At 35.8% G+C, this 144,179-nt stretch overlaps 4 protein-coding genes across 8 annotated transcripts; 2 read left to right on the top strand and 2 right to left on the bottom strand.

Annotated features, from left to right (window-relative positions):
• Positions 1-5,490: 5,490 nt before the first annotated feature.
• On the bottom strand, positions 5,491-19,265 carry LOC140149199 (tubulin-specific chaperone cofactor E-like protein). The gene is made up of 9 exons (XM_072171413.1): positions 18,936-19,265; positions 15,767-15,958; positions 14,090-14,225; positions 12,787-12,877; positions 10,923-11,424; positions 10,100-10,158; positions 9,316-9,452; positions 8,945-9,113; positions 5,491-7,803 (listed from the first exon to the last, which is right to left on the bottom strand). Exons 1-9 carry the CDS (start codon positions 19,092-19,094, stop codon positions 7,611-7,613), a joined length of 1,638 nt encoding a protein of 545 aa, XP_072027514.1. The 5' UTR covers positions 19,095-19,265; the 3' UTR covers positions 5,491-7,610.
• Positions 19,266-19,362: 97 nt separating this feature from the next.
• Positions 19,363-32,564, top strand: LOC140149200 (clathrin light chain A-like). Of its 3 annotated transcripts, none has more exons than XM_072171415.1 (6): positions 19,363-19,583; positions 23,590-23,626; positions 24,000-24,127; positions 24,448-24,559; positions 25,510-25,542; positions 28,887-32,564. In XM_072171415.1, exons 1-6 carry the CDS (start codon positions 19,409-19,411, stop codon positions 29,062-29,064), a joined length of 663 nt encoding a protein of 220 aa, XP_072027516.1. In that variant the 5' UTR covers positions 19,363-19,408; the 3' UTR covers positions 29,065-32,564. The 3 variants fall into 3 exon arrangements, with proteins under 3 accessions (XP_072027516.1, XP_072027515.1, XP_072027517.1); XM_072171414.1 differs by having other exon boundaries at positions 19,364-19,583; positions 23,590-23,630; positions 24,001-24,127; XM_072171416.1 differs by lacking the exon at positions 25,510-25,542 and having other exon boundaries at positions 19,365-19,583; positions 23,590-23,630; positions 24,001-24,127.
• A 2,447-nt stretch (positions 32,565-35,011) lies between these two features.
• Positions 35,012-56,691, top strand: LOC140149198 (very-long-chain (3R)-3-hydroxyacyl-CoA dehydratase 2-like). The gene is made up of 6 exons (XM_072171412.1): positions 35,012-35,162; positions 49,215-49,332; positions 50,036-50,143; positions 50,942-51,103; positions 51,843-51,981; positions 52,689-56,691. Exons 1-6 carry the CDS (start codon positions 35,092-35,094, stop codon positions 52,763-52,765), a joined length of 675 nt encoding a protein of 224 aa, XP_072027513.1. The 5' UTR covers positions 35,012-35,091; the 3' UTR covers positions 52,766-56,691.
• A 7,040-nt stretch (positions 56,692-63,731) lies between these two features.
• On the bottom strand, positions 63,732-127,874 carry LOC140149206 (solute carrier family 12 member 8-like). Of its 3 annotated transcripts, none has more exons than XM_072171422.1 (13): positions 127,757-127,874; positions 120,196-120,440; positions 94,281-94,427; positions 93,068-93,259; positions 92,284-92,515; positions 91,197-91,486; positions 90,403-90,549; positions 88,842-89,118; positions 88,203-88,298; positions 83,382-83,522; positions 82,574-82,662; positions 81,828-82,003; positions 63,732-66,491 (listed from the first exon to the last, which is right to left on the bottom strand). In XM_072171422.1, the coding sequence occupies exons 2-13, from the start codon at positions 120,424-120,426 to the stop codon at positions 66,320-66,322; spliced, it is 2,190 nt and encodes a 729-aa protein (XP_072027523.1). In that variant the 5' UTR covers positions 120,427-120,440; positions 127,757-127,874; the 3' UTR covers positions 63,732-66,319. The 3 variants fall into 3 exon arrangements, with proteins under 3 accessions (XP_072027523.1, XP_072027522.1, XP_072027524.1); XM_072171421.1 differs by lacking the exon at positions 63,732-66,491 and adding an exon at positions 77,999-78,328; XM_072171423.1 differs by lacking the exons at positions 63,732-66,491; positions 88,203-88,298 and adding an exon at positions 77,999-78,328.
• Between the last annotated feature and the right edge of the window lie 16,305 nt (positions 127,875-144,179).

Below are 144,179 nucleotides of genomic sequence, written 5' to 3'. Positions count from 1 at the left end.
TGATGCTCTTCATATTTTTGACCTCTCTGTCAACAAATGTATTTTTGGTATTTTCATTGGAACCTCTACAGTAACATTAGTGTACAATACACAAAGGACTAATTTCACTTTTTTTAATGTACATATTTTGACAAATAAAACTTATAGGGTCAGCATCACAAAGTGTAAGAATATACTGTTAACTGTAAAGAGTATTGTTTAATGTAAGCAACTGGTGATGATAATGTTATTACTGTACATGTATTAATGTACATAGATGTGTAATTTAGCTTTACCTTGTATATGTGAGAGGACAGTAACATTAGTGTACAATAGTTTCACAAAGGACTAATTTTACTTTTTTTAATGTACATAATTTTGACAAATAAAACTTCTAGGGTCAGCATCACAAAGTGTACATAAGAATATACTGTTAACAGGAAAGAGTATTGTTTAATGTAAGCAACTGGTGATGTTATTACTGTACATGTATTAATGTATGTAGATGTGTAATTTAGCTTTACCTTGTATATGTGAGAGGATTCATCTTGACAAAATTGTCTATTTTAATTTCTTGAGTTTTGTGCACATTGACAAGCATTCTTGCTCAACTCTTATCAACCAGTTTTGTGAAAATGAAATTTCTCATTGCAAAAACTTTTCCGAAAAAAAATCAATTTCATCTGACCAGCAAGGAACTAAAAGATGGATCCAAAAAGATATAAATGTGTTGCAGCAAAATGTGACACAGCACTCAATGGGGTAAAACAACAAAGTTAAGACCTGACATTTCGACAAAACATTTCTTTTTCAAGGGAGAGAGACCACCTCTCAAGGATAAAAAAACAAAAACTGGTCTCTCTCCCTTGAAAAAGAACAGTTTTGTCTTTTCGAAACGTCTGGTTTTAAAGTATTTCTTTTTAATTTGTTTATAAATCTCATCTTTTAGTGTGCCTGCTTTTATGTTCTATCCATTGGTATGTTTGATTTAATTTTGTTTCATACTTTGTATATCATATGTTGTATTCCATCATGAGTATATTTTAATTTCAGGGGAAATATCATGCTTTCAAAATAGATCCTAATCAGTGTTTTGGTCATACTTTGCTATAGGAGAATTTTTTTGCCATTTTTTGATGATTAACGCAAAATTTTGAAAAACTACCCTTTTTATGTGTTTTTCCACAACAAGTATGATATCCACCTCAGAATACAAGTGCCCAAACCCAATTTTAATGTGGATGCCAGTGCATAATAAATCTTCATCATTATTTGTATGGTCTGGTTGGAAACTGGAAAAAGGTAAGGGATGAAAGCAAAACTTGACCTGCTGTTGACCACTGATTCCATCCAGTTCTGTCTGGTTTCTATTGTTCTAAACAATGGAAACCGGACGGAACTGGCAGTCAACCGCCGGTCGAGTTTTGATTTCATTCCTAACTTATATTGCACTGCAAAAAATGATGTACCATAACCACTTCTACTATACTTTACACACAAAAGTAGTAAGTGTATGGAGTATTGCAAACAATTAGCACTAAACAAGGTTTATACAGGTATTTGTGTAAATTATAAACACTCCAACATATTAATATGACCAGTATCAACATGTTGGGAAGTCTTACATTTCATACCAAAATATTTCTATTGTAAATGAGTTATAGTTTGTCATATAAAATGCCTCTTATAAACAGGCCTCAAAAGAATTAAGATACTAGTTACTGTTTTGACCGATTTTAACAAATGAAGTCACAAATCTGAGCTAAAAGATGCAGCTATATTGGCCGCTGGTTCTAATTATGACACAGCTTTCATTGTTTAAGATATACAGGGATGAACATAATTGTTACCTTTAATTCTTTGTAGTCTGTATGTATATTACTGCATGTAATACATGCAAGTGTTTAAAAATGTTATCTATATTACCGTATTGGTCCGAGTATAGTCCCACCCGTTTTTAGGTGAAAATTTTTCACAATTGGGGGTGGGATTATACTCGATTTCAAAAAAAAAAAAAATTTTTTTTTTTTTTTTTAATTTTTTTTTTTTTTGTTTGATTTAAAATTTTGAACTAAAAAAAAAAAAAAAAAAAAAAAAAAAAAAAAAAAAAAAAAAAAAAAAAAAAAAAAAAAAAATTTCAAGATGTTTTGTATTTTTAATGTGAAAATTGATATTTTGTATTCATGTCATACTCTATTAATGATATCAAAATGCATTGAATTTGAATGCATCTTGATATCATTAATAGAGTATGACATGAATACAAAATATCAATTTTCATATTAAAAATACAAAACATCTTGAATTTTTTTTTTTTTTTTTTTTTTTTTACAATTTCTGGAATTTTTCGAAAAATGGGGTGGGATTATACTCGAACGTGGGACTATACTCGGACGAATACGGTATATGTTAAGTATTGAGTGGGCTACAATGGGATGCAGTCTTGGTGTAGTCTGCAAATCACTAAGACAGCATCTCATTGTGTGCCAATTGAATTTGATTCAATTACTTTATGTGGTCATTTTCAATTGCCTCAACCAATTTACATCATGAAAAGATGCTCAAACATTACTTAAAGTAGAAATAAAATTGTAGCATATTAAATTATATTAGTAATTGTAGTGTATTCAAATAACTTAGACAGGTTTAATTGCTTTATCAATAACTGGCTTGTTTCTCCAGAAGTGTAAATGCAAAATGTTTTTCTTTCATGATTAACAAGCTTCTCTAATAACAATTGAAACTGTCCCAAGTTAATTGCACGCACAATAATCGTTGGACATCATGTTAATTAAAAGGACATTTCGTGATCCACAGCCTCATCCCCCACTTTTTACAAAAAAAGTTGAGATTTTTATACCACGGAAACCTCTGGCTACATGTTTATGTACCAAAAATTTCTTGCAGATTAATTTGTTTAGCAAAAATTTCGTCAAATTTACAACAGTGGCTTATGGAGCAGTGTAAAGATGAGAGTTAACACAAAATCTGAATCAACTGAAATTTTGGGAATAAGCTTTTTTCATGGATATCTACTGTAAATGTCATAAAAAAAGGATGCTAGGATCACGAAAAAGGACTATATGTAAACCGTTGTCATTTTGTTGTACATTTTCCATTCTTTTTTTTTTTTTTTTTGCTCTCCGTTCATGTTAATGATCGTTCCCTCCTGTAATAGTGCTTTGAGATTTGTTTGTAAAGCACGTGTATCATTCTCTTTAATTGTTGTTTATTATTATTATTATTATTATTATTATTATTATTATTGTGTATAGTATTTTGTTAAGGAAGTTAAATGTGATATCCATTGTACAATAAAACATAAGAAAAACAAGACTGATTGGTAGTATGACTAAATTTATTGCTGTACAGTGTATAAATCAGTGTAATATAATGCACATCATATAATTACATAACATATGCTTACATAATATATTCTCTTTATATGTCTATTTGGGACACATCCCCTCTTACCCCCAGGTTTTTCCCCCCTTTCCCAGGTAAAAGTTTGAGGGAAATTTTATTCCAACTGACCAGCAGGGAATCAAAGGATAGATCAAAAAGGATACAAGGATGCCACATTATTATATATCCCAGCTCCTGTGACACCTCGGTAATTTTTGTACACCTCGGTACCTTTGTAATTTTCCTGGACCTTTGCATTGTAATTAGCCTTTTCGAAGCATGGCATACAAAATAGGAGCGCAGTCTTCAATCTGGGTAAAACCCAGCAAATTCTGAAGACTTTGCCCACTTCATGCAGCACCATCATATTATGTCAAAAAGGCTAATTGTAATAGGCATGATAGGTACTATTAGCATTTTGCAAAATCAATATAACAGGGCTGTAGTGCCAGTTTTCATGCCCCTCCAGTGAGCATATGTGTATGTAATCCTTTCCAGCAAACTATGCATGAGGTGTCACTGGATTTGGAACAGATTATAACAAAGGATCAATTTAAACACAGCAAATATGTGACACAATATCCCATGGGGGTAATAAATAAATATACAAAGTTAAAAAACAGGATGTTTCACGACAAACATTTTTTTCAGTCAGCTTCCAAAGACACACCACCTCAACATTCCAGGGGAGGATATCCACCAAAAAATTGATGATGTGCCCCCCACCCCAGGATTGAAAGCTCAGACCTGAGAATAACTGTAGAAAAATATAAATTTATTGCAAGAAAATAGTGTTATTGCAGCCTTAGTTTCTTTTTACACATTAAAATGTACACAAATAATACAAAATATGAATGCCATGCTAGTTTCATACAATTGGCAATCCTACTTACACAAACTTAAAAGTGCTATTCCAAATAGAGTGATCCTGTTACAAGTTGTAATATTTCTATAAATATGCCATCAGTTATCTAAGTACCAGGGCAGCTGCTCCCTGTGTGAGTAGTAGAGCTTTAGTCAAGCGTGTCTCTGACTTCAGACATATCAGACAAAAGCTTGACCACTCAGACAGGCAATGGCTGCACCGGTGCTGCCAAAGGGCTTACTTGTAGAAATACTATAACTTAAGGCCAGTGTAATGGGAGAGAACATGGACCTTTTCGAGCATCATTATTTCTGAATTGTATGTCAAAAGTATATAAAACTACATTTTTGGAAAGGAAATGAGTCAAGGAATCCCATGGTGACGTCAGATTTGTTCAAAAATCTTGAATTTTTGAAAAAATAACAAAAATTCAATTTTTTACCACATTTTTTTTGTGACAACTTAGAAAAAAAATCCGTTCGGAGCAAAGAAATTCAGTTAGCTTTTCATAAAGAAGAGACATGAACTTAGGGAAGGTTTTTTATTTTTTTAAATTCGTCTGTTTTTTGAAATATTGAAAAAACATGTGAAAAAAGCAATTTTGTCACTCTATTAAGCTAAAAATTGCACAGAATGGTGTATATTTTTGTTTAAAACAAATATTTTGAAAGAATGAGAAAACCTTCCCTAGGCTTTGATGTACTCTAAACAATAGTGCAAAAAGTTTACCTTTTGCTTGCATATTTTTCGAATTATCTTGTCACAAAAATCGTGCAATATTGTCAAAAATGAACTCTGAGAAATCGACGTTTTAGTAAAAAATGTCAAAATTATGCACAAAACGTCCTTATATTTTAAAACGGTAAGACATATCACGCTTGTAAAAGCTGTATCTGGTGCATGGTCTAAATATGCATCTTTTTGCACCAATAAATCTATAATGTCTGCTTTCAGTGCGCCAGCCAAAATTCAAAATAATTAAAAAATCTAAGTGGCATTTTGACTGCAAATTTTGTTTTGTTTACACCACATTTGCTGGCGGGAACAACAAACCGAATGCGCCTAGACTGCGTTGGACATACGCGCAGAGTTGTGCCGTGTCACGCTAAGCGAATCGCGCGCGTAATCAAAATATTTTGCATTCGCGCATTTCTGACTCATTATTTCCCGCCAATTCACTAAGCTGTATTGAGCCATGTGACTTTTTAGAGTTGAAAAGAGTGAAACAAATCAAGCAAAAATACGAGTAAATATTAGCAAGTTGTATTTTATCAGTTTCAAGTGAAAGAATACATCTTAGTGTTGATAAATATCAAGAAATCTCAAATTCGGGTGTGAACGAATGTGTCTTCCATTACTCTGGCCTTAACATAACAGAATAATATTATGAATTCCCGTTGAGAAAGCATGTTTACTTCTTTGACCCTGTAACATTCAACAGAGCAACATTCTTGGTGGAAATGAGTAAGGTTTGATCTTTCCCTAGAAAAGTCCTAATCTGAAGGCTTCAGAGCTAGGCTCTGAAGATGGCACTCGCTAGAGTTCCGAAAGCTCAGCCCTCTGAAAAGGACTTCTCTAGGGAAAGATCAAACCTTACTCATGTTTACCGACCTAGAGCACCAAGTAATTTCAAATCATTCTTGGTGAAAGTAAACTGGCCTCAAAAATAAACTTATAATTTTTCACAAGGTCATATCTTAACATCCTGTTCATAAAATTGAACAAAAATTGCACACAGGATTACTTAAATACTCTACTCTAAACGCTGGTCAGTAACCAAAATGCACTGACATGGAACAGCTTCCTGGACCACATTCACAGCCCAATAATTGGCACCCAACAGAAGAAGTCTGAGTAAATGGAATAGTGTGGAACAAGACCTGTTTCTTAAAGAAAGTGTGTGAAAAGCAGAAGCAGCGCCGTTCCACACTATTCCACTTACTCTTTTGAAATAATCGCCTGTGTAAGGAACTTGTACGCATTCTCACAGATTTCTTTTGCTGGGTTCCAATTGTTCGCCTGTGAATGTGGTCCCAGAAGCTGTTCCGTGTCAGTGCATCTTACTGTTGTGTCAGTTGGACGTACAACTGCTTGGTTACTGGCATGTTTTTAGAGATCCTGTGTGTAATTTTTGTTCATTTTTATGGACAGTATTTTAAAATATGACCTTGTGAAAAATTATTGAGGCCAGTTTAGATTTATTTCAAGGACGAAATACTTGACTTGTGAGAGGATCTGATCCAATCAGGCCAAAGGCAGCAATTGTGAAATAGAGATGGCTATTCCAGTTGAAATTCATACACCCCCTATGGAAAAAATGACCTTAATCTCTCACACAGGGAGTGTGGATTTCAAATGGAGTTATCTGAATGGGTGATTCCATTTGAAACCTACACATCGTGAGTGGGAGATTAATGCCATGTCTTCCATAGGGGATATATGGATTTTGACTGGATTAGTCTGTTATAGGTAAGAAATTAAGAATAGAGAGCAAAAACAAGATAATTGGCATCGTAAAATCATGTATATTTGCAGGGTTACAGGTATTTCAGAAATAGTATGCTTGGTCAGTACACTTTTTTCAAATTCCTACCCTTGTCCAGATTGGATCAGATCATGTCTCATTTATTAATCAATTAATACATAATGAGCATATTTTACAGATGCCCATTACATGAGCATAGTTCACAGAGATGCCCATTACATGAGCATAGTTTACAGATGCCCATTACATGTCAATTTACTACAGAATTTTTCATTCCTGTTGTTACAACAGACTATACCTATAATCAAGGAAAATATTGTTGGCTCAATGTGTTAATGTTATTACCTTATACAATGTTGAGCAGAGCCATGTCAGTAGCAGACCAGTAAGACCCCTCAACATTAATTGATGGGCAAGTGTGGCAGAAAGGGATGAGTATCTGCTTCAAATACATGGCAGATTTGTGCAACTCAGATGCAGGGTTGTGATGACAGTGCTCATTTTAAAAATATGACCAAGTGTACGTGGTAACCATTTTTTCCTTGACTGTAGATATCCAACAGGATGAAACGGAATAAGCTGTTAGTTGGTAGAATAAAATAACCAATGGGATGAAACCGAATAAGCTGTTAGTTGGTAGAATAAAATAACCAATGGGATGAAACCGAATAAGCTGTTAGTTGGTAGAATAAAATAACCAATGGGATGAAACCGAATAAGCTGTTAATTGCACGTTAGACCCACTTTTGGGTTAGTATAGCCTCAATATGTGTAAAAATCATCATTTAACATTTTCCTAAGCTGCTCAGCGGGGAGTGACTGGACCCTGCTTCAATAGGGCAGCCCCATAACGTTGTGGTTCTTGTCCTGAGCTACTCAGCGGGGAGTGACTGGACCCTGCTTCAACAAGGCAGCACCGCGACGTTGTGGTTTCTGTGAAACATCAATATGTATCTCATCTCCATCCATCATATCATAGCGACTCATTGGCAGTGTTTCTAGGATAAGTTCTTCTAATTCGGACCCATCATCCTCTCTGCTTTTGGGTAAGTAGTATAACTTTAAGAACCTGTCAAGATAATAAAGGATATAAGATTTATTCTTTTGCTTTTGCTCACTTTGACCTGCTTATTCACACACATCCCCAGACTCACCTCACCCCCCCCTCTTGCTTGACCCCCTAAGTGCGGAGTTTGTGTGAGATTCTAACAGTGGAGTTTTTCGCACATACACCCACAGGGGTATTCACATCACAAATTTGGAGATGTTATACCCCTCTATGGCTCAAAGACACTGTTTTTGAAGCTATCGCCAACTGTGGAGCTCCAATTAGCATGTGAAGAATACCCACACCTTCACAGTTTGAATGCAAATGCATACCCAAATTGACCCTCAACCAGGGATATTCCCAGTTGGCGATGAATTTCCACAGCTGTAATAGTATGTTTCCCCAATTACATATGTCTCAAAACATCCCCATTTGAAAGGCAAAATTGCACAAATTTCACACAAAAATTTAAAGGCCAAACTTGGGAGAGTACCAAACACTTTCCAAGTGTTTACACACAAAGACCCAGTTGCATAGCTGAACTGAGGATATCCCTGTTTGACTGTGTTTAATAGGGAAAACAAGTGCCCATACACACCCCACACACATGGAACCAATGATATCCCTGTTTGAATGTTGTGTTTAATAGGGAAAACAAGTGCCCATACACACCCCACATGCATCTCACCTGTAGTCACTTTTCCTTTACACATAGCCAGGTTACCAATTCACTTGCTCCCTCACTATCAATTGATTACACTAGCTCACCAATTCACCCACTCACTTATTACACATCTTAGTTACAAGCAGACATTTGATAATTTAAAGGATAATGTGGCATTGGAGTGAACTATTGCATCATACACCTATGTTTGGCAAACACAATGTACAATATTCATAAAAACCAAAACTCTTGTTTTTAATTTGCTGGTGGTTTTGTATGAAGGATACTTGTGTATTTATTTACATCAAAGTTTACCAGTAAGTCTATGGAGAGGGTGGTTATTGAGGGTGCTACACCTCTTTTTTCCCCATAAATTTGCAGCAGTTCACTTAGGCCACCTTGTCCTCAAAAAAATAATTGTCCTATTTGTCAATGCTTAAAAAAAAATACAGACATTGGATCACACTTCATGTAACACAATATATTAATTCAACTTACATGGGAGACTTTCTGACAAGCTTACTGCTTATTTTCTTGAGAATTCCAACTGGCTCTGTGACACACACTTTCTCCTGGTGAATGCAGCGCCCTCCGTAGACAAACGACAAGCATGCAAACTCAGTAAAATTGCGTCCAATGTCAACCACAGATAAGGATTTCAGCTCACCTTTAGAAGAGAAACACAAAGAACTAAAGTGATTGTTCAGTGGACATAAAAGATTCAGAGTCTAAGGCTCTGCATTTTTGGAAGGATGGGAAGGGGGCCATTTTGGACCCCAAATATTCTGAATAATATTAATAATAATGATGTTGCTTTACAGCAGAGGTAAGTTGGTAACTCTTATTTGTTAGTTTTTCTCGCAACTTACCATGTTTTTGGACCAATTCCCTGTATCGTTTTGGTGGATCAGGTTTGTCACTGAAGTAGCGAACATAATGACGCTCTGATTTGTCTGTTTCTGTAGGAGTCAACTCGCTTCCATTTAGGACATCTACATTTGGAAGGCTGTTAAAAAATAGTAAGAAACCATGCACCCTTTACTTCCAAATCAAGTGAAATAAAACACCTTGAACATATTAGACACATTGCGATTTCCAAACATGCTTATCGAACACCTGTGCAATCTATTCAAAATCAATCTCCTCTGACGGGATTTTTAATAGATTGCACGGGCATTAGATACATACATTTGGAAATCGCAATGTGACCATTCACAACGAACCTGCACATTTAAGAATCTTCAGATTTTGAATTAATCATTAAAACAAGCTTTAAAATGATATCTCACATATCATAATTCCTTGACATATAGCTATTCAAAAATCAACATTTGGTCTGAAAATTCCTCTTTTCTATTGATTTCTGTTCGTTTTATTGACACTGGGTTCGTCGTGGATGGTAATATATAGCAGAACTATTAAGAGATGAATTACAGTGGCCCACAGATCAGTGTCCAAAGTATCTCAGAGGAACCTCAAACTTAAGTTTTACTGGGTTTGTGCATGAGAACAATACTGAGCTTTCTGCTTACACCAAAAAAATGGGCTGTCAATTGAATCACTCACCTTTAGAGTTGATTATTTTCAGAATTTCAGGAGTTATATTGATATTTTAAATGTTAGGCCAACAGAAGAAATAACAAGAATTGTTACCTTGCTATGAACAATCTTCTTCTGTCATCTTCAGGTAAGTCTTTTCCTAGTGGAATATCCTAGGACAAAATCAATTATATGAATAAAAAAGAAAATGGAAATTATAGTTAAATTATTTATAATAATATTAATATGTACTAATTTGTACCTAGCATAGTGAACATTGGGGTCATACCTACCCTTATCATTTTGCCCCACCCTTTTTACCAAGGCATCCTTTATACTGAATCAACAAAGCCCAAACTTTTGGAATATGCACATGCAATGCACATGTGCGTGCATGTAGCGCCTCACGGACGTGGCTCAGGTCCCGCTTAAGTTAAGGGCTCTGGAAGCTCTAGGGTCCTAAATGCTCTCAGGTGCAAGTTAGAAACTAAGCTGATTTTAAAAGTAGTGATTTAAGTGTGCTATGCAAAGGCATGAACCCATAAACCCACAAGCCTCAGCACACTTTACAACCCTGCCTTTTTATTTTACTCATACCCTTTATACAGGCACAGTTTTAGACCCACCCCCATTTCTGCCTAGACGAACACCCTTCCTACAGGGTGGACTGCTCACTATGCTAGCCAGTTGAGCAGGTAACCAATAAGGTATATTGCTGATAGCAATTGTTAGGCAAACGTGATGCATGCTGGGAATGAAAAGGGCCCAAAAATTTGAGCCCTTTTCATTCCCAGCATGCATCATTTTTGCTTATCAATCGCTATCAGCAATATACCCTATTAAAGGCCCAACAGGAACTTTTACCTACATGTACTTGCATACTGGAGTCTTATCAAAAGTCTTACATAAGTACAAGCAACTTGCATGAAATGCTTACCCTTATTTTCAAGGATCTCAACTTTGGGAATGTCCTTAAAGCCTCAATGTCATTCCAACTAGAAAGCTTTGTATTGCTTACACACAACACAGACAAGGCTTGGAATGCCATGGTAACATCGTCATCTCCATCCTCCTTTTCCACAGTTATTTCATCTGAGTCTATTGCAGTAGCCCCAATGCCAGATTGCACACTCCCATCCTCCTGATTACTACATTCTTCCTGAGTACTAGTGGAATCAGACACATCATTTGGCAGCTCTTTGTCTGGTTCAGATTCACCCTGGATTTCTTCAAGTCCATTTTCTTCCGTCTGAGAAGCACCTTTTTCCAAAGCAGGTGGCTTTGTAGACTCCTTGCAGCTTGTTGGTTCATTTTCCTGAGATGGTGTATGTGAGTCAGCAGTTACCATGGTTACAGGAGATATGTTTAAGAGAGGGTTGTCAGACAAGATGAGAGTGTGTAACTGAGGTAAATATTGAAGTTTGATGACATCTTCCCATCTGGCAAAAAAATAAAATATAGACAAACAACCTATTTATTAACTTTTTTTTTTTTTTTTTTTTTTTTACGACATGGCATAACTGGGCATTAACAGCAGAGACAAATAAATCATTTAGAAGCTGCTGACGAGGATGCACCCAGAAAGCGATTAACCTCCCTGCTAAAGCTGGCCCTCGATCTAATGACTGGAATTTGGGCAGGTAGAGAATTCCATAATTGGGCTGTAGATGGTAGAAATGATCTTTCATGGCTGACAAGGTTTGATCTTGGGACTTCCACTGCTAGGTCATGGGATCTCACAGACCGTCGCAACCTGGGGTCATGGACATGGATGTCTGGCATCAGCTGGCATAACAACTCAGGGGCCTCCTTGTAAAACATACAATGGAAGAGGGTGGCTGCTCCAACTGCCCTGCGGTGGCTCAATGGCTGAATACGATGATCTTCATACTCATTTGTTGGCAGACCAATGACACGCTTAGCTCTATTTTGGATGGAGTCAAGCTGAGCTAGTGAGGTGGGAGTTGCACCAGTCCAAGCACTGCTGGCATATTCCATTTTGATCGTATCATGGCCTTGTAGATGATGGCTCTCTGTGCAGGTAGAATATAGGGTGAAGCTCTTCTGAGGAGTCCCAGTCGCTGACCGGCTGTCTTTGACATTTTGGTGACTACTTGGTTCCAGGACAAGTTGTTATTCAATGTAAGACCTAGAAGGTCCACGCTTTCAGCTTCTTCAAGAGTATAATATATATATTTATATACTTTATAGTACCAAACAGGCGGGCCTAAATTTTACAGTTGCAGTAACAAAACCTCACAATGTTTGCCTATTTGTTACTATTACTAAGCAGATTATCCATCAGGCATCTACAGGGTGTATCAATAAAATGCAACCAAACTTTGGCCCCCTTTTTCACAGGCTAATATTTTTCATTGGCCATAATATTATTTTTGTAACATCTTTTAACCAGCTATGATGGGACCAGGCAATATTGGCAGAATTACTGAACAATCTGGATATAGAAAAAAAATGTTTTACAGGTGGATGTGCTTGCCAAATAGAGTTGGTTGGTCAGTTTTTTGGGGGGCAAGAGTCTAAATGACCTAAAAATAGTTACAGAAAGTTTGACAAATCTGAATTTTTTTCACTGTAATGTCACCATGGGTAGTTAATGTCAAGTGTGCACCATCCCATTTTACCTACAGGTAGGATGGGGGTGTATGTGTGTTTGTTTATGGTGTACATCATGCTATGCCCATTTATTTCACTAAACTTGAACTGATTGAATTTTAGGATGGTATATCCCATATGTGATAGCAGAGCTAGAGTTTCCCATTTTACAACACACTGAGTAGTACCTGCTGATGTTATTTCCATTGAGTCTAAGACACTTGAGAGCAGGTAGACTTTCACACAGTCTGTCAGTGCTGGTTGATATATCATCAAAGCCTGGAAAAAGATCATAAATGTGTAAACAAATTATTTACAAATATGTGACATGATCAAGGGGAATGAGTTGGATGTCACTAATATTGATTTTGAGATATAAGTAAAGAAAGTGTTAAAATTCTTTTGTTTTATATTGTTTTCAGCGATTGATAAATTGACATAACTTCGCAAAGAAGAGTTGTATCAACATGAGGTTTTCAGTTTCTGAAAGCTCTAAATGTCCCTTTTAAAAACGTGTGTAAAACTCATTTTTGACCAGGGTCGACATGTGACTCATTCCCCTTGATCATGTCACATATTCTTCACAGGCAATAATACGCTGGAAATCCATTCAAAGTGATGACAATTTTCAATTTGCAGAAAACAAACAAAATACAAATGAAATAGAAATGAAATACAAACTTCATTTGCCTATGATCCTAAGTTGATTTGTATTGACTGATGACTTTGGGTTGATGGTGTCACACATAATTGTAGGATGCTTTGTACAGTTCCGGTATGTCATCTTTTGAATATAAAAGTGCTACGGTAGAGTCGACTAGAGCTTAGATTTTAACATTATTTTCACTAATTTAAAATGTTAATCACACAGTTCTTCCAAAAAATGATTTGTAGCCAGAAAAAAAAAAGCGCAATGATTTATAGTGCGCTAGGCACAGGCACAACTCCTAGACATTGATCCACAAGCCTCAGCAAACTTCACAGGTTGTCGCTGACCACTATGGCCCACATCATTCCATAAACCATTAAACAACAATTCAGGGACTTTGCTGCTTCAAGAGCACACAACCTAGACATTCCACAAATAACCTTTGACACAACCACGATCAGCTCCCCGAGTTTCGTACGGGTTACAACGAGACAAATTAGCAATAAGTACCTTGTCCAGGGGAATTTCAAGCTTACTCAATTTTTCCACGAGAGCATACTAGGCACTGCCAGGGTTCGAACCCACAACCTCTCGCACCATAGTCGAATGCCTTATTGATTGAGCTAACAATGCAACCCTAAATGGTAAAAGTTTTAAAAAGAAAATAGATCGGGAGTGTCGACATAACCAAAAATGGACACCTAAACGTCGACATAGCCAAAAAAAGGACCCCTAAACGGTAATACCACTCAAAATCGGACCCTTTTTCAAATTTTTCATTAATCACTTTTATATGAGTGCCTCTACGTATACTGTGCACCATAGAAACATAAGAAACCTACCATTCTGACAAAGATGAAGCTCTTGAAGCTTAGGCAGGTGACAACCTAAAGTAATTGCTTGGTCCCAAGTTACTTGAGTGCTGTTCAGAACCAAGTCATTAATCCCAAATGTTTGGCCCGCACATGGAGTAGGAACCTATATTGAAAAATTATTAATAAAATGTTATTCAATTAAGTTACAAATTCAAAACACAACTTTCAATAAGGTTACTGTAAAATTGGACATTTTTGTGCGCTATACTAATTTCTGTACTTTTAAGGGATCTAAAATGAGCGTTTATTGCGTTTCGACAGTATTTTTTTTTGGGACATGAGAGCACCTCGGACCTATCGAATTGCATTCTGAATACGAAGCATGTCTTTCTGATATCAAATAATTTTCATTTTTTGAAAATCACAATATAATACAAATTTTATGACAAATTATAAAAATTTGATATTTTTCAAATTTTTGATATATAACAGTCCTCGAAGTAGATTATATAAATCTAATGATATATTCTTAAAGTGTATGTAGCAGGGAGGAAAAGCCGACGGTCAATTGAAAATTTTGACCTTTCATATTGAAGATATGGATTTTTTCCCAAAAAGACCTAATTTTTTTGGTGTTTTGGGAAAAAATCCATATCTTCAATACGAAAAGGTCAAAATTTTCAATTGATCGTCGGCTTTTCATCCCACCTACATACACTTTAAGTATAAATCATCAGATTTATAAAGTTTACTTCAAGTACTGTTAAATATCAAAATATCAATTTTAATGATTTGCCATAAAATGTGTATTAAATTGCGAATTTCAAAAAATCAAAATTATTTGATATCAGAATGACATTCTTCGTATTCAGAATGCAATTCGATATGTCTGATGTGCTCTGATGTCCCAAAATAAATACTGTCCAAACGCTCATACCCCAGCCCTTAATGGTCCAAGCAGCTGACGCTAAAATTAACAATGCACAAATATCCTTTTGTGTATAGTTCAATGTATTAGAATTGCAATTCACAATTGGTAAAACGCAAACAAATTGAAGACAATGCTCAACATACATACATACCTTAGCAGACGATTCTATGATAGATCAAAATTATACAACAAATAAATTGAACTATTTGAAAAGAAAAAGCAATGTTTTAAATTCTTGGAGCAGTTTCTCTGCATGCTCCTTAGGCCTAAAAAAATTGTTTGATTGACGTAACATTTTCAAAAAAATTAGGGTAGGTAGGTCAGATTTTTTTTTTCACTTTTAAAGCTGTAAATTGTATTTGATAAAGGCCTGGGATTTGTTTTCCTTTTTTTTTAATTCCTTTTGTTTTTCATTATTATTATTTATTTATTTATTTATATTTTTTTTCAAAAAACAAACAAAAAAGTCTAGGGTCTGTCCTACTTTTAGGGTCGTTCGGGTTACGCCAATCATACACATTTGTAGGCCTTACTTGATTCCAAATGGCTTTCATGTTCATGTATATGTCGGAAAAACTTTCAACTCAAGAAAAACAAATGCATTTCTGAATTAGAAATTGGTTATCAATACATCATACTCTTGCTTGTATGTTTATTTCATCTTTATCAAGGAAATCAAACTGGAAGCACAATATTTCCTATAGATTTGAACTAAAATCAAACCTGCTTTGAAAAATTTTAAAACAATTCTGCGCCACCCAATATCGACTTACTTGTGTTCCTCCTAATGGATTCCCACTGAGATTGACAAATTTCAATGCAGGAAGATGATGAAAGATGGAGAGAACTTCATCCCAGTCATTGATGGAATTGAAAGATAAATCCAAATCAACAACATTGGGACAAAGAGAACGTAGTCCATTGGATGGAATGCCAGCTTTATTGATTGAAGATTTACATAGAACCTGAAGCAAACAAAATAAGAAAATGTGGATAAAAAAAGCAAACATTGACATTTATCCATTTTCAAACCAAAGTTATAACATGCTGAGGCAGGTCTTGTACAACACTCAGCTACATTGGTGTACACATGCATGAACAAAAAAACGCTTAAAAAGGGGTCATTTTTTTCGACGAACGCGTAACGCGCGTTCCGTGTTTAGGGGTCTAAAAATGCTGTTTTTCAACAAAAAGGGGTGTTTTTTTTGTAACCAGCAAAATTTGTTAAGGGGGTAAATTTTCGGAAATTCTAGGAAATACGTAGTACCAGATTTGAACACTGTTGATCCCCTCACAAATTTTCCCAATTAAGAATTAGCATCGTACCAATCGTTATGATAATACAGCACCCCATCCCGGCCCTCCATGTATGCTATACCCAATACAGTGTATTGATGACCGTCCCCCATACTAGCGTTCATTTCTGCATGAAACGAGATGAATTTTCCACCCAGCGTTCCAATGGAGCATGAACATCGATACGTAGTAAGCTTACAGGGCCAGTGTTTAGGCAAGTTTTTACAAGGATTCAACCGTCCGGACATTGCCCGGCGTATCAAATAACCAATCTTTGGTGAAAAAACTTTAAAAATATATTTTGTTTGGAAGAAATAAGAGTAAACAACGTTTATGTTATTTATTGTTTTATTTAAACAACTCTGATATAACATCTCTTGTAAACTTCAATGTCTTTCAACTTTTTTTTTTATCTTTCATGAATATCCTTTCATCTAGTTCTCTCATGGTACTTAAAGTTATTGTACTACTACTAGCTTTTTTATCTATGATACAAATTCCAGGGTATGATTTTTTTTTCAAAATGAGGATTGATGATTACTGTGTATGAAAGCCATTTGGAAGTTCATAGTTTGATATATTGTTTTCTATTTGAAATAAATTCTTACCTGATGAATTTTAAAAGAATGTGTACATTGGAATTCCTTTTTTAGCCATTGTGACCCTCTCCATTAAAGAGTGTTGTTGATATTAATAAAAAAAACCTGCTAAGGGGTCCAATTTTGACCAGAACCTGTTTAGGGGGTACTTTTTTGGGGGAAAGCGCCCTAAAAACCTGTTAAGGGGGTGATTTTGAAAAACAGGGTAGAACCTGTTTAGGGGGTGTTTTTAAATCCGTTGTTCACGCATGTGTACACCAATATAGCTGAGTGCCCTGCATACAACAGCAATTTTCTAAATTTGGTTTACCACATTTGTTATACATGTAATGTTCAATCTGATAGTGAAAATTAGCAGTACCAGCAGCATCTAGCCAGGGGGCAGCTTCCACCACCCAACCCCCTGTGGAACATCTTGTCCTCCCTGTGAGATGCTGATCATGCTGGCTGCCAGAATATAAGACGAGTATATCTCGTCCGGGATCTCGTCTCAGGTTACGCAAAAACAATGCGTTATGAGGCTGGCCACTGTACGTGGGGAGGAAAAGAAAACAAGAAGAGGACAACAAGTGGGGACAGAAATCCCACATGGCCAAACAGCTAGGTATAAAAGGCAAACCTCAGTTAACACATTGCTTAGACTTAGTCAGCCAAATTGGCCCAAACACAATACAAATTTTGCATAGAAAATTAAAAGAAAAGATAGGTCAAGGAAACCTATAAATATGTTGTCTAATGTCTTTACTTCACTTGACCCAAATATATAATTTATTTTTGTGATGAGAGAATTGCACATGGAATTTTAGAGGGATTTTAATAGCAGTTCCATAATTATAGAAAAGCTGCACTATCATTCATGAGACTATGCTGTTTTGTTTTGCAGTTGATGCATAATAATTAATATGATTATAAATCTTGGCTGAACATTTTTGATGATTCAAGTCAATCTTTGACAAGGTGTAACTTTGCTACTGAAAGCATGATGACAAAATGGTTTTCAGTTTTGGCTTTCTTTACAGTTTACACAAGGACTTTAATTTGATATATAAAATGATGTGGTTTGATGACAAATTTGAATTTGCCTTATATACCTACAATCTACATGCACATGATGTAGGGCAGGTTTTATTAAGGATACGATACATAATTTACGGACAAGTGACTCATTTCGGAATGCGATCATGAATTTTGAAGAAAAAAAAAGTTTCCACAGGCTTCGTTGAGATTCGAACCAGCGATTCGGAACTTCCTTTGATTACGCGTCTAGCGCTTTACCGCTCTGCCACGGTGGCAGTTGAGTGGAGGAGTGTAATGATAAATGATAAATCTCATAATGCCATCTTTAATAGCCTTTTGTTTACTAAAGATAGATTAGCCGTTTTATGCATAAAGAGCACAAACGTTTGGGAAAGGTTTCAAACAAATAATAAAGACACTGATGTGATGATGAAATTGCCTAAGTCAGGAAATATCTGCATCGCAATGTTTTGTTTTGGTTTTAGGAATTTGACCTTAAAATTTACGACTTCATGACATCATTCGAAATCAACAAAAGATATTTCAACAGTATATGGTCTCATTCTTTCTCTAGAATGTTTTGTACATGTATGTGAAATAGCTTCAACAATGGTTCGCTGCATAATGGTAAAAACAGCCTTGACCTAAAAAAAATATTTACTGATTCAGGCTAAATTTAAAATTGATATAAAACGTTTGTTTTTTGATCGATTACAAAAATTAATTTTTGTCATATAAAGAAATTGTGTCTGGCGTGAATTACACTACAGTTTTTTTATTCTTAGGGCTCTTTAACTTTTTCAAATAATTGTTTAAATGATAGAGTGAATCCCCTGGCCCTCTATAATTACGCACAAAAGATCGAGTCCCCTTAAATTAAAAAAGCCTGTCAACACTTTGTAACAATGATCAACACAATTGGATGAATCATGTCTGTAAGTTAGGCGGTTCATAAAAAGCTCCACTCTGGCGCTGGCATGGCATCGTATACTTATATACAGGAAAGGCAGGTCCAAGGTTTTAATCTTACCATGTTTTTCAGATATCCCAGTTCCACATCATCTGATGATGAACCACTTGTTGGAGTTGGACGATTACTGAAAACGATGTCAACAACAAAATTCTCTTGGTTTTCACCATCATCCTCACAGTATTTCTCTCTGAGCGCTTCCACAAATGTTCTCGACATCTTTAGTTACCTTCCTGACAATTTCAATCAGCTGTACATTCCGTGCCAAATAAAATATTGGAGTGTTTTAGCTGCAATACCGGTAGTTCCAACGTTTTGAAGTTGACGTTGTTGTTGATGAGGTCATTTCTAATCTTATCGCTGACTCGGGTCAACCATTCAACCAGGTTTAATGGGTCATTAGTAATAATATAAACCGGATTAAATGTGTCCTATCTCGGTTATAAGATGACCTAATTGCGACCTTTTCATCGCGGAAGTGACCGAACATTACCGATTGTCTCCGAAAAACGCCCATTATCCACGATTAAAAAATGGCAGACGCTACTGATTTTGATAATTTGGCAGGCGAAAACACAGCTCCTACAACTGGAGACGATGATCCAGCAGCAGAATTTTTAGCCAGAGAGCAAGATGAACTTGCAGGAATTGATGATGACAATTTTGGTGTAGATGGAACGTCAGGATCAGCAACAGTAGAACAATCGGGTGAGGCACTAAAATCAGTTCTGTTCAGTGTTCAGGCATGTCACCGTGCATGTATGTACGGTATTTTACACAGTCATGTGATGTATGGTGATTAATACATGTAGGTGGATGAATGTTTTATTGCACTTTTGGATGTACAGATGTACCTTTTGTACTGATTTTCACCATATTTATTACCCAATAAGCTTAATGTTATTTAAATTAGAAAGCCATGATAAATTAAAAGCATGCAGATTTACAACAATATTCTAAATTCTGTTTCTGCCTTTTCGCATGTTTCGTTTATTCGCATTTGCTTTTTTTTTTTTGGTTGCTTGGCGAGCAATCGGCGTCAATCTCGCTAACCACATACAACTAGGGAAAATAGTTTGCTGTAAACCTTTCACGACTGATGAGAGTGTACATTGTAAGTCGCAATGACTGTTAATATTTTAAGGCGTCTGCAGGGTTCGCGTCTAGGCATGTTCATAAAATTTTGAAATTGAATAAATTCATCTAAAATTGCTTTCATTAAAAAGAGAATCATTTAACTTAAAAAATGAGGGGTCAATCATGTATGTAGGCCTATAATTGGCAATGTTATGAGGAAAAGTATGCTTGCCTGAATGTCCTAAAATGGGCCAAATTGTGTGTCCCAGCATTATCAATGGCTTCCTATGTCATAACATGTGTGTATGTATTTTATGGCTGAATTTTTGAGCACGAAGGGCCATTTTACAAAACTTTCGCAAATGTTTCATGAAATGTGGCTTTCATTACTTGATAGTATCAAATATTATTCAAATGCAGTAAATTAAAAAAATCATGCTAGGTTGGAGTTTTGAGGGTCAAAATCCAAATTTTGTTCATTTTCCTATTGGATTACACAGTTAAGACAGGATCTTGGTGCACAACTAAGCTTAATGAAGCCCGCCCTCACATGTTCAAAATGTGATCATGTCTATCGCGTCTTCGCGTTCATGCCGCTTTTTTTGAGCACCGGACGCATTAATTTTGAAATTAACAAACCTTCTGCATCCGACCAGATGCAATAAATTTCAATGTCAGTAGAAAACTTCTTGAATCGGTACTCAATTTCTTCGATGCTACGCACTGATCCCATACCAGACTGGCAGACATTATATGTCATGACATGACTTTACGTGACGTACTATGTTACGTTATTATACTATAGTTTAGCCAATTATAGAACCTGTTTCGTGCATATATTATGAGTAATTTATGACGTCAATGACGTCAGCTGGCCGTGTATTTACATGGAGGATAATGTACATCGAGATTGAGACACAGTGCTTGCGAAAATACGTAAATCACGTAACTTTACAGACAAATTTTCACTTAAAATGCACATTATTTTCCACAAGAAACAAACAGTTAGCTCAAGATACTGGTGTTTTCAAATTACCAAATACAATTAATAGCGTTCAAGTTAAACGTGTACATGGGCGTATTTTTGGTTACTGGAGAACGCCAGCTTCGAATTTGCACATGATAGTTATTACTAGGGCTCTCAACTAACGGGTAGTTATGTACTGGTATTCGATTGAATTTTCAGGCGGGAACTGGTACCGAAAATACTGAAAAAAAAATCAAATTTTTTTTTTTTTTTTTTTTTTTTTTTTTTCAAAGTTTTCGACGATTTTGAGAACCACTGGACCTATTCTGAAATGCTAAGATCATTAGGATCATTCACAGTTAATTTGAAAAAAAAAATTGAAAAAAAATACGAAAAAATTACAGTTTGTTATTCTTAATATGTAAACCACAAACTTATGTTTACCTCTTCATCTATCACATATTATAAATGCATTGGTTTTCCATGCATTTATAATATGTAATATATGAAGAGGTAAATTTTAGTTTGTGGTTTGTATAGCAAGGTTAACAAACTGTAATTTTTTCGTAATTTTTTTTTTCAAATTTTTTCAAATTACCTGTAAGTGATCCTAGCACTTCAGAATAGGTCCAGTGGTTCTCTAAAGTCGCCGAAAACTTTGAAATTTTTTTTTCGGGTACTTTGACCCGTGAATTCGGACCCGGGTAGGCCAAGAACGGGCGGGAACTCGGGTACCCGGGTATTGGTGAGAGCCTTAGTTATTACGCATTGAAATCTCGATGCTATCTCTGTTGCTGTCGTTTTTCAGTCGGTCAACGTTGCCATTGACATTTTTTGCAACAGACATTATTTGTTGAAATTTGGATGAAAGCTATTTTGATGAGTCAACTGTATCTTTTGAGTTTTTTAATTTGAACAGTCCAAAATTTTGTTGAAGTGCAATTTAAATGGCAACATTTTTGATGCTATCGCCCATCTTGATCAGTTGTGATTGTGTTTACTTCTGAACTTCTGTTGCTTTACACGGTGTCATGCTTGAGCGAAACCGACTAGATTTCGAATGCAATGTTGAATGTTCTTTAGCTTCAAATGTGAAGCTCATCGGTGAACAAATTTATGGCTAGACTCAGTCTCCAGCATATTTTGGATATAAAAAGTGAATTTTAATTTTTCATAAACCATGTTCCATTTTATTACGCCCTTGATTCTGGAAAAAAAAGAAAGCCAAAACTGAAAACCATCTTGTCATGTAGTGCTTTTTGTAACTAAACTTTATGCCTTGTCAAAGTTTGACTTTTATCAAAAATGTTCACCCAGATGGAAAAATTGGTAAAAACTTGGTGGTTATTTATTTTTGGTTTTTGGAGTGTCCTTTATTGTAAGACAATTTTAATTGATTGTGCCACTTGCTTGTTGCAGTAGGGTCATTATTTCTCAATTCACCCAATGGGAAACACCTCACCCCCTTCAAATTTGTTCAAAATTGGTATACAGGGTGATTTTGGCTGGCAAAGCTCAAATTTCAAATTTGAGCTTAATAGACGACGGTTTTCGCTATGCCCGCCCATTTTTTGCGATTTCGGTGAAAAAATGGCGCACCATCAATATTGTCGCGACCATATCTCCAGAACTGAGGGTCCTACTGAGCTGAAATTGGTGTCATTATTTAGCTAATCTCTCAAAGAATCCAAATCTGCTATCATTTTGTATGTAGGAGTAAGAGAAAATTTGTGACCTTTGTTTCTGAACTTTGACCTTGAATTTGACCTTGTTGCCCACGTGACCGCGAGGCGAATTTGCGTTGGAATATACCCCCATATGTTGTCTACAAAATATCAAAAAATTGGAGGGGTAATGTTTTTTGTTTTTTTGCTAGGCTTTCACAAAGCAAGCATGCAGGTGAAAACATATGTATTTAAAGAGGAACAAGCACATCTGGAATAATGAACTACATAATTGAGTTATGTGGCCCAGGGCATGTCAGTCCAGACACCACCTAAGTCCAGACATGTATACAAGTATACAGGAGTGTGATCTATAAGGACAAGGTCACCTACCAACTGGCCAGTTGACCAGGCCAACGTTTGTTCCTCTTTAATGCATGTACATATAGGCCTATATACAATTGGCCTATATTATAATAGTATCATGTGTACAATATACTGAGCCTACATGCAAAATTACAGTTTTTCAACCACATGCTTGCTTTATGAAAGCCTAGCAAGAAAACAAAAAATATTACCCCTCCAATTTTTTGATATTATGTAGACAACATATGGAGGTATAATTCCAACGCAAATTCGCCTCGCGGTCACGTGGGCAACAAGGTCAAATTCAAGGTCAAAGTACAGAAAAAAAGGTCATATCTTTTCTCTTCCTCCTACACACTAAATGATAGTAGATTTGGATTCTTTGAGAGATTAGCTAAAAAATGACACCAATTTCAGCTCAGTATGACCTACTATGGGCGGGGCATAGCGCGAAAACGGTACGTCCGATTAAGCTAAAATTTGGAATTTGAGCTTTGCCAGCCAAAATCACCCTGTATACCAATTTTGAACAAATTTGAAGGGGGTGAGGTGTAAAATCATATTTTTTTTGGGTGATTTGAGAAATAATGACCCAGTACCGGTATCTAATTTGACTTCATAATTTTGTTGTTTCTCTCAGGTGATGGAGATGCATTTCCAGCTGAAGAAAATGCTGATGAGGTAAGTAGTATGTAAAATACATGCGAGTGTAATAACCCTTGTTATTGCTAGAACACTGATGAAGTTGATCCTTGATGAAAAGCAACACTGGGTTTCAGAGAAGAAAGACAGTCCCTTGCTTAGATTGACGCAAGCGCCCTGTTAATGAGTAACATACGCGGAGCTAAAGTTGTGTTCGCTTCAAGGGCGCCGACCAATGATTTGATGCACATCATGATTATAAAGTGCCTATATCTTGCTCTTAATCATTCAAATAAACATGTAGGTTGGTATCAAGTCAACTTCCACTTTATGAGAATGATACTTAATTACTTTGTCAATGTTTATGTGATTTTTGTATAGATTTTTGTAATTTTTCTTTGCTTTGTAGGGAGAAGCTCAAGAGAATGGCCCATCAGACTTGTATGCAGCCATATCACAAGTAGACAGACAAGAAGGAGAACCAGAAAAAATCAAAAAGTGGAGGGAAGAACAGAAAGAAATGTTGGAAAATAAAGGTATTAAATATTTGACTTATTATTATGATCCGGTTGATGATGAATATGTTTCCTTGCCTGCAAAGACTGTGTGTTTGTTGTATTACTTGCCAAGAACAATGATGTCCTGGGATGGCTGGGATTGTGTTAGTCTGTCTGATACTGTCTTTACTTGTTTTAGTTCAGGCTTCAGAATCACATTGAAAATGTTTGTTATCTGATTTCGTTTTACTTAGTGCATATTTTGTCACACTATTGCAGTGAGTAATTCAAACCTTATTGCTTGGCACACATATGATAATTTGTATTTGATCATTTTCACTGATGTTAATTTGTTTTAGATTCAGAGGCTACTACATTACAAGATGAGTGGAAAGAATTAGCTCAAAAAGAATTAGATGACTGGGCTTCAAGGCAAACAGAGCAGTTAGAAAAGACAAAGGCTTCCAACAGGTGAGCAATAATGTTATTCACTTATCCACATCATGGATGTGAATGTTAATGACTATTTGGCCTAAAAATGATTTTTTGTTTTTTGATAGAATGAAACAAACAAAACTAATATCAGGAAAAGGTGATTAGTTTCTCTGTATTTTCATAATTTTTAAAGTCACTTACATATTAAATATCTGTTTTCCTTATGATTATGTTCTTGCATGAGTTGTACAGGCAAATGCCAATTAGTTGTCTTGTGCCAGTAGATTCTCCATCGATATACTACAACAGAGTAGCTTCTTTTAGCTTCAGTTTAACCAATAAATATTGAATAATAACTATTCCTCTGAATATGCAAAATGTCTGATCTTGCTGCCTTAGTATTGTATGATATGATTATTGATTGAACATTTTCATCTGCTGTCAATGATTTTACATTCAGGGTTTTAAACCTAGGAAGTTCATTTCAGGATTTGGAGGGAAATTTTGCCTCCCAGTGTAAAAAAATACAAAGGATGTTATTTTGGGAGTACAACTTGGGCTATCTCCTAGGAAATAAACATTTTCCCAAGAATTGTTCTGTAAAATCAGGCTGGGACAATCTCACAGATTCTTTCTAAACTCTGAGTTTGCTTTTTAACTGCTTAAATTTAAACTCCTGATAAGTAAAAATATGCCAGTCTACCAAACAGCATTAATTAAAATCAGAATAACTCCGACTCAATTTACATGCATGAGTAAAACTTTGTAAAATAATAAAGATCTGATGAGGTGGAAACATAATTTGAAGTTCAGCAGGGCTATTTAGTCTCTGTTGCACTGACTCCAACAATGGACCAACAAAGTTGTCTTTTCTTTCACCTACTGGAGTCAGTGATTTACATTTACGGGGGTAATGGGAAACATGTAGGCCTATACATGCTTTGTACAGTCTCAATTTTTTTCATTTAATATCAAACATTCTGAAGACTGGAAAAGACATCCAAGCACCAGTATATGACGTAAGTGAATGCGGTTGGTTTTATCTGGCATGCTGTATGTGTACCATAATCCTAACCTAGCGTGCACGCTTTATAAACCCATATGTGTCTTACCATATTGGTCAATAGAGTAGATCCTTTAGGAACCCACCCTACATTAAACAGTCAGTGCAACAATGACAAATTGAATTTATTCCGCAATTAATGACAAGAGTTAGATGAGCTTAATGATAAAACACATACTATTTTAATATGGTTTAGATATTGGAAGGACTGTTTTTGTTTCCTATTAATTTAGGTAAATAATTTAAAGATATTGCAATATTGATGGTTGTTTTCTCAAATATTCAGTTTTTATCTCTTTGCAATTAAGGGAGACAAATAAGTTTGTAAAAAAATAATCAGAGAGTCTAAATTAATAAAACTAACAAGATTCTAAATCATAAATGGTTCAAGTGCAGTTTAAAGGCATTTCTGGTATTACACGATACCCACCACCTGTTATACCATTTTTTACACAGTTACAGGGACTGTCTTTTGACTCTTGTTTAGCTCCTTTTGGTGAATTGGTTGGCCATTGTTTTGTCTTAGTTATTAGTCCATACAGCTCTAAAGCTTTCCTAAAAAGGAGAGCTTTTTCAGCTCTCCAAGACTCTGCCTCTTTTCAAAAGACAGTCCCTGCAGTTGCCTCTTGGAAATATATAGGGGAACCATACTGGATAAAACAGTGGTAAAGGATTTGATTCATGAGATTACACTGGCCAATCAAATCTGTGTTAATGGGATGTAGCCCATGCACACAGGACTGACAGGTAAGTATATAAAGCACCTCATTATTATAAACATGCAACCAACTTGGGGGTAAACAATGCATTTTCTTTCAGGTGTCCAAAAATCATCCCAAATCCCTCCTGATCTCTAAAGCCATTATAGTCTACTAATCATGGTTAAATAAAAACAAACAACCTTTTCCAGTATTCAAAATGGACAAGTTACACGTACCTGATTTTACAAATTCAGTGATTAATGAAGCTGACTAGTGTTACTAAAGTTACTTAGTGAATTATTTTGTATTCGATTACTTAACTTCCATCAATGTAAACGTAATAAACTTAGTCTGTAGAGAATCCTGTGTGCCTCTGCAGGGACAGAAGTAACCCAAGGCACCGAAAGTCCCCACCCCTTTGGACACATTCTTCAGCATGTGATTGCCTTGGTGCTCTAGCATGCTTAATGCATTGCCTTGAAAATGGGTGCCCTCTCAAAATTCAACTTTTTACCGTGCTCTGTGTTTGTGGGGTTGCATTTAGCACAATGGTCTAGGCTAAGATTGTGGGTTTGAAATCCTCCATCTAGTGCAAGATCTAGATGGTTTGCCTCACAAAGACTGAATTGCAAACTGAATGAGTGTATACCAAATTTGTCTACATGTTAATCGAAGAGATGTGGTCAATTCCCTGGCACTGGTGTTCCTTGGAACATGGGGACTCAACCCACAACTTCCGATTACCATGCAATAATGAGCCAAAACCATTGTCACTGTACGGTTAATCACAAAATAGGGCCTACACTATGGTGATGGAACTTGTTGAAATCAATTGATTTTGATGATCATCAGTGGTAGCAAAATAAGTTGATGATTGATGATGACTTGCATGTTAATTGATTAATGCTTATGTTAATTTTTTTATTAATTTATTTGTTTTTGTTTTATTACTCTTACTTTATATGATTATTCATCAAGAAGTTAAAACTTTTATGAGTTCCTGAAGCTCATGTTTATTTGGTTGTTTGTTTGTTTGTTTGTTTATTTTGTTTGTTTGTTTGTTTGTTTGCAAGCACGCAATCTGTATAAGAACTCAAAATCTGATGGCATATTTTTGAAGACCAAACTTCATACAACAATTTTTTTTAAATTTACATGTTTAAGCCTTTTATAACTTGGTCATAAGTTCTATTTTAACACCAACTAAAAGATAGCAGCAGTAGTACAGTCACCACAATACATGAGGTAGCAGTTCATGAGGTAGCAGTTCATAAATCATGACCTTATACCCAAATAAAGTTAAATGAGGGTCAGTTTCAAAAATCAGAGTGACCAAAATAACCGCAAGAGTGTTTTCTTTTAATTTGAGATACCAGTGACAGCAAATGTTGCAGAAACGACCAAGTTATGGAACTAAAACCAAAAGAAAGTACAGATTCAAAAGTTGCAACTTTTGAATTTGTACCTTCCGTCAGTTTTAGTTTCATAACTTGGTTATTTCTGCAACATTTGCTGTCACTGGTATGTCTAATTAAAGAAAACATGCTTGCATCATTATGGGTTTGACTTTGAAGGAATACTGGGCAACATTCCCTGCAGGAATCAAGCAGACACTTGATTCAAAATCAGCCATCACTGCGGCTATAAGGTCATGATTCATGAACTGCTACCTTATTTACTGTGCTGACTGTAGAATAGAGCATAGTAATACTAGCAAATTGTGCTATACACTGTGGCATGTACTTCTTCTTTTTTTTGCCCAATTGGTTGTATATGTATTTGTGTTAGAATAGGATGTGGGTACTGATTTAATGTGAGTGCAGTACCTAACAATGTTATAGTTCCTTTAATACTGGTGGTAGTTGTCTTTTACTAGTGGTACTAGTAGTAGTTTGAATTGTGCAAGGTGTGAATCTTTACAGTCCACTCAAATCAGAGACTGAAAAGCCACTTGATCATTAGATATGAAATAAGAGTTTCCCTCTTCACAGCCCCTTTGGATACAAGGTTAGGTTATTGTTCTCATAGGATGCACCTTGTCAGTTAACACAACCCCACAATGAACAAAGCAGCAGCTTTGATGATTTGTCTCTTGTTTCTTTCTGCCTTAAATAAGTGCTCGCTAAATGAACATGATGCTTATGATTTCAGCATTAAATTTGGTTTGTACAATGTACCTGCTGATGCTGCAGAAATATATTTTCTTCTTAATTGCTCAAAACATAAAAGTTAATGAAGTTTAGTTTATATGATTCAAAGCATGTATGTTTTGTTTGTTTATTTTATTTATTTTGGGGGTAAATTGTTTTTTGCATGTGGGTATTTATCAAAGAGCATATTTGAGAGAAGATGCAGGGAATGAATAACTCATGGTGCCAGTTGTCTTGGGTACCCCATGCCTTTGTCTTGGTGCCCCAAATGGGTAACTTTAAACACATTCTTCAGCATGTGATTGCCTTGGTGCCCTAGCATGATTTAGCAGAATTGTCTTGAAACTGGGTGCCCTTGCAAAATGAAATGTGTAGTATCATGCCTATGTTATGTCTAACTAAATATAAACAAAATGTTTTGGTTTTGTTTCACCCTGTTTAATATACAGAGCTTCGGAGGAAGCATTTGTTCAAGAGAGAGATGAAGTGACTCCGGGCCAAGAATGGGAGAGAATCACACGTCTGTGTGACTTCAATCCTAAGAACAACAAGAACACAAAAGATGTGACACGGATGCGTTCCATATTACTCCACCTCAAACAGACAGGCATGCCAGAGAGGAAATAGATCTACACTAATGAATCCAAATTAACTATTACTCAATGATATGTCAGGCTGGACCACAACTTTGTGTGTTTGTCATCCAACTTGGCATATCAAAAGGGAACTGGTACCAAGGGGGATATGTGGATTGGTATACCAAACTGGGAAATATTTCAAACATGATACGTCAATGTGAATTTTAAAATCGGTCCATAATCCATTTGCAAAATATAAATTGATCCTTGAATGGAACATATTCTTTCAAAATTACATATATAGGCCACAGCTTTTATTCAGTTTATAATCAGAGCAAGTAGTCATCATCAAGGAATGATTTTACATTTTAAGTCTCTGAGGTATGCATATTTTTGGCTAATACTTATGGATTAATTGCTAGATTTAATAAGTTGCATGTTTTGTTTGAATTCCTGATAAAGTCCAGTTTGGTATACATGCCTTTCAATAGTCACATTATTCCATTGGACACTCATTAATTGGATGTCCAAATACTCTAAGCTTGTATGTGTGTTCAACTTTACTTTGGACTTTATTCAGTAGCCCATATTTGCCAGATTCTGAATTCAATCAAGGAATGTTTTGTACCAGCAAACTAAAAATTTCTGATGTAAGCCAAGTGAAGTTGAGAATACCTACAAGTTTTTATGACATTGATGACGCTTTGATAGCCTCATACAGTCTCACCAATTGTTTACATGTAAATTCTGCTGAATAGCACAGTCAGCTAATAAAAACATTTCATAATGTTATTGCAATTGTCAGTGTTGTAATACAGGCAGTATCAAAATGCACATTGTACTGATATGAATCGTATACCTTTCACAGATGATCTTGAGTTGGTTATGATTTGATTAGAAAATAAATTGCTATTAGCTTGTTATGTAGGCAATGAGTAGTAAATGAGGCTATCATGAGTCTGGAATCCATCCACCACAAACTGCTGTATTTTTCTTGAGTACGTCCTTCTCATTCCTCGCAGCAACTTCACTGTCATCTATTGCTTAAATGTAATTGAAAAGTGACCTTTTGATGTTTGCTAACTATGTACATTACCCAAACTCAAGCAAGGTCACTTCTCAACTATATTTGGGTGTATGGGGCTGTAAAATTGTGTATACGGATGAGATTATGTGGTGTAGTACATAGTAGAAAGAATACTTATTTTATTGAAATGTATTATTGGTAGCAAAGAGTAATAGGTAAATAACTCACAGCATTATTGAAAAGCATACCAGCCACCACTTGAATGTGATTAACCAAGTTAACTGCCAATTGGGGTTGTTTTACAAGCAAAAAAGAACCATGCAATTCATGGAGGGTTCTTTGGGGAAATGGGACATGAGGTGATGAAAAAGAACATTTAGCAGTTTAACATTCAATGTTGTCATACTTTGATTACTAAGTACATCTTATATCTCATTTAACTATTTCAACCAATGTGTATCAGACTAAATATGTGTTGGCATTACAACCAAATAGAACTGTTAATCACAACCTTCTGAAACATGACCGTGGGGATGAAGAAATATTAAGGTAAATATAGTCCATTGTTCAAGTTATACTTAATAAGTAGTTTAGATTTTTTGTAAGGTACATAATATTAGTACCCATTTGTGCTATTTACTTGTACTCATTTCCCATGAAATACAGCAGTTATGTGGTCACAATAGTGACGATATATACATGTATAGCTATTTTCCCAGAGAAATGATCTGTAAAAAAAAACATTTTATGTGTAATTTGTTAGATGGTTGAGTGAGAAAGTGTTGAACTGCTTGTGGACAGGCATATCACATTTTTATTTAATGCATTTATTGATGTGAACTTTAGGAGACCAATTTTAGTCTTTGTATGTTGATAATAGAATGGCCAATGTTGTAACAGGTGGCATAGGCGTCTATGAAGGGATGATACAAAAGGAAACCTGGCACTTGAATTGAAACAGTGCAAATCTATAGGCTGTATGAATATTAACATTTATATCAACCAGTTGTAATAACTAGAATATAGCAGCCCTTTGTGCATTCTGAATATTATATGCCAAAGAGTGGAAAGATAACTGTATTACTCTAAAAAACAACACAAATGGAGCTCTTCATGGTAAACATTGGGCTTTCTATGTGTATGTTGACTCCACATTTAAGTGTTGTAGTACTGGATGCTGCTGCTGCTGCGCATAAATAGAATAGCGCAATTATTCTGCCATTTTTTCTACTTGTTCATATTTGTAGAAATTATTTGGTGATAATCTCAAATTGTAAGTGCTATGAAAATCAATCATTAATTCAACTATTTTGATCACAGTAAGTGCTTGAGTATCTGTTGGGAATGGGAAAATACATTGAAAATTGAATTCATTTCTACAATTCTATGTGTGCACTGTCGACATGAATCCCCAATGTACGATTTACAAGTATATGGATTTGTACCGACAGAGTACATTGTTTTTAGATACAATCATTTTGAATGTCATCCCAAACATAGGCTGTAAAACTCATGTCTTGAGCATCATTATTGAATGTCAGAAATGATTCTATTATTAGCAGAGACTTCATTTTGTTGGTAAAACCATTTTACAGTGCATATGCATCTGAAAACTTTGCATTCCAATTTTGTGTTTATCCATACCGTAATAATAGTTTGCCATTTTGTCTGATTAAAAAGAAAAAAATTATGTGTTGATTGATTAAATATTATTCCCAAATATTATACTTTAGATGAATATTAATAACTATTATAGACTACCAGAAAGTGTAACAGTTTACACAAGCAATAAATGTATTTGTGTATTTAATCAATTTCAAGACAGTGAAATATATTTGTACTTACCAAAATATTGAAAATATAACTAGCTGTTGAGTTGCAAACTTTAAGGCACTAGCTTGAATGCTTAATAAAATGTCTAAATTTTGTTCCCATGCTCCAAATCCCATATTGTTAATCATATCCAAGACAACATGCACAATTATGCACACTACCCTGAGTGTAAAGGCACCCCGTATATCACCCCAATCTGAATTGATATGCCGTATTTTTTGGTGCAAGTATTATTATAGACTTACTAAAACTAATAGGATCTGGGGGACAGTAGGCATAAAGTATACAGCCATTCAAAATCATGTGATTCATGTCAATGCTAAATGTGTGAAGAAGATCATAGTGATATTCATTTCTACAAGAACAGCTGTAGTGCAAGTCTCAATTTACACATTTTATTTACTTCTCACCACCAAGTCACAGTTCAGTACCTCATGCGCAATACAAAGTTGATCTGAAGAACTTAACTCAGGTCTGGAGGTTATGATCTCAATGCCTGAGTTTACCTGTAATTCGTTGAACTGTGTCATGGGATGAGAATGCACCTATACATTGTATGTTGTTTAGCTACTGTACATGTTTAATTGCCCTTTTCTGGTGGTTATTATTGTATCTTGCATGTTTTGTTAGTAGACTATGATACCTCCTGTCCCAAAAGTCTTAATAAATGTGAGATGACTATAATTGTACCAATGTGTTTGGTGTGCTATTATTTGTGTGTGATGGTATTGGAGAACATGATGACAAACAAAGGTGGCTTTCACGAGACAGCATCAGGGTGTGAAACATGCACAATCAAAAGCAGTGCATTTGTAGCGTGTGATGCAGAGCAAAGTGACTACGCCCTACAGATACACTGCCTTAAGGTGGTACTACACCCCTTGATAAATGTGTGACTATTTTTGCATTTTTCTCAAAAATTAAATAACACACTGGTAACAAAAGTTATGTAAACACCTCAAAAGAAATAAGTCCCCCTCTGAACATGTCGTCATAACATCGTAAGGTTTCGTTTTGTACCAACTAAACTAACTTTGAAATAATTATGACTGTTTACTAAGTGCTGTGTGAAAATGAGAGATTTCCATGACTTCAGGGCTGAATGAGCCTAAATTGAAGACAAAAAGTGCCCTTTCCAAAAGTCACAAAGTAGGCCTATGCTTGTTAACTGCAAAGCGTATTGGGACAAGGAATGGAACTGACCATCTTACAACTCACTGTGCTGAACTCTGCACCAAGGGGATTTGCATGGCTGAATGATCAAGAATCGATACACATTACAGTTAATGTTCACTTGGTGAGGATTTTAAACTGCACTCAAACACATGGGTTTTTCCATTAGTAACAAGCCATGAATCAACTTTTGTGACAAGCATAGGCCTACTTTGTGACTTTTGAAAAGGGCAGTTTTTGCCTTCAATTTAGGCTCATTCAGCCCTGAAGTCATGGAAATCTCTCATTTTCACACATCACTTAGTAAACAGTCATATAATTATTTCAAAGTTAGTTTTGTTGGTACAAAATGAAACCTTACGATGTTATGACGACATGTTGAGAGGGGGACTTATTTCTTTTGAGGTGTTTATATTATAGGGGCAAGGAATCCAGTTACTACTCTGGAATTTTAGTGGCTCAAGACAAGCGGTATTTATTTATGATAAGAAAAGAGGTACTGCTAGAATGTACCTCGTTTCATAACATAATAATGAACCACTTGTCTTGAATCACTGAAATTTCAGTGAAGTAATTGGATTCCTTGCCCCTATAATCTGCCAGAGAAGATGAGAAGAATATCTTCTCTGACTAGACCTAACATTTGTTACCAGTACGTAGTTATTTTTTTGAGAAAAATGCAAAATTAGTCACAAAATTTATCAGGGGGTGTAATACCACCTTAAGTGCCTTTGATCATTGCATGCAGAGTGCAGATGCTACTCTCTTGTGGAGGCAAATGGACTATTCACCCATTGCACGGTTCCGCCATATGCAAGGAGCGCCTCGATCTGGCAGCATGCATGAATGGGAATTGAACCAGTCATATAACATTGCGTAAAGTTACGTAATACTTCCTTTCATGTCTATTGCCAGTTCAAGGCTCTGCTCACATATGGCGGAACCGTGCAATAGGCGAATATTACAGGTAAGATGTCTAATCAAAACTTCACTAAAATTGTGAATTCTCAGACAAAGGCCTGTTGGGTAAATATTTTCAGGTGTAATTGGGATAGATAAGATAGTCGCTCCTCGGTTCTTCATAGATCCAGTCTCCAAGGAAGAAATTCCCCCTGACCCACTGTTAGGAAATTGAAACCAGTATATGTGTGATATTTTTGTAGATATTCCCAATTCCTGAGGGAGTTAGTGGAAGGGTGGTGGGTTAGCATGTTAGTAAATGTGCAACTATTCATGTTTATGGGTGTAGGGTACACATTTTCAGAAAACTGGTTTCCAGAAGAGGTTCTTTTTGAACATTTTCTCCAAAACATCATTGGGGAAATTGCAAATTGTTCAATGTTTTTGGCAAAAATTTTGTAAAATCCAGAATCAGTTAGGAAATTTCCCTTCATTTTGAACGAAACATTTCGTCCAGAAAAATAATTTTGTCTGGCAATTCAAGTTAACGTTTTATTGAAGATATTTTTTAATGATTGTTTTTGAAAAGTGTGGGTGTGGGCGGATGCGTTTGGCCTGAATTGTCAAAAACGTGGGGGCAAGCTGTAATATCTTTGTAACCCAAAAAATATTTAAAAAATATATATATCAAGAACAGTCTTTGTACAAATAATCACACGAATCATAGTAAAATTCCCATTTTTGGCAATATTGTACCCTAGCTTTGCAGGGGAAATGTTATAATTTTTCTAGAATAGCGATTATCATGTCTGCCACCCCCATCCCGGTCTTTAAAAAAAATGCTGCCATCTAGTGTCATAATTGATTCGCAGTGTTTTTATATTTATTTTATAAATTTATTTTCCATTTGATAGGTTCAATTTCCGTAAATAATAATTGCTTGAAATCACATTGAAGATATTAGAACATCAAAGTATCGGAAAGTTTCTATTAAATTATTTTTTGATATTGCACTTAATTTAAAAATGATAATTTTCACGAAATAGAATTAAGACCAGAAACACTTTTGTTCTCTTGCTTGTCTGCCGAATTCTGCACCAACTGGTTTTGTACGTCCGAGCTCTACAGATCCGTGTTAAAATCATGTCGAAAAGACAAGTTTCTGGACTCGTAACTGCGTACTTGGTGGTGTATAATGTTATTTTATGTGCAGGGTAAGTATCAAAGGAAAAGATGGGGTAAACTCCCCGCAAAGAAACATTTTATGAACTCTCAATTCCTCAGACATCACGTCGTGACATCGAATGCTGGACGGTTCACACCCTTTCAATTTCGGGTCCGAATTTGAAAGGGTGTGAAGTGTCCCGTTTCCGATTCCACGACATCGACAGGTCGCATGTCACAAGTTGGTGTTCATGTACCGTTACTCAGCCAAACATGGCAGAGTAGGTCCCGGATGTTCGGTACACGTTCCTAACTTCCTATATCAACGTTATACCTTTCCAACAAGGAAAGAGATACGAAAAGTGAACGTCTATTACCCCCGGCCCAAAAAGGTGGACTGGAGGTGTTACGATTTTCTGAATACATTTATATCAACATAAGTTTAAAAACAATTCTTTGTGTGACAGGAAGCCAATGCAGTTCCTTTAGGATTGGCGTGATATGGCAATATTTTCTGGTGAAAGTAAGAATTCGAGCGGCAGTGTTTTGAATTTTCTGAAGGCGATAGAGTTGGTTTGCTGGTAATCCATAAAGAGGTGCATTGTTGTTATCCAAAGCGAGAAGAGATGAATGAGTGAATAATTTGTTCAGTAGCATCGCGACTTAGGTATTTTGGATCCGGCTGATGTTACGTAGTTGAAGCGCTGAACAACGAATGACATTAGAGATATGAGGTTGCATGGTCATGTGAGTGTCAAAAATGCACCTAAATTGCGTGCTTTGGAAGATAAGGCAATTGCAGAGTCACCGATGCAAACATTTTCAATGTTGATTTTAGAGAGCTGTTGGTGGGATCCAAACAGAAGAAATTCTGTTTTATCATCATTTAATTTCAAGAAGTTTGATTTCATCCAATTCACGGATTTCACTGATACAAATTTCAAGAGAAGCAATTGCAGAATTAGCACTATGTTGAGAAGATTCAAATGATAAATAAAGTTGCGTGTCGTCCGCATAAACATGATAATTCAATTGATGGCGAAGAATGATATGCCGTACAGGGTAGGTGTAAATGGTAAACCACTGAGGTCCAAGTACAGAGCCTTGAGGCACAGAATAATGAAGAATGGTAGAATGAGAAGTCGCATTGCCAATGCGAACATATTATGACCTATTTGTAAGGTATGATTTACACCAGTCCAGGGCAAGATCTTGAATGCCAAGATAATAGTGAAGACGGGAAAGAAGAATATTGTGGTCAACAGTGTCAAATGCAGCACTTAAATCGAGAAGAATCAAAGCTGTGATTTGCCATTGTCAAGTGATGTGAGAATGTCATTATTAACCCGAAGAAGAGCAGTTTCTGTTCCATGGTAGTGTTTATAAGCTGATTGATAGGGATCTGATAGGGAAAATTTATTGATATGGTTTGAAATTTGATATAATTAAGAACTGTAATGTGCGCAAATGTCTCAGTTCTGACCATTATGTTATACATTTCGATGTGTGCAAAAAGAAACCACCAATTCAGAAAATCAAATCTGTATCTCGCAAATATAAAACAATTGATATGCCATCTTTCAAGATACAAGATACAAGATACAAGATATTTTATTTTCCCATAATTCACATGAAATCACACAGTATATATTTTAAAAACAAAGGCAATATCAAACAAGCGAATTATGGAGGGGATGACCAGAAGGCCAGTAAGGCCAGAGGAAGTCACCCCCTTAACAAAGAAATGTTACCAACAAAAAAAGTAAAAAACAAAACAAAGCATAACAAACAAACGAGAAACACAATGCTCAAGAATTAATCATATTTTGAGATCAAGTCACGTTTATATATCTTACGGAAATGTTTCAATGAATTTGCCGTTTTTATTGAATTTGGCAATGAATTCCATAATATTGGACCAGCAGTACGAATGGCATGGTCAGTAAATGTTTTGTTGTTCTTCATTAAGTTGAATTTATCTGCGTTTCTCGTTTGGTAATTATGAATATTGGAGCGTAGTGTAAAGAAGCCATCAAATCGCCCGGTAATTCATTATTACTGTACTTGTACATAAATACCCCCAATTCAAGTTTGTAGGTGTCTGCAAGAGTTAAAATATTGTATTTGGCAAATAAGGGAGCAGTGTGGCTTCTATAATGACTATTTGCTATTGTCCTCACAGCCCATTTCTGTAATTTCATAATTTTATCCAAGTATGTTTTACACGTATCACCCCAAATCAATATTCCGTAATTTAAATAAGGTAAAACAAGAGTACAATATAGAGAATACAGGATACGATCAGGTACATAAAATTTAAGTTTGTTCATAACTCCAATATTTCATGAGATGGTTTTTGCTATACAGTTTATATGGTATTTCCCGTCAAACATTCATCAATAATCACACCCAGGATTTTGTATTAGTAACCCGTTCCAGAACTGACTCATCTAAAATGATCTCAGGAGATACATCACACACAGTTGAGTTTATTTTTGATGTCATATGTGGTGTACCTAAAACCATGTAATTTGTTTTACTTGCATTTACCGATAGTTTGTTCGACTTGAACCAATTACTAATTTCTTTCAATTCATTATTAATTAATTGATATTTACTTTCAATATCTTTATGTGAGTACAGAATAGTAGTGTCATCTGCGAATAATATAAAGTCTAATACATCTGATGTGTTGATAATATCGTTTACATAGAGAATGAATAATAAGGGACCCAGTATAGAACCTTGAGGTACACCACAAATAATATCTTTAAGTTCTGATTCACAAAAGTTGTAATGTACATATTGTTTTCTGTTGCTTAAATAATTAGTGAACCACTGAAGTACGATACCACGAAAACCATAGTGTTCCAATTTATGAATTAATATGTTATGGTCGATGGTGTCAAAGGCTTTGGAAAGGTCTAAGAAAATTCCAATTGTGGTTTCGTTTCTTTCAACGGCATAGTTAACTTTGTCAACTAGTTGAGTTATGGCCATGTATGTAGAATGGTTGTTTGAAAACCAAACTGCTTATCATTTAGTATTTTATTACTATCTATATACGCCATACATCTATTAAACACTAGTCTTTCAAGTATCTTGGAAAAACAAGGTAGTACCGAAATTGGGCGATAATTAGAAAATACTTCAGAATCTTCTTTTTTATAGATTGGTATTACCTTTGCTATTTTTACTTTTGTGGCACAACACGGTTGAAATGGAGAGATTAAAGATTGAGGCAAGCGGCTGAACAATTTCCTTTGCAACTCTTTTTATAATAAAATTTCCAATATTATCATGACCAGCACTTTTATTTTGATTAAATTTATCAATAATTTTAATGATTTCCATTTCAACAACTGGCTTCATATACATACTGCTAGATGCTGGATTTTTAGGTAATCAAAATAATCTTTACCTGATTTGTGAATTTGTGATGCTAGATTAGGACCTACATGTACAAAGAAATCGTTAAAAAGGTTGGAAATATCATGGGGATTGGTAATAGTATTGCTGTTGTCACTTCTAAATTTCTTTTGAGCTTGTCTTGTTTTACCACGGCCAATGATATTATTGATTGTTTTCCATGTTTGTTTCATATTATTTTTAGAACGCTCAAACTTGGTAAAATAATATTTCCTCTTAGATTTGCGTATCAAAGCATGAAGTTTATTTCTATATATTTTAAATTTGTGAAGGCGTTCAGCACTTGGGTTTTGCAAATGCTGTTTATATAAAGTATTTTTAATGTTTATACTCTTTAGTAACCCTTTGGTTATATACGGCGTTTTCGGATCCCTTTTCCTTTTATTTGAACATTTCTTTAATGGAATACATTCATCATATATTTTATTAAATATACTGATAAACTTATTGTAGTCATCATCTGCATTTATATTATCTAGGTATTCTTCCCATTTGACATCAGCTAATCTTTTCTTTAACATGTAAATATTTTCTTTACTATGAACCCTTTTATGTGTCACCGTTGGACTTGGAATGTCAGTTACATCTAGATTTGTTGACAAGATTGTTGGAAAGTGGTCACTCACATCTGTAACTATGATAGCAGACTGAATTACAGCTTCGTTATTCGTTAATATATTATCAATTAGTGTAGCGGTTGTTTCAGTAATTCTAGTCGGTTTGTATATAGTTGGCATTAATGAATAGGAATAAATTAGGTCTAAATAATCATGGTATGCTTTATGTTCCTCAACTTTTAATAGATCTATATTAAAATCGCCTAAAACATAGGTAAGCTTTTTTCAGCATTAATAGTCTTTAAAATAGGATCTATTCCTGTTATGAAATCATTAATAGATGTATGGGCTCTGTATACAGTACCAACAATGATATTTCGTTTATTTACATTTTCAATTTCTATAAAGCATGACTCAAAGTTTGGGGTTGATTTACTTAAGTCTTTGCGTACCTGGTATTTAAGTTTGTCCGAAATATACATGCCTACTCCCCCTTTCTGTCTTCCAACTCTGTGGACACATTCAAAGTTATATCCAGCGATTTTGTAAAAATCAGGTGGCTTATCTCTTAAGGATGCACACAGGATCACTGAAGTGTTACATGGCCAAAATTGAGTTTTCATCACTAATGTCATCTTCAAACCGTATTTTATCTTGTCATTAATAGATTTTAAAGAAATCTTAAAATTTGAACCATAAGAAAAGCTATTTTAAAGACCATTTTTCATTAACAATTTGTCAAAATGCAAAAGCAAATAAATCATTGTTTTCCCGCAATAGATCGCGTTCTCGTAACGCGTACTGCGGCGTACAGCTAGCAAAGACACGCACACATGGTAAATTGGATGGACGAGGTGATTACTGAGTCGCCAATCGCGATCACTACCGTATTTTATCGTATCGATCTCTTCCAAGGCAGGTAAAGCTTGCACCATTGCATTGCGAAACTGCGGGCCGACAGAGTGCAGACCACCACCGTCCCCATCCCAGAATCAGTAGGCCTAGGCCTACTCGATAAATTTCGCCAAAAAGTGCTGATATAGTGGTATAAATTATAGGTTTTTAAAAAAAATTGAACATAAGGCCGTGTAAAATTAATATTTTGGTTCTCGCCCCTCCCTCCTCAATTTCTGGGATTTTTCAGATTTTTTTTTTTTTTTTTTTTTTAGATTTTTCAATTTTTTTAGACTTTGGAATGATTTATGAAATCTTCATACATATAAATAAGTTTATTAGAGAACAAGCATCACTTCCAAGTCTTTTTGTGGTACTCTAGGGGTTTATCCTCAGAATCTCACATTTGAAAAAAAAAAAAAAGGGCCTCATCGTTTCCTCGAGCACTGTTGGAGAAGACCGAAAACTACTGACAATGCTAATTTTACATTGGAAAAAAAAAAAAAAAAAAAAACACCTCCCTCCCTCATCAATTCATGAAAATCCTCTGGGACGAGAACCAAAACATTAATTTTATACGGCCTAATAGTGAATTTTTTGTTTGTTTTTGTTTTGTTTTTCAAGTTTCATTCTGAACTTGAAAAGATGAAATTTATCTGTAAGAAGTAGTTACCCGTAAGAAGCCCTGTAATGATGGCGCTATCTGGTAGATACGATGAAAACGTAGGCCCTAAATATTTTGCAAGTAGGCTAGACTTAGCCCGTATAGTACATCATTAGGCTTATTATGTTATGTTTAAAAATTTGTTTTATTTCATTCATTCATTCATTCATTTCATTGTTATTATTTGATTTACCAAGTTGGTGTAGTCGGACAAGAATATAGACCTACCTTTTATGCAGTCCCAGCCTTGGTTCGGGAGCCTCTGCGGTCGTTCAGTCTCGTCTTAATTTTGAAGACCATAAAAAATATAGTTACTACCTTTAGGCCTATATACCTAAGGCCCTTAGGCTAATAATGTTTCAAAGTGATATTAAAACACGGATTTAAGATTCGTTTTCAAACGTTCTATACTCCTGATTGACCATTAACGCAATGTCAAAAACGTTGACATTTCAAATACATCATATCGACCATCTAGGCATATAGGCCTACAACTCTATGTCAAAAATGTCGATATTTGAAATCAGCATGAGTGTACACATGTGGTACCACTGTGATTCCTGTGCGGTTTTCTACCCAACAAAATCGCACAAAATGGCGACCCCCAGTAAAAAGAAAACGCAAATTCGTGCTTTTTTCAGAACCCATTTTAACTACATTTCCATTAGTAGGCCTATTAGGTCTATTATATACAATGATTGCAATAAAAGCTTTTGGTTTTAGGCCTACAACACTTTTTGCGAATGTTTTAGCCGAATGCCTTTTTATTTGCAATCTTTGTCTGGCTTTCAACTTTCACGTTTATAATGTTTTCTGCATACTTTAAAAGGTAAACTGCTTTAAAGCATTTTTCGTGAATGTTTTCATGCAGTGTTTTAAAACGCTCTTTATAGCATGATGCCTATATATACGGTAGGCCTACTGCATAAACCACAATTTAATTTAAAGCCATAAGTGTTTCGTTTTCTACTTTTGAAATTCGGATTTGTTAGGCTATGTTAATTTCCGTGTTTTTCAGTTTTCTTGTGACCTCTCCGTGTTTTGCCCGTTTAACATTATATAGGCCTACTTTTTGTCCGTTTTACAAGAAGTTTATTCAAGACATATTACAACTTTTACCCCACTTTTTACACGTTTATTTGATTGAAAACAACAACAGCAGACACACTTTTTTTAAATTTTTGTTGTTGTATTTTATTCACTTTTTATGCGGTACAAAATATTTTACAACTTTATTGTGGCTTTAGGCCTATAATAGGCCTATGACTTTTTTACGTGTTTGATATTCCGTAAAAAGTTAAAAATAAAATATGATAACAACAAACAATTACAATAACAAAAACGGAATATTGAGTAATGCGACACATCAGAATCTTTTAAAATTTTACTTGGGATTCCTGTGATGTAGGCCTAGCTATTAAGCGGGCGTTAAAATGCCTATCTTTGGCGGCGGACGGGCCGCTGTGGTGCCTCTCAAGCAGTCAAGCACCAACTAAAAAGAAAAAGCAACGAGTAGTAACAACATCATGTTTGCGGTTCAGAAAAGGACAATGAACATAAAAATCTTTTTTTTATACGGAACAGGACAAAATTGTACTTAAATAATCATGGTTTCGTTCGCGGCAACACGACCATGCACTGTGCAACTTATTCGCGTAACCTGTCTGTTTGTCCATGGCGCCTGTCGCTCCTCAACGCCGACGCGACGTCAGCGGCCTTGCCGGAAGCTCTGCTGCACCATGGAAACAAGACAGCAGTAAATAAAATGGCTACACCATGTGGATAAACATATGCCGAATGTGCACGGATAATTTTTTCATATTGTATATTTTACCTTCTAAATCACCAAAAAAATGCCAATCTGCTGCAGTTGGACGCCCCTTCTCATTTTCTAACTTGACCAAACGTCAAAAGTCACCGGATTATATATTCATGGAATAATCTTCAAAAATGGACCTAAAATCCGCTGTATTTTTCTAAATCGCGATTTTCGGCAAGTTCACTTTTGACCACTTTTAACCATTTTTGGTCCGCCATAGCGTCTAAATGAAGCATCACTGAGGTAAGTTTTTAAGTCAAACGTTTAGATATGGCCAAAATCTAGGTAGTGTTTTTTCATTTTTTAAATTAGGGCCTAGAACTTTTTTTATCACCCATGATTCAAAAATTTGAACACGGGTCACACGTTTTTACTGATTTTTTGCCTATATTTTAAAAACTAAGCAAAATTTCAACAACAAAAAAAAACACTTTCTAGATTTATTTGTCTAAATTAATAAAATTCATGTTTTACAGTTTTTGATTTTCAAATAATTTTTTTATGGCGGACCAAAAATTTTTGGTCAAAAAAGCCGTTTTTTGGGATTTTCTCGAAAATTGTACTTTTTGACCCAAAACTGACATTTTAAATGGATTTATGAGTTCATTTCCGTTCAAAAAATGTATACGTTTATATACTTTACATAAATAGTTTTCGAGTTATGAGGTGAATAATAATGGATAATTAGTGATCCTGTGTGCCTCCTTAAATGGGTTTCAGAAATACCTATTATGGTAAAGTCGTGGTTAATAGCTTTCATACATTCCTTGAGTTTGTCAAAGTTCTTTTTTAGGCTTCTAATGTTAACATTCATAAAATTTAATTTACCATTTTTAAGAAGGAACATTGGTTTGGTGTTACATAGTTACATTGGTGGATACATTTGTCATTAGTAATATTATCTTTATCTGTAGTACTATTTTCAAATTTCAATGGATTGAAAATCATTTCATCGTATTTCTTAATAAAGTTGGCATCAGTAATATCTGCTGTTTTAAGATGATGTGTGATATTTATATCATCGCTATCATCGTCAGAACTTGTGTCTTTATTTTGAGCCATCATTACAATTGTTACAAGTCCATTCATTGTGTTTTATACGTTGTAGTTCTTTTGGTTTCAATTTGGTACATTTTTTATGAACAAATCCTTTGCATATTTTACATGTTATATTTTTATGACAATCGTAAACTTTTTTTTGAGCAAGACACACAAGCATCATCACAAATAGCAGACATTTAAACGAAAAGTATATTAAACAAGAAAAAAAAAAAAAAAATTAAAAAATCTATTAATATACCAGGGAAAAAGTTTATATATATAAATCAACCGTTTCCCTTGATCATGAAAATATTTTAACAGTTAAATTAAGCTATTTTTCAACAGGCTACGAAAGTAACGTAAGGCCAACGAACCGGCAGCAAGGATTATTATTAACAAGTATCGACTACTGAGCCACGGCAAGTCATAAGTATGCTACATTCCACTTAATTGATTGTTTTCATAAATGATCTGAATCTGGATTTGTCAAAACTTGATCTAAATGAAAACATGAATGCTGATTTTGCTTATGACTTATTTGAACAAACCATACAAAATGTCCTTGACAAACATGCACCAGCAACAACACGAATCAGGACAGTAAGACCAGTATCACCTTGGTACAATCATGAAATCAAAGAGGCACGTCGCATTCGCCGACGTCTAGAACGTAAATGGCAAAAACATGACACTGAAGAAAACCGAAAAGCCTATAAAGAACAACATCGTCTGTAAATAAGCTCATACATGAAGCCAAGAAAACTTATTATAATGAACAACTAGCAGCCGCTGACAACAAACAGGTTTTTCAAATTATAAATAAACTTCTCAATAAGGGTGCCAAAGTTCTACCATCATGTGACTCATATAAAGAACTTAGTGATTCGTTTGCTGACTTCTTCAAAAACAAGATTGTCAAAATCCGAAATAATCTGGACAAAAATGGTAATAACATCCGAATACATACAGAAGTTCAAGAACTCAATCAAATACAGTCAATGCAAGAATTTAATTTGGTAGAGGAAGAAATCATCAGAAAAATTATATGCAAGTTACGTTATTCCAACCTGGCTACTCAAGCAATGTATGTCATCAATTATTCCCACCTTAACGACAGTTATTAACATATCACTAAAGTCTGGCACTTTTCCCAACTCCTTGAAACAAGCTATTGTCACCCCTATCATAAAGAAAGCAACCCTGGATCCCAATGAACTTAAATATTATAGACCTGTCTCCAATATTAAATGTTTTTCAAAAATTATGGAAAAATGTGTTATGTCACAGATGTTTTCCCATATGTCTACAAATTGTTTGCTGGAGCCTTACCAATCTGCTTACAAGCCTAATCATGGAACAGAAACTGCTCTTCTGAAAGTGAAAAATGATATTCTATGTGCACTGGACAACAAAAAAGCTGTTTATCTTGTATTATTAGATCTAAGTGCAGCTTTTGACACTATTGATTTTGATATTTTGAATGATAGACTTGAAAAATCTCTTAGCATTAATGGAGCCGTGCGATCCTGGATACTCTCCTACCTCAAAGGACGCAATTAGCCAAGTTGGTATAGGTGGTGATTTTTCTAAAACTCAAACAATGGAATTTGGCCTACCCCAGGGATCAGTGGTAGGTCCTGGGATGTTTAGCTACTACACATACATGTACCCACTTGGAAAAATTATCCAGAAACACAGATTGAACTATCACATATCGCAGATGATACGCAAATTAATACGCTTGAATTTAATCCCGCATACCTGGAGATAGTGTAACTGCTCTTTTCAAATTGGAATCATGTATTGCTGAAATCAAGAATTGGATGAATGTAAATAAGCTTAAACTGAATGAAGATAAAACTGGATTCTTTCTTGCTAGCTCTGCATATAATTTGAAATATATATACATGTATGAACCAACTCTTAATGTATGTGGAACAATTATCAAACCATCTGATTCTGTACGCAACCTTGGAGTTCTTTTTTGATTCAACCATGTCTATGTCATCTCCAATATCTGCTGTCTCGCACTCTTTAAATTATCATATTCGTAATATAGGACGCATTCGCTGTTATATTGATAACGATACTTGCAACCATGCTGTCCGCTCACTTGTTATTTCTCGAATTGATTATTGTAACTCTTTATTATATGGAACAACTGTAAAAAAAACACAAAAACTACAAAAGATACAAAACAGAGCTGCCAGACTTGTTTTCAAGGCAAACCGTATGGAACACACCACTCCTCTGCTGAAAGAGCTTCACTGGCTTCCAGTAAATGAGCGTATTACCTACAAACTACTCACATTCGCTTATAAAAGTAGACATGAAACAACACCACTGTACATACAAAATCTTCTAAAATCTCACACATTTTCTGATGGTATGTTCCTACGATCACATGCTGATGGCAGTCTGCTTGAATGTAAAAGAACTCACACAACATATGGGAATAATGCCTTCTGCAATTCTGTGCCAGCTCTCTGGAACAAATTACCTTTAAAACTTCAGTACTTCACATAGTCTGGCCACTTTTAAATCTAACCTGAAAACCTATTTGTTTCCTAACTAAGTTTTTTTTTTAATTAAGTTGTACATTAAGTGTAGCCTAAGATGTAGTGTAAGTTGTACTTTTAAGACCATTGTAAAGCGCTTTGTTCATACTTATGCTAAGGCGCTATATAAATTCTGTTTATTGTATTGTATTTGTATTGTATTGTATTGAAATTCTGTTAGAAACAATTCTTTCAATTGTCTTTCCAAGAAATTTGAGATTGGATATAGGTCGGTAGTTTTTGAAGATTTCTTTATCCAAAGTAGGTTTTTTAATAAGTGGACGAACATAAGCAGTTTTTTGACTTCGTGGAAAAATTCCTGTAAGAAGCGATTTGTTGACAATGTCAGTAATATATGGCACAAAAATATCAATGTTGTCCTTAATTAGAGATGTAGTAGGTAGAGGATCTAATTCACATGATTTCGATGGTGATTTCATGATGACTTTTCTAACCTCATCACAATCAGTGGGTGCGAAAGAATTCAATTTTGGTACAGACGAGCATGGATTTGATGTAGCACAGATAGGTTTGATAATGAATGTTTTCCGAATGGTTTCTATCTTCTCACGGAAAAAATCAGCAAATTTAATTGCAAGTGATTCATCAGAATCAGAAGGCGGTAGCACAGTTATTTTAGATTTTTGAAGAAGTCTGTCAATGACATTGAACAGTTTCTTTTGATCACCCGCACTGTCACTAACTTGTGAAGAATAATATTCCACTTTTGCATTTTGGATCATATTTTTCACCAGGGCACGTTGATTTTGATATTCCAGCCTGTAAACTTCAAGTTTCCCATTATTTCGCCACTTTCGTTCAAGCTGGCGCCGTTTCTTCCTGGCTCGCCGAATATCATCATTAAACCATGGAGATTCAGTGCAAAGTTTGACGGCACGGGTTTTAGCAGGAGCATGTTTGTTAAGTGTTGATTGAAGCGCATTTTCATAACTTTCCACAAGAATCAATATCATTATTTGAAAAATCGGTGTTTGAAAGACTGTTAACAATATCGCTACAGAATTTTTCAGAATCAATATTTTTGAGACGCCGGGTTGTTATTTTCACTTTAGGTACAGACGGTCTCTTCAAGTGGAAATTGGCAAGTATAGAAAAATGGTCAGAAAAACCGGGATTCACGATAATATTGGAAACAAATGGTGTAGGAATATCACGAGTAATAACAAAATCAATACAATGACCTAAGCGATGTGTTGGCTCATTTACATGTTGAATAAGCGCATATGAAGATAGTAGTTCTTTAAACCTAGTTGAGTAGCTGTCCGATTTTTCAAAATGAATGTTGAAATCACCAGTGAGTACAATTTCAGATGGGTGAACTAAAATAAAATAATTGGAAATGAGGGTTTCAAATTCCTCAAGAAACAGTGAGAAAGTTACACGATGTCCATTTGAGTCTAACTCAGGTCGATAGATAACAATCAGCCGAATTGATTTTGAGTTGCTTGAGATTTCTGCATGCAGAGATTCAAATGTATTATATTCCTTATGATTGTCTTTAATGTTCACAGATAGAGTTGATTTATACAGAAGTCCCACTCCACCGCCCTTTTTTATCTGCCTTCGGACATGGTGGAGGGTGTATCCTGGGGGAGTACACTCGCGTTCAATAAGTTCATCCCCTGGCATGAACCAGGTTTCAGTGATGGCTACTAGGTGGAGATCTTGTTGTAAAACATAATCACTAAATTCATCCGTTTTGTTTCTTATAGATTGCATGTTGAGACAACAAAAGTTAAATCCAGAGTCATTACGAACATGAAGAGATTTCAGACTTTCAAAGGAAATGCTTGACGGTTTCTGTTTATTAAGTTGATAATTGATATTATGACCAGAGTCTTTGATGTAATCGGGTATTTGCTGAATTGAGTTAGAATTTTCCAACAAGGAGTGGTTATTGGCGAGCCCTTTTTTGCTCCGACCACCTCTTTTTCCACGGCGTTTAGGAGGAAAGCGGCATACACCAAGAGTGACAATGTTATTCCAGACATTTGCAGCTAATCGTGGAAGAGTTTGTTTGTAATTTGAAGTGTTTAATTGAAGTAATTGCTCAGTAGTATATCTGTATAACTGAGGCTGTGGATCATGTCTGATTTCATAGCAATTTGGAGTCAGACAGGGGCCTGGGTTGGGATTTATATCACCAAATTGAAGCAAGTCAATTTGAAAAGTTGCACAAGTATTTCCATGGTAGGTAATGCGGGTTCCAAGATATTTCAGCCTGTGTATTATCTTATATCCATTGTAGTGAGCATTTAATTCAGGTGAAGTTGTTTTAGGCCAATATTTACTAGAAATATTGTTGTTGTTGCAGAAAACTAATCCATAAAACAAGAGGAAAATGAGTAGCACTCGCACTCCTGGCTGTGCCCCCATTATTTAATTATGAGAGTATCATGTACATGTATATAGCAGAAAGTTGAAGGCTAGTTGATTAAGTCCATCAAGGTCCTTCAATCCATAGTGAACAGTGTAGTAGAATACAACATGTAGGCTTTTCCATCACAGAGCAGAAGATGCATAGAAAGCAAATAACTATTTCCACTAAAGTTATCCAATAAATGAAACAGAAATTATTCCAGTCAAATCCTGGTATTTAGTGCAATTCACCAATATAAATTTTAAAGCAAAAATCACAAAATGAACACAGTTTTCAAACAATTAATGTAGCACAAGTGAGGAGGTGGCTGCCATCATTGGGGCACCTCTCCTACCTACTAAGGAGGTTTTTGTCTCAAAAACAATTTCAAAATTATTGGAGAAGCAAGAAACATACCTTCATAAAATCAGCATCACTTCCGTCACACGAAAACATGATTAGATGAGAGGAAAGTGGCAAAGAATGTGTAAAATGAGGGAATTTTGTAAAGAAAAATACATAGTGTTTTTCGAGAAATTTGCCATCTTGAATAAATCAGTGAAATGCAGAATTGCGTCACACAGTAAAAAACTGTCAAACGCGCTTGAAAATGCTTGATACGTGAGCGTAAATCACCGTAAAAATGAGCATAAATCTATACATGTAACCTTTTTGGGGGATATCCGGTATCCTTTACTTTAGGTTGTGAACAAACATGGATCAAAAGCAATTGATTTCTGTTTGATTTTTGATCTTGCAGATGGACAGCAGTAGGTGTGATGGGAGTACGGCATTACATGCAAGCCAAGTCCTTCATTGGAATGTATGATGCTGTGGAATTACCACTCAAACTTTTCCAGACTGCTGCAATGCTTGAAGTAAGTAGCCAGTCCAATCAAATCCAGACATTTACACTGAATACTATGCACATATCATTGTTGGGCAGGAAAACCAAAACCTCATATGTGTCATTAGACCCTGAATAGGATGGTTTTCCTGCACAATGATATTATGTAACAAGTGACTTTCATCACATTGCTGCATGGATGCGGGATACTGCATGAAGAATCAATCCTGATTTATCATTAGGTAGTGTTACGATTAGAAGCAAACTGCTCAAAAATGATAGAACTGATTTTGAAAGAAATAAAAAATAACAGGTATATTGAAACATAAATTTATGCACCTGCTATTTTTGAATAAATAAGATAAATATAATTGGTTCCTATAGGTTGAAGCAAAGTCAGGAATGATTTGAGTAAAGTGTTACACTGATATTTTAGAATGATAGATCCATACATGTAATACCTGTTTACAAATTTATATAGGCATAATACCAGGGAACCCTTTTATCAAGGGGAAGGTATATAGCAATACAGGTGTGGTATATATTGTTCAGTAGACCTATCTGAAGCGCTGTCTGATTTTGCACTATAACATGGGGTAATTGCAATAGAGTGCTACAATGACACAACTTGCATGCACATGCCACATGATTGCCACTTGCCAACATAATGAGTATCCTTACCATGAATCAAATGATATTTGCTATGTTAATTATTTCTGTATTGTTTCTTTCAGGTTGTGCACTGTGCCCTTGGTCTTGTTTCTTCATCTGTTGTGTTGACAGCTTTTCAAGTGGCATCTCGAGTCTTCTTAGTGTGGGCAATAACACACAGTGTCAGGGAGGTAAACTCACCTTTTTGTATTTACTGGTTGCTGCTGATGTTTTTGTAAATGACTTGATTGAGGATTTGACCATATATCTTAAATATTTATGTTTTTCACCTCGGATTAACAGTACTGAGCATAGGTTGCTGCACATTACAAATATTGCAATGTGTTGGCCACAAAATAAGCCGAGTAGAAACAGAACTGGGTAAAATCTGATGCAAGGTTCCTTTTACTCGTCATATGCATAGGACCTTGTGGAAAATAATATGCGCTGGATGGTTAGCAGTACGCTTAATTTGTAAAAGGAAATCTACAAAATATCATAAATGGTCACTGTGCACTCTAAGTCTCGTACAGTAACTATTAACTATCTCATCAAGAGGTGGGTATTACCGGTCAGCTCAAAATTAGAAGGTGACATAGCTGAAAACTAACATTTTGTTGAAAAGAAATGCAAATCTATCTTTTGTGGAAACTTTACAATATTGCTTTAATGTATAGTTGGATATTGTTACAAAAAGGATATAAAAACCAGGCCCAATTACTGGTAATTACCCACTTTGGCCAATTCGACTCCCAGCTGGCCAGACCCATTCCAATGATATGACAGTGGATAAACGAACTGATAGAAAAATATTATAAAACAATGTTATGATGGAACCTGTTGACATACTTTTCACATCCTGTTAGTAGCGTTATCAATATGGGATCAGCAGGGGATAATTGGAGTGATAATTGGTTTCAGATTCATTCCTTTTTCGTAGGGACTATAAATAGCTTGTGGTGATAATGTTTTTTTGTTCCTTTACACAGGTACAAAATGATGCTAGCGTAACTTTATACATCACAGCATGGACGTTGACTGAGATAATTCGCTATGCATTCTACACATTTGGTCTCCTCAACAGACTGCCATATGTACTAACATGGTGTCGCTATACTCTCTTCATATTTCTATATCCCCTTGGAGTTTGTGTAAGTAATGAAATGCTGATTAATGAGGAACTGCTAAAGTACAAGGAATGACACTGGTATTGCAATACACAGTACCAGTGTTCCTTGACACATTTTTGTCTATAATTTAATGTAGTGCATGTATTGTTCACGTAGAAAGTGCTATGTAGCATTGTGTGGCCTTGTTCTATTCATGTGCATCACACCAAGCATCATCACAAACAGAAATGATCATGTGCCAACATATCTAAGCGGCTTAAAGAGTATTTTATATGTATCAATGTCTAATATATCTTAAGCATATTAATGTTATATTTCATTAAAACCATCTTTAAATATTGTGTTTAGCATATTTGAAAATTATGTTATGGATTTTTATCGTAATTCATGTTGAAGGTTTTAGTTTTGGGTTATTAACTGAAATACTGAAATAGGTCATGTTGTGTGTGTCACATTTTTGTGAAGATCAACCTCTATAGTCTATATATCTACCTTGAGTCACCGGCACTAGCTTTAGTTCAGCGTGTTCTGCGTTAGCTTAGCGTTATTTGGTATGTGTACATACTTTTATGTGCACGATCAACGTGCCGCGTACGCAAGAAACCACGCTAAGCCAACTCAGCACACTCTGAACTTCAAAGCTAGTGCCGGTGACTCGAGGTACGGGTAGATATATAGACTATACTGTATTTTGTGTTTTCCAATTTAGGATGAACAATGGGAAAATGTGAGTAATAGTTTTGCTTGTAATACCTTTCAGGGTGAACTGCTGACAGTATATGCAGCAATACCATATGTGAAAAACAGCGGCTTGTATTCCATCAGTCTACCTAATGATCTCAATGTGTCTTTTGACTACTACTACATCTTATTCATCATTATGCTGCTTTATGTGCCAAGTAAGTAGACTTCTCATATAACAGGTTAGATATCATGCAACCAATAATATAAATGGTTATTTCTACCACTTATCACCTCTATCATTTGTAAGCGACAGGTGCCTAGGGAGGGCTTATATAGGTTGTTTTAAAATGATTGTTCTCAGTGGTGTAACCAGACCTAACTTTCCGAGGGGGCAAGATTTTAAAATTTCCCAATTTCTGATCAAAAGTTGTAGTATTTATGTGCGAGCCTAATTTTTTCCTATTTTGTGTTCTTCTTCCCAGTTTTTTTGTGTCGGGGGAGCATTGCATGTGGACCCCTGGTGAGGTTTGATGTCACGCCGATGTGAACATTGCTAGCGAACATTGTTACTGCGCATTTCCAAAGCCTCGAAGTGCACAGTAATGATGTGGGCGTGATGACATCAGGGGTCCAAAAGCAAGTGGGATTAACCAAAAAGTAGAATTGTGGACTAGACTGCCACACCTAAATTCAGTACTTGTAAGATCCACCTAATATGTCCATTTATTTTATAAAGGGTAGCAAAACTGTTAATTGTGGTGATTTCACAAGGATTCCATGTTGCATTTGGAAGAATCAGGATTCTCAGGGAAAATAAGAACGGATGGAGAACAATCATATTGATAGAGTGTGTAGGGGTGATCCTGTAAACAAAGTGACTTATGGAAAGTACTGATGTCAGTATGTTATTTTTTTCTTTCAGTATTTCCACGTCTTTATTCCCATATGATTCGGCAAAGAAGAAAGGTGATCGGAGGAGGCAGCAAAAAGCAAGAGTAATACACATGGTTACCAGTAGTCTTGTTGGATAACATGCAGTTGACAATACATAGCATCTAGTCATATTTTTTTACACCTGATTTGTGTGAAAAGCATGATTTTAGCCGCTTGATCTGTGTATAATTATTTCAGTCCCTTTCTATTTAGATAAGGAGATAAAAAGTTGATGAAACTAGAATAAATGATTGTGTCAAGTACATTGATTCTGAAATGTAACCAACTTGGAAGTAATTATGGATGAGGTCTTGAGATTTATATGTGTTGTTATTTTTTATAAATGATTTTATTACAAAAACTGGGCAATAAGAGGTCAGTAGTGTGGTTGCAGTGTGGCAGGCAGGACAGGGCTACTAGCTTAGTTATTGTGAAGTTAATTATCAAAATTACGCATCAAAAAGTTGTATTTAACAATCGTTTTGTTACATTCAAGGAGTTTATATTAATCGGTGATATTGGGACAGTCATTACCAGTAAGTCATAAGAATATCTCTATGATACTGCAGTAGTGCCCAGGGTCGGGGTGGACAAACCTTGCCCGCATGGCTATATACTGCAGTAATTAGCATATTGAAGTGCTTGTCATTAGTCCTTTTTTACCTAAATGTATGATGTGATGTCAATTGCTACAAATGAGGTGTCATGACATATGTGCAGAAATAAATTCTGGTTCCAACTCATTTTACAGATTTGTAATACAATCGCCCGTTTTTGAATAATGGTCAGTTACTTTTTTTTGATATGTTTATTTTAGTCCCTAATGGACATCTTCCATTGTCCGTGGTCATTTCTCTAGAAAAAAATGCAGTTGAATAAATGAAGCTTTAATAAAATAAAGTCTGATATTCCTGTGTCATCACCTGTCAACAGGTGTTTATAATGACCATTCAAATTGTGATATAACATCACAGAGTGAAATGTAAGAAAATAAAGTTGATTGATGGATTGATCAGAATGTGTTACAAGGTTTTGAAGTAAAATGTGAGTCACATAGGCATATTCAGCGTAATGTTGCGCAGTAGGCCTATTCGCCATCGTAATGAATACGTCATACCTTAGTTACTAGTTCACGCTAGGTTTGCACACCTGTTAGCAACCCATTGACTTCTGTGTTGTGATCATTATGATTATGGTTCTGAACACAGATGGTGTGAACCAGTTGACCAGGCAACAATCAATTTTGATGTCACACTATGACGGTGAATACTGTTGTGATAGTTTTTGGGTTGCAAAATAAAATTATATTCAGGATTTTATTACAGAATGAACTGCTAGATAGATTGGTGTGATTAACGGAGTCCCAAAGTAATTCTATTTTGGGAATTTGTTGAATGTCACATAAAGCTTGAGTTAACACAACTTTTAAGTAAATAAGCTAATTGCATGAACAAATAAATGATTGAGAAAAGTGAATGAGAAATGAGAATTAATGCAAGAAACTTATTGGACAGTATTATAATGGAAGTGTAAACAGTATTGAAATATGTAATCAATCACAAAACATTTGGCAATCTCTTACTATAACCACATTAGCTTTACAATATCATAACAGTTGTGTTTATTAACTAAGCTTACCTGTCATATGTGATGTAATATAGACGAATCCAATTTCACGCATTCCTACACCTCAATGGCAGCCATAGCTGGGTCCCCGGCAAGTCCATCCCATCTAAAATATAGAAATGACACGGCCTTGGCAGGGATTTTAAACTGCATTTCATCACCCGTGTTACACGTAGACAATAGAATGATGAAAGTTTACAACACAATGCAACATAACATCGATTTTTAAGCAGCTTTAATCCACCCAATTGGGCAGTCACAACACCATTTTGGTGCGCCGGGACCCAGTCGTGGCCGACTAAATTCTGACCATCACTTGGCTCGTTGGATTCGTCTATAAGATTGCCAAACATTTAATTGTAAGTGAACAATACCACAGACACTAACTAATATTATTTCTTTTGATCATATTTTAACATTCATAAAATTAAGATCTCAAATTTTTATAATGATCTTGTAAAATATACCATAACTGGAAGCTACTTTGTATTTGTGTAAGAAAAATTGGTAAGAATTTGAACGCACCACATAATCTTCAAAGGTCTGTTGCCTATGTGCAAGGTAGCATGTTTGTAAATTTTGTTGAGTCTGTTTGGATTCAAATGCATTCAGATTTTGTTCTTTCATTTAGAATGATGTAATGAAAATAAAAGCATGGAGTGTTTGAAGCAATGTTGAAAATATGGAAATATTTTGAAATCCAGTCAGTACTCCAGGAATGTTTTAATTATATGCATAATTTAATGAAGTTTGGTTTGTATTATAGTATAAATTTGCAGCACCATCTTTTAATTGAATCATGAAATGAATGAATTTTATAGAAAAAGTGCTGCTTGCCATATAAGGCTGAAAAATTGTACAAATTATGAGATATGAAGTTTTGTATGTGCATTCTGCAATTTATGTTCTGTGCATATTATTTGTCACACTTTTTACTTTTTTTATACGATAATATACATTTGACTTTGTAGATATGTTGTGACTGCTTGCTCAGTTGTACGTAGTTGCAATTTATACTATATGCTGTCGTAGTGGATACGTCATACCTTGGTTACTGGTTCACACTTGGTTTGCACACCTGCATGCCTGTTAGCAACCCATTGACTTTGTATTATGATCATTTTGATTGTGGTTCTGAACACAGATAGTGTGAATCAGTTGACCTGGCAAGGCATGATTTTGATGTCACTCTACGACAGGGAATTGTGTAAATTGTGCTACCGATTGCTGAAATCAGCACAGAAATCCTGCCATGTAGTGGGTAATCTAAAACAAGTATACTTTTTTTTAAATTGGAAGTAATTATCCTTTCATTAGATGGAATTACATGTACTAGCATTTGAATTTTTTGATCACAGACTCAAGGTGTCTTTCTTTTTTTCTGAAAATCTACTTTGCCTGCAAAGAAACCTTACAATGTAGTATTATTATTACCCAAATTTACAGTTAACCTATCTGCCAATCACATATTATTACCAAAAAGAATGAATTTTCCCTGGGAATCTACCTGGGAATAAATGTCAAAATTCAGTATAATCATCTTGTCCCATGGAAATTGGTTTGGCTAAAAAAAGCTCTTTTAAAGTATTTTACTTATTTGATTATCTGCATTCATTTTTGGATAAGAAGTTTTTAAGATTGTAAAATACAAATTTATTAATAAAATGTGTTGTGTGGACTCTAGCACCTTGTGGGCTAGGGTCCAGTTCAACTAACTTGGACAGGTATATCCAATTTCATGTGTGCAATTTTCAGTACTTCTTTTTCTACACCTGTAATACTAGATATTGATGATAGAAAATGTAGTGCTTTAGTATATCAGCACAACTTGAATTGTGTAGTATTTGCTTGATAGTATCGTAGTTGTAATGCAAGAGGAGATATCAGGAATATCAAATTACATCCTTATTTTATAAATACCTGTTGATACCCATAAAGTAGTAAACATGAATCATTAATGATTTTAAGGTGACCTCCTATTTCAGCAAGTTGTTCTTCATTTCTCTATTCTCTTTTCATCACCAATGATTTACTATTGAAAACAAAAATGGGCAATGAAAATTATCCTAAAATGCAGAAAAGAAGTGAAACCAGCTAAGATTGTGCTTTACCACACATAGCATCACGGTGTGTTCATTTACAGCCAATCATGGGCCAGCCATTCCTGATATCTCCTTGTATGTAGTGCCATATTAAATGCAGGTATTATCTGTTCCGGTGCATCCAAAGGTCCAGGGAAATTAATTAGGTATCACTGGAGCTGGAATAGATAATATTGCCATAGTGAAAACATGTGCTATTTCAGTATTTACTTTCTTGTACAAAATGATGTTGGAAATAAAAATTACATCCTAATTGATATAAAATCAGATTTAATTGTTTTGATTTGCTTGTTTCTGTTCCTTTTATGTGAAATGTTGTTGAATCATGGCAAATTAACCGTTACACACCGACATCGCCCGGTTAATAATTACATAGTACAGCCAGAGACACTCAAATGAATACACGGGATCGATACACATAAATGTGCTATGCACGATTGATATTCAGACGATAAATCTTTTGATACCGGTGTGGAAAATGATGAATATCTCCCGTAAATGATTTCGTATAAAGAAACCAGATGTGGTTCCTTGCACTTGAACATATCGTTATGAATACGGCAGACGGCCGAATCCGGATTCGTCTTTTGGTAAATTTATTTTACGAATGCATTACATTTGAATTAGAGAACAAGGGATCAATGCTGTACATGATAGAGGGCAGCATATCATTTTTTAACGGAGACCAGATGATAACAGCATAAATAAGTAATCAAAAGAGGGCGGCATACAAGGTTAGTTGACGGTGCATCACAGTACGGTCACCGACGGCAACCGTTAAAAAATCGATATGCTGCCCTCTATAGATATAGCATTGATCCCTTGTTCTCGAATTCAAATGTAATGCATGTGTAAAATAAATTTACCAAAAGCCGAATCTGGATTCGGCCGTCTGCCGTATTCATAACGATATATGTTCAACATATATTATCGTCGTTAGGTTGCGCTTTGAAAAACCAGCGTGCGTCTTGAGCTGAAAAAGTAACCAAAATCATCAGATTTTATATAGCGCAGCGTAGACCCTCGTGGAGGTAGTCTCGGCCCAGACTGTATGTGGCTATCACGAACATACAGGATCGACGAGTGTCAGACCGACTGACACAAACTGACTGTGTAGGAGACTATCGTAAAGGCAGTTAAAAGCATATGACAATGGCGTACATGTATGCTCGCTGACCGTACAGAGGTCAGTCACAGGCTAATGTCATTAGCCTTAATCGGATGTCCTTCAGCCTATCATGTGTTTTATAAACTGGTGGGAACACCCATTCGTGGCTGTGGATTCACCCTACCATGGCATTTTCTGCCATGAAGATATCGGGACGATGACACTGTGCGTTACACCCTCGCTACTTTTTGGCGAGGGGGAAGGAAGAAAGAAATATTCTCAGGTGGGGTTTTGAACCACCGACCCTTCGGGTGCCAGGCATGTGCACTGGCCTACCTTGCCACGGGGGTGTAGCTTGCCCAGCCAAGCTTTCCGCGACCATATGACTGTTCGCATGATGACATCACATGGGATACCTGTCTGTACTTCACCATAAATGCGGTGTCCAATGGGCTATTCCATTTAAAATCCACACTACCCCTGTGGAAGATTTTGGAAATGAATTTCAGATGGAATTAACACTTTAGGCCGCTCCATTTAAAACTCACCCTCCCTCTGTTGAATATTCAGGTTTTTTAGAGGGTGTATATGAAATTCAAATGTAGGTGACTAATACTGCCTTCATACACTCACAGAAATTTCCAAGATGTTCCACAGGGGGAGTGGATTTTAAATGGAATAGCCCAATGCGTGGTCATGTGTGTTCAAATTGCCAGAAATTCAATGGTTAGATGGTCGCACATAATTGGTGTTTTTTGTAAAAGTAAAGTCCCTCAGGAATAAATTTGAATCTATCAGTGATAAACTTACCCTGCTAATTTAAATTCCCTCAAACCTAAAAATATTTCATGCTGCTTGTTTTCTAGAAACTTGCCAATTACTAGTAATACATGAGAAATAGCCTTTACTCAGCCATGCTGAAAAATTTAAAAAGATTTGGGTTAGGTTGAAAATATCAAAATAACAAGTCTAGTTAGTTCAACATGAGTGAAGGCTATTTTCATGTTGATAATGAAGTACAGGTATTTGGTTTCTAGGGGAAAAAGCAGTATGAAATTATTTAGGTATGAGGGATGTTCCTTACCAAAGGTTTCCTAATAAAATTCAATGTACAAAAAATGACACAAAGCAATATTAATGTGTACAGCACATTTTATTCTCAACATGCATAACAGGCACAGTAAAACAAACTTGTTACACTGAAACTATTTTGGAATGTATCTATAATCTTATTTCCCATGAAGTAATGTAACCTGTTTCTATGGTTATGTAACATTGCTGTAATTAACACATACGGATGAATCATAGATAACTAAAGACAGGTCCTTTAGTATGATGACTATAGAGGGCAACATTGTTTGCCAATGTTGCTGCCTGCCCTTGGTAAATCACATAGGGCACTTGACAGGTTATAATATCAATGATTTATAGTCATATGGTATTCATCAATATGGTAATCACAGCAATATTTACTACATTTGTGCTCATATAGTAAATTGCAAACTACATGTACTACTTTAAAGCAAGTTTACAATAATTGTCAAAAAGCACCAGCATATTGTAAGATGTGCATGGTCTAATTTGTCTTAGCTTGTTTTGATATTCAAAACAGCAAACCTGGACACTAAAACAGATTCTTTTCTTCATAAATGTATATTAAGCAGGGCCTATCTTTGTTGCTTATTTTTTTCTTGAATATGGGTCCATAATTAAAGGAAATTTTAAGTAGCCCTGTTGTTCTCCAATATGGCCCAGCCATGTTAAACCTTGGAAGGTCAAAATGATCCCATGGCTATAACTTGCAACTAAAGTTGCATGGATCAAGAACACATATGCCATCTCTATGAGTATTGCCAAGTATGGATTTGGAGGATCTGAACCCTGTAATTGGTAGGTAAACTAAGACCATTGAGTTTGTTAAAGAATGAATTGTTCCAAATCCATACTGGTTTGGTTTGATTTACATTTAATGAGCTGAGAGCAGATCTCCAACTTACTGTACAAGTAAAGAAAATTTTAAAACAAATTTAAGGGAAAAGCCCATTTCTTATTAAATGAGTGATCAGATTAAGACAGGTTATTTAAGTGATCTGGGCAAATTTAAAGAACTGAATTTTAAGCCTGACTCTACACTTTTGCCTCTATTATAGTACTTGCTATAATACTTCATACACTGTATGATATAGCTGCTACAGCAACTACACACCAATAAACAAGATTGCACAAGAAATAAATGTACTGTAGTCTGCCAATGTAATACTTTCATTATACACAGTTTACGCTAATTATATATTATGGAATGTTGACCTTCAATGAGCACTTAGTTCCCATTTCACAATGTAAGAACAATGCAAATGGAAACAAATACAATAAATTATAAATATAGCTATTAATATTGTGCTAAAACTAAAACAGGTATCATAAATTTTCTTTAAAACAAATAGTACTATGCTTCTATAAATTATCTGCTGCAATAGAATCAAAATTGCATCTGTGAAAGCTACATTGTATTATTACACTTCAATTTGGTTTGATATTATCTGAATTCCTTTTGGAATGTTAACAAATAATTATAGAATATTCAACATATATTTTACACTATGCACACACACACATCTTTATTTTATTATAATCTAATCTAGAAATACTGACTTTAGTCTTGAAATACAGACTGCAGTCTATACTGACTTGTCAGTATTTGTCCTATATATTCTCAGCAAAGTATCACCACCCAGGGGTGCCACACTTTACCTACCCATGCTTCAAATTACATAATCAAGTGGCAAAGATTGAATAGAAAAGCTCTCTTAAACATCCCAATACTTGCATTCTTTCTAGTTTTCAAACATTTTCAAACATTGTCTGGTAGATGAAAGAAGTAACGTAGATATGAAGCAGGAACGATCAAGACATAGTTGAAGGAGTGCTACATTCACTCATATTCTATTTTATGAGCATTTAGCCCATATAATTAATTCTAGAAACACTTAATCTTGCAGAACGGTTGCATCTACATTCCATCAGAAAGCAGACAAGATTTGAAAACATCAAAACTTTAAAATGGGATGGCTTTGATATGTCACTTTGAACCGACGTATCAGATACGTCTATTCAAGGAGCATCAGAAATGTTTTGCTTTACAGCAGAAACTGTAAGTTAGATGTAATTTAAAGAGAACTATTAAAACTAAAAATACTTATAAAGAAGAAAACCAAAACTGATTCAAACTGATGTAAAAATGTGGCACTCTTGGGCAGTGATATGCTAAGTACAACATTGCACTTTTCTCAACAAAACTAAATAAAACATCTAATTAACCAATATCTTTATATACATATATAATTTAAAATACAGCTTCAGAATTTGTCTTCAATAATTATGACAACATCCTGATAATTGCATCTTTTATACTAAACTTTACATGGAAAACAAACAGAATCCCTGATTAGTAATACTTCATGCAACTTTTAACATAAATTACGATAAGTTAATCATTATGAGAAAAATCCCATAGAAAATAAAAACTGCACTGTTATTTGTGCTAAAATAACCCACAATAGCCTCTTGTGAAGCTTATTTCCATTAAGATCAATTTGAACACATGGGCAGGTTGGGGATTCAGGGGGTTAACACCCTATTCTTCTCAAAACTGACTGCAAGCTGTACTGGTATGGCTCCACTGTACACAAGACCAATGGCTTAACATCTCTCATGGGTTTATTCTCTCATGGTTCATTTAGCCAACTCTTAATGCACCATGAGGATTGCACTGCCAGGAATCCAACCCAGAACCCTGTGCACCAGAAGTGAGAACTCTAAACCCCTGAACCATGCTGTCCCTCTAAAAGAAGGCTGCATGTTGTTCTTCCAATAAGTTGTTTTGAATCAATTAGATGTAACAACCTTAAATTACCCATAAATATAAATATGATTAAAAAACAAACATGCAGGCATTAACTAATCTAATGATATTTCTTATTTCAATTAGTTTTATGTTTATAACAGGCTTATTTTGTCCAATCTTCCAGCAATAATTAATTTGATGATGCTCTAACTACAACATTACCAGATTTTCTAAATACATGCATCATAAGCCCGCACAATAATTGGGGGACTTATGATGCATGGACACATGACTAAAATCAGGGATGTATGTTAACTTGTTTGGTGAAAGTGAGCCTGACAACAAAGTTGACATTGGGCTCATGTTAAAACACATACTTGATCTAATGTATCCAGCATAAGATATTTTGCTCTTTGCATTGCTGATGTCATCAATACACATTTGGAATACATGAAGAAACAAATATATATTTTAACAAAATGTCAGAAATATTAACTGACAGTTTGAAAATTGAATGAATTAAATATAGAAATTATGGGTTGTGAAATTATACAATTTAGCACAAAAATCAATTACAACATAAAATACATCATAATATAACTAACAATCAAAATGATAGATTGTCATTGCTAAGTGCTAGCAACTAATAGCACATACATATATAATTGATAATTTAGTACCATTTACTTTTTTGGTTTATACTTCTTGCACACAAGCATGTTTTAATATACTAATAAAGATAAATCTAGCTACTGTATATTCTCTAATTAACGACCAGTCTATTTAATGCCCCCATGATTTTTGTGATGGAAAGAGCCCTCAAATAAATGCCCCTGATGAATTTTATAGAAATGTCCATGCCACTGCATGCAAGCATGGTAAGTAAGCTTAACACATGCAGGCTATATCATGCATATCACAAAATTGCATGGACAAACCCTAAACTTAAATTTCCACCCAATTTGGTGCCACATTATAGTAGAATATTCATATATTTAACTAACTAAATTTCATTCTTGCATAAAAATGCACTTACAGATCTAATTTTGTAGTATTTACTGATAATATGTGACGTGTCATGTCAAAAGGAGACACTTTTGGGCAGGTTATCAATTTTGAGGTTTTTACATATCTTAAATATAGGAATATTTTGCTCCACAACGCCGTTGCCCCCAATAAAATCGGACATTCCTAAGCGTAGATATTGAGTTCGTAAGTTATGGTATCATAAAATTGGAAATTGAGATATCGGCCTTTAAAAATATTGTTGACAATGTTGAGAATAGGAATTACCTTGAAAAATGTCTCAAAAATACAAGATGCCAGTTTTATTCGGTCTGAAACTATCAGACAATATTTTAAACATTAATAACATCACAAATTCGCAACAAACCCAAATTGTGAAAAAAAATCACCCGGGCAGAATTTTGGCTATTTCTCCATTTACGATCCTGCCCAAAAGTGTCTCCTTTTGACATGACACGTCACATATATGGTCCTGCATGGGTGGTGTCATGTTGTATTTCAAGTTTAGGCTCTTGCCCTTTGACTTTGCCAAGTTTTCAACAAAAAGATCTGAGTTACCCCTCAATAAAATTGGTCTAATAGAAACAAATTATATACCCTCAATAAAAGTAAACTGCTAAATATCTTTATTTGATATACACAAATTCAATGTTGCTTTCTCTCAACTCTGTTGTATGCTCACACAAACACCCCCCCCTCACACGCCGCACCCCCCACCCCACCCACACACATCACTTTGCTAATCACTCCCACACTATATTAAGTAGACTATGAATATGATAGTTAATAATAACTGCTACCATGCTATCATACATACACTTGGTGTGAAATTCCTGTGAAACCACAGTTCACACCACAGTGTTTAATTAAGTAAGTAGTTTCTGTGCCGCAGACATTCATCTCCAAGAGATTCAGTCTTCTGGGGTTGGGCTTTAATGCTAGCCCACAATTTTCAATCAAATTTTATACTACAGATATACAACTACCAATACTAAACTAAATATATAATATTAACCAACACATGAGAATTGAGTGACAAACCTGTCATGTACAAAGAACCCAATAGACCATTTCAGCAGCTGATCGACAATCTTCCGAAATTAGTCCCGAAAGATGACGCATACCAAAATATATTCAACCAATGAATTTCTGGTCATTTGAATGCGTATTCCACCCCACATTCAATACGCTGCATCAATTTACAGCAACGCTGTATGTGATTGGAGTTAACAATCAATCATGCGCTCATCGAACGCTGTCACCAGTGTGTGATTGGTTGTGTTGTTTTTGTTTACCGTGGTCAGGCATGATCGCTATTTTTTCGTAAAAATATCCTCCTGAAAAGGTCTATTGACCCATACTTTGGTTAATAGAGACCCTACAAATGCATGTTTGATACATATATATTATGCTGTACAGTCATAGCTTTGACATCTATATATCTGTCTAAATATATTCTTCTACCCTGTCATGGAATTATAATATAATTAGTATAAAGTGAACGGTATGATACAATGAAATGGATAACTCTACAGCTGCACATCAAATATATAACATTGATGATAGTTAGCCCATCATTAATAGTCTTATACAATTTTTGCTGAGTTGAAATGACTTATTTTCAGTGACTATTTTCAGGGTTTAACTACAAGTACGAAACTATGGAGGCCATGTTAGTGGAATATCAATAATTATACATGTACTGATTATAGGCAGATTTATATATGTAGCATGATGAGTGTAAGTCAAAAGGATTGTCATATGGGTTCTTATCAGGCAGGATTAACAAAACATTCGGTCATTATTTTTGTAATTTTTCATTTATAACTGAATACCATATTTCGTCAAATAAAAGTCCCCAGGGGCGTTACATTTTCCCAAGGGGGGCGTTTATTCAAGGTCAATTTTAGAATGATAATTCCCGTTAAAATCATTAGGTAAACTTAACACTCACGCTAAAATGACGAACTATGAACTAGAAACACTGACTTCTGGTTCACTTCCGGGTTTCCAATCCAGATTTTCGCCAAAAAGTGACGCTATTATCAACCATGTGGGCAACTTGGTAAGCTTACTACACAAGATAGCATGGAAATATCAGCATTTTTGAAACATCTTGGTTGAAAAAAGTGGTGGGGGCGTTTATTTGAGGGGGGCGACTATTTGACGAAATACGGTAATTCGAGATAAGCTGACTACATTATAAGCAACAGCAGGTCTGCAGCAGGTGTATGTACAGCATGGATAGTAGATACACAATGTACAATGATTACAACATGCGGGAATTCATTAGCACAAGGTTAAATGTGTTGCAAAAATACTCTCTGAGCTGCCAAGGCATCTCATTGGAAGATCTATACATAAATACATACATCAATATACAGGGAGGCGACACATACATCAAATTATCAATCACTACCAAATTCAAAGAATACAATTTGGTGTTATAAATAAACAATGTAATAGCTACATGTATGTTTCATGTATGCAAAATATGTCATAAGGAGTATTAATCTAATTCACATTCAATTACAATCTAACATTTATTAAAGCAAGTTTAAATAAAGTATGGGCAAGTTTAACTTACGTAGTACTCTTCAAAATTGTTTTCAAAAACTCTTAAGCACTTGCATATGTTGGTTTATACACCAACCGATAATTAGATGAGGATATTTATTACTAGCAAATAATATGGTTGAATGCCCAAAGGCTACCCTCCTGTGTTCACTATGATATTCCTTGAATCCCATGTTTTTATACCATAAAGTTCTGAGAATGCTAAGAGCCCTTTCACTGTTTATGATGATGGTAGCATGCTGCCCTTAGCTAGCTCCAACTACATCTAAGCCCTGTATGTAAGCAATATTATTGCTTACTTTACCCTGTTCCTTGGATGTTTTGATCCGTGACACCATTCTTGATAAATACGAAGTCACTCAGATCAGACTCCTATGCTCATGTCTAACAAGATCCTATGAAAAGGGAAATTCCCTAATACTTGCCATCTATGGAACACACTAATCTAACATCACACCAGGAGTAATGAATACACAAATGTTGGCAAGATTTTGGCTCTCATAAATTCAGTACATTCTAGCTACTAAAGTCGGCTATAAGCAGCACATTATTGTACCTAGGAACTGACTCAATATGATGTAATCATATATTTACAATAATGTATCCATATATTGATATATGTTGATGGAGCCTAGGAACACTGTAGATGAATAAGGTACAGAATATTTAAGAACCATGCTAAGTATAATTGACATCCTTTCCTAGTATAAATCTCAACAATTATTTATTTCCCAGTCAAGTTTGATGCCATGAAATTATATTTCAATATTGACTAAAAAACCTGTGTCATAACAACTCATTTACTGCCATGCAGGTAAATGCTTTCCTTTAACCACTGCATACATTCAGTAACAAATTGCATTTTTTAGAGTCTTGAAAGAATCATTTCAAATGCCCTGTAATGCATACTCTGTAGGCATGTAAAGTTATAGCAAGTTGTTGTAAAAAAGGATAATTTGGTTGCTTGTTGATTTTCCATATGTGTACCATGATAGGGGACTGTCCCATATTCCCACATAGTAGTAGTAGTAGTAAATCTTTATTTATTCAGGGTTACTCAGTTCAGTAATACAATACTGGTCTCCCATGCGACCCTGATTGATATAGATAGACTGATATAGATACATTACTGTAGACGCAATCAACATCAGTACATACTTAAGCTGACTTTTATCAGCTATAAGCTTGATTTTATCTAGAGACAAATACAATCTTGGGTTAAACAGAGAACTAATAATACAATGAATCATCACATCTTGAATACATCTACCTATTAGAACAACAGGAGGATACAAGTTATATTAATGAACAGCAACTAACAGCAGTCAGCAACTTCCTCATTGATTGTATTCATAGTCTCCCATTCCACGTGACTCATTCACCATAGCTTGATGATAGGGGGCTCTTTGGGCAAAATCTTCATTATCTTCTGTTAGCTGTTCTGTGGTGATGTTTGGCTGAAAGTTTGAAGAGTTGACGATCATATGTTCTTGAGGAGGAGGACCTCTTCTGTTGATGACAAAAACACAATAAATGTTTGAATTACTAGTTGAGCATAATTTGGAAAGAAAATAAGTTTTAATTCATTTGGTTGCAAAAACTGACATTAGTTTGATGTACTACATACTGAAGCGAGACAAAAAAAAACATTAACATTAAAATGGTCTTTTTTTAATTACAAACATTATACAAAAAGGTTTTCATGGATAAAAAAATATAATTCTCGGTGACTGAGAAAAATCTGGCTTAAACTAGAATTCCTACAACTTCTGTTTCTACCTTCTTCTGATCTATTTTAAATTTTAAAATGTAAATCAAGATGACTCAATATTTCATGGTAAAATCTGAATATGATAAAATCAATTATTTTAATTTGATTAAATTAATCATTACTAAAAGAAAAGTACACAATTACATAAAACACTGGAACTTATGATTTGTTAACACAAAGTTTTTTCCGATACCGGCAGACATCATCAGGTTACTGATTCAGGTCGATGGGTCACGTGAGAGACAATGACAAATTCCTTTCAGTGCCTGGTCCCATGCATGTGAGAGTGTAACCCTCCTCTCTTATTCAGCGATGTGCTTCCAACTCTCTCCCAAGTGGTTTCACACACACTTGGAACCAGTCACTGAAAGGAATTTATCGCCGGCTTTACAAAGACCAACCTATCTGAATCAGTCACTGGATGATCTCCAATAATGGTATTGGATGAAACATCATGGTAACGAAACATAAGTTCCAGTATTTGATTTAATTTTGTACTTTGTTTTACTAACTGGTTGAATAATCTACACCAAAATAGAAAATATATTACATGTAGAACTTTCCTATATCAAAAACTAGTATGGAAAGACACCAATTTTCAATAAGATTAGTAATAGTATCATAACTTCAATGTGCCTTGTACCAAAACTTTTTAATTTGTGATTGCATTCTGTGGCATAAAATGCTTTGTGAATCAAAGTCATAGTGCAAAGATGAAAGAGAGACTGATTTCTAATCAATTTTATACAATACATACCTCACTATAACTGAAATCAAATAACACGAAAGACATCACACGGACAATTCACAAACAATAATACTCAAACAAGTAGAAAAAACACACAATATGGAATCTGAATTTATCATATATAATAAAGCATTTTCTATATTTCTCTATTGCACTTAGACTATTACAGATTGCAAGAAGTATCCTAATTCAAGTTTTATCAAAACTGTTAAAGTTCATGCATAGTAGGTCCATCCTATCTATACATTAAACTATTATTTGAAAGAAGTTAACCTATTGATATGTGACACGATCTGGTCAATGAGGGCCAAAGGCAGCAAATTCAAAATTGAGATAAAGGCAAAAATATGGAGTAAAAAACAATAAAATAGATAAGGAAATAGACATCACATATAAATTCATAACTTTAGATCCAAGTATACTAGACCACTGGTGTTTTCCATATATGATAGCCTAATGTTTGTATAATGATATAATTATTGTAACTCAATGTTCAAAAATGCCTCCTTTGGCCCCCATGGACCAGATCGTGTCACATTTGATCTAATTTAAGGGTTCAGATAACAAAATGTTCACATATCTTTTGTGGGAACTGAGAGCACATCAGACATATCAAATTGCATTTTGAATACAAGGAATGTCCTTCTGATATTAAATAATTTTGTGTTTTTTTAAATATATTTTTGGTATGTCTGATGTGAACTCAGGTCCCACAAAATATATGTGAAAATGTGGCTATCAAGCCTTTAAATCAAAAATCAAATACACTACCAAAAACAATTGACAATAGTTGGTATATGTGTAGCAAACATCCACATACAACTAAGTGAAATTTATATGTGTCCAATTCAGAGTTTGAGCATTCATGAGCTCTGATCATGCAGGGACACTTGTAATGGCATAATACACCTCATGTTCACAATTCTATTTTGTCCAACTTTTTTTCCTAACCAAATTGTGCTATAAAGCAGTAGTTACTTTTTAGTACAGAAAATCATGGTTTTTTTTTTAATTTTTTACATGGATGCCAGTGAACTGAAGTGATTTTGCAGGAAAATCTGAAAAGTGCCAAATTTAAGCTATAAAGCCTCCAAATGGGCTGAAAATAAATAAAAGTTGGAAATTTGGAGAAAAAGTAGGAAATCTGGCATCAGAATTGGGATTTATTGTAATACCTCCATATTCTATGCATACTGCTGGTTTTGATGGCTACATAAAATTATAGTGAGCAGCACATTATGTCGTGTTATATTCCATAGATAAAGAAAATTCTTCAGCTCACTACCATTAGGCCTAAAAAAACTTGTTTGATTGGTGTAACCTGACCAACCCTAAAAGTAGACCCGACCATGACTTTTTTCTCTTTTTTTTGCAAAAAAAAAACCTGCCCAAATTAAATGAAGAAAAAATTAATAAATAAATTTTAAGAAAAAAAGTTCTAAGGCCTTTTTCAAATGCAATTTACACAATTAACAGCTTTACACAAGTAAAAAAAATCCCTACCTACCTACCCTATTTTTTTTTTATGTTACACCAATCAAACAATTTTTTTAGGCCTTGCACATCATTTTCAGAATGTTCCTGATAATCAGCAACATACAAATTGTTTCACTGGTTTTCATCTTACTTCATAACCAACATACTTAATACAAATATAATATAATTTAATCTTAATTGTGACAAATTCAGTTAAGGAATAGCAAAAACTAATAAACTCAGATCTAGTTTGGCATTAGGCATTGTCAAAATTTGAATGGAAAAGTTATGGAACTTAAGATTTTAAACTGTGTGTATAATATGTATACAACAGTCTCATTATAGCAACACACTAGCTGGCCACATCACTCTCTCAGTTCATGTACTTGTACATTCATTTTGTTAACAAGAGTTACTTTACAACATGCAATATATTTAATTATACCATGATACATTGAATATGATTTATGCATGTATAATTGGAAATTTTTTAATTATAAATGGTATTCAACAATACCAGTAAAACTACAAAATGGCTTTCATTAAAATGCAAAGTTTCTAATCTAATTATTTCAGTGACTCATTGCTGTATGCACACTATCAGAAGAGTGAAAACATCATTGGCATGCTTAACTAGCGAATGAGGTAACATCATCATCTGGCAAAGCCTGCTGGTAAGCAGTCTCATTCCACATGAGTCTGGCAGTGACCTGCCTCATGAGAGTGAGGTCTGATGTTGATCATATTGCAACATCATCACAGCCTCATTAGGCTATTCAAGTTGAAATACATACACCCCCTATGGAAGACATGACCTTAATCTTCTATACAGGGAGTGAAAATTTCAAATGGGGTTAATGGGTGACTCCCATTTGAAATCTACACCCACTGTGTAGGAGATTAAGATCACATCTTTCATAGGAGGTGTGTGGGTTTCTACTGGAATAGCATATTTTGATGGTTTAAAGAACAATGTATAGATCTGGTTACATACAGTCTTTGGCCATCATCTGATTTAATTGCCTACCAATAAGCTACATACCTCACTTCCGCCATCAGACTGTTTGATTACGTGGACTGACACTAACAAAGTATATGAATGCCTTCTTGATATTTAGCATGCTGAGTCAGTGTACAACAGGAAAATATATTGCACACACATGAGATATTAATTCATTATCAGTGTCACTCAGTCAATCTTTTTTGTGGGCATAATAATTGAAATTTCACTTGATTAGTAATTCAAAGAAAGATTATTGCACAAAATAATTTTAAACAATTAAGTAATTTTACGGTAGTTACAAATACTTGATAAACGCTATCACAAGCCTTTTATATGAGCTTGCTTTTCTGCTTCAGTCCTATGACAAAATAGATTTAAAGAAAATTAAATTGATAAAAAAAACATTTCATAATTTAGTGTGATAATATGTTTCATAATAAGTAATTGATTGTTTTTGATTATGGGTTTAAAGATAAATATAAATCATGCAATACAAATCTCTATAATATTTTGCAATAAACATTTGAAGAGCGCATATGGGGCAAAGTTCGTTCATTTCCACTCGGTAACAGCAGATCACCACAGCAGCCAATCAGAGACAAGTGCGTTTCAACGCAGTGAATACACAATGCACGCTTAAAATACGCGCTCGGTAAAGGTTTACAGGAAAAGATTATAGTGTTGTTAACCAATTATACTTTCTAATCATAACTCAAGTGCAGGTTCAGCAAGAGTTAACAACTACCTCAAAGATTTTTTTTAATGGATTTTCAAAAGGTGAGAAGTTTCAATAGAATCTCTGATTTGCCATTAGTATTATATACATGGACTATATACTTCATACAAAACCAAGTAGTGTGTCATTCTTAAAATAACTCTTTATATAAATATTAGTACATGTACATATATATATATATCATTATTACAAATACTAAATTTTCATAGACTTGTATATAGCAGCAATGTTGTTTGCGACACCATCACAGCGTCTTTACCCATCATGGAGTTTATATTCCTCTGGTCACATGATCAAGTTACAGCAAATCATCATAGATTGCAGGAAGGTTGTACCCAGCATCTCTGATTTCTGTTTCTTAAATGCTCATCTCTGGCAAAGAATTGAAAAATTTCCAAACTGTTGTATTGTCTGTGTTTGGGTGCATGTTCACTGACTGATGGTAGGGGATGATGGTTATAGTATGTTCTTTGAACCTGATGCTCGGAGAAGGCACTGTGATGGTGAATCTATACACCCACCTATGGAAGACATAATCATAATCTCCCACACATGGGGTGTAGAATTCAAACGGAGTCACTCATTAAGGTTATACTAAACTTTGCAATGATCGATCCAGAATGAGACTGCATGTAGCCCCTTTAAAATTATCTATTTCTGGAAATAAATATCGAGAGAGAAAAGCATAAACTACGTCTAAAAGCTGAAAGTGTAAGGGTTATTATTATGCTTGAATTTTCCACTTGGCTCAAAAAGAAATGTACTTTTCAAACATTTCAATTTTTTTTCAATATCCGGAGCATCAAGATTTTTGGGAACACGGCCATAATTTCTCAGTGGAAGTGGCGATTTTGTTGGGAACTACGACACACATTACAAACAAGTCAATAAAAGAATGTGCATATTCATTCTTGATATTGCTTGTCTCGATTTGTTTTAGTAAGCTTACATGTTTGCGAATTTGAAGTAAAATGGCCTCCACTTGTATGTCGTTTTGTAACCAGTAATAACAATTCCGTACGATTTCATAGACAAAATTCTGACCTACATTATTTCTATAAACCCTCTTCTATATGCAGGTGCTATTTAAATTTTTATTTCGATAGCAGAAAATTGAGATATTTGCTATTTTTCCGACTCGCTGCTGTCAAATTGTCTAGTTTCGCGATAAAAGATACAGCGAAATCAATTTTTTTAGAACCATTTCACCTCGTTTGCTTGTGCTTTGAAGTACAAACTTCAAAATTGATATAGTGATTCTATATTTCAAGCTGCGTCATACTGTGTTTTTCTTACCTCTGATTGTCGCTGCTCAAGGCCAAAATTCGAAATTTTTGGACAAAAGTGACACTCTCATTTTTTTTTTTTAAACACGCTGTTTACGTGATATCTGACGGGCTCTATTTGCCCGATAAAGTGGTGTTGCCGAGTTTGGATTTTAAAATATTTAGGTATTTTCTAGCTTAAAATCTAGCGCCAATGAACCTGGTGCATGGGAGGGAAAATGTTGGGGGGGGGTAGTTAGAGGCGAAAAAAATGTGCACATTTTCATGCTTGCTGCGCTTGCAACAGGTAGATATTTAGAAATCCATTTAAGGTATGGGTATGAAAATTGGGGATCCCAAAAATTGGCATATTATAGGCCTAGGCCTATGCAAAGGGGTGGGGCATTTTCGGCAGGCCAAGGGAGGGGCCACAAAATTTGGCAGTCCAGGGGGTGCGGACAAGTGATTTTTGGCTGGCGAGACGGGAGGCAAGCGATTTTTAGCGAGTCGCTTGGAAATTTTGGCTTATAATTAGTAGGCTAATACCGGTAGGCCTACTGATTGCACAGCCTTTTGATTGCGAGAACATAATTTTTTGGCAAGCCGGGGCCGGGAGGGAATAAATTTTGGCATGTCGAAAGGGAGGAAGAATGACTTTACCTAGCACACATTAAAGGGGCATTTCGTGATCCACAACCTCATACAACCCCATAGGCCTACGTCCTTTCTCACAAGTTAAGATTTTTATACCACTCATCCCGCTCTGGCCACATGTTTAGGAATTTTCAATTGCAGATCAATTCGTTAAGCAATGGAAAATATTGCCAAATTTGAATTTCGTTTTAAAAGCCTACTCCCCATTAAAAAAACCCACTAATTTTGGGGGGATTAAAAAAAAGTTCTGTAAAATGAAACAAAAGGCTGCCTCAATCTTAATTATTCATTTAAGGCCAGGCCTTCATTTCTGAAAATAGCGGGAGCTCAGTTAGTCCCTGTACTCAGGAGCTTGACAAGGAGCTCAATTATATAATATCAATATTAAACCATAGGAGCAGCTCAATAAATGCCATTGGTAAAATTATTAGGCCTACGATATTTTATTTGACTGTGATCCGTTTTAATAGGCTATATACACTGTATATACCTTTAAAATTTCTAAAATTGGTGGAATTGAACAAGCTCTAAATTTCTCATACGTCCAGCATAACCAAGGGCAACTGGGGTGGGTGGGAAAGCCCCTAGCTATGGCCATACCCGTAGTGGCGGAACCAGAATTTTTTTTTCGGGGCATGGGGGAAGTGAATTTGAGACGGGGCACTTGGAAATCATTGCACTAAATTGCATAAAAAGTGGAAAATTACATAATTGTGGGGATTTTGCCTAAAAACTGGGTGGGAAAGAAAAAATATTTGGGGAAATACTGCCCCCCCCCCCAAGCGGCGCCACTGCATATCCATCCATGATGCTAGAATGACGGAAGTTCTGGCGCTGAAATTCAATTTCAATATCACGAGTTTTTATCAGGGATTTTACCAAGGGAAGGCGATAGGTGTAGGATTTTGCTGATATACCAGGCAACCCGAGAAAGGAACTGAGGTGTGGCTAAATAAGGGAGTGTTCATTATAAATATTTGCCATTATCATACTTTCGACGCCGAGAGCATAATTATTTGAAGCGTACATCGTGTCAGTCACATGGTCACATATTTTCTGTTGAAAGAGAAACGCACATGTCTCTGATTAGCTCGGGATTCAGCTACTGCTGGCGCTGCGTGCTGGCCTGTTGTTGTCCCGGGTTGTTGTCGAGTGGAAATGGAAAATTTATGAATGAACTTCCGCAACTTTGCAACATCATCACGCAGCGGCGTAGCTGGGATTTTTTCCAGGAGGGGCAAGACTGTAGGCCCTATGGGGCGGGGCCCAAATCCACCAAATTTCCCACTGGGGCGGGGGCCCAAATAGACAATTTTGCCAGGCTTATTGATAATAATCGATAGCCTATTGAGCTGTATTGCATATCGTTTGGATTCCCCATCTCTCTGCCCCTCCTCTCACCCTCTCTTTTTTCCTTTTCCCCCCTCTTTCCCTCTTTTTTTTTCCTTGCACTAGGGGCGGGGGCCAAAATAGGCAATTTTGCAATTGCCCCGCCCCCGGCAGCTACGCTTTACTGTCATCACGGTAGACATACTGCGGTAGCCTACAACTACAAGAAAGGTTTACAGAAAAATATAGGTCGAGTAGGCCTATCAAAATGTTATATTTTTATATTTTCTGGTGGACTCGCGGGGAATATCATGTCATGGAGGTCCCGGCGCTGGGTTTGGGGGGGGGGGGTCTCAAGGCATTTTGGTATGCCTACCCATGCTTGATTCCGGGAGGTTTTTAGCAGGTCCGACCATTTTTTTTATAAAAACACCTCGGGCGGGTCTCTTTATAATTTTTTTACCTCGGGGATCAAAGTCACCCACATTTGGCCTAATTTGACGCTTTTTTATTGGGCACTTTTGCCAAAATGCGCCCAAAAGTTGGTCTTCGCTGTAAACCCACCCATCATAGTCGTTGAAAAGGTAGGCCTACCCCAAAACTGTGGCACATCCACGAACCCGAGGGAGAGACCTCCAGGGTAAAAACACACCTCTAAGCGGGACCAGATTTAGGCCTATAATTTAAAATAGGCCTACATTTTGGAAGCCAGTCATCACGACAAAACGGGCCATGGTAGTGTTAATGGTATTAACACTTTGATTTTAGGCTTAAATGATGAGTGTAGGCCTATAAATTGCAAATTTGCACACACCCGGGGAACCTTCTCAAGTTGGTTTGGGTAAGGATGTGAGGCTGTGACTCCGAAAAACTACGGTACGATTTTAAACCAAATTTGAATAAAACAGACCCAAAATTGTATCAACTTTTGGACTGAAAGTTTTCGCAAATTTTTACTTTTTCGAGAAAATCATTGAAAAATACCCTTCTTAAACCTAATTTTCAAGACACCGAGGGTCAATAAAATCATGGCTAAAAATACAACAGAGTCTAAACTAAATGGCTGAAAATGCACCCCAAATCTGCCGCACATCACGACACCGTATTTCACCTTATAGATTTTGAAAATTGTCGCAATAAAATAGGCCCGAACTTATCCCAAATTATCCCCGAAAAAATATTTTTTGCAGGTGAGGTTGGAGTCTTATTATTTTTATTCTCAGAGAGGATAGGGGTTGATATTTTTAGCAGGGTACAGTTTGTCTTGTTTTTTTTTTGTTTTTTGACGTTGAAGTTCCAGATTCTTTTTTTCTTATATTATTATTCATTTATTATTTATACCCTGTACGTGGGGAAAAAGACACACGACAGCTACAGAGAAGCCACGAAAAAACTCCTGTGAAGTGCATGAAAATGACCGAAAATGTGCCAACCGAAACACCGAACAGGAAGATAAAATAAAAAAACAAAACCAAAACCCAGGAAATTTCCCGAAATAATTTCCAAATTCTTTGTCCCCACTAAAATATATTATGAACACTCCCTTATGAAGTCTGCCCTCTTCCGGCTATTCTGGTAGTAGGCGTTGACAATTACCTTACGCGATTACCATATTTTTGAAGCATGTTTGAACCCGATTTGTTCTCTATTCACATTTTTAACGTTGCAAGTAACATTTCAAGACCTCTATTTGTGACAGGTATTTAATTATCTTGCTAGAGATGTGCCTAAAGTTGAAATTCAATATTTCGGATCGCAAAGATCGAGAGATATAAAGTTGCTGAATATCAGTTTAACACCATGGATCATATGGGCGTCGTATATGAACGATTATGATAGCTAAGCAAAATGGCTGGGATACAGGTTGTATAAATACTACATGAATATTCATGAACTATACAGATTCCATTCTTCTCTAATAATAAAGATGTCAATCACTCTCCTAGACGACAGTTGCTTGGCGCTTGTAAACAAATCGAATAATAGTGCTTGACAAGAGCTAAAAAAATAGGCTAAAAACACATTTTCACACATTTTTTTCCGGATTTTTTTATTTCACATGATAAGTAGACATATTTTCTTACGTATAAGGTAATAATATATTTTTTCTGGAGGTAAAGCCCTTCAACACTTTGTTTAACCTTAAGGTAACCCCATTTGCAATTCACACTCCCTGTGTGGAAGATTAAGGTCTTGTCTTCCATATGGGGTGTATGGAATGGCTTTCAACAGGAATAGCTCATTATAATACTCTTATAGTACTTTGGTATAATTAGTCAAGGTTCTATAGGCATTGCACACCTAAAACAGTGAGTTACATTTATTTTTAGATTACTAATAGATCCAATTTGGCAAACAGGCTGATTTATATATATTTCCATTAAATAAACAACTTCACATTTTGTAAGCTGAGAGCTTGTGAGCAGAAAAAATGCAAAGATATGGAAAAGTGGCAATATCAACTCTTGCCAATTTCACCCTCCTATTTGATTAAAAGTACATGCTACATACTTAGAAGCATCACACACATCAACTTAAATATAATTATTAGATATTTACAAGTACCAAAGTATAAGTGAGACTATATAGAATGAATACATTTTACCATTTCAGTTTATATTTCATACAAACTAAGATTGCTTTATTAATGCAATACTCTTAAATAGAGAGAGAAAAGAAAATGAGTGAGAAGAAAGTGTCGGAGTGAGAGTGTGAGGGAAATATGGGAGAGGGAGATTGGGGGAAGAGATGGGAGGGAAAAATGATAGGGAGTGAGAAAGATATTAGAGAAAGAGAGAAAGGGAGAGAGAGAAGAGAGAACGAGACAGAAAAAGAGAGAGAGAGGGAGGGAGGGAGGAAAGGGGTAAATGCAGAGGCCATGGACAGTTCACCTGCCTCAATTTCAGAAAATGTGTAAAGAATTTCCTTTCCCTTTCATAATTTACATAATTACAATATACAGGGTCCTAATGGGTGACCACTCCATTACAATATTTCTAAAACCTGTCTTGTGCCTGACCAGCAGTGCTGGTCACTGAAGTTGTTACCCTCAATAAAGAAAGAATAAACTAATATGTTGGCAACTCGTTCTGTGATTGTTGAAAACCTCTATTAATAGCAATGACCTACATCTTAAACTTCTTCAGTCTGATAACTCACAATGGTGGATTCTATCAGTGTGTGTCAAAAGTATGTTTATGATAGAATACTTAGTTCAGAGTACAAATAGGGTTAAAATGTCTAAGAATGTCCATATTAAAAGGAAAAATTAACAAAGGAACCACTTTCTCATGCTACTAAACTAGTCAAATTAGCCCCCAAAAAAACATTTTTGGGGGGCAAAGTCCACTTTTTGCATGCATGTGACTTTTTAGGAAGTTGAGGTCCAAATTTTGGAAATTCCGCACCCGGTAAAAATATCCTACATGCATGTACGGGGCTGCTGCTATGCTTTGATTTAAATAAAAATAACATGCCTTTGACTGTACAATCATTTTTCAACAACTCTTCCTATACCTTTGTACAGGAGCCAACCGTTGTTAAACCGTGATGAACACACACTTTTACTGTAGCGTACACGCGAACGCGAGCGAGACTACGCGTTACGCGAGAGCGCATAAAATTCGTCATGCCTGGAACCTTTGTGCGTATGCCAGCTTACAAGTTGAATTCAGTATTTTTCAGGTAGCGGCGTAAACATTGCTGTTTTATTCTGTAGTTTTATTGCTGATATCAAAAGAGAAATCATTGAAGTTTTTGTACAGCTGACTGGCAATGATTAACTGACATTCCTCGTAAAATAATCATGAATTATACGATATTTAGCTTCTTTTCGTTGGAAAGGATTCAATCATGTTTCACCGTTGTTCATCACCGTTTAACAACTTCGCGTCGGCGCGTCTGCGTGGTTTACTTCGCTCGGGCAGCTAAAGCTGCCCTGCCCTCGCCAAGTAAACCACGCAGACGACGCTGTGCCGCATCGTTGTTAAACGGTGATGAACAACGGTGAAACATGATTGAATCCCTAAATGTACATGAGCTGATTCAATCAATATGCTCATTATAAATACTTATCCACAACACAGAATTAAACTTGTGATTAAACTACATCAGTAAATAACATCTATCACTCCGTATGGCTCTTGGAGTCATCCGTTTCTAATGGTATTGCAGTCTTTGAAGGTGATAATAATTTTTGTGTTTCAAAGTCATGACCCAATAGTCCATTTCTGTCCACATTGTATGAGTGATGCATACGACTTCTCTCTGAGTAGTCTTCGCTGTCAGCTGTTAGTTGAGTTGTGCCGATTCCCATAGTTGATAATGTCGGGGTCAATACCATTCTCTCTTGGGGAGGAGGGATCCTGTGAGGGGCAATGCATAGTGTCATTAAATATCGCTTTATGTTGCTTGTAGTAGTTAAAAAGAGCAGACTGAAAATTATTGATAGAAGCCAAAGGTATCCCATCACCACATTAAAATCACCAGCAAAGCATGCCTGTTGTGCAGAATGAAGCATTCCTGCAGGATGATGATGATGTGCCACACTTGCTGTGAAAAAGGTTGCCAATCACATCCGGGTAGTTGGTAGCTATTAAAACCCCATGCACCAAATGATGAAAGATATTTAAAAAAGAGAGGGTACACATGCAATTCTTGTATTACATAACTGAAAAAACAATATGGCCTGCCGTGAAGTAATCATCATATTTGAGGTATGTAAAATATGACAAAATGATAACATGCATGATGATGTCAATCTCTGTGTGATTCATGAAGTTTAAGATTATCAGTTACATAATATAAAAGCATTCCATGTGCACACTCAAAACCTTGAATAAGAAATGAGAAACCACACTACAAATTAGCAAACATTTCTCATTTGTTTTTCAAACTTGTGGCAAAAGTGTTATCATCAGCATTACTCTGAAGTTGTTCAATGGACATCTTTTACTTTCATCATTTCACATATATTGCTAGTTGCTGCAATATTGACATTTCATTTAATCATTAAATGCTTGCATGAATCCTTTGTCACTGTTATCAATAAATTGCTGACAAATACATTCTCAAAATTCCATATACAGGCAATGTAATTCAATTTGACTTGATCGTTTGAACAAATTATTGCATGATTTGATTCCATTACTCAGGACCCAAACATTACTGCTGAATTTGACAACTGAATGCTTCATGTGATAGTCATTATTACAATTTTGTCAGTGGCAATGGTTTCATATGAATGTGTGTGCTAGTTGTAGTGTTGCTTCTCACAGAAAAATGATGAAACACAGAAATATTACAGGTGAAGGCAGTGTCACATAAGTGGAAAATTGTCTTCTTTGTTTTAAACATATGGGTCAAAAAGGATTAATTCTAAAATTTGAGAAAATGTTTCTGGTTTTGTGTCTTTAGAACACAATATGCAGTTTTCATCAATTTGGAAATTTAAAAAGTTGTTATGGTGAACGAAAAAAATTGGATTCCTTGCATCATTTCATTTCTGAAATTTGTTTTGATATGTATTTATCATCACAACTTTTAAAGATACGATACAAAATAATATCTAAAATTCCCCACTTACGAGTGACTCTGTCTGCCCCCTTTACACAATTACAATGTTTTTAGACACCCAAAAGAATATGTAATCAAAGTTCCAAGTTTCCCTGTTAAATGCATTATGTTATATATCATAAAGTTGTTTTCTTTAAACTTCCGTGGTCGGGGTACGCGCTGTAGACGCTTGGCGCACAGCTCGGACCACGGAAGTTTAAAGAAATTAACTTTAGTATAAAGATATTCCCCTTCACAATGTTGGTAAATCAAAATGTTTACATTTCAAAAGATACCGTGTGTGTCAGTTTCTGGATGCAACACATCCAGAAACTGACACACACGGTAAACCTCTGGCCGAATATAATCAGAAATATACATATTTCATGAATGTCTCGTCTCATGTTGAGAGTAACGCCATGTTGGATTTCACAATGGCAGATTCAAATCAATGCGTTTATGTGGTAGCGTCGCCAGCGTACAGAGAAGTCACGCTTCTAAACTTGTGTATACGCCCCAGCGGAATTAGGTTAGTGTTTGTGATTGAATCTGCCACTGCGAAATTCAACATGGCATTACACTCAACATGAGATGAGACAGACTATATACACATTTTCTTACTAACCTCTTAGTAAAACCTACCCTACACCACATAATTATTTCACCAATTAGTATCTTTTATAACAATACCATAATTTGCTGAATACATACACCAATTTCAGTAACCTTATTATATTCCTCATATTAGTCCTAAATCCCATTCACTAAATACACACAAGTAATATATATAATAAAAATAATAAAAGAAGAACATAAAAGACTAACACTGACCGATACTAACTTATGACATACAGACATCAAACATGGACTGAGATCAAATTAGATGCAAATGATCATACACCACCTGTAACCAGCATTTCTACAATGCAAAGTAAAGAATTGAATAAAAAGCAGCAATTTGTGACAACTTCTTTAGCATGAAATCAAACTATATGAGCAACTCAAACTAGGCTAGAATTAGAATAACATAATCTGTTAGTCTACTCTATGCCTTTTGCACTGCATAGCTTGACTAAGTGGAAAAATGAAAACTTTTAAACAAAAATAACACTGGAACATAATACATTAACTTTGAAATGTTCTGAGGTTTGACTCAATGCAATCACAACAGCAAATTTGACCTTCAATTAAAGATTCACTTCATTGGAAATTTCAAATTTTCATGATAGTAATTTAAAGTTTCAAATTTTCATGATTCTAATTTTAAAATGAAAGAAGGTAATCCACAAATAAAAAGAAATGTGAAATGAGATATGCATGCAAATCCAAGTGAAGCATGCAAGAGGTATATCTGGAGATATTCCAAACAACTATTTGAAGGATCTATCGTCTGCAAGGTGAAACCAGACATGGGCATATTGTGTGGTGTGATACACAAAATGAAATACATTTCTTGTAAATATTGACACATAACATTGCATCAAATTCTCAAACCTACTCTTTCATTTTGTCTCCAGCTATACCCCGGTATTATTATAACTAAATTGCTCCAAATGCATCAGACAAAGATATTGGGTTATTCAGTTGAAATCCTATTCCAGCTGAAATCCATACACCCCCTATGGAAGACATGACTTTAATCTTTCACACAGGGACTGTGAATTTCAAATGGGGTTACCTAAATGGGTGACTCCATTGGAGATTCACACACCGAGTGTGGATGATTAAGGTCAAGTCTTCCATTGAGGGTGTATGGATTTCATCTGGAATAGCGCATTGTCAGGCTGTTCATGTTCATGAATGGTGAAACTTATTACTCAAAGCAATATCACATCTTTTGTTTTGAGTAGCATTATTCCAAGTTTCAGAGACCTCAGTCCTTGACTCTAAAAAGATCAGATTGTCACTGATCAAAAGGTTAGGCTCTGTTTACCCTCATAGATGGGTCCCCTACTGCATGAGTTTGGTTCTTTGATGAAAGTTTATCTTTTGAAAAACAAACTTTATGAGACATACCCATGTCTAGCTCCACTAACAACAAATTGGGCTATTCTAATTGAAACCCACACCCCCTTGAGGAAGATTTGGGGATTCTAACAATATGCAACCGTTTCAGCTATTCCAGATCAAACAATTTTCATCCAAAATTTGAATCTCAAAATGTTTCAGGTTTCATCTTGGATTTAACATAAAATTGGCAAAAACATGCCACCTGGCTTGACAGTATAGTTCAACTGGAATTGAGATAGCCAACTCATCTTCTACAGAGGGGGTGTGGATTTCCAATGGAATAGCTGCATATTAACTTACCTGCAGATCCTATTGAATATAGATTGTAACCAGGCAAGAAGACTAAAATCCACGATACCAGGCCTCACTCCTGGGTTGGTTTTGGTGATGTAAACAAATACTATGAGATAAACACTGATGACAGCTAAGGCATAGCCCCACTGGATGCAGAACATTATGATGAGGGAACATATCATCTGGAAGCAGGAAATCAACAATACCAGGTGAAGATACACAATACAGCTAGGAAACATAGATTCTTTATGTAGAACAGAATAGGTGTGTTTATCTCACTTTGTCTTCCACATCAGATGGAATCTATAAGGGAATTACTCCTCAAAATCACTTGCATGCCAACACTGCTGTTTCAATCACTTAGCACAGTGTACATTCGTGACTCTGCAAATCATGTCCAAACCTTCAAAAAGAACCTGAAAACTCACCTACTCACCTAATGTTTCCTCTCTCTTGCATTTTTTCTTTTCCATAGCGCTTTGTTTCTTCATTTAAAAAGCGCTCTCTAAGTCTGTGTATTATTATTATTATTATTTATCATAAAATTGTTTCAAGTCAACTAATTTTTCAACTTTTACATGAAACTGTTCAACTTTTGCTTGAAACATGGCAATGCTTAAACTTTCACAACATGGTGGCATTTTCTTTCTTTCGTTGCTACACTGACCAAGGCTAGTGGCTATTCCAACACACATACACAGCTAAGATGTGTTACTTGTTTCATTTGTTTTTAGTAGGTTTTCAAGACTTACCCCAACAAAAGAGACCCATCTATTGCACATACGAGAATACCATGACTCTGGCATTTTATCAATCTCAGTTGAAAAAGGTCGACCAACATCTGCAAAAAGATTTTAAAATATCTCCCTGTAATTCTGGAACACTAAATAACTTCAAATAAATGAAAATATTACCATCTGTAAATACAATCTGACAGAGTTGAAATACAAAAGTAGAAACTTAAAAAGTACAAATGTCCATAACATCAAGATGATGTTCCATGGTACTCAGAATGTGCAACTGAGAATGATAAGCTTTCAACACTCCATAAATATATGACCTATTTGTGCACTTTCCCATTTACAATGGGAAAGAGATCCATAAAGGTGGAACACTTCCAAATGATCACCAGCCATATGTGTTGTTACAATTATAAACATATAAGTTTTATTTATAAATTACGCATTCTCGCAGTGTTTAATATTAAGTATAGACTAAATTCTTTGTCATTTACACTATTTGTGTTATGCTTGTAGTGGCGACTGAAAACCTTACCATTCATATCAAATTGAGACTCATGAAAACAGTCTCAGATCACCAGATTCTGGTGGAAAATTCCGAAACTTTTTTGTCGCATCACTTTCTCAGTCATCAACCCAGACAGTTGACGAATTAGGGCACCAGTTTATACTAACCCCACATCACATCAAACGTGGTGACCATTATAAATTACCAATACCCTATATGTGTGTTGTGTAATTTTCAAAAAATAAAGTGCAATTGGATCCCATGCATCACATATCCTATAAATTATGACGTATGCAAAGTTCCCTCACACACCTTGTTTTTCTTCTCCATCTGCAAGGAGTTGTTCTTTATCACTATATCCAACAGGTCCACTTCCTTTCTTCTCTTCATGTATCCTATTATCATCATGACCAAAAGCATCTCCTCCTTGGTAGCCTTGGTAACCTCCTGTCTCTGTATACAAATCAACAAGTGAACACAACAGGTCAAATGATGTCGCTATGATTACCGCATAATGTCAAATAACAGATTTTTATAAACCATCCCTATCTAAAATGTGAAGTGCTTCGCTGAGCACAAGTAGCAACCATGGTAAACATGGCTCTGCACTGTTAGAATAACAATAATGTCACACTCCGTAGTCAGAATAATACAAAGTGAAGGGGGGCGTGAGTAAAGCATGATAATATTAAATAAAATAAAATAAATTTCAATTTGTTCAAAGCTATTTACATTTCTCCAACTGCCACTAGGATATATTACACCATGGCACTGGTGCAAGTACCTCAACTTCATAAGAAAGATCTCAAGGGTAGGCCTGCAAAAATGTTGATTTATTTCCAGGCCTGTTCACAACATTGTCCTTCACTTTGTGTTAGTATAATATGATGTGGATATCTTTTGATTATAATAGTAGGGATGTCCACTGTCAATACATTTGTGCTAGAACGGTTTCCTACTTAGTGATGTGTGCACTCACCCATGTATTGTCTATGCAAACACACCCCCATGCACTAAGTCCAAGCCCTGATAAATGGTAACAGTACTTGTTGTGGTCTAATTTATAGGCCTAAAATGGGGTGTTTTAAGAAATTCCTCATTCCACCAGAAAACATTAACCAAACTCTTTCCTGATTGGTCAGTAAATAGAGAGGACCTTCCTTTATCAAGGGATCAACTTTTTTTAAAGAAAAAATTAATGAGATGAGAACAGCAACAGGTTGAAGTGACACCATTCTGTGCATCAGGTGTTAAAACGCAATTATCTCCGAATTTGGATTGATTCAGACAAGCAAACTTACATACTCATAAAATTTAACTATTTTTGCTGAACCATGAAATGGTATCAGCCTATATTAGTGTACCGTATTCATTCCAATAAGCGCCCAGGGCGCTTAACAAAGTCATTTTGGATGGGCGCTTATTTTTTACCTGGTTTACCTAATATTTTGCGAGGGGCGATTATTAGAGATGAATTTATGTACGTTATAAAAGGGTCCCATGAAGTTCTAGTAGCTTTTCTGATGTAGAAAATGTATTGCAAGTTTACACTGGATGTGCAGTCCTCCAGCTATTTCACTATATCAACATCTCTCTGTCACTTCAACATTAATGGTACCCTTTAGCAAATTGAATATACCCTGGGTGGGCGCTTATTGGGGCATGAGCGCTTATTGGAATGAATACGGTACATGTATGTTACTTACTTGCTTACTTACTTACTTACTTACTTACCAACCATTTGGTCTGAAATGGACATACCTTCAAATGCCACGAAGGTATGAACCCTCAAGTGGTGTCAAATGAAAGAGGATCAGATAATATAATAAAATTATTTTCCCACCCGGGGTGGCATTCATAATAGCCCTGGGTCAATATTCATATGGTCCTTTTCATATATCAAAATACCAGGAAGGTATGTACCCCCGAGTGGTGTCAAATGAAAGAGAACAAACTAAAGAATATTATTAAAAATAATTTCCCCACTGGGGGTCACACTCCTCATAAGACTTGGGTCAATATTCATATTTTGGGTCCTTTTCATATCTCGCAATAACAAGAAGGTGTGACCCCCCGAGTGGTATCAAATGAAAGAAGCAAAGAAGGTATTAAAATTATGTTCCCCACCGAGGGTAATACTCCTCATAAGACCCGGGTCAATATTATTATTTTTGACCTTTTCCATATCTCAAAATCCCAAGAAGATATGCGACCCCGAGTGGTGTTAAATGAAAGTAAAAAATGTGTACATCCATATCAAAACGATGCACTTGTCGGCTGCTACATGTGTCTCATTTCACATAATAGCTAGGAACAAATATCAGACTAATATCTCAAGCAGAAATCACTTCAAATCATCCCAAAGTCACATGGTTAACTTAGTAATGTTCTAATTCCCAAACCATGTGACTTGGGGATGATTTGAAGTGACCTCCACTTGAGATGAGTCTGGTATTTGTTCCTAGCTATTATGTGAAATGAGACATATGTAGCAGCCGACAAGTGCATCGTTTTGATATGGATGTACACAAATAGTAATTTTCCTTCTGGGGGTGACACTCCTCTTTAGACCTGGGTCAATATACATATTGTGGGTCCTTTTCATATCTTGAAATGTCAAGAAGATATGATCCCCCCCCCCCAGTGGGATCAAATGAAAAAGATAAAAAGTACAGAATATAATAAAAATAATTTGCTACTCCTCATAAGACTCATATTCCTACTTTGGGTCTCTGTCTCGAAATGCCAAGAAGATGTGACCCCCGGGTGACAGTGGTATAGCACAATATACTTTGTAATGTTTAAGACTGCCGCTATTCATTTGAAATAATGCACTTATTGTTCATCTCTATGGAGATATTTTCAATGGCAGCCATCTATGATCATGCTTGAGGTTCCACCAAATAAACCATGGGTTTTGAGGTCTTAAATTTTTTGTTGTGTGTCCAAAATTTCCAAACAATGGTTCCTATGCTCACGATGATTAAACATTTGATATCAAATTTGGTATCAACCTTCGAAGGAAAGTGTATAGAAAATTATTATATAAATTATTTTGCCATAAACTCATCAGACTCTAAAAATGGGGATGGAACTAGTGGCAACTTTTTTATTTGGCTGTGTTTAGTTAGTGTTCTTACCATATTTGTGCATTTAACAACGAAGATCGATAGTCACAAAATAAAACATTTTTGCAAGATCTGGATGTGCTCTGTTCATAGAGGTCCTTTTTGTCACTATCGATCTATGTTGCACTAGATAACAAATCAGTACAGAAAAATGAAATGCAAGAAATGCATTGTGGGAAGTGTAAGATATCTTCTCTGGGATGCACCAACAAGGTGAATTGTGTGAATGCAGACAATGCTCAGCAGGATGCATGGTTACCAGTATGAGAAGTAGCTGACACCTAAAAACATAATCTTACAATTCATAACCCTGCAAGTTCTATCTCTTAACAAAATAGGAATTTTCCTCTATTGAGTCATAGGGGCTAGGCAGGTCCAATATTTTTATCGTTGTTTAAACCGACTGCAGACTACTTGAAATATCTATCGTCTATGAATGACAGAGGATAGTAAAAACAAAAACTCCTATACTTTATTCTCTACATAAAAGAATTGTATTTCGCTGCCCATTTGGGTGTTCGGTTTACTGGATTCAGTAAAAGTGCCCCCAATAGGAAGATTTAAGGGGTCTTTTCCTCTGATTAAGCATCGGTCACTTGGCCACTGCGCATCTTCATCTTAATGGTGGTTGCCATGCTTTTGGTATATATTAATGTGTGACAACATTGCACCTGATCTCACTACCCGATGTTATTCTATGCCTTGAAACTTACAATCTGGTTCACTGACCAGTAGTTCCTTACTTGGTTTGGTTTGATTGCATTTATAATACACAGCAGTCATCATTCAATACTCTGTCAATTTATAGGTCATATAAATACTTTCATTTTGCCTTAAGTGCAACTTTTATCTTTCTTATTTTGTTCAGTGATAATAGATGTATTACTTAGCTTAGAAATGTGCTTTTTTTGTTAGGTAGCAATAGCAAATCATACAAGAAAATCAAAAGCCAAGGATGCATTATATGGTAGAGAAAGCGCTTCTGAGCAGAGATTGGTATAGCTGTCATGGATAGGTTAAGGTTGTCAGTTATGAATCATTCTTGACTTATGAGAAATATATTCCACAAATATGTAACACTTGATATGATATTCACTAGCTGTTTTTGCAAATACTATCTTTCCAGAGATGAGAACACTGCAAAATGATCACCCAAAAATGATATATGGTGGAACATGTTCAATATTCTACTCATTTCCATATAAAGGATATTATAAAAAATCGCTGAAACCAGTCATATCTGTCTGAAATGTTATATCCTTGCATTTAACTTCATACGCCTGATGTAACCGACTACTAGGTATATAGAACCACTCTCATTTGACTTCACCCATCCCATATTACAAGCTAAGTTTTGGCAAATCCTTCTTACAATTTAAAGAATACTATTAACCATCCAGCACATATTATTTTGCACAAGGTCCGATCACACGCTTAACGTCGCAGGTATAATACACAAGGACTATGCTTAAAAAGGATTTGGCAAAACATTGTAATAGCCTGCATACTAAACAAAATGTCTACACTTCTTGGAACGAGTAAGTCCTGCAAATAGTAAACAATGCACACTATTTCCACATATTTTAATCTCAAGTCTATGCTTACATGTAAATTTGTAGATATTGAAATATACTCATATTCAAGCAATGAACCCATGTACAACAACAGCTTCAAGTGAAATGTGACTTTTGAAAAAAATAATATTGTGCATGTGTAGCAACATAATTAAATATAAAGAATATAAAGAGCAAAATTTTGCTGTAAGAGTTAGAGGCTAGTTTATATACGTATGCAGGCATGAACATAAATGAAAATGAAAGAAAGAATTCAGTAATATGATCATCCTGTCAAATTCAAAATACCACCATGCGTAAGAATGGAATAAGTACATGAGTAAGTTATATGTTTTGGTTATTCTGAAATGAAATCAAAACAGGCTATATATATAATATATTTTGTTGTTGGATGAGAAGCGTGCAAGCAAACAATGCATCAGCCAACTCGCCTTCATTTCTTGGATACATCTCTTCAGCTATGTCTAAGTCTTCTTTGAATTCGCTCAATGAATCTCTCTTGGAAGGAGGAGGAGGTACACCAACACCTACAAATATTTCAGGGTGATGATCACAAATCAATATTTGTCTACGGACGTCTTACGAAAGATGTACTATTTATTGATAGTTGTTGAAAAAAGACGTACTTAATGAACAGATTGATTCCCAAAGTCACCCAGAATTAAACTTATAATCTGTGCCATGAGATATGATTTTGTGCAAAGGGAAAGAAACATATAGTTAAAGATATAAACCACCACACAAGAAATTACCCTTAAAGACGACAAAATTTGAAAAAGAAAAACCTGTTCTATGGGCCCGACCGACCCAGATTGGGAGTTAGGTATTGAAGTTCATTGGTATGAAATTATAAAAAAGAGCCATTTTTTAGCCAAAGTGAATTGATGATGACTGAAATTTTTTGAAAAAAATTCACAAATTTTTCATATGCTTGTGTAAAATTTGTCAGATTTTTCAAGCTATTTCAGTGATTTTAGAGTCATTTGGCCTCTTCGGAAAAAAAATCCTTGAGCGTAGAACAGGTTTTTCAATACCTTCACGTAACAGACCACTCTGTGTGAATTACATACCTGGTTGTCCATATTGATAAGGTGAAGCCTTTCCATCTGCCATATTCTTATCAAGTACATGAGACAGCAGACTATCTTTAGTCTTTTCTTTGGTCTCTTTATTCTTACTATAGCTCATTGCCAGTGCAAAGTATGCATAGTCTATAGCAGCATAGGTTAGAAGGAATGGCATGGTGACTATTGGACCTAATTGATTCACATGACCGATGAAGATGAAGAGGATAGCTACAAATGTGACGACTAGCGATGCCATCACTGGCTCTTTGTTTGGTCCTTTCTGTATGGATGGAAACAAAGCAAAGTTAATCATGATACCCAAAACAGGGCTAGACAATTAAGGCTAAATCACATGTTTAATATTTTTCACTCACTGGGCCCATCTTATCTTAATCAATTCTTAATCAAAATATCTCATGTTCATAATCATACCACTAGGTCAAGTGCTTCGAACTTCCATGTCCCGAGAGTAGGATCTTACACAAAAAGTCTTTTTTCTATCAATCTACACTCAATTGGAACAATTTACCATCCCAAATCAAATCTATTCTTGACAAAAAAATACTTTTAAATATGCAATAAAAAACACCTTGCCAGAAGTGCGATAACCCAAGAGTCAGCTGCATTTGTGTAACCTGTTCCTTTCTGTCCTTTTTGCTTGTTTTGTCCTCCATCCCAGGCACCGTCTTGTCTTTATGTTGGACCCCATTGGAAATAGGTTTACACATTTGCAGCTAGACTTTATGAGTTATCCTGGCATTTCGGCATTTAGGTGTCTTTGTTTGTATCCATGAATTTCATGTTTGCTAAATTTGTGATGATTTGTGTGATTGATTATATTTATTGTTCTTGTCGATTTTGCCGAATAAATATGAATGAATGAATGAATGCATGTTTTATGGGTCTTTTAAAACATGTTATCAATACATAAAAGTTACATAATAAGTATAAATTATAACATTTAGAAATAAGTTGAACCAACTGATTTACTGGGATTTAGTCTAGATCAAATCATCTGATGAGAACAGGTGTTTATTCTCAAGGATGGAATGGACACACACAGTACATTGATTTCTGTTGTCATTGATATCTCCTTTGATGACCTTGTGCCTACAGATCTGTTATTTGTATATATCAAAGATATTACACCCAAAGATAAGCAACTCAAAATTGAACTATACGTAACGCTATGGTAAATCCACAATCTTGGCTTATTGCTCATGGTGGACAGATAATGTACCTCCAGGCATTTGCCACCAAGAGCTCAAAACTGCAAGATAATTTTGTCTTTAAGCTTGAGCATTTCAAAGGTTTCAGCAAGCAGTGCTTATCGTGCATTTTTGGTACAAGTGTTACATGCAGAGTGTAAACAACCAGGCACTTTGGATCAAAGTTTGCCGGGCACATAGCAATGGGTACATTTATTTGACTCAATGAGCGACACACAAACATGGCAGAGTTGTGATACTCTTTGATCATACCTCATTGGTACATATGCACAAAAGATAATATGGGGGAACTCTGATACCCATTTTTAGATACTATTGTATAGTATAGTACTCACCCCATGGCCCAAGACAGCCATAAATGGAATGACATTTTCATTGGCAATACATTGAAGGATGCGAGGAGCACCATATAATCCTCCTAAACAAGATGACAAGCTGGATATGTAGAGGCCCATCAGCCACAGAACACCTACCAATGATACCTGAATAGCAAAACAAACAATATTATATATAGCCATCTAAAATAGCCCAAAATGTGCTGAATTCCAGAGTGACTTTGCAGAAAATGGGGTGGGACTTCAAGCTAAAGGTGATTTATCATATGATTTTCTTAATTCAAATGAACTTGCATGGCCAAGCCTCAAAATAAGCAGATCTCGACCAGGAGCCACACATTTGGAAAAAGCAGCTCCTGGTCCTGTGATTATTTAGTGAACCAGAAGCTAGTTTTTAAAAGCTAAGACTAAGAGTCATTTAAATTTCAATGGTACACATTAAATTCAAAACTGTCATTTAATGTAAAAACGTACACCAAAAATTGATCCCTACTAAACACCCACTCTTCATGAAATCTCACGGCCCATGGGTGCTTATTAGGATCAATACGATATTTAATATTAGAAAGAGTTCCTTGTTAGTTGTATTCTAGATTATTACCATACAGATTAAAAAGTCCTGTGCCTGAGCCTTCTTAAAATAGGTTGACACTGATAGCGTCCATTGAATGCTCAACTTGCCACCACTGTCATTGCTACTTTCAGTTCACCCTAAACTATTCAATCCTGCTACTCTGTAACACCCATACAATCAAGACACAACTTGATATTATACCTCACCATATGATGCATACCTTTTCAGCAATCATGTAGTCCTCTTGCAGTTTATCCCTTGTACAAGTAGCACCCAATAGCAAGACAAATAAGAAGTAGAGCAGTGTACACACACCCATGGCTGACAGAGTTCCTTTTGGAATACTCTCTCTTGGTTTCTTGAGATCACCACTCATGTTAATACCAGCCATGACACCGGTAGCAGTAGGGAAGAACACACCAAACACAGAGAAGAACGTTTCCCCTGGTATGTAATCGGCTCCTGTGTTGTTGCGAAATGCGTCTGTACCAAACCCTACGAAGCCATTTTCTATGTCATAATAATAAATACAGATCATATCATATTATAAATTGGACACATAGACTCATGACTGGAGTTAGGAGGATGTGTGCAATTGGATGCAATTGCACACATTTATTTTTGTGTCCTGATTAATGATGTAAGAAATGGTTAAACACGTTATCTGGCATGAGGCAATAAATAATATAGGTCAAACCTATCTTTCAAAAAATGGTTTTTTAATGTTTAAGCAAAATGACAGCTGTACTTGGCAGTATTGAATCCCAGAGTGCATGTACGATCTACAAGGAGACTCATGCCGTCATCTCCCCAAACGAATCACATCTCCTCCAAACCAAGATCCAGAAAACTACTTGTACTAGGCAGTACATGTTGCATATGTAGTAAAAAGTTCCACATTTTAAACATTATTTAACACTGAGGACATGTTGACTAGATGTCATACCATAAAGGTTAGCCTAATAGTGCATATGGGCTACCTTGACACAACTGAAATTAAGGCACAAACTAAAGCATCTTTCCGTAAAAATCCTGTAAAGATACCAAGGGCACGGACCCTCAATTCTTGTTGGGATTTTCAAAGGAGGGAGCTCTCTATTTGTACGTGAAATTTAATCCAAGGCCAAGGAGCCCATGTGCAGCATTAGGCAAGTCTTTACAGTATTCTGTTGGCATAAATGTGAATCAAATCTCACTAATTTATCTTTTTTCAATCAAACAAGTCAAGTTCCAGTACAGAATTCATATCAAAATTATCATAAATATTTTTTATTTTTGTATTCAGCTATAATAATAATGATACCAACCCTCATCTGTATGAGCAAAAGTGCCGACCAAAAAGTCGAGTGTGGCAACACCCAGGATGGCTAGTAGCAGCAGCTGCATCTTGATCACCCATTTGACCCCTGCAATGATGACCGCCAGCAAGAGCATTATGACCCCTATGCCTACACCACGTACAGCCCAGGTGTTCTCCCAATGCAGAAGCTCAGCTACAGATTCACCAAAACCAGTACAGTAAAGGGCACATGCTACAGCCTGGAAAAAGAAAACAAAACATTTCTTCAAGTTCAATTACAAAATGTTGTGAAGCCTAAGAACTTGGCTAAGCATTTGAGCCTATAGAGGCCCTCATACTTTTATCGACTGACTTCAACCAAAGGATCTGAACTAGTGTCCTTGCCAGCATGCAGTCTATTCAATAAATGTTATGATCCTATGGTGCACATTTTATATTTTCTGAAGAATAAACCAGCATTTAAAAATAGAGACACTGTTATGCTTCTATTGAACAGAGTTGAACTACATCATAATGCATGGCCTCAAATGGGTATTTGAAGCATACTTTTAAAGCACTATATGGTGTCTCATTTCAAGCTGGTGGTGCATTTACATTAGTTGCGTTGCCAGCATGTAGATAAACCATCCTTCTACAAGTGTGTAAATGCCCTACAGGAGTATGTTTGCGAGCAATTCAAAACATGTATTACTCTCAACTTGAGATGAGATGCACACTATAGATCCAATCTGGCTTTCCCTTTTGTTGTCATCAAACTCTAGCCTATATATTGTGATATTATGCGTACTTACCTGGCCAAATACATAGAGAATCCCAACAGCTCCACCAATTTTGGCACCTAAGATTTGAGACAATAAGAAGTAGACTCCTCCACTTTCTATATGACATCTTTCACAAACCCCTATAGCTGATAGTATTGCTACCAAAGCCAGTATGACTGTGATGACTACTATGAGAATTGATAGACCTATACCTGCATTGCCCTGCAAATCAAGTTCAAATAAGAATCATCAGTGAAACATGTTTTAATTACAAATTATGTTGAAAAGACAGCCAAATGATAGTGTACACTGCTACACTCACATAATAATGTGATTTAAGTACAAAAATGATGTTTTCACAATCCAACTGCAGACACATATATGTGTAAGTTTTATATGCCTTACCATCAAGAGTGAGGATAAGGACAAGAACCATATTTTGACCCAAGTAGCTCCTGGTTCAAAGGGATTTCATATGAACCAGGGGCCACTTCAAACCCACATGGAGCCAGTCTGATTCAAACTTCTATTATTTGTTGTTGTGGAGGTCAACATCCAGAAGCCACTTTTCTGCCAGAAAGTGCCTCCTGGTTCAGGCTGGTTAACAGGCACTAGGAGCTGTCTTAGGTTTCACCCTGTCTCCTGCTTAATCTCACTCATGCTTACCAGGGGCCCTTTTAGTTTTCACTATCATCCAAAGTTCCTGCGAGTCCACATTTACACACAGATTTCTTATGTCCTTGTTTGTTAGTGTTTACAAAAGCAAAAACACTTGCATACACACCCCAACCATGCTTGCACATACGTGCATATAATGCACACAAATGCCAAGAGTCTGATATAGAGGCATGTCATATTCTCTCTAATTAATGCCCTCTCTGACAAATGCCCCTCCCCCATTTTTTCACCCAAAATGTTTTTAAAAAATGCTAAAATTTCCATGTTATCTTGTGTAAGTACGCTTTACCTGGATCCACACATGATAAATAATTGCTGAAAGTGACATCACAATACCAAAAGTGAACCAGAAGTCATGGATCCTTAGTTCATAGTTTATCATTTCGGCGTAATATTTAAGCTTATCTAACCATTTTGGGAGGAATCCGCATTGTAAAAAAGACCTAAACCTCCCCTGTTTGAAAAAGTTCCCCAATGGCAATAATTAGAGAGAATATATTTCATATCCTATTATTATAAGGACAAAATATGATTTGATGAGATAAGGCAGTAAATCAGTACTCACCACCATCCAGCCTGTTCGTAAGAAAATAACCACACCAAATATATTGATCAAACATGATGTGAAGACGCCATCCCATGTGCCAAATAAGACGGGTTCTGTCAGAAAGAAGTTGGCTTTCCACCATGGTTTATTACTGCTGGCAAGACCCTAAAACATAAAATACAGAAATAACAAAACAATGAGCACATAGGCCAATCTTATTGATGGTATATTTTCTTTGACTGCCTTCGACATACATTATGTATTTATTATTTTCAGCTGGAAATTCTAAAACATGCAATATGTGCAGGGGCGGACTGGCCACTGTGGCGTTGTGGCGATTGCCACATGGGCCGCTTGGTTCTGGGCCGCTCAGGGCCGGTTGCTCAAAAAGAAGAGAAAAAGAAAGAACTAGAGCGGTTCTCGACTTGCGCGGTTCTCGACGCAAAGCGTCGGCCGCAATGCCTCCACCTTGACGCGTATCATTTTAACTGGTGCAATTTCACCGAACTGGCCATCTCTAGATGAGAGTGTAGGTTTTAGAAAAGGTGTAACAAATGAAAGATCCTTGACCCATTTTGTCTTCATCAAAATGGTTTGATTTTGGCACCAGAAGCAAGGAAGTATTTTGATACTATCCGAGTGGAATGTAAGGCCAAAAATGACCTTCCAAAAATTTGGCTCTAAATGTTGACTGTACCCACCAAGTTTCATGCCCATACGACAGTTTTAAGTTATTTGACCTCAGATGACCCCTGGGTGACCCCGGATGACCCCAAAATGACCGTCCAAAAATTTGACTCTAAATGTTGACTGTATCCACCGAGTTTCATGCCCATACGACAGTTTTAAGTTATTTGACCTCAGATGACCCCTGGGTGACCCCTGATGACCCAAAAAAGACCGTCCAAAAATTTGTCTCTAAATGTTGACTGTACCCACCAAGTTTCATGCCCATGTGACAGTTTTAAGTTATTTGACCTCAGATGACCCCTGGGTGACCCCGGATGACCCCAAAATGACCCTCAAAAAATTTGGTTCTAAATGTTAACAGTACCCACCAAGGTTCATGCCCATACGACAGTTTGAAGTTATTTGACCTCAGATGACCCCTGGGTGACCCCGGATGACCCCAAAATGACCCTCAAAAAATTTGGTTCTAAATGTTTACAGTACCCACCAAGGTTCATGCCCATAGGACGTTTTTTGCTAATTTGACCTCAGATGACCCCCAGATGACCTTGGGTGACCTTGACCCACTAACCAAACCTACTGGAATTTGAAGACCGCCAATGACCATCCCTCCACCAAATTGCATCACTGTACATCTTATCAGTTCGAGATATTGCACCCAGCAAGCTTTCGGACGGACGGACAGACGGACAGATGGACGGACAACCAGGAAACATAATACCTCCGGTGGAGGCATAAAAAGGAAAAGAAAGGAGAAGGGGAGAAAAAAGAGAAAGAGAGAAAAGGAAAAAGAGGAGAAAGAAAGGGAAAATAGAAGAAAAAGGGAGAGAATGGGGAAGGAGTATCTTAAGACGAGGCATAGGTCCGAGAGCCGAATGCGTAAGGCCCAAGACATAGGCCCTCAGGGCTTAAGGTATAGGCCCTAACACTAAGCTATTATAGGCCGGCCACTAGTACACCGTCGCGGCATCACCTACAAATGGCCTTTTGAATCAATTCTCTAGACCGTATACATATAGCATAGCAAAAGGCCAATACTCTAGATGCGATACAGTACATTTTTTTAATTTTAAGCCAACAGCAAAATATTAGGCTGGCTGTCAATGGAATATTGGTATTTCATTGCGGCTGCGGAATGAGGCTAGGGCCGGTATGGGCATTTGGTATAAAGGCAGAAATAGGAGAAAGAAAGGAAAAGAGAAGAAAAGAGGGGGGTCATTGAGGGGGATGAGTAATATAAGGGCCTATACACAGTGTGCCCGCTGTTTGTCTGCATAGTGATAGGGCCTAAGGCCTGTAGAAATAGGGGCTGATAGGCCTACAGGCACTCGACTTTTCGAAAGTGGACGGGATGTCGGACATGGGACACCAGTTTGAAACTATACATGCTATAGGGGTCTTTTGGTGAGAGCTTGACGCCATATAACCAAGGGGTCATTCAGTAAGGAGGCCCCCAAAGGGGGTCTTTCAGTGAGACTGGGACAAAACTTGGGTCAAAATATAAAAGTTGACAAATTTTTGATAATTGTTTTTCAAAAGTAATCAAATAATTTCTTATTGTGACAGGAAAAGAAAAAATAGGGGTCATTGAGTGAGGAGTTCAGTAATTCAGTAAAATAAAAAATAAAAAAGTGGTCATTGAGTGAGAGGGAGTTAAAAAATATTTGGCCACTTTAGCCTGAAAAGTGTCAATTTTTTCGCGCTTCGCGCGAATTTATTCCACTGCATCATCACCAGTTTAGCTTCAATATGCCAAAAAATGTCGTGCGCTTACGCAGCATTTGTACAATAAACTTATGTCGCCAAAAGGTGCTATTTCAAGAATATTTTTCCAACCCCAATGTCAAAAACAAATCTACGCCACTGTGGAGTTTTTATCACGCTCGCTATGAAATGATCAATGCAATTTTGCCAAAGCTCACTACCATTAAGCTTGATGCTGTGAACTACCAAATCGCAATAGTTTAAACAAGTTGCTGTTAACCTTTACCCAGTAGGCCTAAACAATTTTTAGCATTTGTCTTTTAATGATTGAATATATACTCACGATATGATAACACAGTTCTGCAAAGATGTAATTCTATATGTGTGCAAATGAGTCAAAACATAAAACATGCACTACTTATAAATTGAATAACTGTTGGTTTGATCTTGATTATTGCAAGTGAGTGACAATGGATAAAGAATATCTCAAGTCTGTACAAATGGAATTTGGCTTCAGAAATCGTTGTCAAATCCGGGCTTCCTGACCACCTAGCATAGCTAAAACCCTTAGTTGTCGGGCTTCGCCCTGGACTACCAGGGGCCCTTACGCGGGCCCCTGGACCCTATCTTTGCTTAGTCGCACGCTCGCTTCACTCGCTGCGCTCTATTTCAGTAATAGGGCCGGTCTTAATAAATTTGCCACGGCCGCCTAAAACCACCAGTCCGCCCCTGAATATGTGCACAGTAGTGAGTATTCACTTGGTTTTGTCAAACAAAAATCCAAATGTTTATGTGCACAGGAATTTGCAATACGGTAATATTTACAAGATTTTAGAACAAGATTGTTCAATTAGGATCTTGTGGCAAATGTTAGGCATAAAAAAATATTTTTAAATGAAAACTCTGCAGAACGGCGCATTGTTCCCAAACTATGTTAACACTGTTTGTGCTACTGAATAAATCTATAAATCAAATAGCCAAAAATATAGATCTTTAAATCTTCAAAGAAATATCCCCCACTTCATCATTTCCATCTGCAGAAAATTAACGACAATCAGGCCGGAGGAAAATATTAATTGCTTTGGATTGGAACTATAGTGGGTCAGCAGATGTTTTAAGGGTCAGTTATGGTCTGGAAATGGCAAAAATTTAGCAATATTTAAAAAGAAAATCTCCCAAAACATAAAATCTGGGTCAGTTGGCCACATAAAACAGGATTCTTTTCATCACCTTACTGAACATTTAGAGGAAAATATGATTAATAATAAACTGTGGGAAACAATCAACTCTACAACATTATATTGACCAAAGCAAAGTGAGGACAACATTTGGGGCATTTTACTTTGAAATTTAAGCACTATTAGAAAGAACATTTGTTACCTCTATTTCCTCATCAATATGTGCGAGGGTTGAATTGGAAAATAATGGTAGTAAAAACAATTGAAAAAAAATGAAAATTGAAATTAACAAATTATTTTTGTGACATTTCCCCCAATTTGCTCGATCACATCCAAACCAATGAAGACATCAATCACACACAAATGGTATCATCTCATTTACAATTCTCATGAGGAAAAGAGAAGACTTGCATCATGCCAACTATATCCTATAGATAGAAAACACTCATTAATATTTCAAACAGATTCATCTTAAAATGCATATTTCTTAATAAAAAATATTATAATTTTAACTACAAGATGTTTAATATTTATAACTTGTGTTTATTTTTAAAATTTGTCAATAAACAAATGCCTGTCAGTAAACAAATGCAAGCTTGTCAAATTAAAAGCATAAAAAGTAGCAAAATTGGATGGGACTAAAATGTTCTACATGCATGTAAGTAGTTAAAATATCAACCTGTCAAAATATGGTTCTGTTTCCTGTGACATGTCAGAATATGCAGGCTGCATACACATTTCCTGCCTGACTCACATGTTACTTACTACAATATCAAATTCTACTCGTTCAGTATCTAGATTTATTCTTTAATATGTCAATTACAATTTCTACAACATAATATATGAGAGTTTCATTTCAAAATATATTTTCAAAACTAAATATATAGAAAAAGGTCAGTGAAAAATATAATTCCTGAAATAAAATTGAAATGTCAGGCATGCAGACTAGAATGTTGTCAAATTCACCTCAGTTAATAAAAAAAAAAGTCTTATTTCAAATACCAAACGATATACAAATATCTGTAAGATGCTTGCTTTTCACATATGCCTGTGTGGAAGGTAAATATTTACATTTTTAATACATAGAAGAAGACACATTTTATATCTTCATTTAACGCAAGAAGGGGACATAGGAGTAAAACCACTTGTCAAATTGCAAAATCTTAGCATGTATACAAAATTATAAAAATCCAAGAAAAGTTGAAACCATGGACATGGTAAATTATACATACATGTATTACAAAATCAATTTTGTTCAAAAATAAATCTGTTAACAATCAGTGGTACTATAAAGTATTTTTCCACAAGATCCTTGTTTCACAAATTATGTCGCAGAGGAGTTTTACCTGAATGTCAGCACATTATGTATAAACACACAAAAAAATGGAAAAGAAATCCACTCAGCAAAGCATAATAATTTTTCTAAATTGAGATCTAACAAATTGCAAAATGCAAAATTTAATAAGTTAAATAATAGATGGCCAAACTGAATGAATACAGTGACATAAAAATGGCAAGCAACTGTGGGCTTTTGGAAATATCACCAGAGGTCAACAAAATGCACTACAGCTTCAACCCTATGGTTGTAGCATTTCTATGCATTTATGCATTGCAATTTATCCTTGCCCAATCCACACATTTTATATGCCAGGCAAATTATACAACTTTGTTTTACTGAAATATTTACGATGCCATTTTCCGTTTTTAATCAATTTTTGTGTTCAGCATGGTTTATTTCAGTATCAATAATATTTAATGTCTGGCGTTAATTGGATTGTCATGTTGGTACATGTTATTGGAGTTACAGGTTTGTGTGCATCCTTCCCAAGTGATATCAAGTAAGTCACACCATAATCCTATTAAATTAAAACCCACATCCCTAAGGTACATTGCCTAAATATCCGCACAGCTAAAACAAGTCACTCCCATGATACATTCCAATGCACCGCGGTTATGATGTATCTAATGAATATAACACTGTATAGATAAGCTACTGAAGTGTCTTCCTCTTCCAACCTATTCAGACTCAATCAATCTGTGTGGACCCAGCAAAACACAAAAATCTTTTTAAAATGTTATAAACGAACATGCCTTGGTTGTAGGTAAAATATTATTAATCATATTTAAATGTTGAGTAATATTATTAAGGTCATGAGAATGTTTTTAAAAATATCTTATATTAAAACACTATGGCATCATTTTATGTCAAAATGCTATTAATTATAAAATATTTTGTGGAAAACGTGTTTGCAAAATATTTTGTAAACACTTAAATAACATCATATGTTTAGCAGCAAATTTTCAAAAATGTTTCTGAATGTTACAAAATGTTATTACTCATTTTATAACTTTTATATAACCCAACATTTAACATTGTCTATAAAACATTTTCATGTTTTGCAAGCCATTTTAACTCCAGCCAGCTTCTGGTATCTCCAGTAGTCTGGTCAAAACTGGGTAGAAATTGTTTTATAGTACATGTAGCAGTCAAATGCAGCCATGTGACAGCCACGTACACATGTATACGGGCAGATGAAACAGATGTTATTAATTACTACCTTCATGAAAGGTGGAAATCATTTTATTAACAAAAAAATCTTTAATTGTAGGTATGATAAAGAGTGCAAAACTGGTATTTGTTGGATTGTGGTTGACTTCTTAATATTCCATCATTTTATCATGTATTGCAGAATTTTTATATCTTTAATATAATAAATGTCATAACCTTTTTATATGAAAATCTTCCTGGATTTTTATACTTTCTGTAAAACACCTGCTGCATAATTAAACAATATATATGGAATATTCAGACAGCTACAGATAAGCATCAATTATTAATTTGTATATTTTTGGGTGCTTTTTTTGTATTTATATTTAATTCTGAAAATTCAAACTCATGATATGTATTTGTGCAATGTTTATGTAATATTGATCCTTTATTTGAAAACACAGATGGTCCAACAAAATCTAACAGCTCAAAATACTGTACTCATATTATGTAAATTCATGTTAGCATGGTAAAAAGATCTATACATCAATGAGGAAATTTTCATATGATCATATTTTAGCATTCCGCTTGCCGTAAACATCCATCTTAGGTCACTTGGTCAATCAAATTAAGTCGTAGCTTCATACGACGTGCCAGTCATTGTCATATTGATTAGACTAGAAGTGCTACGGATGTTGATCCACTATATGACTCTCAGCAGATCAATACAAACTACACTGTCCTCTCTACTTATGTGTAACAGTTCTATTACAACACACTAGCTACCTTGATGTATGCGGGTGGGTGTGCATGCGTGTGTTTGTTACATGTAACAGATGGCAAAACATTCACTGGGGAATCTCACAGAAATCGCAGCACAACCAAAATCATTCATTGAACATGTACCAGTATAAATATTTTTTGAGTGCACCTTTTTTATCGTTTTACAATCATTACAACTACCAATTAATTACCACTCTCAGAAGCTTTATCGGGAAAATAGAAAATGAATGAATTTGATGACAACTTTACACAGCAAATATTACCATGATCAGAGTGATTGTGGGGCCATCATTCATGGTTTTTACTCAAAGGTCAAGCTTGCAATATCTACTTTTAAATTCTGTCATTTCTTAAATTGAAACCTAACAGAATTATTATAATGCCCTTTACAGTTGATCTGTGCAATAACTATGTATTATTAATAGATCTATGAATCATTATTGTAAATGCAATATAAGTATAATAAATCAAGTGGCAATAATTATGGCAAAATGCAAATTAGGTTAATATATGAAATAATAGATGAAGGGGTGAAGACTACTTATGCAGTGACACTAAATACATGAAATATTAACATCCAATAAAAGTGTGCTAATTTGCTTTCTCCATTAAATATATATTTATGGTATTACTATTACTGATGCCATGTCCTGTTTTGTATGCTCTGCCACTAGAACACCTACATGATATATGGCATCAAATAGTACAACTGTGCAAACACAAGTCAGTTTCAACATTTATTTCAATACAAGCAGTGTTGAGAGGTGGATGGCCTATACCTGGTAATTGAAATGCACTGACTCAGATGATATTCAGAAATGAAATTTCAGTTGCTTGCAAACTCATTATTCAAAAGTTGAATTACCAATGAACTAGTGGATATACTTCATGCATATGTGTAGAACTGAAGTGGGTATCAAATGATATTTACTGAAGAAAGCATTATGCTGTCTACTGAAGATAGCACATTATAACCATCTATAAAACATAGCACATTAAAGCCATCTACAGAAGATAGCACATTAATGCCATCTGTAGAAGATAGAACAAAATGCTGTCTACTGAAGATAGCTCATATGCTGCCTACTGGAGATAGCACAAATGCTGCCTACATGTACTGGAGACAGCACAAATGCTGTCTACTGAATATAGCACACATGCTGTCTACTGAAGATAGCACAAATGCTGTCTACTGAAGATAGCAAATATGCCATATATGCTATCTACTGAAGATAGTACAAATGCTGTCTAATGAAGATAGCACAACATGCTATCTACTGAAGATAGCACATATGCTGTCAAGATAGTACAAATGCTGTCTACCGAAGACAGCACAAAAGCTGCCTACAGAAGATAGCACAAATGCTGTCTACAGAAGATAGCACAAATGCTGTCTACAGAAGATAGCACAAAATGCTGTCTACAAAAGATAGCACAAAATGTTGTCTACAGAAGATAGCACAAAATGCTGTCTACAGAAGATAGCACAAAATGCTGTCTACTGATGATAGCAAAAATGATGTCTACTGGAAATAGCACAAATGCTGTCTACTGAATATAGCACAAATCCTGTCTACTGAAGATAGCCCAAATCCTGTCTACTGGAGATAGCACAAATCCTGTCTACTGGAGATAGCACAAATCCTGTCTACTGGAGATAGTACAAATGTTGGTTACTGAAGATAGCACAAATGTTGGCTACAGAAGATAGCACAAATGCTGCCTACTGAAGATAGCACAACTGTTGTCTACTGAAGATTGGACATCTACTGCAGTTTACTGAAGACAGCATGAATGCTGTTTACTGAAGATAGCACAAATGTTATCCACTAACCCTAACTTCCTACCTGGTTTTTCACAGTAGCCACCAGGGCAGACAAAACAATACAATACAATTTCACTTAAACTCTACACCATACAAAAGCATACAAATTTGCTTACAGACTTGCAACAAATTATAACCACTACACCATACAAAAGCATACAGGCATTTAAGTGGGAAACTACTACACCATACAAAACCATACAGGCATTAGAAGTAGTAAACTACTGCACCATACAAAACCATACAGGCATACAGGCCTAAAAATGATAACCGCTACACCATACAAAACCATACAGGCATTTATAAACTAGTAAACTACTACACCATACAAAACAACACAGACATTCACCTAGTAACTACTACACCATACAAAACCATACAAAGGTATTCCAGTAAGTAACTACTACACCATACAAAACCACACAGCTGAATTGAGCTGATGCAAAACCATGCAGGGATTCCTAATGGTAACTACTACACTATACAAAACAATACAAAGGCTAACCCCTACAGTAGCAATATCCCTAGCCATTTTCTTTCTACTGTAATGTGTAGCTGATAAGCCACGGCACAATTAGGGTCATATTTATACCGTAATGTCTAGCTGATAAGCCACAGTGCAACTAGGGTCATATATTATACTGTAATGTCTAGCTGATAAACCACAGCGCAACTAGTTGTAAATACTATGTACTGTGTCAGTGAAATAAGCTGCAGGACTTTTGATGTTTTATGTTAATTATTTGTGTGTGTGGGGGTTTTTTTTTGGGGGGGGTGTAATTAATTTGTAATTAATTCAAATTTAATACGTAATACTGTATCTAAAAGTTTATTATGCTCCATTTTTTATTTTGTAAATTGTTTTTGTAGCCCCAACCTGAAAATTTGAACCAGAATTACTATTTTTGGATTTGTTTGACCTATAAAACAAGAATCGGCAAGTTCATTATATACTTCCTTCTGACATCCTCATTGTTATACTAAGTACACCAAATTCTAGTGTAGTAAATCGTTCAGGTGTTATAATGGTATTAGTGACCACTAACTTACATACTAGTATTTTGTAAGAAGGGAAAGAACAGCATCTCAATAATAAGATGTAATCTTCTCTGGTTAAATCCAGATCTTAAAAGTCTTGCTTCCTTCAAAAGAAAGATTATGATTTATTCAGTGATTATGATTTAAATTTTACAGTCTAATTATTTTGCATTATGTTTTTTGACATGTAGGCCTAAATCTATAGACCTAAATTATATTTACACTAGGAAATCCCTTCATGTTTGTTTACACTAAAAAGAAGACAATTATAATTTAACTGCTCCCAATTGTAGAGTGTCAACATTTTTAATATAAGCATACATGGCTTTAGAGGCAAAAAGGACTGAAACCTTAAGCTCTCTCATTCAAAAGGCTAGTGGGAGGGGTGGTTTTTTTTGGGGTTTTTTTTGGGTTTTTTTTGGGTTTTTTTTTTTTTGATTTTTTGTGTTTTTTTTTCTTTTCCAAATCTTTGTTTTTCAAAAGTTTAAACATTAGGCCCCTTGACCTTAAATGTTCATGCCAGTGCCTGTGACAGCGCCAGCATAAAACATCTTGCAAACCGCACATCCCATTAGGGTGAGCACTAGACGCCCATGTTCCAAGCATAGGACACAAGGATGAGGCCTTCTAAATGTGAAGCCTCCAATCCGCTTTGTATCGCTGGGGAACTTGCGTCTTCCATGTGCAGGGTGTGCGGCTGGCACTTGCTCGCTGTGGGCGTCCATGATAAAATTATTTCCACTATATATTTTCCACTGTTTATATAGGCATTTCTCCTGCCATATGCTAATTTTCAAGTCATGTGATGTGTAGCATAAAAGAGTAGACCCTTTCCCACTATGCTAATTTTCAAGTCACCTGATGTATTCAATTCAATGTTATTCTGTAAAATGAAAGACCCATTCCCTCCTTATGCTAATTTTCTTCAAGTTACATGATTTATTCAATTGAAAACATGTAAATTCAAATTCTTCACTGAATTCAATCTATCATGTGACTTGGAATGGCGGCAATGATTACATAACCATTGCCGCCATTCCAAGTCACATGATACATTGATGATTTACATGTTTAAAGCAGATTTACATGTTAAAGAATGTTATTTAATATTATCATCCCAATTTGCATATAGCGGGAAAATAGTCCAATAGCAATGCAGGATACATCATGTGACTTAAAATGGCGGGGGAAAAAGTATATATATAGGGGTCCCAAGCTCAAAATCATTCCCTTTCTTCGTGACTCTCATCCAGACAAGTCAAGATGTCTGCACGCGAGCTTAGAGACTTGCAATCAAACTTGCACAACAACGAGCAGGAGATATTCCTGGATGAAAAAAAAAAAAAAAAGCGAGAGAGGAGAGTGAAGAGAAGTCGAGAGGAAAGGGCAATGGAAGATGTGGGTGAAGAGGAAGAAGCTTCTCAGGTGGAGAAGAGGAAAAAGAAGAAGAAGAAGCAGCAGGCATGCTCACCGCTCACAAAATCCAAGATCTGTGGGATCATACAGACTGCAAATAAGTCTAAAGAAGATCGGGAGGAGGAGGATCGCAGAAGAAGTGCTGCAAATTGGGAAGCCATTAGAAGATATAATGATTCTGTCCCTGGTGATAGTTCAGTGGCTAAGAAGAAGACAAAGAAGACCAAGAAGTCGAAGAAGTCGAACCAGCCAGCCACAGATTCTGCACGTGAAGAGCTGGATCTGCCTGCAAAGAAGGCTAAGAGGAAGACAAAACGGCCAGCCACAGATTCTGAGAGTGAGGAGCTGGATCTGCCTACTACAGATATTCCTCTGAGAACACAGCTACAGCCAAAAAAGAAGAGAAGAGTTGTTCCACCAGCATCTTCTGTTCCCATTAGTGATGATGATGGCTGGACGGCAGATGGGAGCTATGTGAAGGTCGAGGACTTTGATGGGCCAACACCAAGGGGACCAACCTTCAAAATCACTGAAACATCTTCACCATGCAGAGCTGTTTTTGAGATTTTTTTCATCTTGGCTATTTATAGAGATAGCCAAGTGGACCTCCAAGCTGCTGAAGAGGGCCGGGTTCAAACCTACAACAGAAGCCGAGATCCGAGCTTGGTTTGGCCTGAGGATTGTGATGGGCTTGGTTAAAGTTCCGACACAAGGGGACTACTGGTCATCACACCCAGCCTACCACAACCAGCTGGTGTCAAGGACCATGACACGGACACGGTACGAGAGACTATCACAATGTCTGGCGTGCCAGGATCCAGATGAGTCCCCTGACAATATAGAAGACAAATCTCACCGCTACTGCAGTAAGAAGGCTCATCCTCTGTTTCATATTCAGAATGTCTGGGACGAGGTGAACAGGAACTGCCCACGCCGCTCAATCCTGCATCAGACCTTGCTCTGGATGAGGCCATGGTAAAATATAAGGGGTTCCTTGCATGGTGTAAGAAGTTTTTATGCCTTTGAAGCCCATTAGAGCTGGGTTTAAGCTGCACGCAATCTGTGAGTCGGCATCTGGATACATGTGCAATTTCATGATCCATCCAACATCTCCAACCAACACAGCAGTGAAGATGAAGGATATTGTTATGGAAGTAACAAGTCCTTATCTCGACGCCTTCCATCGGCTTTATACAGACAAGCTTTACACTAGTGTGGCTGTTGCTGAAGAGCTGCTACAAAAGAAGACCTACATCACTGGCGCTGTGAAATCAAACAGCAAGGGGCTGCCACTGGCTCTATCCAACAGCGCCAAGAACCCAGACCAAAAGACCATCACCGCCATGGCAAAGGCAGATCGGGGTCTATTCTATGGCAGACAGAAAGGACAGCTTACCTGTGTGATATGGAAAGACAGCAAGGTGGTGCAGTTTCTGTCAACTGCTCACCAACTATATGGCCAACCTTCAGACACCCTGACCAGAAAGGTAAAGGAAGATGGGCAACAGAGACGAGTCGAAAAGGCGGTTCATGCACCTAGACAGGCGATTAGCTACACACAAAACATGGGTGGAGTTGATCGGCACGATCAACTGAGATCGTACCACACATGCGCCCGCAAGTCGCAGAAATGGTGGAAGCAACTTTTATTCTTCCTCATGGATGCAGCCCGAGTGAATGCTTTCATCTGTTTTAAGATGACCAGAGATGCAGCTACTGCAGCAAGGCGAGCACAGCCAGCAGGGACTTCCAGAAGTCATGGTAACACCCATCTAGACTTAACAGTTCTAGATTTTGATAGCGACTCTTCCGTCAGCATTGACTCACAGGACTCAGCAGATGATTTATCGGACAGCGATGACGATGATATGAGCTCAACCCATGCCGACTTTACACTCGATCTTGCGGTTGGACTGATCGCTGGATTTGCTGAGGGCGTGCCACAAAAACAACAGCGGGCATCTTCTGTTGCACCAGTTGCAGCTGCAAATGCTCACGGTGGTCATGGTGGTCTTGTAAGGATGGACGCCGAGTATCCAAAGAGATGCTGCTGGTGCAAAAAGGTGGGCAAGACGACCAAAGCAGGAAACCCTAGCGTCTCACGATTTGGTTGCGCTGTTTGCAATGTCCATTTCTGCAAGGGTACGCAGTGCTACCAGCTCCATCATGATGCTCCTTGGCTTGATGTTGAGACTACCTCTGAAGAGTCAGATTAAATGTGATGGAAGAGCAAAGAGGACCAGTCATTTCACAGTGCACACTGGTTAAATGTGGACTGCTCCAGGACTGAGCATTGTGTGTCAGGTTGTCTCAGTGGGAGGAGACAGGTCAGCTAATCTTTCCTTTTACTTGTTCTCATTTCTTCACCAAATCAACTCCAGTTGGCAAGGGTTAGTTGTGATTCCAGCTACATGGTAGGGTTAGAGGCGCTGGATGCTGTCAACTTACTACAGACTAGTTTGGTCATTTGGATCTTCCATTTGACGTTGACCGGCGATCCCCATATGGGCAAAGTGTCTTGCTTTGTCGATTTATAACCTAGTATGGGTGCCAACTGGTGCTTGATCTTCTATTATTAGCTGACCTGTCTGGTGCATCCTTCATCTTTAGCCCATATTCATGCCACAATTTGTATTTTTGGCCACTTCTTTTTCTGTATTTGGCAAAATAATGTGCTGTTTTTTTCATTACTGTGGCATGCATGTATATATTATTGTACCCGGTATTTAAAAAGGTTATTAATTGTCTTGGGGGACTTAGATGTGCGTTCGTCTTGCCTAAGCGCCAAGACAGTTCTTAGCTATAAAAAAATAAAATAAAATAAAAAAATGCGCAAGTGATAGATTGTCCTGGAGGACTTGGATGTGGTACCCTTGCCTAAGCGCCAGGACAGTCTTGATGCCACCAAAAAAAGAAAAAAAAAAAAAAATCCAATAATATGGGGATCAAGGTAGAAGCGTTCCGCTCATGGTTCGAGAGGTTCATAAGGAAGTATAATGAACTTGCCGATTCTACCCCAACATTAATTGATTTTTAAAAAAATCAAACAATTATCCAAAAATAGTATTCTGGTTAAAATTTTCGGGTTGGGGGCTGCAAAAACAATTGACAAAAAGTGAAGCATAATTTACTTTTTAATATAATAAAAGAATTAATTACGAATTAATTAAAAAAAAAAAAAAAAAACCACAAATAATTATATGATATTTTTATAACATCAAAATTCATTTGTAGCTTATTTCAATGATATTGCATAGTATTCTAGTTGCACTGTGGTTCATCAGCTAGACATTACAGTAGAATATGACCCTAGTTGCACTGTGGTTTATCAGCTGGACATTACAGTATAGTATATGACACTAGTTGCACGCGTGGTTTATCAGCTAGACATTACGGTATAATATATATGACACTAGTTGCGCTGTGGCTTATCAGCTAGACAATACAGTATAATAAGTATGTCCCTAGTTGTGCTGTGGTTTATCAGCTAGATATATTGGTGTAACCCAACCGACTCTAAAATTAGGCCCGACCCTAGAGGTTTTTTTTTTTCATTTTTATTCAATTCAATTTATTATTTTTTATTTTTTATTTTTAGGTGTAATATATGATCCTACATATAGTATTAGCACACCATACAAATCCTACAATTGGTGAACTTGTTTGTTACTGGACCATACAAAATCATACAGTTTGATTTGTGCAGAGTACTACACCATACAAAACAATACACTACTTTCACTATTTTCTGTTGTATGGTTTTGTATGGTGTAGTGGTTTCTGCATGGGTCCATATCAATACACACAGAGCCAAATATCATTTCAGTACTACACCATACAAAACAACACAACAGTGAAACATCTGGTTCTATACCATGGCCTACAAAACAAGACACAGCTAATATATGTTAAACACTACACCATACAAAACCATACAGTTGGTGAACATGTAACTACTAGACCATACAAAAGCATACAGTTTAATTTGTGTGTGTAGAATACTACACCATACAAAACCATATATTTTCTGCTGTATGGTTTTGTATGGTGTAGTGGGGTTAGGGTTCTAAAGATAGCACAGATGCTGTCTACTGGTGATAGTGTACACGCTGTCCACCAGTGTCCAAAATAAGGAAAAGATTCTGCTTGTCTTTAAAACATTTCAGTTGTCCAAAAAATGTGTCATATTTTTGGGTGAAATAAAAATCAAATTAGTTCAATTGTTTTTTAATCTAGAAATTCCCAAATTACAAATAAGATAACATGTGCTAGCTTCAAAATTAGTAAACCAGTGAAATGGTTAATTAAAAATATTCAGAACTGATTGAACATACTAAACAAGTGGACATCACAGAATAAGATGTGCCAGTGGTGGTCGGTATATCTTTCAAGATGATACAGGTTACATTTAAACATGACAAGTCAAAACTCTCTGTCAAGTCTTACTTATAAATTGTGATTTTGGAGGTAAAATACAATGGTTGCCCATTGGACAAGTGCATTGTCCCTAGTGATTTTTGGACAAGTAGGCAAAGGGATAAAATATGCTTTAAATTTCAAACACTGCTGTCTACTGAAGATACCACAAATACTCTCTACTAAAGATACAAATTATCCATGTCTACTGAAGGTAACACAAGTGTTGTCTAGGCTAGTGCCTACTGAAGATAGCATAAAATTCTACTGATGACATCAAATCTACTGTGGGTTTTGTAATTGTTTTTTTTTTATATAAAATATTTTTCTTTTTCGTCAACGGGGTTACCGGAGACCCACTTAAAAGTGATTTAGTTTGCTATTAGGGAATCCGCCAGGGACCCCGTTGATTAATTGTATTTTTTTTTGGCTCCTTTTTTCTGCTTTTGTATGTATGTTTGCCTGGATTATCAATAAATCAAATCAAATTAATTTAAATACAAATGTATTACGCACTGATATCATAGATCTGTGACCATGGTAAATCCATGAAAATGGATCATTCCCTTATTTGTGTTTGCTTGTTTGTTTTTCTGTTGGTTTTTTGGGGGTTTTTTTTGTTTTTTTTGTTTTTTATTAAATATTGTTAGAGTGTTTATGGGCATGGTCACAATATGTCTTTACATGAATACTACAGTAACAATAACAAAGGTTGCACAAAATCCAAATTCTTTATTTCTTCATATATGTAATAATACAGCCTTGTAAATTGCAATCCGATCTAGAAGTTCCCACAGGCCCCAATGTGAGAAATATTACTGATACTAATAAGTCATTTGATGTTTTAAAAACAAGTCTTATCTTATGTTTACATGTACGCGTAATAGTGCATCCTCCGCCACCTCCAGTGAACACTCCTTTATAGGCCTATTTTGGAGGACAACGAACCATGAAGCAAGATTTTATGTATCCTGTATGACACATTAACCAGGGTAGGACAAACCAGGGGATGAGGTTGACCTGAAATTGCTTCTTTTTATGGAGTAATTAATGCAGTATAAGTATCTCTCTTGCACCATTATGTAGAGTAGTAGTGAGCCTTATGGCTATATCCAAGTATGTGTAATGAATACATATCATGACCTCGCACTCACTCACTCAGATTCATTGCCATATATATCGTTTACAGGCATTTCCAGATTGCTTTCTAGTGTGCATGAATAATAGTCAAGTTCACATGTACAAGTATTTTTTTCTTTTTTCACTATATCAACTCATTGGGGCATACATGGATATATAAGATATACAAATGTACATGTACATCAAATTTGTGAGTTATAAATTATGTATGATACAATATTTCTGAATGTGTTTAAAACTGAATGTTGCATCACATGAGTATCATCAGAATAATGTTACTCTAAAACAACAATGTGGGTGTTTTTGTGGGTTCAATGATGACATACAAATACATATTGTTATTCAAAATGGAATATGGATTTATGTATTTTCAATAGATTTGCCAACAGTCAAGAGGTAGTGAATAAGCCATACTTCAGCTGCAAGGTTTACTGATAAAACTAAATTAATTGACAACTTAAATTGATAATTGACAGTTCAATTTCAAATGTATCATCATGGGATCCCTGAAAGTTTTGTCATTCTACCCAACACTGTACTGAACCTCATGTTTCACCTGCCTTTCACATGATATCATCATGTTAATCCATCAACAGTATCCAGTGTCCTAGTTAAGGTTGTTGTGCAGATTTGCTTGAAATGATACAGGGTGTGTATTTATATGCATGTAGATTAGAGAATTCACATACTTGTATTATTTTTCAAAATGATGTGCATATAATATCTTCATTATTTATTTACACAGCAAATTTGCCATCATCTGTAGATAGTATTTATGCTATCTTGAGAAGATAAAATTTGTGCTATTTTCAGTTAAGTTATCTTCAGAACACTTATTTTGCTATTATTATATTTATTTGAACTACCTTTAGCTGACAACACCTATGCTATCTTCAGTAGATAGCATTTGTACTATATCTTCATTTGTCAATATTCATGCTATCTACAAAATTATACGGTACTTTCGCTATCTTCAGCAGACATCATTTGTACTACCTTTAGCAGACAACATGTGGGCTATAATCGGAAACTATCTGCACTAAAATCAATTAGGCTATCTTCAGTGGCCATCATTTGTGCTATCTTTAGTAGACAGCATTTGTGCTATCTTTAGTAGACAGCATTTGTATGATCTTTAGTAGGCAACATTTTTGCGATCTTTAGTAGAAAGCATTTGTGCTATCTTTAGTAGACAGCATTTTTGCTATCTTCAGTAGACTGCATTTTTGCTATCTTCAGTAGACAGCATTTGTGCTTTTAGTAGACAGCATTTGTATTTCTTTAGTATGGGTACATCATTTGTGCTATCTTTATTAGACATTATTGTGCTTTCTTCAGTAGACTGCATTTTTGCAATCTTTAGTAGACAGCATTTGGGCTATCTTTAGTAGCCAATATTTGTGCTATCTTTAGTAGACAGCATTTGGGCAATCTTCAATAGACAGCATTTATGCCATCTTTAGAAGACAGCATGTGCTTTCCTCAGTATATTGCATTTTCGCTATCTAGAACAGACATTGGAAAAGAACATTTTAATTTCTACAGGGATCATTTTTCACTAAATAAATTAATGAACACTACTGATTTGCTACAGGAAACAAAAAACACCGTTTTACGGACCAGACCACACAGATGTTGTTTTGGAGGGGAATTTTTTCCAGCTGTATGAAATTGAAAACAACCATTTTTGGTGGAAGTGTATTTTTTTTCGGATTTTTCAAGCATCTTTTATATTTTATAGTCAATTAGCCTTTTCCATATTTTTTTTTAAAATTTTAATCTAGACCAATCGACCACTACTTGGCAATGTCGTCTACCCGTAGAACAGAGTTGGGGGGTTTGTCGCTTAAACATAATTTTATTTCTTTTTATATAGAAATGTTTCTGTTCTATTACAAAAATGTTATATGAATGCAAGAAGTCATATGAATGCAAAAGACTTGAAGATTAATTCCCGAAAATTTGAAGCATATACTTCAGAAAGCTTATTTCAAAATGTCTGTTGTAAACCGGTATGCTATTTGCATCACACCATGTGTATCATTATTTCCAATTATTAGTTTCTGAATTGGCACTTAACCTATCACAATCCCATGCTGAAATTACTTATATTTAGTGAGGATGCCTCATTTGTGACCAACATACATAAATTATGATACAAAGAATGCACAAGTCAGTGTTTATATTGAGTTCACTGACCTACCCACACCGATTCCATCCTTATTTTATTACCCTCACACAACAGACTGATTGTCCCTACCTGGCAACGCTATACATGCTGCATCGTTAACATTAGCGTTGGCTAGTAATATAGATAATGTGGCGCGAGTTGCGGCAATAGCTTGTTTGTGAATTGATAGATAACTAACTGGCTGGGTGATTGTTATGTAGATAAAGACCATGATTATACCATGGGGCACAATATAGTGTACAAAATGTAGACTTTAGATGATGGAAATATATTTTCTGTGTTACGAGGGAAAACTGAAAATCAACCTGCTTGGGTGAGGACGATACTGACTAGATTAGGCATTTGTAAAAGGCTTTTGCCTTTCATAAATCAAATGTATTTCCTACTTCCTTCCTTTAGTTGTAAAATCACAATACCAGACCCTTAATGACTAATAATGTGAATGATTGCCAAAATAATGTAAAACTAAAGTCACTTCATACTGTACAATTTAAAGGCACCAGAAACAAATTTGTTTGATCTTTGGATCGACCGTTGATGCTACTTTGAATCAATGCTTGTTATAAAATGAACTATCAACTAATTAATCAGGCACAAATTACTATTTTGAATTAACAATAGTCAATAAATTGATGTCATACATAATAAGGATCGACCAAGCATCGGTGGTAGATCAAAAGATCAAACTAATTTGTTTCTATTGCCTTATCATCCCCTGGATAATTTTACGGGATAATTATTATACATCTTGTGAATTCGCACAACACACCGATATATGCATACTGAAATAAATGTAACTATAACATAAATAATTCCAGCTGGTGATCTTAAACATCCATATAGAATGTGTATTTTATGAGACATTAAAATTGGGTTTATTACATCAATATTATGCCATTACTTCTAAACTTGTCATAATTGTGAATGCTTCTTACACAGTGCAGCTGATTTAGTCATTTTAAAAGTTCAAATGCCTCAACCATGAACAAATTTATACTATGTAGGCTACTAATGTAAATAAATGTACAGACAAAAGAATACAGTTTTCACATGTATAATCCACCATCATCACCAGACTGATATAATTACACTGTTGCTAATTGCTATTGATGAAGATAATGTTCTAGATATCACAATAATGTTTACATTTCCCAAAATCTGCCTTTATTTTTAGAAACAGAATCATTTATATTTCACAATGATCAGAATTGTGCCAATTATTCATATTCTAAATACAGGTGTTGCATAAATTAACAATAAACTGTGCTCTTAATATAAAACTACCAAATGAATATCTTGGCACTGTAAAGTATCAAATATTATTCCTATACTCAAATTTTTCTCTTGAGACAAAATATACAATTAATAATACTCAGTCTCCAGGTAGCCAAATTCAATCAGCAAATAGATCAAACTGAAATGAAATACAAAGTCAGCTACAGTGCTGCCAGAAATGATGACTATAAAATGACAGTGAAGAAGGACAGATGATCGAAATGAATAGATAAAGAAGGTTACAGATTGTCTAGTTTAGGGATGGCCTTCTATTGGTGTGGACTCAACATTGGAAACACTTGCTAGATGTGCAATAACTCAACTGTTAAGTGATTGTAAACATGTAGAGTAGATATATAATGTATAGGTTTATTTTTTTTTTTTATAGGGGATGGTAAATACTAACATAGCTAAATAAAATACATGTTAGATTATTTTTCTTTCCAATTTCCAGGTAGATGTTTGTGAACTACATAACTACATTTCAATTCAAGATGAAAAGTGAATGATAATTTAAAACAAAAATACACAGCATTAAACTAATAGAAGGTATGTTCAACGTTAACAGTCACACATGGCAGGCTCAAATCATTCACATGTACATGTACAAGGCTCAAAGGTAGTGCCTCATTTGAGGCCAAATGAGTGCATTCTGTGAGAACTTAAGATTTTACCCCCGGACAGGAAAGAAAGAGACTTTCAAAGCATGCCTTTTTCTTTAAAGAACCCTCATCCAGTTCCGTTTGCCAAGTGCTGAACAACACCAACATGATTATTGTTGCCTGACAGGGAAATACTGTGAGAGGATGTCATTGATAAAACACTCATATCGTCTACTGAAGATGATAAGTTCAACAATGAATAAAAACCTTGACTTGGTTGATTTTGGAAAATTGTAAAATATGAATGTCAGCGTTCACATTCTCTCACGTACTATCATTTTCATCCAAACATTGCTTTTTAGTAACTTGTGTAAAGGCTGAGCTAATAATGGACATTGGTGGGTTTTTTGGAGGTATTTGGTGAGTTGTTTCTATTATATACAAGAAATTATATCCTCCTCCACCGTCTGGTTTTACAGACTCGGGCAAATCACCAACTCTGGCTTAAGTGCACATATTTTGTGATGATATTGACAGTCGTAATTCCAGCATGGTGATAAAAATAACCCAAGTGCAATACTTTGGAAGAGTGCATCTGATAAATGAGTAGCCTTACACTGCAAGCATCACAATCTGGCTAGGCAATCTCATTATTGCTGGCTTGCCATACCAGCTTGGATCTGAATTTTCATTAATGCCACCTACACCTATGTGGCATACACCCTGACATATAGTGAAGTGTAGCCTCAAGATACAATTGCAGATTTACACTACCAAATGCTCCATTGCAATCCATGATTTTAATTTTCAAAAACCTAGTACCGGGTACACAAGATCAAAATCAACCATTATCATGTTTTTTCCATTTTGCAGATGAGTCCCATGTTGGATTTCAATATTCACTGTTAGCTTCAGTTCACTGATATGCATTTAACCATTTTAATTGATCCTGATTAGAACACTCTCCTACTTAATCTCCTGCAATTAGCAAATTAGAACACAATTGCCTGTACACACTTAATAGTAAATGAAGTAGGGTGTGAAGCAGCTGTGATGTGATAAGTGAATACATGAATTACATTGTAAAAATTTACCAATTTGCCAATTAAAAAATGTTCCTGGAGTACATGTATACACTTTATGATGTTTGAATGACCTAACAGATTTTCTTGAAAAACAGTCCATTTACATATTAGAGGCTATCTTGCTTTAAAAATCACAGATCTTTGAAATCACTCAAAAGTGCATAACATTTTGTAGTTTTCATAACATTTTCATCAGGTGAAACAAAAGCTCTATTTATAGTGGCAATGAAACCTGTAAGTGAAACACAAACAGCCGATAGGAATGACCTATCCATGCGTGCATGCATGCATCAGATGTATACAGGCAAACAGGTGAGTGGGAGGATGCATGGCTGGCTAACAGAGGTAAATGCACATCTTCACTATGCTAGATACCAACTGTACACACGCCCACATGTGCAATCCCTGTACCATCCAGCTGCTCACCAGTGAAAATATCTTTATACCATTCATTGACAAAATGTGGTATCATGTCAAAGTCTCATTTTGTCATAAAATTGGTAGAGTGTGTAATTTTAGTGGTCGTATCTTTGTAGGTTTATTACTCTCGTTAATATTTATTGCTTGAAAGCTGCTGACAGAATTAAGCCATAAATTATTTTATTTTTCATCTCGCCTGTCATTTATGAAAGGATTTGTTGTGATATACTGAACAGCTAATTGAAAAGTGTATGCACCTTTCTCATTCTGCAACTTTTGGTGAAAGCAGTGAATGTTTCAGTCATAGCATCAACATTTTCCTTATCTTTTGTCTTATCTTTTAAAATGTTATCCTCTGAAATTTATGGGAATTATTATTATTATATGGCATTATGGGCATTATTCATTGCGAAATTTATGGGCATTATTCATTGTGAAAGGGTTTTTTTATTATTTAAAATGTTTTATACTTATCCAGTAATAAACAATTATATTATTCTCTCATTTTAATCTATCTGAATTTATACAAAACACCAACAACATTCATGTATAGGCCACAGTTTATTCTTTATCTTCTCTGTACTGAGTTTAAATAAAAGCACATTTTATAATTCTATTTAGAAGTTAATGTTTTTATTATCATTTATAAACACTTTTGATACTTTTATGTTTCTTTAAACTGGACTCACAAATTTGTTGAAGCTTTTGTTTTCATACCTCAGGGCAAGAGGGACAAACAAGTGTTAATTCAATACCTGCATATTTCCTAACAACATTAACAAATTGAATCCTTAGTTTTCTCCACACCCACGTCTATACCCTCAAAACAAATGCCAACATCCATCTCGTTATGTTTGATCATATCACATATATTCATAGCTGATCACAACGAATAGCTGACTGCTTACACTGGGATTTGTCTTGTTGAAATAAAGCCATGCAAACCTCTCCCTGTACAGTACCCACTACTAAACACGCACACTTGTCTAGATCTATGTACAGTACCATATGGTTGTAAAGGCATTCTCATTATCTCATTGAACATCTTTGAAACAGTTCAAACACGCACACAGACTATACGCGGTACCTAACATTCTAATTCAGTTCATTTATTTGTCTTTTATTGTTTTGTTTCCTTTGTTTTCTTGCTTCTATTCCCTGTGGTTTTTGATTTTGGTTTGGGTATGGATGTTGGACTGGGATTTTGAAAAATATTAAATAAATCTAAAAATATACCAAATATACGGTATACCAATAAGAAACCCCAAATAAAATGATTAATTTTTTTATGACAGCATTTCTGTTCAAAATTAATACACTATAGTAAATTTACCCCATTCTGGGAAATTTTGGAACATGTATCCTTATACCCACAGCTTTGTACTACATGTTGTATGCCCCCCTCCCTTTGCTCTATCCTCAATTTCGAGAACTGCGGTCCTCATTTTTCAACTTGCTCAGTTGGAATATATGAAATATGTAGAGCAATGATCAATTTGTTTCATAAACTAGGCAATGTAATTTGAAAGATGCAATTTTACTTTCACTGTAATTGATTTTTTGTATGTATTTGTTCATGTACACATGTATACAATTAAAATGCCTTAGTCTATATTTTATCGCCATCCATGAATTGCTTCTAAAAATACTCACAATCGATCATTTTTATGAAAAAATAATCAAAAACTTATAAAAGGAATAAGTTCTGCGATTAGACTTTAATATTTTTATTGTGTGTGGGATGGATTTGTGTCTTTGTTATTCATCATTTACATCCTGCCTTGACTATTCAAATTATGTAACATCATTATTTCAATACAATTATTAGGATATTGAATTCAGAAACAGTAAATGTTTGCAGATATTATTTTATTACCAGGTACATAAAATTTTATGGTCATAAAATTTGTACAACATTTCTATCATCCCTCTTGATTTTGTCCAGCTGCATTGTTACTTACATGCATACATTTGTTTTAGATGATCGGTTTATATGTGTGAATGTATTGTATGGAAACTGGCAATTAAAAAGGGGAGGAAAGTGCAATGATTTGCAGCATGCTTCACACAGGCATAAACCCTCAAGCCTCAGCACACTTCATAGGAATTTACTGATGAATAAAAACCAGTTTAAATGTTGGCAACAATCAGGGAATTGCTAGGAAGCACACACCTTATACATACCACAATATGCCAGGATCAGCTTCTCAAAATCTTGTACAGGTAGCTAAGATAATTTAAGCAGTTAATGCTTGCCTTGGGAAATTTCAAGTTCGCTCAATTACTCAAGAACCAACACAGACTGCACATGCTGAGGTTAAACAGGGGGGACCAGTATGCAAATTAAGAGAAAAAATCAGGTCATCAAGTGGATGACCAGGTCATGAAATCTTTGGTCATCCGTATATATTTAGAATTTTAATTTTTTGAAGTTAAAATATTAAAAACCCATTGTTTTTAAAATCAACCATGAATGATCCTAGGAATTAGCTATAGGTCAAGTAACACTCTAAAAGCGAAAATATAAAACAAGTTTTATAAAGTATGGGCGTCCGACGGATAACCTGCAGTGAATGACCACTTAATTTGCACATGGGGGGGGCATTTAATACAATGTACACAATTTTTATGACATTTGGCCTATCAACCAGGGACATATTTTTGATCACTGATACGGGACATACTCTCAATATTTATTTACATTATTTGCAGCCCAATGCATATATATTTATAACACAGTGATAGTCCCTGGTTCCTGTGAGGTCCCTGGTTGAAGTACAACGTAGCATCACACAATTTGTAACATGCCCATTTGGAGATGATTACAAATTTAAAATCCTTTTCATTTTGGTAATGGAAAAATATGCACTTTTAGAAATTATGAAAGAAAGAAGTCCTAAACATTGAAAAACATCTCAAATTCTCAAGTCATGGAAATACAAATGAAAATGAAGGAAAAACAAGCCCTTTGTAAAAATATTTACTCCTGATCATCAAATGCAATTTCAATGTGTTTCTAATCTACAGTCTATTGCATAAGTTTGATACCATAGACTGCCCACAGTTCTGTGTGTACACTGTGCACCCATGTTTGGAGGTGTGTTTTCACATGGACGTCCGTGATTCAGGGTGTTAGCTAGCCACTCGTCCACATGTCATTTCATTTTGGATGGGCAGTTTACTCCTGTGACAGGCAAAATTAATCCCTGTGACATATGCTAAATTCTATAAACAATGCTTGAATAAGTTCTTGAAGATAGAACAAAATCAGACAAAATCAAGGCTATAGCAATAGCTATTTAAACTGATCTAGTTTATGTTGTCATGGTCAAATTTTTACAGGCAGTTTTGGAGAAAACGACTGGCACTAGTCAAATCCTAACTAAGACTCTGCCATGATTGGTGCCATCCATGTACACTACTACACACTGTCCCCACATACAAATTCACTCACACAAGTGAAGAGCTCATAAAAGTCACAGCAAAGCCACAAAAACATGTTACAAATAAGCTGCATTTCTTTTACAAAGCCCCTAATTGATTAATTATGATTTAATCATCTAAAGGACCAATCAAAATAGAGCTTTTAGATTTCTTTGCAATTTTAAGCTATCTTACCATATCTCTGATTGGCTCAATACATTATATAGCCCTCTTTGTAACCAATCAAAACAAGTCTTACCTGTTGTTGTTCATCAAAGAGATCCTGAATCTTCTCTCCACCCACACCCTGCTGATAACTGTCTGCATTGCCATCAACTCCACCCAGTCCACCTACACTACTAGCTGTGTTTGCATTGGTATCCTCACTCAATCCAAACTTTCCCCATTCAATATTCTTCCCACCACCTTTTGGAGCACCAACCAATCCAGATCTTTCTGCATCAAGGTCCTGATAATTGTAGTCTGCCATTTTTGTATGGAACCCTGAGATGGAAGAAGAAAGGTAAACCATGAAATGATTAAATGGGCAAACTATAAGCTCATAATAGGCACTTTGGTTTAGTTTTATTTGGCAAAACAATACCTCAGAACAGAACATTAGTATATAAATATCACAAAATACATTACATAGCATATTTATACAAGGCGGTTCTCGAACCATGAGTCTCGCCTGCTTTCGTGACCACCTGCTTTTGCGATTACTTTTGGTAGAGGTAAATGAATTTGGTGGTTATCGGCTGGGCACAATTATCTGGCTGATGGTGACCGTACCCATCAAGTTTCATGCCCACCAAGATTCATGCCCGACCAACAGTTTTTACTAATTTGACCTCAGATGACCCCTGGTGACCTCGAAATGACCTTCCAAAAATTGGGCTTTAAATGTTGACTGTACCCACCAAGTTTCATGCCCATACAACAGTTTTTACTTAATTTGACCTCAGATGACCCCTGGTGACCTTGAAATGACCTTCCAAAAATTGGGCTTTAAATGTTGACTGTACCCACCAAGTTTCATGCCCCTACAACAGTTTTTACTCATTTGACCTCAGATGACCCCTGGTGACCTTGAAATGACCTTCCAAAAATTTGGCTTTAAATGTTGACTGTACCCACAAAGTTCAGGGGTGTGAAATGGCTTTTAAAAAAAAAACGGAAAATTTACCAACCAGTGGGTTTCGAAAAAAATCGGAAAATTTACCTACCAAACTACAGTACGGTACAAATTCGATGCTATTCCGCGCGTATTTCAAAAGCAAAAAAATTGAAGATTATAAGCTTCCATTTCATGGCCTAAATGTGAGTGTCGCTTGACAAAATTACATTTTATGGTAGCCATGATGTATCTTCTCTTAATTCCATATGCTTTTTATGAAATCCAATGTGAAACTTCCGATGGATGGTTTGGATTGTAAATCACTTACAAACAATCACATAATTTCGTATTTCCCCACAGCGACCACGGCGCCATTTTTAACATCATCCGATGGGCGCAGTTCCAGAACACAATGAGTATGAACGAGGAATCAAAGAATATCGCGATGATGTTATGACCTGCGTTTCAATGACCCGGATTCATGACCTTTCAAACATCGTTAATCTTATTTCCAGTCGTTTTATTGCAACACGTAATGCTATCAGAAGTGCACAGACACTATTTTGATTTTTGATGTTTTAAAAAAGCTGAAATTGAAATCGGTCGGAAAAATGAAAAAAGCGGATTTCCGCTTTTAGCGGAGATTTCACACCCTGAAAGTTTCATGCCCGCATACAACAGTTTTTACTAATTTGACCTCAGATGACCCCTGGTGACCTTGAAATGACCTTCCAAAAATTTGGCTTTAAATGTTGACTGTACCAACCAAGTTTCATGCCCATACGACAGTTTTTACTAATTTGACCTCAGATGACCCCTACATGACCTCAGTGACCTTGACGCACTAACCAATACAAACCGGTTCTGTCTCGGGTCAAGATGCACCCACCCACCAAGTTTGAGGAACGTGCGACTCATAGTCTCCGAGAAAATAGGCGGAAGGCAAACTTTAACCAAAACTTTAACCAAATTTGTCACATACACCCCCCCACATACCCCCCCCCCCCCCCCACACACACATACACACATACATAAGGAAAAGTGATTATATAGTCTCCTGCCTTATCAGGCGAGACAAAAAAAACACACAATGGCAAAGATAGCCCAAGAAAGCCCTAAAAAGGGCTTGTCATTTCCATTGGGTCCTTTAGAATAAAACATTATTTACAATAAATTACATAAATATGATTGCACACTTGGTAAAACAACTGCATAAAACAGATTCAAGTCAAGATAAGTAGCTTTTAAATGCCTTTCTAAACTGTGAATGAGTTTTGGGACCTTTAGCTTTTGGTACCAAAAATGTTGTTGCACTGCCTGGTCTAGTAATTCTCGCTATTCGCAATAAGGGCGCCGCCAGCGTTTTGCGATGTAATCGTGATGTATCATGGGAAAAGGTCGACATCCAAGTCGCGCAATACTAATATTACCATGCTATTACATAGGAACACGTGACAATATTTTTTTAGTTTGTCAAAATAAAGGTGTTACACGCGAATCGATACTCAATAATACTTAACGCGGCTGTGTACTCTAGCCATTGTTTCTTTCTCAAAATTGAGTTTTTATGATATGTTTGTACCTTGTTATGTTTTTTATAAATACAAGGAATGAAAATCCAGATTTGTAAACTCCAACTGCAATATTTTAAGGATTTTATTTCACTATTCCACTCGTGTTTGAAATTGAAAAGGAAAGAAAATCTTTGTTGTACCAGCAAGGTACACCGCGCAACAACTCATCGCGTTGCGTATCGCGCAATTTGTTAACGCACAAATACGCGACGATACGCGACGCTTATCTGCATGCGTGGCGCATCTTATGGAAACACCACGGAAGCACTGATTTCACAAAAACCTAGTGGTCAAATGGCTCCGTTTTAGCTGATAAAATGTGGGGTTTTTCAAGTTCTTTCCCCCGATTTATATGTCAAGTTATGAATGGATTTCGCTCAAACTTCTCAAGGGGCTGTGGATTTACCCGATGTTCACGTAATATAAGTTACAAAAACGAAAACTGTCGATTCTCCTGTGAGATTCGATGAAAGTGCAAAATGTGACCACTTTAAACTTCAACGGCCATTATTTCAATGTTCATTTTCTCGGTAAAATGACGATTTAGGTACACGATAACTCAATAAATACAGCATCTATAGGTAAGCAAATATGATCATCGTAAAAAGCATGATCGACTCAAGAAACGGTTTTCTCATTTTTTATATTTTGGTCTATTTCGATTTTGGGCATCATTTTGTGCAAATAGGCGTTTTGAATTTTAAAAAGTTCATTTTGATGCCTTATATGGTCAATATCTCAAAAAATAAGGCCAATATCAAAAAAATCAAAAACCGCTTTTGGAATGGAGCCTCAAGATTGAGCTAAAAACTAAATAAAATATTTTGGAAAGAATGTTTTTTGTTATGATGTACCTAACAAATATTGCCAAAAACTCACTTTTTGTGATTTTCTTCAAAATTGTTGTTTTTACCCCAAATCTGTATTTATATTAAGATTTATTGATGTCTTGCCTTCATAAAATGTATACTTTTATATGTTTTATGTGAATAATTACAAAGTTATTGCACTTTTACTACATGCATGTCTGAGAGTACACAGCCACCTTAATAATGTGATTTGAAATGTGCACAATTAATTTTTCTCTATCGATTTGCGTGTAATACCGTTATATTGACAAACTAAAAATATTGTCACGTGTTCCTATGTAATAGCATGGTAATATTCAGATTATGCGGACTTGGATGTCGACCTTTTCCCATGATACATCACGATTTTCCCATGATACATCACGATTACATCGCAAACCGCATGGCGCCTTCTTATTGCGAATAGCGAGAATTACTAGACCAGGCAGTGCAACAACATTTTTGGTACTAAAAAAATTCACAAAATGCAAATACTCTGGTGCAATATCATTAAAACTTTAAAAACATGATTGAGTTCAAGTTGTTTTTAGATCCTGAGGGGTGCACGATAGTAATAAATTTCCCTATACTTTGTGTACAAAATGGCCTCTATTCAAATGGCTCTACCTACCTTATGAAGCGACTCAATTTTTCAAAGTGATGTTTTCCTGACTGACAAACAAACAAGCAAGTAAACAAACTAAATTGAATATATTGGTGACCATTGAATTTTCGAGCTACCGGATCACGAATGCAATACACTTTTTTCACCCAATTTTCATAATAGAAGCACTTGTGATTTTACCTAGTAGCAGACGGTTTGAGAAATACATGAAAAATCTGAATAAAAGCATGGAATCTTTTTCCAATCTTGGCAGATGTTTAGATTCAAGCCTACATTTATTACCTGGCACAAATTTTTCCCAAAATCTGCACAATTTTTTTGGTTTTTAATAATGATTTATAGGTGGGTAACTTTTACCGAAATGTAAAAACACAGCAGATCAGGACGGAATCCCATAAGAGACATTATTTGGAGATGTGAAATCTGACGATGCAGGAAGATGAACTAAGCCAAAGATATGCTCTCTACACCATATTGCAAGGTAGAAGAAGACCTGGAAAGCAAAGAACATCCTATTTGTCTTATGTACAGAAACTGTTGGGGGACTTCAACAACTTTTTACTGCCAGATGCCATAACCGCTTTGGCTTCAAATCGTAGTACATGGAGAAACTGTAATCGCTTGCTTCCCAGCCGAATGAAATGAATGAAGTTGTTTCGGGGTAGACGAGGTATTGTTGGTCGAAGCAGCCAAAAAAATTGATTTTCATTATCTAAATCAATATATTATTGAAAAATAACACTTTGATGTTTTGCAAAAGTTCATTCAACAAATCATACTTTAAAAACTTACTTATTGTTGTTAATGAGTTATGTATGTTTTATAAAAGTGTTCAGCCCTCTTTACAACATAACTCAAGAACCACAGGACCTACAAAGGTATATACGCGATATTTGAATTCTGCTAGTGCTACACACTCGCTATGAAATGATCAATGCAACTGTTGCCAAAGCTCACTACCAGCAAGATGCTGTGAACTACCAAATCGCAACAGTTTAAAATAGTTGCTAATGCTATTATAGGTGGTATTTGATGCATTTTCTCGAAATTAGGAAATGCACTTCAATATGCCTTTTGTTTGAAGCAAATTAGACATACGGTTTCCATAATACACCAAATTATATTTTCTTTGTATCTTATTGTTTTTATCAATAATCAATATAGTTAATGAGCTAAAAGCCAATATTTTGCTAAAAATCAATGCATAAATGTTCACGGTAGGCTACTTTTATTTTGCCCTGAAACTTGGTCAAAGTGTTTCTAGTATGTTCTAATGTATTATATAGTGAAGCTGCCCCTAATTTGCATATTTGCATAATAAATAAGCTAATTTGCATAAATGCTAATTAATTATGCAAATTAGGGTGGCTAGCTCATTAATTATGCACAAATTATCTGGAAGTCATTAGGAACACTTTGACCAAGTTTGAAACCAATATTCTATTAAACAAAAATGTTATGAACATTTATGCATTGGATTTTAGCAAAATATTGGCAAAAATTACATAATGAGCACTTTCAAGTCATATTAGCTCATTAACTGTATTGATTATTGATAAAAACAATACAATACAAAGACATAAATTTAAAATGTATGTATTATGAAAATCGTATGTCCGATTAGCTTCAAACAAAAGGCATATATTCATCAGTGTTCTCTGCCCTACTCAATTAATATGTTTAAAACATAAATGTGACACGATCAAGGGAAATGAGTCGGATGTCGCTAATATTGATTTTGAGATATTGGCAAAAAAAGTGTTCAAATTCTTTTGTTTTATATTGTTTTCAGCGATTGATCAAGTGACGTAACTTCGCAAAGAAAAGTCGTATCAACATGGGGTTTTCAGTTTTTGAAAGCTCTAAATGTCCTCTTTAGAAACAAATGTAAAACTCATTTTCGACCAGGGTCGACATGTGACTCATTCCCCTTGATCATGTCACAAATAGAGCACTTTCAAAATGCCTAACCCAGGTCTCATAATATCGTAGATTGATGAAACAATGACGTACACAAAGGCTGGGTGCATCACCTACCCGAACTGCACTTTGCATATATTGCATGACTGACAAACACTTTGATGAATTAAAATAAAAAGCACAGTGATTTATACGGTACGGTACGCTATGAACAAGACATAAACCCACAAGCCTTAGCAAACTTCAGGAATTTGCTGAACACTTTGGCAGCCCAAGACACACTTAAACCAGCAAATTAAATTAACAACAATCAGGGACTTGCAGCTCACACCCTATTCAAACCACAATAAACCATCACAGCCTGGATTTGTTCTCCCTGTATTCCTACGGGCAACCAAGACAACTGAGCAGTTAGTTCTTTCCCCAAGGAATTTCAATTTAGCTCAATAATTCCACAAGAATTGTAAACAGAGACAGTACAGGGCGCAAACTCACACCAGTACACGTCTTAAAAGTCCTAACTTACATAATGCTGGCATTTACTGACTTTATTGATGCACACAGCAACGTCACAGTTTTCTATGCAAGGCGTCGATTGGGATGCCTCCACCATGGGGCAATTTAAATTCGGAAAGCTATAATTATAATATCAAAATGTCAAAAAAACGCATTTGGAGCCAAAATACGCAAATTGCGCCGCAAATAACGCCGCAAATAACGCAATTGCGTATTCGTAGCAGCCCTACTATAATAATTAAACAGCTAAATCAACTGAACGAGTAGTAAACAAACAAACATAACCTCAAATAACCTTTAAATTTGAAATCTATGTGATCTTAGATACCGTACCGATACTACCAATACATGAAGGTGCAGCTACGACCCAAATTAGTTTGATATAAAATTGGATCGATTGAGCAAATATTTATTGGTCGAGCTATTGCGTTTTAAAATATTGGACGAGATGCAGTCGAGTCCAATATTGTATAAAACTCATATAGCGAGACCAATAAATATTGAGTGAAGCATGTCGGGCATTTTTACAATGCCCGACATATTACCGATGCAAAGTTATTAACCTCATTCATAACCGTCGCTTTGATCTTTTAACTTTACAAAAATAACACAAAATTTTCCTCAAAAATTTGTAAAAATAAACAATTTTTACATCTTCCCTTTCCCAAAATCGATCAGGCTAAAACAAGGCGACCAATAACAAAAGTGCGTATTAGAATCTGCATGTGCAAATATGGTAGCGCATAATCCAAATCGGCAGCCAGCACACGCCGGTTTGTTGGACGCTTTAATACGGCGCATTAACGGAAGTCAATTATATGCGACATTGGAACAATTGCGCATTTTCGGGTCAATTGTGAGATATTAATGACCTCGATTTGCGTTCGCGTTTTCACAAATTTTAAACTAATGTAATTGGATCGCACGCATCGCGTTTATTAATAAGGTTATGAATATTTTCTAATTAGCTGTCATATCCCAATTGTTTGATCTCTGGCATAACCCTAAAAATGTGCTAAATATCTGAGTGCAATAATATACAATGTTTAGGCTGAGATGTACACTGACACATTAACACACACACACACACTGTACGTCATTACATGTACAAATGATGTAGCTATCATGGATGGCTATCAAAAATCGGTCCAAATAAAAGCATAATTATTTATTAATTTACACATCTAAGACCAAACCAGTACTTTGCACAGTTAACATACCTGAAATAGTTGAGCAAAATGGCAGTAAATACTGTTTTATTCCCTAGGATACCGGTAATTTAGGGCAACATCTTGGTCAAATCAGCTCCTCCAGCTCGCCAACATCACTGAAGCAGCTGTCAATCAGGAATAATAGACAAAGGGATAGGCATCCTAGTCTGCTGCCCTCATTCGAAATATGTATCCTAGGTCTAGACAATAGGCGGATTAGCGGCCATTTTGTCTTCGACATGATTTATTTATTTATTTATACTTTAGTACACAAATATATAAGTTAACAGGTTTACAATATTAAAATTATATTCTAAATATACATTCTGTAGTAAATCGATCAAATGACGGTGATTGTTCAGGTATTATATGCTTGATAAAATTAAACTGTCTGACCAGCTAGTATTCTCCTCCGCCGTCAGTGTGATTCCAGACACTCCACGTACCGTGTTGCGAAGGTGGAGGAGACTAAAGCTGTATTGACAAACACGCATGCGTTAAAAAATATGTAGCCTAGGTCGAACAATAGCGTTACGTAGTTTCCGGCATTGTTCCTATGCACTTTCACCCTCCTGTGTCAATACGATGGGTTCTTCTTTATATCCGACAGAGGGTATGCTTCTTGATTTTCTAATAGACAAGATACAGTATTCAAAAATCCTAAAGTAATTAATAATATGCTAGTTTTACCCATTTTAGTTCATATTTAGCCTTCTATTCATTCTAATTTTGCATGAACGTACAGGGATTGTTGGCAATTTGAAATGTATACAAACAAGTTGAAGTCTATTTACAACAACCTGTTTTCATGATTCATTAATTTTTCATGTCTTGTTTTATAGGCCCAACTTGGTAATTGGTGAAAGTCTCTATATCTTTCGATTGACTGGTATTTTGTTTCTGGCGTATGTTTAATTTAATGTGTAAAACGTTTAATAAAGGAGGTTTTTGACAATAAACATGATAACCAGCAATCAAAATCAATAAATTATGAAGATACTTCACACAGGTGGCGCTATGCTACCTGCCTGTACAGTGCTGCAGTGTACAGTGCTATCTTCAGTAGATTGTAGATAGCATAACTTCACACCACACGCATAACTTGGTTCAAGTGGTTACACTGAAGTTGGGTAATTTGTAGGTTGAACACCGTAAACTTTGAACACTTATAACATGCATAACTAAGTATTCATTTTATTGGCAGTTTATAAGCCTAGTGAAGAGTTACCGTAAAATGGGGTAACTTTGGGAGTTTTTAAACCACTGCTTCCAAACAAAACCAATTATAATTATTTCTAATTAACTCGATTTTATGACATAGGGTTCCCCACTACACTTTGAAGTTGAAAAAGATTTTTTAATAATTTTGTAAGGGTGCCCTAGGGGTTAAAAAATAGCATGACCAAAGTTACCCCGCATTTGGGGCAACTTTGGTCAGAGTATTACATTCCATGAAGGAAAAAAATCAGAAAAATTGATCTTCACTGTATATGGGCAAGTTGTTGTTTTTTGTGACATTTGACCCGTTGTAAAAATAATCAAGCACACATCCTGGCTCACAAATATCGATTTTTATTTTTTCTGAAAAAATTTTGGGAGTGGCGGGTCTGATGGTGGGGGGGCAAGCGGTTTTTTAGTTTTCCTATGGGATTTTTTAAATTTCAGATCGATGGGGGCACGTGCCGTCACCCCTGTGCCCCTATAACGCTACGCCACTTACGGTATGGGAAAAGGGGCTTCAAAGGGTGAGGCGGTCTCTGGAATGGAAAAAGAACATGGTTTTGAGGGCGACTACAAAGTTTCCGATGTACTACAATGAAGCCAAAGCGGTAAATGGCATCTGGCAGTAAAAAGTTGTCAAAGCATTATGACACATAGGATGTTCATTGCCTTCGCTTCCAGGTCTTCCCGTACAAAAAGAACATTATGCAGAGTTCATCTCCTCCAAGCATCTATGTCACAGGAATCGTTGCCCCGACTTTAAGCAGTAGGCCTATCAATACCCAGTAATGTTAGATGATTGTTTGTCCAGCTATTATTTTAGGGTCTGCTTAAAATTTAATGAAACTGTTGTAACGAGTAAAATCTGACTATTTTACCGATTTTCAATAGCTTATGATATGCATAATCAGTTACCATTTCACATTTCATTTAATATCATTTCATACAGGTATTCATTAAAATGAGCACGATTTTCATGTCAAAATCACAGTAAATCGAGGTTTAGGCATAATATTGGTGCCCTGTCCTTTGAATTTGCCCGTTTTTTGAATACCAAATTTTAAACCTCAAAATGGCTAAAAGCCAGCAAACAGAAAATTTTGCATAGGGGCCTATAATGTGACCCGTTCTAGCAAAATATAACTTAAAATGGAACTAAGAAATCTGTATAAAAAATCTAAAATCTTGGCAAAATTCATCATATTAATTTCAAAACCAACATTTCCAAAAGCAAGGGCAAGGTATCATTAAAAAGCAGGTTAAACCGCTAACCCTCGCCCGGGGGGTGGGGGAGGGGGGGGAGGAGGAGATACCGTAAGGGCCATTTGATTCAATTTGGATTATTACTTCAAGCCATAATGTACGATCTTATAATAATTTTATGAAATTGGTTAATTGTTTTCAAACCGGTTTTTTTTGGGCATATTTGTAATATTTATTCATGTCCCAACTTGCACCTAAATGGAATCGGCCAAACTTGCTGTCTTTATAGGTGAGAGTAGCACTGGCTTCTGTGCTGTACCTGATACCTGAATGATGATTTTCCAACTGTAGGATAGTAGCCGATAGTTCAGCACTGGTAGTTCCACCATAGACCATGGAAGATATGGTTCCACAAGAGGGGCTATCAGATCTTAGAGCATCCAAGTAGCCCTTTCCTTAGGCAAGGCCTACCTGCTGAGCAGTGATGACAGATTCAATTTACACTATGTATTGCATGGTCTGTTGTCAAAATATGTATGGGAAAATTTTCATTTTTCATTTCAAACTTAATTTAAACACATGCACAGTGAAATTTGCACTCCACAAACTATCTTCATTAATTTTACATTGGTAGAAGAATTTTAGAAGTATTGAGATCTTTGGTGAAATTTAATTTGCATGTACGGAAATGTGATAGAGAAGTCAAGATATCCAGTAGTCAGAGACAAGGAGAGAAAGTCATGGGTAATAACTTAACTCTCTCCGCGCTGGTGTCGACTGCAGACGACAAGTTATAAAAAATTCAAAAATTCAAAAAATTTCAGAATTGTAAATTTTCATGACCATATTTGGAATCATCATGAAAAATGCATTAAAATGAGTACAAACAAGCCTATAGTATTGATTCTTAATGGTTCTTAAAATAGTTCTTGATATTTTGAGAAAATATCTCAAAACTTGGAACTTTTTATAATATGGATAGCACGAAGAGCATTAAGTTCAGGTAATTGAACAACAATTCAATAGCATAGCTGAGATTTTTGCTAGAGGGGTTAGCCTGTGTAGGGCGGGGGCCCAAATCCACCAAAAAGGGGTGGTATGGGGGTCGTGGTGCGACGCCCCTACATCGACAAATAAGTCCTCTTTTCGGAGTAAAATTATCAAAGAAGGTCCCAAGTAAAAAGAAGATTTCACAAAGGGACCACTTTTCATGCTAACTTGAGCTGTTCAAAATATCCAACAAAAGTACATTCATAGATGAAGTAAGATGAAGTAGAAAATTCTGCACTTCTTCCTTGCAAAAACATCCTGTCATGTACAGGCCTGTTTGTATAGATGTTACGTACTTTTTTGAGGGGGTAAAGAAATGAAAGAATCATTAATTATTGTTTGCCTTAAGCATGTACATGTTAAGGGGGCTATCATTTTCTTCAGCAGGGTGGTCCCAATTTACAAAAAGTTGCCGTCAATAAAATTGCACCCCCCCCATTTTGTCAACAAAAATTTTATGACCCCCCTTATATAGAGCTTATATATTTTTTATAGTTTGATTAAATGATTGATTCACTTCACTTCACTCTTTACTTTACTTTTAAAGTAAAGTAAAGTACTAAAGTACTTTACTTACTTTACTTTACTTTTACTTTTACTTTTACTTTTACTTTTACTTTTACTTTTACTTTTACTTTTACTTTTACTTTTACTTTTACTTTTACTTTTACTTTTACTTTACTTTACTTTACTTTACTTGAGAGCACATCAGACATATCGAATTGCATTCTGAATACGAAGAATGTTTTTCTGATATCAAATAATTTTCATTTTTTGAAATTCACGATATAATACAAATTTTATGACAAATTCTTAAAATTTGATATTTTTCACATTTTTGATATATAACAGTCCTCGAAGTAGATTTTATAAATCTAATGACATATTCTTAAAGTGTATGTAGCTGGGAGGAAAAACCGACGATCAATTGAAAATTTTGACCTTTCATATTGAAGATATGGATTTTCTTTTTTGGTGTTTTGGGAAAAAAATCCACATCTTCAATACGAAAGGTCAAAATTTTCAATTGATCGTCGGCTTTTCATCCCATCTACATACACTTTAAGTATAAATCATCAGATTTATAAAGTTTACTTCGAGTAGGCCTACCGGTAGGCCTACTGTTAAATATCAAAAATATCAATTTTTAATCATTTGCCATAAAATGTGTATTACATTGCAAATTTCAAAAAATCAAAATTATTTGATATCAGAAGGACATTCTTCGTATTCAGAATGCAATTCAATATGTCTGATGTGCTCTAATGTCCCACAATAAATAGGCCTACTGTCCAAACGTTCATACCCCATCCCTTAAATTGGTGGATCAAGTTTTTAAAATCTCTTTTTATGGTCTTATGTCCTAAATATAAACCAACAACATGTCATTTGTAGAAATTGTCTAGCTTGCTTGTAGGATCTACATCCCCCTTCGCTCAGACCTCTATCGAAAGTTGTAGCCCCCCCATTGATTGATTGACAGATACGACGAGCTACAGGAGACGGGCTCATTATAGTTACATAAAAATCCTCGTCATTGGGTATACGTTCTATGTAAGAATAGAATATGCATGCAAATTATGTTCAGCCATTTTCTTATTAATATGCAAATATATTCATGAATACTCATTACTATTTTTGAATTTATTCTAGTATATTCTAGTACATTGTACTACATTCCAGGACATTCTTGTACATTGTAGTACATTCTAGTACATTCTAGTACATCCCAGTACATTGTAGTACATCCGAGTACATTCTAGTACATCCCAGTACATCCTAGTACATCCGAGTACATTCTAGTACATCTCAGTACATTCTAGTATATCCCAGTACATTCTAGTACATCCCAGTACGTTCTAGTACATCCCAGTACATTATAGTACATCCCAGTACATTTTAGTACATCCCAGTACATTCTAGTACATCTCAGTACATTCTAGTACCTCTTAGTACATCCTAGTACATCCGAGTACATTCTAGTACATCTCAGTACATTCTAGTATATCCCAGTACATTCTAGTACATCCCAGTACGTTCTAGTACATCCCAGTACATTATAGTACATCCCAGTACATTCTAGTACATCTCGGTACATTCTAGTACATCCTAGTACATCCCAGTACATTGTAGTACATCCCAGTACATTTTAGTACATCCTAGTACATTATAGTACATCCCAGTACATTCTAGTACATCACAGTACATTCTAGTACATCATAGTACATCCCAGTACATGCTAGTACATCTTAGTACATTCTAGTATATCCCAGTACATTCTAGTACATCCCAGTACGTTCTAGTACATCCCAGTACATTATAGTACATCCCAGTACATTTTAGTACATCCCAGTACATTCTAGTACATCTCAGTACATTCTAGTACATCTTAGTACATTCTAGTACATCCAAGTACATCCCAGTACATTCTAGTACATCTCGGTACATTCTAGTACATCCTAGTACATCCCAGTACATTATAGTACATCCCAGTACATTTTAGTAAATCCCAGTACATCCTAGTACATTATAGTACATCCCAGTACATTCTAGTACATCACAGTATATTCTAGTACATCACAGTATATTCTAGTACATCATAGTACATTCTAGTACATCCCAGTACATCCTAGTACATCCGAGTACATTCTAGTACATCTCAGTACATTCTAGTATATCCCAGTACATTCTAGTACATCCCAGTACGTTCTAGTACATCCCAGTACATTATAGTACATCCCAGTTCATTTTAGTACATCCCAGTACATTCTAGTACATCTCAGTACATTCTAGTACATCTTAGTACATTCTAGTACATCCAAGTACATCCCAGTACATTCTAGTACATCTCGGTACATTCTAGTACATCCTAGTACATCCCAGTACATTGTAGTACATCCCAGTACATTTTAGTACATCCTAGTACATTATAGTACATCCCAGTACATTCTAGTACATCACAGTACATTCTAGTACATCATAGTACATCCCAGTACATGCTAGTACATCTTAGTACATTCTAGTATATCCCAGTACATTCTAGTACATCCCAGTACGTTCTAGTACATCCCAGTACATTATAGTACATCCCAGTACATTTTAGTACATCCCAGTACATTCTAGTACATCTCAGTACATTCTAGTACATCTTAGTACATTCTAGTACATCCAAGTACATCCCAGTACATTCTAGTACATCTCGGTACATTCTAGTACATCCTAGTACATCCCAGTACATTGTAGTACATCCCAGTACATTTTAGTACATCCTAGTACATTATAGTACATCCCAGTACATTCTAGTACATCACAGTACATTCTAGTACATCATAGTACATCCCAGTACATGCTAGTACATGTTAGTACATTCTAGTTCATCCTAGTACATTCTAGTACATCGCAGTACATCCCAGTACATTCTAGTACATCTCAGTACATCCTAGTACATCCGAGTACATTCTAGTACATCTCAGTACATTTTAGTACATCTCGGTACATTCTAGTACATCCCAGTACATTCTAGTACCTCTTAGTACATTCTAGTACATCCAAGTACATCCCAGTACATTCTAGTACATCTCGGTACATTCTAGTACATCCTAGTACATCCCAGTACATTGTAGTACATCCCAGTACATTTTAGTAAATCCCAGTACATCCTAGTACATTATAGTACATCCCAGTACATTCTAGTACATCACAGTATATTCTAGTACATCATAGTACATTCTAGTACATCCCAGTACATCCTAGTACATCCGAGTACATTCTAGTACATCTCAGTACATTCTAGTATATCCCAGTACATTCTAGTACATCCCAGTACGTTCTAGTACATCCCAGTACATTATAGTACATCCCAGTACATTTTAGTACATCCCAGTACATTCTAGTACATCTTAGTACATTCTAGTACATCCAAGTACATCCCAGTACATTCTAGTACATCTCGGTACATTCTAGTACATCCTAGTACATCCCAGTACATTGTAGTACATCCCAGTACATTTTAGTACATTATAGTACATCCCAGTACATTCTAGTACATCACAGTACATTCTAGTACATCATAGTACATCCCAGTACATGCTAGTACATCTTAGTACATTCTAGTATATCCCAGTACATTCTAGTACATCCCAGTACGTTCTAGTACATCCCAGTACATTATAGTACATCCCAGTACATTTTAGTACATCCCAGTACATTCTAGTACATCTCAGTACATTCTAGTACATCTTAGTACATTCTAGTACATCCAAGTACATCCCAGTACATTCTAGTACATCTCGGTACATTCTAGTACATCCTAGTACATCCCAGTACATTGTAGTACATCCCAGTACATTTTAGTACATCCTAGTACATCCCAGTACATTCTAGTACATCACAGTACATTCTAGTACATCATAGTACATCCCAGTACATGCTAGTACATCTTAGTACATTCTAGTTCATCCTAGTACATTCTAGTACATCGCAGTACATCCCAGTACATTCTAGTACATCCTAGTACATCCGAGTACATTCTAGTACATCTCAGTACATTTTAGTACATCTCGGTACATTCTAGTACATCCCAGTACATTCTAGTACACCTTAGTACATTCTAGTACATCCAAGTACATCCCAGTACATTCTAGTACATCTCGGTACATTCTAGTACATCCTAGTACATCCCAGTACATTGTAGTACATCCCAGTACATTTTAGTAAATCCCAGTACATCCTAGTACATTTTAGTACATTCTAGTACATTCTAGTACATCACAGTATATTCTAGTACATCATAGTACATTCTAGTACATCTCAGTACATTCTATACATCTAGTACATCTAGTACATTCTAGTACATCCCAGTACATTCTAGTATATCCCAGTATTCTAGTACATCCCAGTACATTCTAGTACATCATACATCCTAGTACTAGTACATCCCAGTACATCCCAGCACATTCTAGTACATCCCAGTACATTCTAGTACATTCTAGTACATCTAGTACATTCTAGTACATCCCCATTCTAGTACATTCTAGTACATTATAGTACATCCCAGTACATTCTAGTATATCCTAGTACATTCTAGTACATCCTAGTACATCCTAGTACAGTACATTCTAGTACATCCCAGTACATTCTAGTACATCACAGTACATTCTAGTACATCATAGTACATCCCAGTACATGCTAGTACATCTTAGTACATTCTAGTATATCCCAGTACATTCTAGTACATCCCAGTACGTTCTAGTACATCCCAGTACATTATAGTACATCCCAGTACATTTTAGTACATCCCAGTACATTCTAGTACATCTCAGTACATTCTAGTACATCTTAGTACATTCTAGTACATAGTACATCCCAGTACATTCTAGTACACAGTACATTCTAGTACATCCTAGTACATCCTAGTATCATAGTACATCCCAGTACATTCTAGTACATCCCAGTACATTCTAGTACATCCCAGTACGTTCTAGTACATCTCAGTACGTACTAGTCCATCCTAGGAAATTCTAGTACATGCGAGTACATGCTAGGACAGGCCAGTACATTCTAGTTCATCCTAGTACATCTAGTACATTGTAGTACATCCCAGTACATTTCTAGTACATCCCAGTACATTCTAGTACATCCCAGTACATTCTAGTACATCCTAGTACATTCTAGTACATCCCAGTACATTCTAGTACATCCAGTACATTCTAGTACATCTTAGTACATTCTAGTACATCCAAGTACATCCCAGTACATTCTAGTACATCTCGGTACATTCTAGTACATCCAGTACATCCCAGTACATTCTAGTACATCCCAGTACATTCTAGTACATCCCAGTACATTCTAGTACATTATAGTACATCCCAGTACATTATAGTACATCCCAGTACATTTTAGTACATCCCAGTACATTCTAGTACATCTCAGTACATTCTAGTACATCCCAGTACATTCTAGTACATCCCAGTACAGTACTAGTACACAGTACTCTAGTACATCTCGGTACATTCTAGTACATCCTAGTACATCCCAGTACATTGTAGTACATCCCAGTACATTTTAGTACATTATAGTACATCCCAGTACATTCTAGTACATCACAGTACATTCTAGTACATCATAGTACATCCCAGTACATGCTAGTACATCTTAGTACATTCTAGTATATCCCAGTACATTCTAGTACATCCCAGTACGTTCTAGTACATCCCAGTACATTATAGTACATCCCAGTACATTTTTTAGTACATCCCAGTACATTCTAGTACATTCTAGTACATCCCAGTACATTCTTCTAGTACATCTCCCAGTACATTCTAGTACATCCCAGTACATTCTAGTACATCCCAGTACATTCTAGTACATCCCAGTATTCATTCTAGTACATCCCAGTACACTAGTTCTAGTACATCCCAGTACATTATAGTACATTCCAGTACATATTCTAGTACATCCTAGTACATCCCAGTACATTCTAGTACATCCAGTACATTTTAGTCTCCACTCTTTCCCAGCACATCGCACTTCAGCTCTGATCGTTTTACACATCCTAGTACATTATAGTACATCCCAGTACATTCTAGTACATCAGTATATTCTAGTACATCCCAGTACATTCTAGTACATCCAGTACATCCTAGTACATCCGAGTACATTCTAGTACATCTAGTACATCTCAGTACATTCTAGTATATCCCAGTACATTCTAGTATATCCCAGTACATTCTAGTACATCCCAGTACATTATAGTACATCCCAGTACATTTTAGTACATCCCAGTACATTCTAGTACATCGCAGTACATTCTAGTACATCTTAGTACATTCTAGTACATCCAAGTACATCCCAGTACATTCTAGTACATCTCGGTACATTCTAGTACATCCTAGTACATCCCAGTACATTTAGTACATCCCAGTACATTTTATTTTAGTACATCCCAGTACATTCTAGTACATCACAGTACATTCTAGTACATCATAGTACATCCCAGTACATGCTAGTACATCTTAGTACATTCTAGTATATCCCAGTACATTCTAGTACATCCCAGTACGTTCTAGTACATCCCAGTACATTATAGTACATCCCAGTACATTTTAGTACATCCCAGTACATTCTAGTACATCTCAGTACATTCTAGTACATCTTAGTACATTCTAGTACATCCAAGTACATCCCAGTACATTCTAGTACATCTCGGTACATTCTAGTACATCCTAGTACATCCCAGTACATTGTGTAGTACATCCTAGTACATTATAGTACATCCCAGTACATTCTAGTACATCACAGTACATTCTAGTACATCATAGTACATCCCAGTACATGCTAGTACATCTTAGTACATTCTAGTTCATCCTAGTACATTCTAGTACATCGCAGTACATCCCAGTACATTCTAGTACATCTACAGTACATCCTAGTACATCCGAGTACATTCTAGTACATCTCAGTACATTTTAGTACATCTCAGTACATTCTAGTACATCCCAGTACATTCTAGTACATCTTAGTACATTCTAGTACATCCAAGTACATCCCAGTACATTCTAGTACATCTCGGTACATTCTAGTACATCCTAGTACATCCCAGTACATTGTAGTACATCCCAGTACATTTTAGTAAATCCCAGTACATCCTAGTACATTATAGTACATCCCAGTACATTCTAGTACATCACAGTATATTCTAGTACATCATAGTACATTCTAGTACATCCTAGTACATCCTAGTACATCCCAGTACATTCTAGTACATCTCAGTACATTCTAGTATATCCCAGTACATTCTAGTACATCCCAGTACGTTCTAGTACATCCCAGTACATTCTAGTACATCCCAGTACATTTTAGTACATCCCAGTACATTCTAGTACATCGCAGTACATTCTAGTACATCTTAGTACATTCTAGTACATCCAAGTACATCCCAGTACATTCTAGTACATCTCGGTACATTCTAGTACATCCTAGTACATCCCAGTACATTGTAGTACATCCCAGTACATTTTAGTACACTATAGTACATCCCAGTACATTCTAGTACATCACAGTACATTCTAGTACATCATAGTACATCCCAGTACATGCTAGTACATCTTAGTACATTCTAGTATATCCCAGTACATTCTAGTACATCCCAGTACGTTCTAGTACATCCCAGTACATTATAGTACATCCCAGTACATTTTAGTACATCCCAGTACATTCTAGTACATCTCAGTACATTCTAGTACATCTTAGTACATTCTAGTACATCCAAGTACATCCCAGTACATTCTAGTACATCTCGGTACATTCTAGTACATCCTAGTACATCCCAGTACATTGTAGTACATCCCAGTACATTTTAGTACATCCTAGTACATCCCAGTACATTCTAGTACATCACAGTACATTCTAGTACATCATAGTACATCCCAGTACATGCTAGTACATCTTAGTACATTCTAGTTCATCCTAGTACATTCTAGTACATCGCAGTACATCCCAGTACATTCTAGTACATCCTAGTACATCCGAGTACATTCTAGTACATCTCAGTACATTTTAGTACATCTCGGTACATTCTAGTACATCCCAGTACATTCTAGTACCTCTTAGTACATTCTAGTACATCCAAGTACATCCCAGTACATTCTAGTACATCTCGGTACATTCTAGTACATCCTAGTACATCCCAGTACATTGTAGTACATCCCAGTACATTTTAGTAAATCCTAGTACATCCTAGTACATTATAGTACATCCCAGTACATTCTAGTACATCACAGTATATTCTAGTACATCATAGTACATTCTAGTACATCTCAGTACATTCTAGTACATCTTAGTACATTCTAGTACATCCAAGTACATCCCAGTACATTCTAGTACATCTCAGTACATCCCAGTACATTACAGTACATCCCAGTACATTTTAGTACATCCTAGTACATTATAGTACATCCCAGTACATTCTAGTACATCACAGTACATTCTAGTACATCATAGTACATCCCAGTACATGCTAGTACATCTTAGTACATTCTAGTATATCCCAGTACATTCTAGTACATCCCAGTACGTTCTAGTACATCCCAGTACATTATAGTACATCCCAGTACATTTTAGTACATCCCAGTACATTCTGGTACATCATCAGTACATGTACTAGTACATCTAGTACATTCTAGTATATCCCAGTACATTCTAGTACATCCCAGTACGTTCTAGTACATCCCAGTACATTCTAGTACATCCCAGTACATTAGTACATAGTACATCCCAGTACATAGTACATCCCAGTACGTTCTAGTACATCCATTCTAGTACATTCTAGTACATCTCAGTACATCCTAGTACATCCCAGTACATTCTAGTACATCATAGTACATTCTAGTACATCCCAGTACATCCCAGTACATTGTAGTACATCCCAGTACATTCTAGTACATTATAGTACATCCCAGTACATTCTAGTACATCACAGTACATTCTAGTACATCATAGTACATCCCAGTACATTCTAGTACATCTTAGTACATTCTAGTATATCCCAGTACATTCTAGTACATCCCAGTACGTTCTAGTACATCCCAGTACATTATAGTACATCCCAGTACATTTTAGTACATCCCAGTACATTCTAGTACATCTCATCCCAGTACATTCTAGTACATCTTAGTACATTCTAGTACATCCAAGTACATCCAGTACAGTACATCTAGTACATCTCGGTACATTCTAGTACATCCTAGTACATCCCAGTACATTGTAGTACATCCCAGTACATTTTAGTACATCCTAGTACATTATAGTACATCCCAGTACATTCTAGTACATCACAGTACATTCTAGTACATCATAGTACATCCCAGTACATGCTAGTACATGTTAGTACATTCTAGTTCATCCTAGTACATTCTAGTACATTCTAGTACATCCTAGTACATTCTAGTACATCCCAGTACTAGTACATCTCAGTACATTTTAGTACATCTCAGTACATTCTAGTACATCTTAGTACATTCTAGTACATCCAGTACATCCCAGTACATTCTAGTACATCTCGGTACATTCTAGTACATCCTAGTACATCCCAGTACATTGTAGTACATCCCAGTACATTTTAGTAAATCCCAGTACATCCTAGTACATTATAGTACATCCCAGTACATTCTAGTACATCACAGTATATTCCAGTACATCATAGTACATTCTAGTACATCCCAGTACATCCTAGTACATCTGAGTACATCTAGTACATCTCAGTACATTCTAGTACATCCCAGTACATTCTAGTACATCCCAGTACGTTCTAGTACATCCCAGTACATTATCCCAGTACATCCCAGTACATTTTAGTACATCCCAGTACATTCTAGTACATCGCAGTACATTCTAGTACATTCTAGTACATCCCAGTACATTCTAGTACATTCTAGTACATTCTAGTACATTCTAGTACATCCAGTACATTCTAGTACATTCTAGTACATTAGAGTACATCCCAGTATATTCTAGTACATCCCAGTACATTCTAGTACATCCCAGTACATTATAGTACATCCCAGTACATTTTAGTACATCCCAGTACATTCTAGTACATCGCAGTACATTCTAGTACATCTTAGTACATTCTAGTACATCCAAGTACATCCCAGTACATTCTAGTACATCTCAGTACATTCTAGTACATCCTAGTACATCCCAGTACATTGTAGTACATCCCAGTACATTTTAGTACATTATAGTACATCCCAGTACATTCTAGTACATCACAGTACATTCTAGTACATCATAGTACATCCCAGTACATGCTAGTACATCTTAGTACATTCTAGTATATCCCAGTACATTCTAGTACATCCCAGTACGTTCTAGTACATCCCAGTACATTATAGTACATCCCAGTACATTTTAGTACATCCCAGTACATTCTAGTACATCTCAGTACATTCTAGTACATCTTAGTACATTCTAGTACATCCAAGTACATCCCAGTACATTCTAGTACATCTCGGTACATTCTAGTACATCCTAGTACATCCCAGTACATTGTAGTACATCCCAGTACATTTTAGTACATCCTAGTACATTATAGTACATCCCAGTACATTCTAGTACATCACAGTACATTCTAGTACATCATAGTACATCCCAGTACATGCTAGTACATGTTAGTACATTCTAGTTCATCCTAGTACATTCTAGTACATCGCAGTACATCCCAGTACATTCTAGTACATCTCAGTACATCCTAGTACATCCGAGTACATTCTAGTACATCTCAGTACATTTTAGTACATCTCGGTACATTCTAGTACATCCCAGTACATTCTAGTACCTCTTAGTACATTCTAGTACATCCAAGTACATCCCAGTACATTCTAGTACATCTCGGTACATTCTAGTACATCCTAGTACATCCCAGTACATTGTAGTACATCCCAGTACATTTTAGTAAATCCCAGTACATCCTAGTACATTATAGTACATCCCAGTACATTCTAGTACATCACAGTATATTCTAGTACATCATAGTACATTCTAGTACATCCCAGTACATCCTAGTACATCCGAGTACATTCTAGTACATCTCAGTACATTCTAGTATACATACCTAGTACATACATTCTAGTACATCCCAGTACATTCTAGTACATCCCAGTACATTCTAGTACATCGCAGTACATTCTAGTACATCTTAGTACATTCTAGTACATCCAAGTACATCCCAGTACATTCTAGTACATCTCAGTACATTCTAGTACATCCTAGTACATCCCAGTACATTGTAGTACATCCCAGTACATTTTAGTACACTATAGTACATCCCAGTACATTCTAGTACATCACAGTACATTCTAGTACATCATAGTACATCCCAGTACATGCTAGTACATCTTAGTACATTCTAGTATATCCCAGTACATTCTAGTACATCCCAGTACGTTCTAGTACATCCCAGTACATTATAGTACATCCCAGTACATTTTAGTACATCCCAGTACATTCTAGTACATCTCAGTACATTCTAGTACATCTTAGTACATTCTAGTACATCCAAGTACATCCCAGTACATTCTAGTACATCTCGGTACATTCTAGTACATCCTAGTACATCCCAGTACATTGTAGTACATCCCAGTACATTTTAGTACATCCTAGTACATCCCAGTACATTCTAGTACATCACAGTACATTCTAGTACATCATAGTACATCCCAGTACATGCTAGTACATCTTAGTACATTCTAGTTCATCCTAGTACATTCTAGTACATCGCAGTACATCCCAGTACATTCTAGTACATCCTAGTACATCCGAGTACATTCTAGTACATCTCAGTACATTTTAGTACATCTCGGTACATTCTAGTACATCCCAGTACATTCTAGTACCTGTTAGTACATTCTAGTACATCCAAGTACATCCCAGTACATTCTAGTACATCTCGGTACATTCTAGTACATCCTAGTACATCCCAGTACATTGTAGTACATCCCAGTACATTTTAGTAAATCCCAGTACATCCTAGTACATTATAGTACATCCCAGTACATTCTAGTACATCACAGTATATTCTAGTACATCATAGTACATTCTAGTACATCTCAGTACATTCTAGTACATCTTAGTACATTCTAGTACATCCAAGTACATCCCAGTACATTCTAGTACATCTCGGTACATTCTAGTACATCCTTGTACATCCCAGTACATTGTAGTACATCCCAGTACATTTTAGTACATCCTAGTACATTATAGTACATCCCAGTACATTCTAGTACATCACAGTACATTCTAGTACATCATAGTACATCCCAGTACATGCTAGTACATCTTAGTACATTCTAGTATATCCCAGTACATTCTAGTACATCCCAGTACGTTCTAGTACATCCCAGTACATTATAGTACATCCCAGTACATTTTAGTACATCCCAGTACATTCTGGTACATCTCA

Source organism: Amphiura filiformis, chromosome 3 (genome assembly GCF_039555335.1).
Source record: "Amphiura filiformis chromosome 3, Afil_fr2py, whole genome shotgun sequence".
Taxonomy (NCBI): Eukaryota; Metazoa; Echinodermata; class Ophiuroidea; order Amphilepidida; family Amphiuridae; genus Amphiura; species Amphiura filiformis.
This window is presented reverse-complemented; position numbering and strand designations above follow the sequence as displayed.

What these genes read in the sequence shown, in the direction of transcription:
- LOC140149199 (XM_072171413.1), bottom strand. Translation starts at nt 19,094, where the DNA reads ATGTCGAGAACATTTGTGGAAGCGCTCAGAGAGAAATACTGTGAGGAT. An exon ending in GCTTCATCTTTGTCAGAATG is followed by an intron (nt 12,878 to 14,089) that starts GTAGGTTTCTTA and finishes ATCTTTTTCCAG; the next exon opens with GCTTTGATGATATATCAACC. An exon ending in AGAAGATTGTTCATAGCAAG is followed by an intron (nt 9,453 to 10,099) that starts GTAACAATTCTT and finishes ATTTTTTAACAG; the next exon opens with CCTTCCAAATGTAGATGTCC.
- LOC140149200 (XM_072171414.1), top strand. Translation starts at nt 19,409, where the DNA reads ATGGCAGACGCTACTGATTTTGATAATTTGGCAGGCGAAAACACAGCT. An exon ending in AGAAATGTTGGAAAATAAAG is followed by an intron (nt 24,128 to 24,447) that starts GTATTAAATATT and finishes AATTTGTTTTAG; the next exon opens with ATTCAGAGGCTACTACATTA. An exon ending in AAGACAAAGGCTTCCAACAG is followed by an intron (nt 24,560 to 25,509) that starts GTGAGCAATAAT and finishes AACATTCTGAAG; the next exon opens with ACTGGAAAAGACATCCAAGC.
- LOC140149198 (XM_072171412.1), top strand. Translation starts at nt 35,092, where the DNA reads ATGTCGAAAAGACAAGTTTCTGGACTCGTAACTGCGTACTTGGTGGTG. An exon ending in AGACTGCTGCAATGCTTGAA is followed by an intron (nt 49,333 to 50,035) that starts GTAAGTAGCCAG and finishes TGTTTCTTTCAG; the next exon opens with GTTGTGCACTGTGCCCTTGG. An exon ending in TAACACACAGTGTCAGGGAG is followed by an intron (nt 50,144 to 50,941) that starts GTAAACTCACCT and finishes TCCTTTACACAG; the next exon opens with GTACAAAATGATGCTAGCGT.
- LOC140149206 (XM_072171421.1), bottom strand. Translation starts at nt 120,426, where the DNA reads ATGGCAGACTACAATTATCAGGACCTTGATGCAGAAAGATCTGGATTG. An exon ending in TTATCAATATGGACAACCAG is followed by an intron (nt 88,299 to 88,841) that starts GTATGTAATTCA and finishes AAATATTTGTAG; the next exon opens with GTGTTGGTGTACCTCCTCCT. An exon ending in AGATGGAGAAGAAAAACAAG is followed by an intron (nt 82,663 to 83,381) that starts GTGTGTGAGGGA and finishes ATCTTTTTGCAG; the next exon opens with ATGTTGGTCGACCTTTTTCA.